Source organism: Gordionus sp. m RMFG-2023, chromosome 5 (assembly GCF_954871325.1).
Source record: "Gordionus sp. m RMFG-2023 chromosome 5, tfGorSpeb1-WG-v2, whole genome shotgun sequence".
Classification (NCBI taxonomy): Eukaryota; Metazoa; Nematomorpha; class Gordioida; order Chordodea; family Parachordodidae; genus Gordionus; species Gordionus sp. m RMFG-2023.
The window spans coordinates 3139918-3256354 of NC_088779.1; the positions used below are offsets into that span (position 1 = coordinate 3139918).

The following is a 116437-nucleotide window of genomic DNA, read 5'->3' on the forward strand; positions in this document are numbered from 1 at the left end:
ATGAAATTTACAAATTTTTATTAATGTTAAAAAAAAATCAATAAAAAAAATGTCATTAAATAAGATATTTTTTATTTTATCACAAAATCGAAAAATTTAAAAAATCATCAAATAATTGACGTTTTAATAATAAAAATACTATAAACAATAAATATTACAAACTAGGACAATACATAATTAATTTTTTACATTCATTTTATATGATAGTTTAAGATCGCCTGCCTGATATGGTAATCGTATTAATGTGCAATTTTTTTTTAATTAAAATTTTCTTCCTTTAAAGCAATCATAACATTTTATAAAAATTGATTGACATTATATATATACATATAATTATTTATACAAAAATGAGACCCGCGATGGCATGGCACACCTTTATAGGCCAGCGGCATGATCAATCCTCAAATTAACCCGAGGACAAGGACATTGTTCATTCAATTTTTCATTCATTAAAAAATTTATATGTTTTGCTGATTAGTATTTATTCTATTCTGAAATATTAAATTTCATTGGAATCTAAATTCATGCATAAATTTCAAATGATTTTTTAACAATACTCATAGGATATTTTTCCCTATTTAAATTATTATAACCCCCTTTTTATTTGGATTACAATGATATTTAAACATTTTTCAATTTATCACCCTGATAAATAAAAAATTTCTATCATAATCACTCCCTTTAGGCTAGTTACATTCCAATTTATCATGAACTTACTCTCTGCAATAATTATTTTCATTTATCAAATTCCCAGGATTTTTTTTAACACATTATATTTATTACGACCTTTATATGATTACACCAGCAATCATATATTCAGTTTATATTATTTGACAATTCGGTAGTATTGTTAAATTGTCTAACTTTGACCCTCTCAATGGAAAATTTTTGGTTTAAAAATATGGCTAAGCTGTTTTATAGTTGACTAAAGCTAGGTAGTTTAATAACGCTACATTTCTGGCACATTACATGGCCACATGTCCAGATTTTTTCATAATTAAAACACAATGAATCATCATTACCTGAATTCTAACATTTCCAATTTGTTTTTGTTAATACCGGAAGTTTTTCTTACATTAGTATTTCCCAATACTAATTTTCTTACAGGAAAACTGGAAGAAAAAATTAGTTCTTTTACCATACAGTTTTCAGCTTTAGGCCCCCAACAACCACACCGGCTTACATATAATATTATTTAAAATATTCCTCTACATCAAAATTTTCACAAAATTTTCTATCCCAAAAACCATTTTTTTTCATTAAGCCCAATTTTTGACATATATTTGGCATTTACCTAAATTGTAGTTCGCATTCATCAATTTACAAACATTCTAGTATATAGCCTTGATTACATCTTTCAGTACCTTTAATTGGTAAAGGATAACTACCAATCTCTCTAACCATTCCGGATGATCACCAAGATTATCCCTTATTTTTTTTAGCCACCTTTGGTTCATAATTTTTGATTTCATTTAAAACTATGTTTAAAATATTTTCCTTTTATTTAAATAATTATCCGATGCCATAGGCATTCTTCTTTAGTTTATTTGATGCCTTTGTCAATACATTGGTATTACCATTTTTCATCTTATCCCTCAATTTATTGAGCACCATATCTAACTCACAGTTAATGATTCCCATTTTACTAAGAGGAACAGTTTTTTTTTCACCAAATTTTTACCAATTATGAATAATATATAATATATTATTATAAATAACAACACTGTAAATAAATGACCAATCAAATTCATTTAAACCACTTATTTAGAGCTTTATAATATAAATCTTTATGGAAGAAAATCTTGTTAAGCATATTAGGCCTATTATCATAACTAAAATTAAAAACCATCTCATGGTTATTTTTTTAAAAAAAATAACTTTTACTTGACACTGCGTTGTATAAGAAAAATTTTCTTTTACCTTTGAAACCACCAGAAATCAGTATCCTGGATTCACGTGAACCAATTTCTTAATCTTCCAAAAATCTATTAATTTCTTACTAACTTCTTACTTAATTCTAGATACAATAAAATATTTCAGATTTCTTTTTATTTCAAATTACTAATAAAAACAATAAATTTTTTTTACAATTCCGCATAAATTTCAAACACCGAAAAATTATCGAATCTTATTTTATTTCCGACCAATCAACAATACGCAATATTGTATGATTGACGGTTTCTCTATAATATATTAAAAAAATATCGTGAAAATTACGTATTATACTGCCAAGTATGGGACCAAAATATCAAATATTATTTTTACCCTTGGGGGTGATAACCCCTTTGTCCCCATCATAGCTACATCCCCTCCGCTCATTTGTGGCCGCTTCTGAATCTTTTCACAACTGCTTCCATATACATAAGTAGAAAAGCACATATCTCTCTCCCTTTTTATAAACCCAAACAAAACATTGGCCATTTAATTATTCAATTTTTAAAAATTATTGGCCCGAATTATTCACGTAGCATTCTTCTCTTCAATTTTATATATTTGTTCTTTTTAAAAAATGCATGCCGTCATGTTTGGAATACCTACACCCTCTGAATTTCAGAACAATTTTCCCATTAACTTTTTAAACTCATCTATAATTTATATTAAATTTTCCATATATTTTTTTATATAAATTATAGATGACTTCAAAGGTTTACAGCAAAATTGTTTACAATTCATAGGATAGGATAAAAAAAACAGATTAAACGCGCAGATCTAACTGCATTACCATCCACGGCTCTCTTTCTTCAACCTCCTCCCACCCAACATACAATTTACTATATTAAATTTTTTTTTTATTATTATTATACAATTTTTTATATATTAATTTACAAATAGTTTACATGATATTTTTATTATATATTTTTAAATTACGTACGGTTTTACTTTTAACGTTCAATGTATTATTTTAAAATTGTGATATAGTTTTATATAAATCTATGATATTCCTAATATAATAAAATGAATTAATTTCTTTAAAAAAAAAAAATTTGTTTTTAAAAAAAATTAAAATTTCTATGTTTTCGGCATTTATAAATTTTTATATTAGTTTAACTTATTATTTAGCTTCAAAGTCATTACCTATACCTAAAAAGTGTTGTACTTTGTATTTTTATTATATATATATATAATGATATATATGAAATTTCAATCAAAAGTGAGTTTTTTTTTTGTTAGTGGATTAAAATATAAAAGAATGAACATGTGTTGCTTTGTCTATGTATTTGTGTTTTTGATGAAAAATAAAAAGAAAATTTTTGGTCATATTTTTACTTCTTTATACTTATATATTACTTCTATAACTTCTACGATGATCAATACCCAATGTATTTTATTAGGCCTATTACGGCCAATTTCTAGCAGCAAAAAAAAAAATGCAGAAATAATGTAATATAAATTAAATACAAGAAATTAGGTGGGCAGAGGGGAAAAGATAAAATGTATCATTTATTTTAAAAGGCATTAGGAGCCTTGATTTATTCTATATTAAATGAGGAGGATTAGAAAATAATATATAAAAAAATATTACACACCATCATAAACATGGAGCCTTGAGGAATTATTGGATTGATACCGGGAACGTTTTTAAGGGTGTTTGTTATTGTTTGAGCATTTTCCTAATATAATTTATGTATAATATTTTAAAAAAATAATAGAATAACTAATTAAAATAAGGAGAAGATATGCTATATTTTATTGCATATGCTATATTTTATTGCAGGGCACTACTATCAGGTGGTTGGGGGGGGGGGGGGGTGTATAACGCAGGATGATCAGAAAGAGGGTGGTAAGAATTAGGTAAGGGGTAATTAACTTATTTAATAATTGATACCAATCAGGGAATAAACGCCGGAAGAATGAATCAATCGCACAAGTAATTCTAAGATATTATTAAAGAAAGAGTGAAAGAAAGAAAGAAAGAAAGAAAGAAAGAAAGAAAGAAAGAAAGAAAGAAAGAAAGAAAGAAAGAAAGAAAGAAAGAAAGAAAGAAAGAAAGAAAGAAAGAAAGAAAGAAAGAAAGAAAGAAAGAAAGAAAGAAAGAAAGAAAGAAAGAAAGAAAGAAAGAAAGAAAGAAAGAAAGAAAGAAAGAAAGAAAGAAAGAAAGAAAGAAAGAAAGAAAGAAAGAAAGAAAGAAAGAAAGAAAGAAAGAAAGAAAGAAAGAAAGTAAGTAAGTAAGAAATCTTTCTTTAATACCTATTCAATTTTTTCCTTCTTCTCCATTATATTTTTGAAAGAGCTATCCATAAATCTTTAAAGTAACAAACCCTCGAAATATTGCACAGATTAAAATTTTTATATATAGATATGTGGTAAAATAGACAAAAGGAGAAATTTAAAAAAATAAAAGGTGCAAAATTATTTTAATAGGGTATTTTACGTAGGCTAATTGAACAGCGTTTAGAAAGTACGAATCGGGAGTTTTGGTTAATATTAAAGGTAGAGCGGCTTGTATCATGGAGTTAACGCCAAAACTGGCCTGGCAAAATCGGTTTATACCATTTTGGATCTGTATCAAGTAAAATAGAATACCCTCTTTAAACATAACGAGGCTGAAATTTTATCGGCAAAGACTAGTGTTGTTAAAAGGCTCGATTTGAGCCGATTTCTAAAAATGGGCCAACTCATTATTGCGGTCGGAACTAAGCCTCGAGATTTCGCTAACAGATGTTCCAAACAGCTGTGGCATCTATGAACAAAATCTTCAGCCTTGCTTAATAATATTCTGGATAAAATATTGAGTTAGTTGGTTTATCACTAATAAGGACACAGAGACTAATAATATTGCATTTATATTGGTATAATGGTAGTTTTTTCAAAAATATATGAAGAAAAAAATTACTTGATCCATGGAATGCACAGGGTCATAAATGGCCACCCATCCCATTCTCCAACCCGGTACTATGTATCTGGTTAATAATAAATATATATATATAGGTTAATAGAAATGAATCAGAAGCAAACTTTAAGAGGTTCATCTTCTATGGTGTTGGGTTAGAAATCTCAAAAGAATTACAATATTAAGACATTACCAATTTTTTATAATCATGAAAACTTCGTGGGAGAGACCGGGGATAGTGTTATCCCGAGAGGTATTTTTTTAAAAAAAATAATTTTAAAACCACCTGAATGCAGGGCACGAAAATATTAAAGAAACAAATAGTTAGGTTTATAGACTAATTAATAGTTTCTTAGTTTTGACGAAAATTTCCATTTTCGCCGATTCAAAAAAAATGAGCCTAAATCATGATTTTATCCAAAAAAAAATAATTTCCCAAGCCTCGAGATTCGATGAAATCCCTTGATCAAAGCCGTTATTTTGTAAATAATACTCATATATATATGTATACCATAAACTATATATATATATAACGTATTATATATATATTTATTATAAAAGGGCTGATATAGGAGAATAAAAACCCGAAAGATATGATTAATAAAAATTAAACCTTTTGCTTAATGAATTGCATATTAAAATTGGCACGGTGGAAGATAGATCGGCAATGGAACAGTAGATTTGACCAGGAAAAACCTTAAATTATATAATATGTTTAATAGATAGATTTATATTTGTTAAATCAAGCCTAGCGAATTCAAAACAAGGCATAATAATTCCCTACCCCCCCCCCTTCCACTACTTTTCCTTCCCTCCATTCCCATCTATTTCCTTCAAAATACATGGCTATTTCTTAATGACATGATTCTTTACGACTCCTTTGGGTTTTTACTAAATTTGATTATTACGGCAAAGTGAGGTTTAGCACTATACTTGATTGAGCCTAATTCTGGCCGATAAAATTTAATATCTTGGGGATATCGGGGAGGAGGGTGGGGTGTAAAAGCACTAAGATTTTTGAAAAAGCGTCTGTTCACTCTTGAATTAATCGTTGATTTTAGGACTGAGACATTGTAAATTAATCTAGTATTAAAATATCACTCGAGTCTAGAACAGGAATCAAAACATGGTAGGAACGGCAAACTTAACCTGAAATAGCAATCGGAACCGATTTTAAAGATCCAAGGAAGCGGTTCTTCAACCAATAGCCCAAGGTTGAGGAGCCTGGATCAACGTCTGGGGTGAGCGGTAGAAAACTGAGGAATTAATGAGAGGAAAGACAGGGATGAGCGGATGCATATTCTGCCGGGTTTACATGGCAAAGGTGTCTTTTAGCCAGGAGGAAGCCGAGAAGAAATAAAAGGACCATTTATTAGATGAAAAAATAAATTAAACTAAAATCTTAAGTAGAAAATTTTGGGGGTCTAGAAAGAAAACATGAAATTGTTACCATATCGGATAACTGGGATAAAGAAAAATTGTATACAAAAGGCATAGTGTAAATAAATCGAAAATGATGGGGGGGGGGGGGTACTACGAGCATAATCAATAAAACTCCACTAGTAATTTTCATAATGAACCTCTACTTTGAATAGTAGAATTCGAGATGATTGACTTAGTATTAATTAAATGATGACGGGCGTTCGTAAAAAAATGACATTTTTATCTTTTCACCCCCAAGATAAATTACTCATAAAAATATATGAACTAGGGACACTATGAACATTTATTTTGGATCGAATCAAAATGGAATTATATAAATATATAAAATATTCTTACAAAATGAGCGTAGACCTCGTCAGATATCACGGGTATATCATATTTCGATACTATTTTGAGGAAACTAAGAATGTGACTCTTGGAATATACGGACCCACATGGATTCGATGGATTATTAATTATTATGGCTTTCGTTTTAGGGTTTATCAAGGATTCTAAATGTTCTAAATTGATTTCCCATCGATTTTGAGGCTATAAATGAATGAAAATATCGGTAAATAACTTATCAAAATAATGTAGTTTCCTAACTTAGAGAAAGGGTATATAAAATAGTTATTTTAAAATACGCATATTATAAAGTGTATATTAAAAAGGTTTTATGATAAATAATTAAAATTCCTTAATACTGGTTGTTTGGGTAATGCGCAAAAATGGGAAATCGATTAAATGCGTTGAAATTGGAGTTAATTAATTTATTTCTGCTCTTTAAATTTCGGTTCCTAAGGCTATGATAATAATTTACGGCTAAAAACTATGAAACCATGTTATATCAGCATAAAATAGATGAATTATCCAACTATATTCCTAATCGATTAATTAACCATTTTCAAAAAATCAAAAGGGTTTCTATACGTTTGCTGTAAAAAAAATATATATCCTTTAAAATTAAATTACTAGATACATAGGGTTTGATCTTAAAAAGGTCACATTTTAAAATTTTTATAACTATGATACCAATCACTTGCTTTTGCTTGAAATAAAATTTCATGTTTTCCATTCAAGGAGTTGGGTATTCAGTTTTTACCACAATTTAGGTCATCTTTTATATGGTAAAAAAAAATTAGTTATACTATAGGCCTAAGACGTTTATACGCAATATTGTGATAATGCACTTATAATTCGGACACACACACTGACCGACAGACATAGTCTCAGTTGTCAATTCAGTTAAAGCCGTTTCCCTCGGCATACTCAGTGCAGGGAAATCATCAAATGGGTTTTAACCTCTTGTGGTATTTTTTCGAAACTGGAGCCTAGTTGACTCTTAAAGATAGAATAAATACTCGTCGACAGTATAATTTTAATACCTTATAGGGAGGGGGGGTCAATTTAATTAGTTTATTAACTTTGTGAACAGGCCCCATTTCTCTATCTAACATAAATAACTCACTGAGATTAATATCCCAAAGACCAATAAATAGTCCCTTTCAACGCGTTTACTCTTACAACACGTATGGTACGAAAGTTCCTTAAAGAGCAATTGGTTATCGCATCACCTATAAAGAAGATGAGTAGCAACGCTCCCTACCTGCGAGAAAGGCTTGCCATAAGTATATCAAATTATTTTAAATTTCATCTCTGCGCTGGACAATTGATGAAAATTCAAAAAGTTATGCCTTTCTATGCGCATTTGCCCTATATAGTATATATATTGTTATTTTTCATTGTAATCATGTGTATACGATTAATATTTTTTTAATTTAAATTTTTTAATTTTTATAAAATCGACTATATTTAATTCTTAAAAAAAAAATTTGAGGATATTAAGTTCTACACACCTTTTAAAATAAAATATAATATTTGGGAGTTTAGAGTTATCTCTCATTCACAATTAGTACGAATTCGAGGAGAAGTTAAGTGCTAAAATGTGAATTACTGGACAACCCCTCATTTACGGTATTTTTGTACTTTCCGCCAAAAATTCGCGTTAACTATGAATGAGGTATTGAGATTTTAGAGAAGGCGACGTTTAGCGTGACCCGCTATGTAAAACTAACCAGAGTCTAGCTTCGAGCCAAATTACTGGACTCTAGGACCGAGTGTCATTATCCTGGTAATTGAGGTTACAAGATTAAATCCCCATTTAACTGTCCCCTTCTTGGATTGGATAACGCCCCATTCTATGTCATATGTTGGGCATTAAGTCAACCCTTCCGAAATATATTTTTCTATTTCTATCAAGCCGACTAAATTTATACTTAAAATTGATTTATCTCAATCGATCTTATTATGTTATAATAATTATACCAATAGATCGTAGCTCGAGAATTCTATTCCATTCATTTTTGAGAATGTCTTGTATATGGGAAAACAAGGTTTTGGAATAAGTATATTGTCACCCTCATCGGCTAGGCATTCGATTGACCATAAAAGGGCTTGAGTGCAACCGGTTGTCAAAAATACATTCTTTGTAATATATTCAAAAAAAAAATAGAAAGAAAGAAAGAAAGAAAGAAAGAAAGAAAGAAAGAAAGAAAGAAAGAAAGAAAGAAAGAAAGAAAGAAAGAAAGAAAGAAAAAAAGAAAGAAAGAAAGAAAGAAAGAAAGAAAGAAAGAAAGAAAGAAAGAAAGAAAGAAAGAAAGAAAATCAAAAACATGGTTTTAATTGACAATTACAAGTATGAGGTGTTTTGCTTTTTTTAATTTGAAAGATAAATTATTAGGTATATGAGTCCGTGTAATTAATGCGAGAAAGAAAAACGAGGTTTAATAGAATACTTTATCTAGAGGTTATAAAATAAATAATATGGCTTAACAGAGGATACCTAGAATTTTTATCTTATTTCGGGGCTTAATTGACTCCCAAATATCTAATAATGATATTTAATAGGGAGCATTCAATAGCCTTTCCCATGTGACTATCGATAATAAATGATCTAACGCTAGCTGACTCCAAAATGCTTAGCTAAGTTTCAAGTCAATTTTTTTGAGGGGCTTAACTTCGATTAGCAGACCTTTTTTTCTTCGATCAACAAATTTTTATTATAACTTAACCTGATATTTAAACGTATTCTTATGGCTTAATCTGGAGGGGTCGTATAAAAACCTTTTGTCCCGACCCTGATTTTATGTCTCCTTTATAAGGTTTATCCTGGTAAAAGCGCTTTTTTTAACATAAGCTTTGAGGTATTAAGTGTTTTGACTTTAGGTTTAATTTATTCTTCTGGTCTAATTTCGAGTTCGTAACCAAATTTTTTTTGGTCTATTTCATATGTATTTTACTTTTTTTTTTAGCGTAACCTTGAGTTTTAATTGATTGAATCTTCTGGCATAAACCTGTAGGACGAAGCAAATTACTTTTGTTTAATATTGATTTATAACCTATTTTTAAACCTTAACCTGATAAAAGTCACTTTTTGGTATAACCTTTAAGGTTTGAACTCATTTATTTTTGTTTTAACCTCTAACCCGTCTCTTCTGGCTTATTCTCTAAGTCGAAGCCATTTTATTTTTGACCTAACCTTGATGTTTAAGCTTATTTCGCTTAACTTCGAGGTTTAAGCTGATTCAAATGGCTTAATATTGAGGTTCTAAGATATTTTTTTCAGCCATATTTATGATTTAAAACCTTCTTTTTTTGTCTTAATCTTAAAAGTTTACATTAATTGAAGTCCCCACTTTTAGGGCCTTAACCCGGTAAAAGCCGTTTATTTTTCTTATATAAATTAAAATATTGGAGAGAAAAGGGGAAGAATATCGATTAGCCATATTGTATACCATATCACGTGGTATGTGGATGTGACATTCCGCCAAATAAATATTGTAAGTATTATCTCTTAATTCAAAATGTGTTTTTTAATAATTATGAAAAAATATAAACAAGACATTATCTATTTTATTGATTTCAAAATTATCGAAAATAATTATAGTAATAATTTTAAAAATATAACAATTATGGTTCAAAAGGTAACTAAGGGATGAGCAAAAAATGCAAATTAAAAACAATATAATTTTTTAAAAAATGCTTTTATTTTAATGAAATTTTTAAACACTCAAAAATAAAATTTGCAAAATTAATTTTAATATAAGGCTGTGCCTAAACCAATTATTATGGTCTTTAGCGGGCTTGAGAAAATTTTCCCAACAATATGGTTTTCAGAGATTTACCTATCTCCAGGCTTGGGAAAAAATTACAAAATTATTATGGGTTGGCCAGGTTTGAGAAAATTCAGGCCAATGTCTGGTCCATATATAAAATTAAAAAATTTTCAAGCATATTTTAAAATTTACCCAACATGATTTATATCACAAATTTAAATTTTATTCTAAATATAAAATTTAATTTTTAAGATACATTAAATTACGATCTCAAAATTTTTATCCTGATTTTTATGATAATTTTTTTAAAGTGGGAAAAGCCACCAACCTTAATCCACCTACCCCTTAAATCAAGGTCTTAAATTTCTAATTTTTTAACAACACTTATTATGGAAGTTAATTCAAATTTAAATTCCCTTAAAGCTTGGGAGAATCTTTTAACCTTTCCTTTTAAAGTTTTAATTTAAACCTACAGATAAAAATAAAAAAACTATTTTGCATGAATGTATAAAATATAAAATAGTTTTATGAGAAATGGAAAATTACGTTCCTGTTGTAAGAGCTACATTTGATTTTGCCCATAAATGCAAAATTATATCAAAAAAAAATAGACCAAGGGGACGTATGTGGAGCTCTTAAATTAGCTTCATCTAATGATAAATTGGGTCCATTTGATGAACATACTTTTACTTTATTAAAAGAATTGCACCCTCAGGCTTTTCCTGAAGATCTTCCCATCCCTATAAAATCTAATTTAATCGAAATAGGTAAGGAAGAACTAATTAAAACAGTTTTATCTTTTAATAAAAACTCTGCAGGGAGAATTGAGGGTTTTCGCCCCTCTTATTTCCAATTTTTAATTAACCCTAAAAATCCATATCAAGTTTTTAAATTCATTGGTAATACTTAGTGAAAATATATTGAATTCCCAGTTTATGCAAGATTTATTGAACAGTCTTATGGCTGTAGAATTCCTCTCAAATTCGGTGAATATACAATTCAATCTGACGAAGTTATTCAACAAGGAGACCCTTTGGGCCCTCTGATCTTTAGTTTAGGTATACATAACCTAGTTCATTGTTCAAAATTCTTTTTTAATTTAGATTTTAACATATGGTATCTAGATGATGGTACCATTTGCGGACCTTCTAAAAATATTCTTGCAGCGTTATAATATATAGAGAAGAATTCTCTAAACATAGGCCTTAATCTAAATAAAGCTAAATCTTAAATATACTTTTCTCGAAGTCCAAGGGTTTAAAATCATTAAAAAAAAGTGAAATTAATCTTCTAGGTTCACCTTTAAGCAGTTTTTCCAACTGTGAGGTGTTCGTGGAAAAAATTTTCGAAGGCTTATTAGGACTTGAAACTATTTTAAACGAAATTCCTTCACACCAGAGCTTTTTTCTTTTAAAAAAATATTTATTTTTACCAAAGATTTTACATATTTTTAGATCTTCTTCCTTTTTTTTTAAATAATGAAATTATCAATCGTGTTCATGAATATTTTAGAAGTTTATTAGAAGTTTATTAGAAGATATTTTAAATGTTAAATTGGAAGATTTTAATTGGGGTTTCTCATAATTACCCTCGAATATGGGTGGTCTAGATTTATATCCTTTAAATCTTATATCTCTTTCCTCATTTTTGGCATCGCGTTTGATGAATAACGCCATGATATCTTCTTTTATCTCTCCTAAAGATAATCTTTTAAACTCAGCCTTGGCAGCCTGGGTATCTTTAGCTCCACCTGAAGCTGTCTTACCCACAATCTTAACACACCAATCTATTTTCGAACCTTTAATTAAAAAAAAATTTTAAATGATCTCATCAAACCCCCCCTTTGGAGTATATTCAACTATTACAGAATGCTGACGTACTAGTGGTTATGAATGGTTGGAAGCATTACCAAGTCGTAACCTAGGTAACCTCTTATCAGGTGAACAATTAAGAGTTGCCATAGGCTATCGACTTGGATGTAACATTGTTCAACCACATACATGCATCAAATGTAAAATATTAGTTGACTCCAAAGGGAGACATGGTCTAAATTGTATATAGTCAAGGCAGGGCAAGGCATGCAGCAATTAATTTAGCTATTAGCCGTTCTCTTACCAGGGCCCGAATACCAAGCATCCTGGAGACTACAAATTTATCATTAGATGATGGCTTAAGACCAGATGGCTTAAATTCCGTGCCTTGGTCTTTAAGGAAATCCTTAATTTGCGACTTCACATGCGTATCTTCTTTCCAAAAAAAATTTAAATTATAACCCGGTTGATATAGCCGAGAGAGAAAAAACAATGAAATATTCCAAATTCACAAATTATATTTTTACACCGATCGTTATCTCTTTCCTTGGACATATGCCAAGCGGAACTTTAAAGTTCTTAAAAAATATAGGCCATAAGACAAGAGCCCTTACATCAGAACTAAAAGAATTCTATTTTTTAAAACAAAACCTGCAAATCACTATTTTAAAATATAATTACTCATGTTTTTTGGGAACTTGTAGTCCCACACCTCCGTTTTTATATAATATTGTTTGATTTTATTTTATATTTGATATGTTAATTTTAATATTAATTTTATTTCTATATATATTTTTAATTTTATTAATGGGTTTTAGTTATGATCTAATTATAAATACGTATTTTAGGAACCTTTTAATTACAATAGAAATAAATGGCAAAATTTTATGAAAGTTGCATGGAATTTGGTTTTTTGATCAGGACTGGCTATGTCTGCAAAAAAAAATTTTAGGCCAATGTCTACCCCATATTTAAAATTAAAAAATTTCCAAGCATCTCTATTTTAAATTTTATTCAATATGATTTCTATCACAAATCCAAATTTTACTCTAAATATAAAATTAAATTTAAGACATTATCATTAAATTACAATAGAAATAAATGGCAAAATTTTGGGAAGCATGGGACGTGATTTTTTGATCAGGCCTAGCTGTGTCTGCAAAACAAAATTTTGAGGCCAATGTCTATAGCCCATATTTAAAATTCAAAAATTTAGAAGAATCTCTATTTTTAATTTTACCCAATATGATTCCTATCACAAATTTAAATTATGATATTTCTAATACCCTTAAGGCTCACGGGGTTACATTGCAACAATTTTACCTCTTTTTCTCTTAAATTTTAATATAAAGCATATTTAGTACCATATACACAAACTAATTAATTACCCCTCAACCCCGTCATTCTTGACGGCTTATTAACTAGTAATAATAATAATATAATTATAGAAAATACAAAAAATTTAAAATACGATTTCATTAAAATTTGAAAAAGTTTTGAAACTTTCCGAATTTTTTTTAATAAGATAATTATAATGATTGTTTGGGACAATGCAAGCTAAATAAAAATAAATTGTATTTGTAACAATAAAAATAAAAATTTTGGTCATTCGTACCAACATCCATCCAGGTAAGATAAAAAATGATAACATATTATAGTATACTTTCCAATCGATTTTGATTCCCTGCTCAATATATTGATTAGCTATAGCTTGTCTAGCCGATTCGAGTCCTTTGATTTAAAAAATAAATTGAAAAAAGGAGGAAGGAAGGAAGGAAGGAAGGAAGGAAGGAAGGAAGGAAGGAAGGAAGGAAGGAAGGAAGGAAGGAAGGAAAGAGATAGAAATAAAATTAAGGGCATATAAATAATAAATATTTAACCAGGTGAAGGAACGTAGGAGTTGAATTGTCCACTTTTGACAGAGTTTATGACGGCTTCCTTCATCTCTTCGTGGATCGGAAATAGATCGTAAAGAGAAGGATCACCTTTTAAAACGTTAAAATTGGTTACATTGTTTCTAATCAAAATTATTTTGAAAATTCGCCAGATAAGAATTGGAAAAAAAATTATAATAATAATAATAATAAGAATCTTTTTCTTTCAATAGTATACATGGTATACTAATATTAATGCAATCGTTTTTTTTAAAAGATAGATAAATAAAGCCTAATCGATCAATTTATCTTCAAAGATGTAAAAATAAATAATGGACGACACGAAAATGAGTAAATATAAAAATCTAACTAATTTTTATTTTATCCCGACAACTGCTACAACCAACCAACATTTCGCTAATAATGTTCAAATTTTTTAAAACTAATATTGAAACAGAATCAGCCTCTTCACCAATGGGTCCAAGAAATATATATATATTTGTTAGAAAAAGAAAAAATAGTTAACGTTTCCCGTGGGCACAATTGTTAAATTTGCAATGTTATAATTTTATTTTTAGCAATTTTATGTCTTTATAAATTTTGTTATCTTATAAATGCTTTGAATTGAAGATAGAATGGAATAATAAATTGGAAGAGCTATAATTTATGATAATTTTTTTTAAAAAAAATCATATTTTCGAGAAATTGGTCAAGAAAAGAAAGAAAGAAAGAAAGAAAGAAAGAAAGAAAGAAAGAAAGAAAGAAAGAAAGAAAGAAAGAAAGAAAGAAAGAAAGAAAGAAAGAAAGAAAGAAAGAAAGAAAGAAAGAAAGAAAGAAAGAAAGAAAGAAAGAAAGAAAGAAAGAAAGAAAGAAAGAAAGAAAGAAAGAAAGAAAGAAAGAAAGAAAGAAAGAAAGAAAGAAAGAAAGAATGATAAGATAAGATAAATCATCTAAGAAAGTTTTAAAAAAACTAATTTTCAAGCCTAAGCCAGACCAAACAGAAGTGCAAATTTTTCGCTTATAATTATTAATCGATAAGATTATCTTAATATTTCATTTATTCATTTATCTTTTCGAATATTATTTTCTATATTTTCTTTCCAAATTTATTAATAACAAATTTAAAATTAAAATAAATATAATAATATTTTAAAAGAAATGATGATCTGAAAACCTTGCGACAAAGATATGAGAGATTTGTCAGGATTGGGCTGAGTGGACAAATTTTCCAGGAGAATACGTATAGGATTAGTGCAGTTACCAGCTCGCTTGGACATCGTAATCTACTTGATATAACATTTATAATAATGTGTTCTCGGATACTATTTTATTATTTTTATGAGATTATTCCTAAATTCTCTGTTAAAAAATATATATATTATATACTATTCTTAAGCGGTTTTTCATTATTCTCATTTGTTGGGGGTCACTTCTTTTTTTTTTATATATGTTAGCGTCAACGTGTTTTTTCCGGTAATGGGTTATTTTTTTACAAACTTAAAATCCCTTTTTGAGGCGTGTTTTTTTTAAATTTAAAAATCTGATTTTGCCGGAAATGTATTGCGGCATGTTTAGAATACCTATCTTATGAATTATAGATAATTTATCCGTAAACATTTTAATCATTTATAATTTATATGAAAAATCAATGGTAAAACTAGTTCAAAAAGTTCACTACAAAATTATCTGAAATTCATAGGGCAGGTATTCCGAACATGATGGAATACATTTCTTGTAAAATAAAAAAATTTTTAAATTTAAAAAAAAGCCCTCAAAAAATGATTTAAAATTTTAAAAAAAATAACACATTGCCGGATAAAATACATCGATGCTAACATATACATTAGTCGTTTGAGAAAATGTGATGGTAGCCCTAATAAATTCTCTCTTAACTAATTTAATATCGCAATTATAAAATGAATTTTTTAAAAAATGAGAAAAGTGTAACCCACGAGACCCCCAAGTGGGGTTTATGAACACCCCCCCCTGATTAATATGATGAAAATGTGATTACTTCAAATTCTTTAGTTTGATTGTCAATTTTTATAATTAGTTTAACTATTTATTTTTTTTAATATATATAAAATATATGTGTTTCGAAATTAACTTTGGTTTCTTAAGGGATTTTACTTTGGGTTCGATTCAGCTAATTATAAAGGTTTATAATGGTTCAAATAAAATGTGGGATAATTGCATCTCCCCCCCCCCCCTTAAGAATGATCAATTTCTAAACATCTGCCTTATGTTTTACATAATTTATAAATTTCACAATTCATGAATATTTGGTTTATTCAATTTGTTTTATACGCATGTTATCAATCCGCTAATTATATCATTAAATTTGTTATAAATTGCTTTCTTTAGGTTTTAGTAATGTATAAATATCAGAGTTGTTAAAGGATCTAGATACTTAAAAATGTGGTATCTGTATCTAGATAGATTTTTTATTAAAATATCTGTATCTAGATATTATTTTAGACGATGTATCTGTATCTAGATCCATTTAAAAAGTATCTTTTAACAACTCTGATAAATATATATGACTAAGCAAAAAAGAGATAATAATAATAGGTGATTGATCTAATGTTGTTAAACGGGTCGATATGAGAGGATTTTTTAAAAGCTGCTAACTCAGTAATTTATCCAGAGAAATATTATGCAAGATTGAAGATTTTGATCATAGATGGCACAAAGGTTTGGATTCGTGAAATCTCAACTCAAGACTTAGGCAAAATTTTTCCGACTAAAATATTGAGCAAGCCATTTTTAAAAATGGGCTAAAATTGATAGATTTAAGAACCACTAATTGATATCTTTAAACGATATTTTTTTACATGAACATATGTACGTGAAAAAATTTGGCGCGAATATTAAATAAATATGTAATACCACAAGGAAAGGAAAAAATATTTTTTTTATTTCAAGAATAAACTGGTTTAACCTCATTTATAAAGGTTCTTTTTTACTCCTTCAAGAAATATTTATATCGGTTCATTTTAGCAGATAATCTATAAAGGGTCTCATAACGGTTTAGTGGTTCGCGCCGGGTCCCTGGTTTTAATCCAACCCTTTGAATATTCTCAGATATAGTCCATTTAATTTGGGGTCCCATCTTGCCTTTCGCTATATTATCTTCCACCTGGTTCTGGAGGATTAAAAAAAAATTAGGAGGAATGGATGTATATTTTTTTTTATCAAGGCTTTTTTCAATCCTAATTAGGGTTCGGAAATTTAAAACTGAGATCACAGACGAAACAGTGACTAATTTAAGGCCGGCCCATCGAATACGGGGTAATATGGACTAGTACCGATACGAAAATTTCGGCTAAACAAGTATAAAATTCGTCAACTCTTATTTTTAATCATTTTTACGTTATATAAATAAAATATATAATTAAATTAAATATATCAAAAATCAACAACATCCGATTCAAACTAGGGAGGAGGAATTTAAAAGCATTGTTTCGAATAGCATTTTTTTTTATGAAAAAAAGGGGTCTAGGCCCATTTTTAAAGGATAAAACAATTTCCTTATTAAATTCATGAATCAGATAGGAATATTATAACAATAGTTCTAATTTTTTTTTTGCCATAACATATGGTGTTGGTTGAAACATCTGATATTTAATATATAAAAAAAAATCATCCAGTTTAAATTCATAAATATTTTTACATGGATTATGTTGAGATATAGAAGAAAGATTATCTTATGTTCATTATTAGAGGAATACATTTATTTTATTTTACCAAATTTTTTTTATATATTAAAATGATGTATTTATAATCATATAAAATCTTGTATTTTAACATTAACACTATCTACAAAAAAAAAGGAGGAGATCTACTCGCCCGATCGGGAATTTGGTCTTTATATCCGGTATCCGGATCAATCAGCTGATTTACTTTCTATTTTAAAAAAAAAAATAGTTTTTTAAATTTAAAAAGTTGCAAATTGTTAAAATATTCGTATATCATATTTTTCAATTTCCGATCGAGGCAACATACAGCCAAATTATTTTAAAATAAAATAAAAATTTTTTTAACAATTTTGGCTATCAAAATATTTAAAATTTTAAAATGATTAGATTGAAGCTGGGCTTTAAAATTGGACCTATAAAAAAATCGATATATAATAAATTTTTTGACCAGATAAGACTAGTGACGATAGGGGTTAACTGGCCACCTCTCGTCCTCCCAACTTCTAGTCAATTGGATTATTTTAATTTTATCTTCAAAATTTTTCCAAATCGAATGCTTATCATTTAAAAAATATGTTTTTTTTTAAAAAAAAACGATTTTACTATCTTGTTGATCAAAAATATTTTTCTATTAACCATTCAAATTTACAATATTTAATATAGATAGAATCCTTAAAGTTTATTTTATAATATAAAAAATATCAGAACATATCCAGAAAGATAATTTTTAATAACTGGCCAGGAGTTAAGTGGCCCTAATAATCCATGATGCACTTATTTTAAGAATATAAAGAACTTATTATTTTTGTATGAAGTATTTCTAAGTTTAGAAAATGTAAAATGTGGCCACGTCACTAAATGAAATATCCATATAAAGCGTTTAAACCGCAAGTATCGAACCAATATAAAAAGCTAATAAACTTCCATAGAATAGATCTCTAATTACTTTTTAAAATTATAAAATTACCATTTTAGGGATTCCTCTCTGACTAACATCTTCACGGATAACTTCCGGTTTATCTTGAGCATTTTTGTTAACCGAACCCTCTTCGGAAAGCATTTAGATATATTTCACCTTTAATTCTCCTCTTCTTTCTTTTTTAAAGATAAATATTTTTTAAAATGTATTTATGGGCCAAGAAAATTTATAGCTCAATATGATGGGCAGGGTGAAAGACATTTAGCTCATCCTAAATTGAACTTAATTCCAGTTCGTGCTATAAAACGTTTGTCATACTAAGTAACGATATGGTTGTAGCATTTATATAATTATATAATAGAGAAGATAAGAAAGAAAGAAAAAAAGAAAGAAAAAAAAGAAAGAAAGAAAGAAAGAAAGAAAGAAAGAAAGAAAGAAAGAAAGAAAGAAAGAAAGAAAGAAAGAAAGAAAGAAAGAAAGAAAGAAAGAAAGAAAGAAAGAAAGAAAGAAAGAAAGAAAGAAAGAAAGAAAGAAAGAAAGAAAGAAAGAAAGAAAGAAAGAAAGAAAGAAAGAAAGAAAGAAAGAAAGAAAGAAAGAAAGGATAAAGTTATACGTAATAACAGAGGTGGTCCCTATATAACCGGGAACAAATTAGAAGCGAAATAGTTACTTTAGATTCCGTATAATGTTTCAATTTAGAAGTTCTTAACCTAGGTCGGGCAAAAACAACTTTCGGGTAGAGTCGGATAACTTCTGCCAAAACATATTTATGGGCCCGGGTGGGAAGAATATTGTTGTTTATCAAATTTTTAAAATATAATTTCCGATTTGGAAGATAAAAAAAAAATAACTCTAGTGATCTACATCATTCTCCACGAGAAAATATGGTCGTAAATATAATTCCTACTAATACACAAATTTTAGGTGTTATTTATTTAAGCTGCATTTATGTCAAGCGCGATCTTTCTAAAGCGATGCGATTCGCTACGTGGTGAATATAATCTAAGCCAATAATAAATATAATTTATAAATGCCGATCATGATGAAATCGCGACAGCTGTTTACTCATGTGATAAATCAGCTGAGATTTTATTAGCGATTACCTTTGTCGGTTGAGCGAATCGCGTTTACTATAAATGATAAATGCCAATAATGATGAAATCGCGACAGCTGTTTACTCATGTGATAAATCAGCTGTGATTTGGTTGGGCGATTACCTTCGCATCGGTTGAGCGAATCTCGTTTACTATAAATGCAGCTTAAAGCCATGAAAAAAAATAATTATCATTTTTAAAAAAAGTTAGTAAAATTACCATCTCATATATTTTTCACCGAATTTTTAACCGTAAAAAATAGAATTGAATATCCCATTTGATCGGGAATAATCTTGGGAAAATATATAATATTTCAAATGATAAAAAAAATAAATAACGATAATTTATAGAATGATCTTCGAAAATATATTGTATTACAAATTGATAGAAAATAAATAACGACAATTGTTTAACCTTCAATAATAATCTCAATAATCTTAAATTTTTTTTAAATCCTTAGAACTGTATAATAACTGTGGTAGAGAAATACCACAAAGATTTTTAAATTATTACCTGTATAAATATAACCTGTTTTTTTTTATTGAAGCATAGTTTCTATTTTATGCTTAAACTATGTTTTTTTTGCGAAAATTTTCTTATAAATTAATTTAAAAAAATATTTTTAAAGGATATAAAACATTTATTTTTAAAAGGCAGAAAGCAGAAACGATAATATTTAATTCTTGAAAATTATTTTTTAAAAAATATGTTTTTATTTTTGAAATCAAAAGTTTATTATACTTATTTTAAATTATCAATTTCTTAATTATTTGAATTAATTAGATTTTGTATATTAAAAAAATATGAATTATATTATTTAAAAGGAGATCTGTAGGCCCAGCCCTAAGCCAGGCCTGGGTACTTGCGACGGGCCGAATATTTGAAAACCAAATATTTTAAATAGTCATTATTATAACTACAAAAATTAAAAATAAATATAACATATTTTTAAAAAATGGCTTGAAAAATATAATACCCGGACCGGGCGAAATTTTTTTTTAAAAATTCGAATTGCAAATGGTACCACTGTAGGTCTCTAAGTATCGGAAATATAAAAGCTTAATATAGAAATTGAATGAGATATACCTAAACATTGGGCCTTATTTTCCTACAACTTATCAGATGATTATTCATATATTCAGAATTCTTAAACAAAATAGTTAAGCTATTTAAAAACCTTGTTGCATTTTTTTAAAACTTTTAAAAAGACCCTTTTAAAGGTCAAATAAGCATTGACAGAGCTATCTAAGTCAATTACCCGAATTTTTCATCTTTCCTTGATATTTGATGTATTGTATAAATGAGTTTCTTAGGATTTAAAGATTTGTTTTTTTTTAAAAAAAATGATCTCTTTGTGATATTACGATTTTGTAGTGATGTTAAATTACATAACTTTGACCAAAATCCAATATGGCATGGTCAAGACTATCCCCTAAAAAATTGACTTAAACATCTAAGTTTAACCGCAACTTAATGAATGAGACTATTTTTTTTAGACTTAAAACTTGGCTAAGATCTTTTTAGAGCTGGCCATAGTTAGATGGTTTAACAACACTACTATGGATAGTTTAAACTCGTAACGAACGCTAATCTTTTCAAATGATTACTTAGGGTGGATCAAAGTGGGGGAGAGGGACAGAATAATCATCCACATTTTTACCAACCCCCCCCATCCGACCCTATTTCCTCTCAAGACTCTCTCCAAAAAAATGAATAAATTAATTATAACATATTAGATAAATTTACTCTCAAAAATTAATGAAATAATTTTTCAAAATTTATTTTTTTTATTATCATTATTTATTTTTGTTAAAAAATGACTTAATTAAAATTGAAATTTTTAGAAAGAAAAAAAAATTTTTAAAAAGGAAATTTCTTTTTATTCCAAGAAATAAAAATGTAACCCAGTCAAAGCAACGACATCAATGTTAACCTAAACTGACAGGTACGTCATTGAAATTCAACCACTGAAAGGCATTTTGACGTTATATGAATGGCATTCATTGGCATCTACCAAGAGTCGAAGAAATTGATAACAGCTGAATTCAATGCATGTACACTCTTAATATATGAATCGTAGTCCTAGTTTGTAATTAATGTCATTGGGTCGCAGATGCCTACAAAAGAGTAGACCTAAAACCCTACAATGAGATTTGTTGGGTTGAGGGGAAAGGTCCTATAAAAATATTAGCGATAATAATCAAATATTTATACATAACTTTTTTTTTATTCGCACATATTTTTCCTCTTGTCAAACAAAGAGTTATTTCAAAATACAAAGTTACCCCCTCTTAAACAGGGCTAATTTAGATTGAAACAAAAAAATATATCTGAAAAATGGACAATGTGAAAATCGGCTATTTGTTTGTGATTATGGCATGGAATTCAAATTATTGTGATCAATTATTTTTAACATTAATTGTTTGAAAATTGTATATCAAGTTGATGATGATATAAACTTTTCAAATATTACGATTTTAAAAAAAACTTAAAATTATTTTTTTAAAAAAATTTGTAAGATAGTTAAAATATTTTGCATTTAAACATATCATCATAGTCATTTATCGACCTAACCCTTTTATATCTTCACTCCGAATCAGTAAGTTCATTTAAATGATTCTATGATCCCTCATAGTTGGACGATTAAATTTTAGATTCTTTTAATATAACTTAGACATTTCATGGTGTTATTTTTCCAAAATTGATTGTCAAATTTTTTTTGTTTTTGTAAAATATATCAAATCAGCAGGTAGAGGAGACTGGGGCTAGTTAAACCGATTTTTGCAAGAGCGGCTAAAACTCCTGTGTTTTATTTTAGATATTATAAAGATCAATATATAAATAGATATTCTATAACTATATTCTATAAAGGTGCCTTATAAATATTTTTAAGAATTTAATCATATTTTTTTAAATTATTTTTTTGTAAAAATTGAAATTTTATTCAACACGCCCCAATAACGGGGTTAGGTTAACCACTGTTAGGGATTTCCTAGATCATTTGTTTTTTTAGACTATAATGAATGGAAATGCATTTTTATTTATTAATAATGATACGCTATGAATAAATTAATTATTACTTTTTAAATTGAAGCTAATTATATATAAAAATGTAACTTAATTTTGGTTAATTTAATAAACATTTTTGATATATAAAAATTAGGATCTTAAGGAGAGAATATGATTTCTTAGAATTAATACTAAATACCAATCATACACAACCATGAAAATTTTCTTTTCAAAATTTTGAAATATTTTTCCAGATTAACTGCTATAATTAACATGTATGGTTTAGCAAGCCCTATGCTAGTTCCAAATTGACTAATCATGATGGAAATTATATCTCGACAAAATAAATACTCATAAAACTTTCTCAAAATATAAATTAAAACTTTGCTATAAAATGGAATTTATATATATATGATTAAATAACTTACTAAAAAATTAAAATTCTGTCATGTAAAAATCAATTTTTCGAATTTTACATCAAAATTTTAATTCTTAAATAAAATTTTTAATAATTAATTATTTCAAAAGATTTTTTGTCAATAGATGCATACTGATAAAAGCTATATTAGGATTAAATTTAAATTTCCGGGGTTTACCTAGCCCCAGTCTCCACTACACTTTCAAAAAATGAACCGAGAAAATAACCTAAACCCAATACGAAATTTGACAATTATTACGTGAAAATACTAGGTATACATATGTCGTAATTGGAATCCGTGGGGATTCGGAATCTCTTGATTTTAAATCCTCTACCGAGAGCGATTTAAAAAAATTTAAAGTTCGATTTAACCGGAAATGTATTCTAGCATGGTTAGAGTACCCAAACTGTAAATTTCAAACAATTTTGCCACGAACTTTAGAACCAACTACTTCTAATTTTTATTAATTTTTATATGGATTTTTTATATAAATTAAAAATTACTTAAATTTCTATCGCTGAAATTGGCTGAAATTTATAAGATAAATACCTTACACATGCTGGAATACAATTCATCAGATTTTCAAAATCCAAAAATCGCCCTTAGTAAATGATTTAAAATTGAGAGATTCCGAATCCCAACGAATTCCGAAACCCCATACGACATATATATGAGTATTTAAAAAAATATATAATTTTTTGAAACTTGGTCTGTAAGTGTTTTAGGGAAAAACAGTTAATAATCTAGAGTTTTGCTTTATTTGGAAACTTCTTGAGATGAAAAAATGATAGGGCTAAAAAATTTATTCAAAATAACCAAAAATTTATATTTTTCATATTTAAATAAATATTAAAGTGGAAATAAATTATGTAATTTATCACTTTATATTTCGGTTAAGAATAAAAAAAATATTGAATTTAGGAATTCGCGGAAAAATTTTATAAGGGCAGAATGATGATTATTTTAAACATGTGTTGGATTCATTTTAAAAAAAAACATACAATGTGAAATTTATAGAAATTATTATGGTGTTTTTTATTTCTCTGGTGTATCAAGCAAGTGTTGTTAAAAGGCTCGATTTAAACCGACTTTTAAAAACGGCTAACCCAATATTATATCCAGAAAAAGATTACGCAAGCCTGAAGATTTTGTTCTTAGAAGAAAGAAAGGTCTAGAGACATATATTATCGAAATCTCGAGGCTTAGAACCATATTTTTCTGACTAAATTATTGAGTTAGCCATTTTTGAAAAAATCGGCTCAAAACGAGCCGCTTAGCAACATTAGATGTATCCAAAATTTTATTATGGGAGATGGGGGAGGGGGTTGCTTTAAAATAGATTTTTCCGCAAAAATTATAGAGTTTCATCTTTGAAAGTTAGACCGGATTACAATTTTTTTTAAAGCTAGTTTTCTTAAATATTCCTTATATAGGGTTTTAGAGTTCCATCTAGATTAGTTATTTTTCACGCATAAAAAATAAAAAAAAATTTTCCCCCTACATTTAAGTTTGTATGATTTGCGATAAGCATTTTTTTATCTTGTAAATTTTCTAATTTGTCTATATTTAAATATGATGATTATTTAAATATAAAGCCCAAAAAAATTACTGATTTTTATGCTTGCACATTTTAAATGAATTTATAGAAAAAAGCTATAAGGTAAAATCTGCAGCATAGAAATATTGTGATATCATATCGCTATTTTGAAAATACACGATAACGAAACCTCAAAATATAATCCATATAGCAGTGAGAAAGTTTTTTAATTTGAAAAATAATTAATTCCCTTTTTTCAAAAAAAAAGATATTATATGGTTGAATTATTTTTGGGGAGAAAGGTAGTGACGGGAGGGAGTGTTGGGGGAATTATTAGCCTAAAATTATATTTTAAGAAAACTAATGTATTTATTTAATGATAACTTAATTTCCCTCTTCCCCCATCCATTTTGTTGATACCAATGGTTTTAGATATATATAGTTCTCCGAATGATAAATTCGAAAAAGCCATATTAAATGTGCAATATCGGGAAATTTAATACATAAAAATAATCCTTTCTTGTTCAACTTTGGTAAATAGTGTTTTAAACGCTTCGAATTAAACTACTCTTAACTAGCGGCTGAATCATGATTTTAGCAAAAATAATATTATCTAAGCCTCGAGATTTCGCTGATAGATATGCAAACTTTTCTGCCAATTACGATAAAAATATTCAAGTTTGCGTATTTTTTTGGATAAACATCTCGAGCTAATATGTTTTTAAAAATCGGTTAGATAGAGTAGTTTAACTAATACTACACATGGGTGTGAAATGGATGGTGTTGACATTTTTAGAAATATATTTTTTTCTTCTTTGTGTTTTTTTTTTAAATGCGATATCATCCCTTTGAGTTACACTAGCCTAGGGGACCCTTATAGAAAGGTGAGGGGATGACATTTTTAAAAGTATTCCTAAATGCTATCTATGTTTTACCTATACCTGGTCTCCTTCTCCTTCTAGCTTATAATTTTTTTTTGCCTACCAATTTATTTTCTTTAAAATTACAAGTTAGTATTATATAATGATGCTTAATTTTAATTGATATTTTAACTCAAGTATCCTATTATTGTTTTTAATAAATTAAATTGATAATGATAACTATAAAACGATTTATTTTGTATTTAATTTTAATATGCAACAAAAAACAAGGTATTTAAGATGGTTACAAAATATTTTAAGAATATAAAATATAAAGTGATTTTAAAAAATGCTTTCATCAAAATAAGGGGTGATAAAAAAAAATGAAAAATTTCGTTTTTTAAAGAGAAAAATAAATCAGTTATTAAAACAATATTTTAACCAAATTTTTAAGGCTATCGAAAAATTTATTTTGTTTTGAAAATATAAGATTAATGAAGGGATTTATAAAAATAATTGTGATAAATGAACAATTGAAACACATTATTGGTAGATTATTTTGATTTGCATGTAATCATCGTTGAAGAAAATTTCTAAGGGTTTGTAGCCTTCTTGAGTTTCAGCATATACAATGGGTTTTTGATTTGCGTATCATCATCGATAAAATAAAATTTCTAGAGGTAGTTGTAGCCTTCTTGAATGGTCGTATACATCACTCTGGAAGATTCATATACTTATATTAAATAAATTATTGAAATATTACGATAAAGAATAACAAATAATCAATTAGATTTTTAGATATGTATGGAAAATTGATCTGAATCCGTTGATTCAATTCATAACAGAAAAACTAAACCTTAGATATAAACTTTATTATTTAAAAAAAATTATCTATCTATACTTCTAAAGGCCATTTTTATTCGTAGTTTTTTTATAAGGAGGTATCTTGGTATTCCACATGATTAATTACTAACTTACGTTTTTCAATGTGATTTATAAACACACTTTCTATCATTGACAGTGGATTGATATAATAACGTAGAAGGCCCTTTCATTTACAGCTAATAGTTCCATCTAAGGCTTGTTCATCGTTTTAGATATATGTTTCAAATATTGTTATTCCCTTTATAATAATTGATCCCGATATTCAAAATGCTGAAATTATAAATAAAATTTACTAGAAAGTTTTCGTTTTAAAAAATCACATTGGAAATCGCAATTTAGGAACTTAAAAACTAGAAATCCAGGATATTTCCTAATGTAAAAAAAAAACTAGGAATGAAACTGGCATTTAGAAATATGTATAAATAATTTTTTTTATAGCATTTTTTTCTCTAAAATTTTTATAATGTATATTACCTGTTATTATAGCATTTTACATAACCTGTTTACTATTCCTTCGAATGGATGATAGCAATCATGTAAAAGAAGGATCCCATAATCACACTGCTGGGCGCTGCTGCATCGGGATCCTGAGTAAATCAACTTTAATTACAAATATGAATTTTTCCCAAGTTCGTATAATACCGTATTGGAGAAATATCGGGGTAGATTGTGTCTCCAATCCTAAAAATATTGATATACATAACTATTAGAATAGATAATCTATATAATGTAACTTCTCCTGCTTTCCTCATTAAGAAAATTTTTACAAAATCCAATATCTAAGCAAGTTTTGAATATGTAATTTTTAAATTATAAATATATTTTTAAAGTTAAATATTAAATTATTATATATCTAAATTTAAATATTTGTTTTTTTTAAAAAATTAAAAAAAATTTTGTAATTTGTTAAGCAATTGCGCTGCATTTATATATAGATTTATAAAAAATTTTTTAGTCTACTTAGAATTGTGAAAAAAAATAAAGGATTCTAATAAAATAATAATATTGTTTATTTAAATAAATTATGCTTTTCTTAAAATAAGTAATTTGCGAGTTTTCAACCTTCTCTTTCAAAAAAAAAGAAATTCTATTAAATAACACACTTGAATAAAATAAAAAAATACACTTTTATTGTTTTTTTTTTATAATAATCTAAACTTCCTCTTGTTTTGTTTATGAATTAACGATTTCTCCATTTTCAATATTAAATTAATTATAAAGAATGAGAATTTCAAAATAGGATTAAAATCTCCTTGTTATAATATCAATTTATTAAAATGGATGTTTTTGGTTTTACCACTCATAAACAATTTTTTCTTTAAACGTTTAATTGCAAATAAAACGACGTGACAATGATATACTCAATAGCTTTGAATGGTTTTACTTAATAAATATAACGCCATCCTATTATAAATTATTTATAATATATTACCGGGAAAAATACGGATATTTTTTAAGGATACAACTTCAGTTTTTAATTTTTGAGCATATAAAATCCCTAAATTTGAAACTTTTAACGCGAAAAATTTTATCGTGAAAAGTTTTTATAGCGAATGGATTTTATAGCCAATACGTTGATTTTATAGCCAATACGTTACAACGAAACTTTTATCGCGAATGCAATATAGCGTAAACTATTTCGCGATAACTTTTATTTTAAAGCATTCTTTGCCCAGAATATTTTATCGAGCAATAAATATCAAACATAACGTAAGAATTCAATCTTAGCCCATCGGGCTTAGGCTGGGTATTTCCTAAGAAATAGTTTTGGTTCGGGCTAGATAGGGCTTAAAATATTTAATATTTTTATAATTGTAAAATAAATTCGTGCTGGGCGAAAAATGCATCCAAAATTGAGCGTTTCAAACGCTTGCAAGAAAAATAATGTATATTTTAAATGGGCTTGTGGCAAATTGGTAAAATTACAGTTTGAACGTTAGCAAAACCATTTTTTTTTAAAAAAAACTCTTTTTCAATACTTTTGTTTATTCTTAGTTTTGTAATAATTATATAAAAATTGTAATATAAATAACTTACTTATATCCTAAAAAAAGGGGGAATATTTAGAAATTAACAGAAATAAGTAGGCAGACGAAAAGTAATATTTAGAAATTAAAAGAAATAAGAAAGCAGACGAAAAGGAATATTTAGAAAGTAAAAGAAATAAGAAGACAGATGATAATATGATTTTCAAATACGACTTCTTTTTTTTTTAAGAAACTTATTCAAAATTTTTAATCAGTCGGATCTATATAAAAAAGATAACCCCAATTTAAACAACGGACACATTACGTTTTTCGAACGCTCAATTTGGGCGCCGAAAACAAATATTTCGTTTGGAATTGGAGCGGGTAAGAATAATTTTTATATAATATATTTGGAGGGGGGGGGGGGGGGGGTGTGAAAAATTAATCCCGGTGAAGATCGCTAATGTGCACTACATATTTATTTTATTATTTAATATTACGAAAATTAGGGATCAGACAGAATTTATAACCGATTCAAATAAGATTTTTTTTTTCCCAAAGTGGCAGGGGTCTATTTTTTTTTTAATATATAATTTTTTTCAAAGTTTTTTGGGGTTTTATTGCATATATTTTGGATATTGATTTTTTAAAAAAAAATATACAAGTTTTTCAGATAAATTCTCGATATCTAAGTAAACGGCTCACTTGGGCATTAACATGTGATATGGTTAGCAAAAAATAATTAAGTGGTTTAAATTCCTATTTCGTTATTTCGATTTAAAAAATTTGGGATGAAAATGCAGAGCATAATTTTCGGTATATTAAAATAAGTGTTGTTTAAAAGGATCGATTTGAGCCGTTTTTTTTGAAAACGGCGAACTCGATATTATGGCCAGAAAAATATTGCCTAAGCCTAGAGATTTCGCTAGATGTCTAATCCAAAACCTTTGCGTCATCTATGAGCAAAATCTTTAGGGCTTGGAGTAAAATTTTTTCTGGATAAAACATTGGGTTAGCCGCTTTTAAAAATCGGCTAGTATAATAATATCATGAATGGGATCTGTTGATTTATCTATTGATCAAAAATTATAAACTTTTGTGCTGGACAATGCTCATATGGCATTATACGATCCATTTTAAAAGTTAAATCAGTAATTGGGAAATTATTTAAAAAAGTGTGTAATTTCTAGAAAGGCAGATTCATATTTAAGCTATAAACTTATCACAAATAACTTTCCTTTTAGCTAAGACAGGAACACGGTAAATTTTAAATAATTTGGTGAAAGCAAAAAAAAATACTAGAAGAAACATGATATAAAATGTATATAAAAAAAATGAATATATATATTAAATATAAAAATATACAACCACGGCACCAAATTTAAAATATCTATTCGAGTCAAATAATTATTCGCATCAACATTATTACCATGTTAACCGATTTACTTAGGTCTACCCCCAAACTATCGATGAAGGTAAAAAGTTTCTAATCTTCACTTAAACCCGCAACTACATGTTCTTTAGAAGATGCCAAGTAATATATCGATTATCTAGGATAAAAATTTTAAAAAAGCAAAATGGACACAGTAATTGCAAGTTTAGTTTTTTTTAAGATTAGAAAGTAAAGGCGGTTCCCTATAATTCTTCATAAAAAACAAGTCACTTTTAACCTTTTCTCTCCCCCTCTTTGCATTTATCTATTATAGATATTTTATTTTAACTTCTCTAGGCCTATTATACCTCCTCAGTTTTCTTTAATCTAAAAGCCTTCTTCCCAAATCATTTTTCTTTTCTTTTTTTGCAGTAAAGGTTATAGATTTGCATTGAATGCAATCAATCGGCAGACGCGTATGGGAGACATGCTCTCCGCTGTAAATTTATATCAAAAATCAGCCGACATGATAAAATAAATGCAATAATAGCATCTTTTTTAAATAAAGCCAATTTTCCCTGTATTTTGGAACCTACATCCTTTTTAGATAAAAAAACGCCCTGACGGCAAAACCGTCGTACCTTTTTCCATGGGAAAGCCTTTAATGTGGGATTTTACCTGCATTGATCCCATGGCTCCATCCAATAATTCCCATGATCCCCTTAACAGAGCCGAATCTCTAAAAAATATAAAATACTCACACCTTATGTGTGATAACCACTTTGTTCCTATAGCAGCTACATCAACCTACTCCTTTGGACAAACGGATTTAGATCTATTCAAAAATATCCAAATCAATAAAAAAAATCATACCTTTCTCCATTTTACAAACTCAAGCAGAAAATCGACGTATCTATAATTAGATCTAATTATCAAATATTTAAAACATCATGGCCCGACCTCGCCATTTGTATCAATCTTCTTTTTTTTTAACTTAAACTGTTATATGACATATTTTATTATATTCTCTATATTTTTTATATAATAATATTTTATCATATTTGTATATGAATTTTAATAAAAAATTGAATTTTTATAATAATAATAATTAAAGAAAAATGGATTTGTCATTAGTTTTTTAAATAAATCTAAAAATTAAACAATTTTGTTGTCCAAATATAATGCCAGTTATCGCCAGTTGGGCATGATGTTTTAATTATAATTCATCTCATGTAAAATTTAATCGAGGGGAAGATAGAGTCGAAACTTATAATGTTCAAGCAGCGATCTATATTTCACCAATCGATTTGCTAAAAATATATACTAATTTTTTTTAATAAATTGGTCTCATAGAACTTTGATAATTAACAAGTCATTTAATATTATAAAAAGTTTAAGCAGTGATGTAAAACTATGAGGACTTGATTTCGGGCCAAAATGTTTGCCACCATTATATTTGCATTTTGTAATGATATATATATTTTTTCAATATCATTTTTATTTTATTTAAACCTTTCGTTATAACATGTCGTTCTAGTAAAAGGCCGAATTTTTAGACCTAATTTATGTGTTTCGATCATAGCAAGAGCTTTGAGATCAGCTAAAATTCTATCTCAAATCTCTACTATGTCTTTTTAAATCTGATGGAAAACATCTAGGTGGGATATCTCAAATTCCTTAGAAAGAATTGTCTGAAATCACTCGTGCATTCATCTATTGGCTCTCTATGATTAAACTCCTATCCTTGAAGAAAAGGGGTATTTAAAAATAGCAAAATGAGCAGAGTTTGGCAATGACACATATTCATTCCTATAATTTCCTGGAAATAGTTCTTTAAACTTTTTTAATAAGCTTGGCTTTCACATTCGTAAACTTAAGGGTGAGTGAAGGCTTCTTCTTGGAGAAAAAGTAGCCATTGCCATTCACAAGGCTAATTACATTAACTTTGGTAGCGCATCATCATACAAGGATGATTATTTTTAATAATAATATATCAAATTTAATACTTTTCATGAATTATAACTTATTATAAGCAATTTTAAATATTTTTCAATTTATATTCTATTTTTTCAATTTATTTGATGAATATGGTTTTAAAATTTGACCAATAAAGCTGAAAAACAATAATTGATATTAATTAAAAATTTAAAATAGAAGAAGAAGAAGAAAAAAACTTAAATGGAAGTATTTTTCCAATCGTTTTCCAAGAAAAAAAGATGTTCCCATTATTTTGCTTCTAATCATTCTTAAAATCTAAAACTAAAGATAAGATGTTATTCGCATCGTTCACCATATGTTTAGTGCGTGACGCGCATAGAAAAAGGAGTCAGGCATAGAAGCCATATTGCGATCTATACGTTGCTAAATGATATTGTACTCCTTCATTTTATTCAATTTTTTTATAGTAATAATTTAATTATAAAAAATTATAGTATTTAACGATTAATATCATAATACGGACCATAAAATGGCATCTACATCTGGTTACTTATTTTTAATAAATGTTTTGTAAATTTTTAGGACATAGCTTTTCCAAAAAAAATATTATTTCCATTTTTAATGACAGACTTTCAGCAAAATAAATGATTGAAAAATGACAAATAAAACCATATGATGAACACTCCCCATAGCTCTTAGAACTGATGCTGTTGAACCGCTAGATTTGAGCCATGCAGAAAAAAAAAATTTACGCAAAATGGAGTCGTTTAACAACGCTACTTAAAACAAGAACCTGAAACGGAATATGGGTAAACGCGTAGAAATAAAACTGCACCTAGTGTAATGTTATAAGTAGAATGCGCTTTTCGTTTATTCAAAGATAGTGTCCATGATAGTTTCGTTCATCAAGATGGGATTAGATTCCCTCGATGATTTTCTACGTATATTTTTTTTTCTTCTGGGAGCCTATAGATTAATAATTTCCCTGCCCAAAATTCATACTAAATATTATTAAATTTTTTTCAAGGAACACTGTTTTTCTTGATGATGATATAATTATTCAAATATTTATTTTTAAGTAAATATTAATAAAATTATTAGCTGTTTATAATAATGCTTACTATAATATTTGTAAATCTATAATAATAATATTAATTTGGATTTTTTTTAAACATTGCAAACTGTACCATCATTTTTTATTTCATTCTGGCATCGATTAATACATTCCTCTTTACTCCAAAAATTGTTGGCATTTCCACCACATCCACCATAGATAAATTCTTTGCAACTTTTACTATCTGAGTCGTAATAGTAGTTTAAAAAATAAGCTCTGCAATTTCCAGTCTCTGCTGCCAAATAACAATAACCTTTTCGGAACATGAATAAATTATTATTTCAATATAATATCTTTAAAGTGTCTCTTTTTCCTTTTTTTTCTTTAATAGTATATACTTAAACTTATTAATTTGATATTTCCTCAATTCTAAAATTATCTTAATGTTTTTAAAGTAAAGTCTATTATAAAAACGAATTATGAAACAAGTCTATTCTGCATCATATTACGTATTATATTTTACCTTTTATCTGATGCTGTATATATTGAAATATAATTTTAAAATGATATAACATTTAAGGTTTAATTTTTATCTTGATATTTTAAAATTTTAAAAGCGATACCTTATAAAAATTAAAATATTTATACTAGGTCTATGCATGGGTTGGGTTGCGGTAGATCTTGCTAAGATAATAAAACAAATAAAAATACAAATAATTATAAAATGATAATTTCTAGTTTTTTTGATTGTTTTTTATTTTCCTCTCTCATTTGATCTATTATCTAACAATTATTTTGTCTTGTCTCTATTCACATATTATATTTCACCTTTTATTTGATATACTGTATGTGTATATATTGAAATATAATTTTAAAATGATATAGCATATAAGGTTTAATTTTCATCTTGATATTTTAAAACCTATAACTTTATAAAATCAAAATATTTATACTAGGTCTATGCTTGGGTTGGGTTACGGTAGATCTTGCTAAGAAAATAAAACAATAATTAAACAAATTATAAAATGATCATTTCTAGTTTTTTTTTAATTGTTTTTTATTTTTCAAAATACGAAAGGAGTATTCAACTCTTAAAAATATACTAATAAATCTAATAGGTTTATATAACTATGACAATCATTATGTCTTTGTTTCGGTAAACAAATTTTTTGTTTAAATAACTCAATTTAGTGTTTCCCCTATATATATGGATTTTTTTAAAAAACAGATCCCAATTAAGATTCTAGCCAAAATAATATTACAGTGAGAACAAATTGAGCGTTTCAAATGCTGCATTGCAAGTGTCAATAATGCCTTTCAAAGCCTCGTGCGAAATGGTAAAAATACCGTATAGCGTTAGCAACCATTTTTTAAAAAAAAAACGCATTACAGGTTTGCTTTTACATTCTTCGCTTTGATATTATATAAAATGTAATATAAATAACTTTACTTATATATCCTAAAAAGGGAATAATATTTAAGAAATTAAAGAAATAAGAACGCAGACGATAATATAATTTTAAAAGACAAATCCTTTTTTTTTGTTAGAACTTATCTAAAATTTTGAATCGACGAAAATTAATAAAAAAAAAGACAACCTCAACAAGGGACGCGTTACGTTTTTTTTTAATTTAAAAATTACGGCAAAATGTAAACGCTCAATTTGTGCGCACTTTTATGTAATCCTGGAGATTTTACTCATAAGTGGCTAAAAAGGTCTGGACCGCCATTCGCCAAATTTCGAGGCTTATATAATATTATTTTGGGCTAAAATCTTAATCGGGCAGTTTTTTAAAAATCTGGCGGTTCGTAATACCAACTCTATTTTAAAAAATATATATATTATAAGAAAGGTATTTTATTTTTTTCACTCACCATCGAACCTGCTTTGAGTCAGAGCCACACCCAACAAACAGAAGATTAGGAAAATTATATTCATTTTAAAATAAACTTCAAGGCTCAAATTATATTTGGATTAAATTAAGAATTAGATTTTGTGCAAATAAAAATTAAATTTTTAATTAACTTATCCTGGTTATTTTATATATATATATAAAAATTATTTTATTACCTCCTCCGACTTTTTTTAAATCTATATCTTTTTCCTGTTTAAAATTTTCAAGCAAATTTTATTTATAATAGACGTAATAAATTTTCGAAAAATTAAAATTTAATTCCACTTTTTTATTAAAAGAGAAATGATAAGAATTTTTGTTAAAAATTACCTATTAAGCTATATCCATTTTACAACACACAATTTTTTTAAAAGGCCAATAAAAAAAGGGATATTAAAATGAAGTCTTTTTATGATAGTTCCAGAGATTATAAGAGAATATAATATTTTTTAAAAAATTTATAATAATCTAAAATACAATTTCGCGTTATATTATGAGTAAGTGTCGTGAATGGCGGAACTGCTTTTATTTTTATAGCTTTAGCAAGTGCTAGCTAATTTTATTTTAATAGCTTTAGCGGTCGCGTTATCTTATTTTTTTGAAAATTTAAATATATGAAATTATTTCATAAATTTATCATAAATTTTGAAATGACAAATAATACCGAAATTTCATTATACGCTTATTTTAAACTGTCGTTTTTTTTGTATTATAAATCAAAATCGACAATATAATCGAAAATTATTTACCTCTATAATTCCCCTAGGGAAATTACTGTAATGCAATAGATTATTTAATAAAATTTTATTCGATTCGTAGATAGAACAATATAAAATTTTAATATGGTGATAGTTTGATGGGTGTTGTTTAATTTTCTCGTTAATTTTTAGTCTTCGAGGTTGAGTATTGTAATAGTATGGAGCGAATACCACCGGTTATCGTGGTATAGTGGTTTAGTATGCCTAGTACTTCCAGTGTGATGTTCTTCTCAACGCCCATTGTTTGCAATGAATGCTTGTAAAGAATCTGCTGACAAAAACGGAACCGACTTGTTTTCTCCTAAATATGTGATCTTTTCTACAGGAATTATCACCGATTTGGTGTCATTCACTACCAATTCTCATGCTCAGCCTTGTCCAGAAAGGCTATGGTATCTCTGAATACTAAGCTATATGCCCGTATTTAGTCTGGGTTACGGTGAAAGATCATTTACATCAGCACGGGCAATGGACCTACAACGAACTTGTAGATTAAGGATTTAGGCTCCCATTTTGCTTGTTCCCAACCCCATGCTACAGATTTCGCGTAGATCTGTTTTTCGATGCGATATCTCTCACGAATTTGTATGATAAGTCGTTCTTAAGCTCTTCCACTGCAATCTTCGAGGGAAACTCATACACTTCTTCCTTTTAATTGATATCCAGGCGATCTTTCCGCTAGGCATATAGCCTTCATAAAGTGCTTAGCAATTTTAAAAAACATTGACTTGTTTGTTTCCGTCGTGACATTAAGAGTTTTCAGCTCTTTATCGGCCAAAAAAAATTCTCTGGAATCCGAAGTCTGATTGATAGTATGTGGAAGGGTTTTTCTATTGTCCTTTTGGCTATGACCACTAAAATTGCGGGGCTGGCTCGTGTTGGATGATAGCTTCAGTGTCTTTATCCGTAGCTAGCTTCTCCATTATTTGTTGCGTCTAGACAATGTAGTTTCCATTTTAGAGTTAAGATTTGTGACTCATCGTTGGTTTCTGTTTCTCTATTTTGTTTGCTTTGATAGCTTCCATGTCAACTTTCATAGCTTTGGCCGTAGCTTCCCGCATGGACCTAGTTTAGATAGTGGAGTCTAACGAATTTAAGATCTTTTAACAATTATTTTGCGTCGAATTATGGTTTAATATTTTTAAGCTTCTTTTATGGCCGGGGTGGCCTGGTGGGTTTATGTTGTATGCTTGGAAACAGAAGGTCCCAGATTCAATTTTGGTAAGAAAGGTAAATCAGTTTTTTTTTCGATGACTGATTTGTAAAGACATTAGATAGGATGAGTTTCTGAGCTGATAAATGCCATCCCGGTCACTGATAAGCTTGGACAGCCAGGTGCTAGGATACTTGTCCAATAAACCAATAATGAAAGATGGCCAGCTGACCTCGTGGACCCTTCAAAGATGATAGGGAACTCAATGGAAGCGATGAGAATACTCTGGTGGGATATCTGCCGATATTGTTACTTTGGTGTGAGGCTCCGATGGGATATCTCTCAATTTTGATACTTAGATGAAGATCCAAATGGAATCGATAAGAAACTCCGGTGGGGGATATCAGAATTAGATAAAAAGAGATAGAATTAGTATTAAAGTGGAGAAAGATATTGAAGGAGCTTACCACCAGAAAAAGGTGAAAGCTAAAAAGAAGAAAAAATATATTTAAGCTTCTTTTATTAAATTTCAGGAGGTAAGAAAGGCAAATAATTTTTATATCTGCCTTTATATAGACACGAGTTGATTGAAAATAATTAGAAATATAATTTTCGCTTTTTCAAAATAACGTTTATATAAAGATATTGTATTTCATTTTTCACGATGATGAAGCGTTAGCAAATAGTCCACTATGTTATTTGTGAGAACTATTGAACTTAAAACAAGAATTAAGAATTTGGCAATAAATAAACTAGAAATGTATGCATTAAATTTGTCACAAAAGCTAGATCTTCATAGCAGCTTTAAAAACATTATACATGAACTAAGTATGATATTAGTAAATCATTTATAGGTAAAAAGGAATTCCAACGTAAATGGGGAAAAGAATTTATGAGATTTGGAATTTGATTGAGGAAGTTTTTATAATAAAATATAGTAATAATTTTTTTTTTACGAGAGTGTTTTTTTTCCTATAAATGAAAACAGATTTTTTTAATCTTATTTAAAGCGCTACTAGAGTGATTATTATAATAAGTTAATTTTTTTTTAGACAAATGTCCAGTTATAAAAAATAGCAATTCTTTTGCTAAAAAGTTCTGTTTTGGTTTTTATAGGAATATCGGTAGTATGAATTGTTTCCATACTAGTATTATACGATCACAAATTTTCCAAAATGCTCTTCAATTATGGGTATGATTAATGAACAGAGTTGTTAAAGGATCTAGATACATATTAAAATGTGGTATCTGTATCTAGATAGATTTTTGATTAAAATATCTGTATCTAGATATTATTTTAGACGATGTATCTGTATCTAGATCCATTTAAAAAGTATCTTTTAACAACTCTGTTAATGAAACTGTTAAAAAAAATATTGATAAACTACTAGACTACCCTTTGGTGTTAAACTGTGCCGATTTTTTAAAAACTAGCTTAATATTTAAGTCAAGAAAAATATTGCCTATAAGCCTCGATATTTTGTTTAATAAGTATTCAAACCTTTGTGCTATCTAAAAGCAAAATCTTGAGCGTTTAGAAAAATCAGCTCAAAACGAGGCATTGACAACACTAACCCCCTCTTCCAAAGTAGCTTCCGGTCTCAATTCTAATAAATTATCCTTAAAAATTTACAAAGTCTTTTAATGTATAAAAAAAATTTAAAAAAAATTTAAATATTTTAAAAGTTTAGAAGATCAAGATGACTAATAATATAAAATTTGATATGTAGCATATATTATGATTGAGGTAAAAATATATTAGCAAATTAGTTCATGTTAACAAATTACTCGAGCAGTTTTTATTTAACTGATTTGTACATATATATTTTAAATATTATTTGCGCAGTTATCAATCAAAATGCAGTCTAAAATTGTTTGTACTTTAAATTTTATAGTGAATATTTTTGAATACTTGGGCAATTTTATCATTTAATTTAAAAAAAAATATATAATTTAAAAAAAAAAATTAATTTGCGCAATTTTACGATATTTTTTATTTAAAATAACATCTTTTTTCTTATCAAAATTACTATACATTTTTAAATCTTGCATGCCGCGATCATCTAATACGTTAAATTTTGTTCTTTATCATAGATGGCCAGTATCTCTTCATTTCAGCAGGCGGCAACAACATTCAATCACCTATTTCCCTGTAACTGGCACTTTTATATCCTCACGGTTCTCATTAAAAGAATTAATAAATCGAATAATTACTTTAAATTATCTGAATCTCCATAAACCTTGACAAGCGATTATCTTAACACTTTCCCAGACACTCCGCCAGATAACAACGAATCAAAAAGACTGTGACACTACTGCGCATGTATTATTTTTATCAAACCTACAATCCAAGGAATTATTATTTTAACTATTCCATAATCATAATGTTTATGAAGGGCCAGACGTTATTTCTTATCAGAATCTGGGCACATATCTATCCCAGAAGAATCTCGAATCTCAGGTGGTCTCAGTCAATACTAGTATAGCTTCCCCACACATTTACAGTCTATGTAACATTCAGGTCAATTGTAAAGGACTCGATCTATTGCATTGTAGATACTTGAAAGGCAGATATTCGTGCAATCGTATAATAAATATCTACATCATAAGGCCCTTTTCCATCCATGAAACTGTTAGGATTCAATATCGTAGATAGCAAATGCTAAGAAAGAAAAACACTCATCAGAGAACAATCACTAGTTCGAGACTATACTTGTATAGATTTGCTAGTAAATCCAATTAATACATCTCTTCAATCATGGCCGTCGAAACTTCGAAAGGTCTTAATGTTATTTCCTAGAAAATGTCATAATACTACATTTTGTCACCTCTAAACTAAGTAATTTTGGGAAAGATGCATCCCCTTTCCTAAAAGAATCTCTGGGGTAAACTCCTCTTCTATCTCCGGTAATCTCAAGTAAAACTTTTATTTCAGGCAGGCAATATCTCAGATCATGCAGATCCAACTGCGCACAACCCACATATGTATGCACTTATTCTAATAATTTTATTTTTATTTTTTAATTGTAAAATTTATGGATATTTATATTTACTTTATAATTTTAATGTATTATATAAAATATATTAAAAGAATATTTATAATAAATAATAATCTCTTAGGTCATATTAGGATTTGCGCATCGCTTATATAGTTGTTTGCTTAAGATTAGAAGCATTAGTTTAAAAATTTTTTTACCATGTTTTAATTTGTCCAATTGAATAACTTTTTCTTTAAATATGAATCTATACATTTGTTTAAAAAGTTGTTTTATTTATCTCAAAGCTAAAATTATATTTTTATTGACTATATTATTTCAAATCGTTTTTTTTTCCAAATCAAATTGTGTAAAAATAACCCCAAAAAGTTACAAAATAGAAGGAATAAAAATAAGGATTTTAATGTTTAAAATTGGCAAGAAGATTAATATAACCCAAAAATCCCAATATTTTATTTATTTAAAGAGCTATTTCGTTGTTCCTTGTTGTTTCCTCTTTTTCTAATATATTTATGGGTGTAAATCTTGTTCCATCTCTAATTAAATTTATTAATAAAATTTTATAATAATATAAGCGTTTATAATATTTGATTTATTTATTTAAATCTATACATTCTGAATATAATATTGGGGATTGATCTATCCCTAATTCCGCAATCATGAAATCCATCCATATTAAATTATTATGTTTAAATTTGAGACAGATGAAAAATGGGTTCATAAATGAGCCAACTTACAGAAGAACCTCGAGAAGGATTTTTCCTCCTACAAGGGGGTGCCATATAGCAATCCTTAGAAGCTAACTACATTAGCTTTAAATTTCAAAGAGCTAACCTAGACATCTTATACTTCTTTCTCCTTCTCATTTTATAGCACTTCCTATCTTTATATAGTTTTCTAGATATTTGTTTTGTTTTAAAAAAAAATTTTATATATATTTTGTTAATTCCATTTTATCATCATTTGTTTTTTTTTAATTTTATTTTTGTTTTTTTAATTTTGAAAAGGAAAAAAATAGATAATTTAATCATTTTAAAAAAAAATACATATAATTATTTAATAAATACTATAAAATAATATTAAACATAAATTATGCCTCAAGATAAGATTCGTATTTTTCTTTTACGTTGCCTTAGCCTTAATTAGTTAATTAATTGGTAATTTTTTAGGGTAGTACCCAGTCCGAAACCCTAGAACCCATCATGTGTCGGGTTAAAAGGACTAGAAAATACGCGAATAGTTGGCCAAATAATGTTTTTAGTAGAGGGTCTCCCCGCTAGAAAAAATTAATGAGCGACATATGTCCGGTTTTAAAAGGACTGAAAAATTTGTGAATATTAAGTCTTGCTCAGAAAGTTTTTCTGCCCGAACCTCGAACTTTTTAAAAAAAATATTTATTTCTGGCATGACTGATCTACGATGTTTAATTCATCAAAAATAATTATGGACCAGGACTAGTTACCAGAATTTTGGGCTAGTAAGATACTAAGTGCAAAATGTTCCTAGGGTCAGAATAAAAAAATATGGCTGACCATTCCGGGCTAATTTATAGTTAAAATATGTGACTTTTCAATATTCAAAAAAAAAAACGGAAAAATTCCTATTCAACTAATTTATTACTTGGATAATATGTGCAGTTTGTTATTTATGCATATGGTATTATTGGTCAACTGAGTACCATTTACCACGAATTTGTTCTCCATGTATTCATCATATTTATGTTCGATCGTTCTGTTTTTGCACTCCCAAAATTGATTTAATCCATAAAATATACATCTTATTCTGCATTGAAGTTTGCAGGAATCTGCATCTATACAAAAAAAAAAAAAATAATAATTTAAAAGTATATATATATATATATTTTTTTTAAACTTAAAATGTATCTGTAAGTCCTTTTCCGTTGTTCAATTTTCCCTAGAATGGCAGTGCATTCTCTATCATTAGCTTCTTTTGATGTTACCTTTGATTTTTTTTTCTAAATATTTTATAAAAACCATTATTGGTATAAAGAACAGGGTTATTCAAAAAAAAAAAGCAAAGAAAGAAAAAAATAAAATATAGTATCGTAAATATTTGCTTGTTAAGCGGTTCCATTCTTAAAAATGGCTAAACACAATATTTTAGCCAAGAAAATACTATTACAAGCCTGTAGATTTTTACTCACAGATGGCAGAGAGGTTTGGACATCTATTGCTGAAATCTTAAGCTTGCGTAATATTTCTTGGCTAAAATATTGAGTTATCTTAACAACATTCGTAAAACTTTTTCGCGATTATTTCGTATTTTATGATTTATTGCAAGCGGTCCCGGCCCTAAGCCTAGTCCGGGTATGACCCACGGGCCAGACCTAAATTTTATTTTTATCGATATAACTGATCTTATTTTTCCTATCAACTTTCCTATCATCTTAACGTGAAATAAATCGAGGGAGACTATATAACCTATATCATGTTAAATTTTAAGAAAATATTTTTTTTATACAGGAGATTCGATTCCCAGACTTAACGTTCCATAGGTAAATGTTCTTTCCTACTCAGCCCTAGTGTTGTTAAAAGGCTCGTTTTGAGCCGATTTTTCGAAACGGCTAACTCAATATTTTAGCCAGAAAAATTATACTTAGGGCTCGAGAATTTGATAATATTTGTCTGAACCTTTGTTCCTTCTATGAGCAAATCCTTCAGACTTGCGTAATATTTTTCTGGATGGAAATATTGAGTTAGCCTTTTTTAAAAATCGCCTCAAAACTAGCCATCTAACAACGCTAACTCGCCCCCCCCCTCTCCTTGTATGTTAAATTTTGTAATACAATTCTTTCTATAAAGAAACTATATTTTGATAAAGTAATTAACTCTTATAACTGTTTTTTTTTAAATAAATTCTTAAATTAACCTTCGTATTAAAATTTCGTATCGAAAAAGATTAACAAAATATAGCCAATAAATACCGATATTCATATTTATTTGCGTATTTGGTGAGAATACTATGTGGTAACCCTGTCAAGAATAATTTTCTACTTTATTCGATGATGGATGGAATGACTGACTAATAACTTTCACTTCTAAAAAAAAAAATTGGAAAATTATAGAATGACTCATCATTTAAATTAATATAAATACCTAATCATACCTCATTAAATATATTTATAAAAAAAGTATTATTCTCATCATTCTTGACGGGCTAATCATTCTTGACGGGCTATCAACTAGTAATTAGCAGAGTTGTTAAAGGATCTAGATACTTGTATCTAGATATAAAAATGTGGTATCTGTATCTAGATAGATTTTTTATTAAAATATCTGTATCTAGATAATATTTTAGACGATGTATTTGTATCTATATCTATTTAAAAAGTATCTTTTAACAACTATGGTAATTATTGTTGTTAAACGGCTCGTTTTGAGCCGATTTTTAAAAACGGCTAACTCAATATTTCATCTAGAATAATAATTACGCAAGCCTGAAGATTTTGTTTGTAGAAGGAACAAAGGTTTGGACATCCATAAGCGAAATCTTAGGCAATATTTTGCTGGCTAAAATATCTAGTTAGCTGTTTTAAAAATCGGCTCAAAACGAGCCTTTTAACAATACTACTAGTAATATTATATTCTCGAAATATTATTTATATCTGTTAGCTTCGATGTGTTTTGCAATTTGTTATTTTTCCAAGTTTAACGTTTTTATTCCAGCGTGAGTTTAGAATACCTATCCTATGAATTGTAGACAATTTTGTCATTAACCTTTGAGTCATTTATCATTTGTACAAAAAAAATATATATGGAAAAACTATTGCTTGTTTCTTGATAAAAATTAACTTTTTTTAAAAAAAATTAATAATTAATCCTTTTTTTTATTTGAAACCTCTCATATTGAGCATCTTTCTCGCTCGTTGCTCGATTTTTCTGACATACATATTCATCATTCCTTCGCTATTTTTGCTCATCAATCAACTGACCTCTCACAGGCGCTTTTGCTTTATTATTGGCTGCATTTTTTTTATACCTATGGTCATCCCCCATGAAGGCAAAATCTGCCCATCCTGCCTGAAACCAATACATTTAACAAATGATGGAGAATATTTTGTTCATGGACCAATCTCTAACAGGTGTCCGCATTCAAAACACACGCCTCTTTCTCAGATCACTTACTCGCTTCCCCTCCCTCTCATAGATCCCCCCCCCTAAACCAAGAAATTGGTGCCTCATTCTCAGATATTTTTCTTAACTCCACAAAACCAAGTATCATAACGAGAATACAAGTAGCTAAATCTCTCAGCAACTGCATATCTTCTCTTTTGCAAAATTTCAACAAAGAAGAAGAATGGTTAAAATTTCTAAACTTCGGGTACAATACTTTTAAAATACCTGACATATCACTCCAAAAATCCTTAACTCAACAAATAAAAGATACCTGTTTAAACATCAACACTCATCTTCATGAGTCCCGTATCTCCAGACATCCCAAAAACAAAAACAAAAATAACCCCACTTCAACAAAAAGCCTCATTGATTTCGAAGAAAATTGACAGTCTTAATATCAAAGGGGCCCTCAAACTCATTTCAACCAATGACACTCTGGCGGAATCCAATTTAGATACCTTAATTAAGCTTCGATCAAAGCATCCCACAACAACATTTATGCCAATATTGCCCCAACCCTACTCCCATTGTGCAGCAGACTTCACACAGGAAGAAGTAAGGAAAGCAATCCTATCTTTTCATCGGGATTCGGCTCATGGTCTAGATGGGATTAGACCAATTTTTTTACAGGACATTACCTCTCCTGTGATCTGTACACAGGTTTCAATTCTCACTAAAATCACAAACTTAGTCAACAAAATCCTAAATGGAGACGTACCCAGCTTTATTACCCCCTTACTCTTCGGTGCCAGACTCATCGCACTCCAAAAACCAAACAAGGACATTCGGCCCATCGCCATTGGTTCAACATACCGTAGATTGGTCGCTAAATTAATCGCTTCTATGATCAAACACGATGCCGCACACATTCTAAGCCCCTACCAACTTGGTGTAGGGATACCTGGTGGGTGTGAAGCTGCTGTGCACTTAACAAGAATTCATCTTGAAAATAACCCAAAAAACGAATCCCTAGTAAAAATTGACTTCTCTAACGCCTACAACACTCTTTCGCGCAACACGTTCCTACATTCAACTTGCTTCCATTTCCCCGCTTACACCAAATTTCTTTTCTCTTGCTATCAATCACCAACAATCTTACAATTCAACAAAGAAAAGATACTTTCTGTCGAGGGTATCCAACAGGGTGACCCTCTCGGATCCCTTCTCTTTAGTCTTGGAATCAATGACATGATAAAATCAATAAACTCTTCATGTACTCTATCGCTCCACGCTTGGTATATTGATGATGGAATCTTGAGTGGTCCCTGTAGTGAAATTACCAAAGCAGTCAACATAATTAAAGAAATTGGCACAGCCATTGGACTTTAGCTTAACCAGAGCAAATCTGAATTCTCACATTTAAATTCTAATGCTCCCAACACTCACGATTTCAAATTCACATCAAGCGTTGAATTAACACATCTAGGATCGCCTGTAGGAAGACACGAGGCAATAAGCACCTTTCTTCATTCCACACTTGACATACTCCTTAAACTGGAGGACATCTTTACACTTCTTCCATCACACAAGTCCTTTTTTTTGCTAAAAAATTTCTTTTTTATACCAAGGATTCTTTACGCACTTCGGTCAACACCAATTTTTAAATATCCTATTCCTCTCCAAACTTACGAAAAAGGAATAAAGGACTTAACCGAAAAAATAGTAAATATCAGATTCAACGAAACCGCTTGGGCCCAAGCAACTCTTCCAACCAAATTTGGTGGTCTCGGCATCAGATCTCCACATGACTTAGCAATAACTACTTTCATATCGAGTAGTCTCTTGACAAAGCCAATAACCACCGCCCATAATTCTAAAGAAGACCTTTCCTTAATCGTGGCTATGGATATTTGGAAAACAAGGATCAATGCTGATTCTCATCCCCCCACAACCCATAGACAGAAAGACTGGGATGCACCTGTGGTTGCTCGCTGCGTTGAAACTCTCTTATCTAGCATGCAATCTACTGACCGCACCCTATTCTCTTCCCTGCTCAATGGTACGGGACATGAGTTTCTTGAGGCCATCCCATCTACCAATCTTCAGCTTCAACTATCCAACAATGAATTTACCCACGCCATCGGCATTCGTCTAAATTGTTCAATCACTCACCCTCACATCTGCTCAGGATGCAACTCGCCAGTTGACTCGAAGGGTAGACATAGTTTACATTGTCGCTCCTGTAATGGACGATTCATCAGACACAAGCAATGTAATACAATCATCCAACATGCTCTGAAATCCGCCCAAATTCCTTCCACTTTAGAACCACAGGGTCTTTTTAGATCTGACGGTAAACGTCCTGACGGGATCTCTCAAATCCCATGGAGGAGAGGCCAACTTTTGGTATGGGACTATTCCTGTATTGACCCCAGTTTTTAGTTGTTCCTTCTGGTCAAGGATGTTGATGGCGTGGTTGGAAGCAAACTCTCAGAAGAACCTCGAGAGGGTTTTTTTCTTCGTCAACGACTATCCATAGCGATCCTCAAAGCTAATTATATCAGTTTCAATGGTAGTCTTCTAGCCAAAGAGCTATCCTAAACAACACTCACGTCCCTTTTTCATTTTTGTTTCCCAGCGCCACTCCATCTCCGTTCTTTTTTTTTATAGTATTATTATATATTATAATAATATATTTTTTTTTATAAAAAATTGATTTCTTTGTTTGTTTTGGATGATGAAAAATAAAGGTATTATTATTATAAAATTGTAATTAAATTCAAAGGTTCGTTGGCAAAATTGTAAGAAATTCATAGAATAGGTATTCGAAACATTTTGGGATACATTTATGGTAAAATCAAATTCTTAGTTTAAAAAAAATAACACGTTGTTGAAAAAAAAACACATTCCCTTCCCGCTAACATATGCACTATTTTTTAATTATCAATTTATCATTTTATTTATTTATAATGTTTGAAACTTTATATTAATTTTATAATATTTGTTTTACATAAATGGTAATATATTTGTTTTATTAAAAAAAATAATTGAAAACCAATAAAAGATGAATTTATTTATATATTAAAATTAGAATGAAAATGAAAATAAAATAAAATAATTTTTTATTCTTTTATCTCTGATTTCTTAAGGTATTATTAATATGAAAAATAAATCTATCATTTTTAGAATAAAGAAAAGGATTTGAAAAGAAAGTGAATTTTCATAAAAATTTTATCAAAATAAATCCGATCCGGGTCTGAAAATATTGAAACCGGGTTGAAATTTTTTTATAATAAACCGGGCCTAGAGTGCTGCGGATTTCGGATTTTACACATTTTCGATTACATTTTTAAAAAAAAAATCAAACAAAACATAATTTATTTCACTTACTTTACATGGGACAAATATATCACTCTCACCGCTACAAACCCCCGAGTTGGGACTAAAATATTAATTTTTGTGTTTTATTGTTAAATTGTATAATGTTATTATTAAGTAAAAATTATTCTAGTGTTATGCTAAAAAAAATTTCAAAAGGATCCATTTGACAACAACTTGCGTGTCAGGGTTAGAGTCCCAAAAATTGATCCAGACCCAAGCGCTAGTCGAAAAAATTAACCAACACCTATGCGTGGAGTCGAAAAAATCGTGTCTACTTGTGATGAGCAAATTCACTTATCAAACCCAGAATTTCTAGCTGGATTAGGAAGGAGTGTGGCTATTATTGATCTCAAATTTATTTATTTCTTATTCTTCATTTATGAGAATGCCATTCTTGTGTTTATTTTTTGTTTTAATTAGTATTGTTAAAATAGCTAGATTTGGGTCGGTTAAAACGGACCTATTAAGATTTTAGCTGAGATTTTTTATATAACCCCTGGAGATCTTGCTCATAGGTGTCAGAAAGGGTTGTATCCCTCTACATGTCAAATCTACGAGACTAACTTAATATTATTTTGACTTAAATCTTAAATCATCGGGTCATTTTCAAAAATAGACCTAATCGGGACGTTTAACAACACTTATTTAACTGTCCCTTGTTATATTATTTATTTATTTTGCTCTTAAAAACCAACAATTGAGAACTTCGAGTAATTTCGCTATTTTTTTGTTGAAGGAGTTTTTCTTTTTGTAAATGGAAATTTGTCGGCTTCCTTGCTAAAAAGTCTGGGATTATGCAAGGAGTCATAGCATATCATGTAGTTCTTAAAGAACGGCAAATGAATGAATATTTGGAATTATGGGGTTTATGAAATTATCATATATGTTGGATAAAGATTTATAACAACTAATTCAAGTTTATATATATTTTGGAAGTATTGATTTCGAGGTTGTCAGTATAATATAAGTTAGAAGCTTTAGGGAAGGTTGAAACGGGAATCAAATGATAATCAACTTCTACACATTCAAGAACACAAATGTACAATAGTCTCTTAGTTAAGTTTGATTCTAACTTTGATAATTTTTTATACTCGTTAGTTTTTTTATTATTAATTCTAAATATTCATGCTAAGTTTCACGATAACTACTTATTTCTAAAAAAAAATCGATTCTGTGAATACTTATATAATCTGATATGCTTGAATGATTCTAACAGCCGATCTTCGGGAAATTTCAATGAACGGATTTGAAAAATAATTATTTAAACGTTAGAGTTGTATAAGGGTTTTACGATGATTTAGCCAAATTATATAACTAGAATACTCTTTTATGGCCCACTATATTAATTTTTAAAAAAATAGGGAAAAATAGTAGTCGGTCAAAGGAATGTGAACCAGAACCCGGGTTCAAAAATTTTAAATTCCATTTAGTGGAAATTTTTTTTATAAAAGGAACTTAATCGAAACCGAATTCCTAAGAGGGGTCCAAACCTGCCCCAGGTCCATACTACCCCGAGTTTAATGAGTTGTCCTTATATCGGTTTCTGATTGGTATGTGGTTTCAAAATGCCCAACCAAACAAATATTCCTCAACCCGGGTTCAAGTTCACTCCTGCTTGGTCAAATGCCATAATATAATATAATACTTTTAATAAATAGACTGATAAATGCTTTAGCTTCTCCATACAAATATTCCAAATGATCCTATTTTGGTGAATAAATACTTTTCTCTTAAATGCTACGTGGAAAACAGTGTTCATTATAAATATAAGATATATAATTGCAATTATTTTTTAATCTTGAATTTAAAACAAGGATCATAAATATACCTGATTTCTGTACATTTCTTCGCTTGGAAAGGAATTTCAAATCCCATGCAATTTCCATGGAATCGCCATCCAATTCCCATATGTTTTGCACCAACTTCTGGGAAAAAAAATATTTCAATGTCATTTAAAAAGTTATTAAAATAATTTTATATAATGAGTAATGAGAAGAAGGGAAAAAAAGACAAAAAAAAAATCATTATATTACTGAATTTTTGCCTAATAATCTTTGTTGACAATAAATAATGCATAATTTCAACAACAAAAAAACATTCGAAAATTATATTAAAAGTTTTATTCAGTTAAACTAAGATATAATGAACCTTCAATCAAGTTACTTACCAATCACAGACAGGTGTCAGAAATGTGTCAATAATAAGAGAATCGTTCGGTATTGATATCATTAAATACTTCTTTTTTTTTATTTTTTGCCAAGTTATTAAACTCTCGAAAAGCTAGTAGAATACATTTTTTTTGATCACCGGAAAAAAAAATATGTTTTTATAATTTATCATAATTTTTGTTAATTTTTTTTTAAAATTTATACTACTTAACCCCCCCCCCCCCCCATTAATCTAAGCATTTTAATCGTAGCAATGGCCTTCCGTGAGCGTTTAAAATAGGCGCAGGCCTCTCGCGTGCACAGAAATAACTTGCATCCGATTTAAATATTTTGGATGGTTCTCTTCTCAGTGAGCGGTTCCCTCTCACTTAATCCGAGAGCAAATTACAAGATTTATCTCCGACCAATGATATTCGACAACTTTTTTTTCCAAAGATTCTAATTCGATCCGAAATTTTTATTTATTAGTTTTGATTGGATTCAACATAAATAAAGATTTTTTTTATTGGATATAAAAATAAAGATTTTTTATCGGCTCAAAAAAATATTCACGTTACACGTGTTAAATTTAACTTAACCTTTTTTTTTTAAATATAGGCCACAACATTTTATATAATATAAATTAATTTAAAATTATTCTTTTTAGAACCTGATTTTTTAGTGGGAATTTTTGAATCCTCATTTTCTATAACAACACCTTTATCTTTGGCGAGAATTAGCACGTTGTTTGGGTTCTGTGGTTTACTGAAGGTTACAATATCTGTTTTTGCTTGCACTTATTTTTAAAAAATATAAATAATTATTTATTTTCAATATTAAAGTTTAGAAATTAATTAACCCATCAAAGAAAGAATTAATTAACATTTTCAAAGATAATCATGTTCTTTAGTAAAAAAAAAAAATAATGTTTCACATTATATTTTCTAATTAATTGTTGCTAGCAATCTTATTAAGGTAAACTTTATTACTAATTACATGAAATCCGAAGCCAATTGGTGCTATGAACAGAAATGATAATAATATGAGAGAAGAGAACCAAAATGTATATAAACAACTCATCTTCATTTAAATGATGGTCATAATAATTAGCCAAATTGGATATACCAGATTTTAAGAGAAAAGGGTCAAGATAAGGGCTAGAATCAATAAATTTTTAATATAATTGAGACTTTGAGACGAGAGTCCAGATGTCTTTGATTAGATAGAAAAGTTTGGTAAAGAATCAGAAAACTAAAATTGTTTCCTACAAAAGTTTTCGATGGAAACCCGGATCTGATCACTAATTTAATGGTTTTTAAGCAATTGAGTCGAGCAAATAGCAAGGAACCTCCAGGCAATAATAGTATCTTTGCGATTAAGGAAAACATATTGAGGTTGGGAGTAGTTGGATATATTGAATGTGGGGACATTGGGCAATGTAGGGCCAATTTTATTTTCTAATCATTTTTTTTATAGTAGGTCCAATTATATTTTATTTTTAAAAAAAAACTCATTCAATTGAACATTCCGTAAGATGAGCTATTTATCAAATTGCGAGGATGACAATTTTATAACGCTTAAAATTTGGTTAAAGGTGGTTTTCCTTCGAAAGTTGAAGTTATATATTTTGATAAAAATATTAATTGAATAAATTAACCCTCAAAAAGTTGTAAAATGGAAGGAAAAGTGAATTTACCGTGCATTTGTACATATATATACACCATTGTAGTATTGTCAAACGGCTCGTTTTGAGCCGATTTTTTAAAAAGGGCTAACTCAATATTTCACCCAGAAGACTTTTACACAAGCCTGAAGATTTTTGATTGTAGAAGGAACAAAGGATCTGTTCGGCTAACTCAATATCATCCAGAAGACTATTACACAAGCCTGAAGATTTTTGATTGTAGAAGGAACAAAGGATCTGTTCGGCTAACTCAATATTTCATCCAGAAGACTATTACACAAGCCTGAAGATTTTTGCTTGTAGAAGGAACAAAGGATCTGTTCGGTTAACTCAATATTTTATCCAGAAGACTATTACACAAGCCTGAAGATTTTTGATTGTAAAAGGAACAAAGGATCTGTTCGGCTAACTCAATATTTCATCCAGAATACTATTACACAAGCCTGAAGATTTTTGCTAGTAGAAGGAACAAAGGATCTGTTCGGCTAACTCAATATTTCATCCAGAAGACTATTACACAAGCCTAAAGATTTTTGATTGTAGAAGGAACAAAGGATCTATTCGCCAAATCTCGAGACTTAGGGGAATATTTTTCTGGTTAAAATATTGAGTTAACCATTTTTTTTTAAAAATTGAAATTAAAAAAGTATATTTTAAAAAAATAATACAAATAAGGATGTATTAAAAAAAAATTAAATATAAAAACCTCTCCATAATTCTGCCATCGAAAAGGCAGAAATCATCCTTAAAAAAAAATACAAATACGCTGGCCTCACCAACACTGCGTTCATACCAAACCAATATCCTAGGCATTTTCTGCAGTGAATTTATCATTAAAATCATAGGGATAAAAGAATGAGAAAAATCTCGGCGGACCCCAATGAATGATTTTCCCTTGAGAAGCCTCTTCAATTTTTCTAAGCATTCACTTCTTCTCTAGGGATGATTTTTACCCTTTTTTTTAAATATTTTTTTTTTCCTTATCAGCAGATTATAATACATAATTTTTAATATATTCATATTTGTTTTTTTTAAAATAAATTTTAAAAAACAGAGAAAATAATATATAGTAAAAAAGGTTGTGTTTCATTATTTTTGTTACGTTCTTTATCTTCGACTAATTCTTGTTGTATCGGCGTAAATTTTGTTCCATCCCTAATAAATTAGTATTTTAATTTTTTTTTTTTAAAGTTTTTTTTTAAGGCTCTCTCTAAAATATCAACAACAAAAAAATAAAATAAATTAGCAAACTTTTCGAAATTTTAAAATTAAAATATTAAATAAGCTATTTAAGATGTAAAAAAATAAAAACATGTCCTAAATATAATTCCATTTCCTAAATTTTACATGACATTTGGGGAGAGTTTTTGAAACTTTTTAGGAATTATATTTAAAAAGATTTTTGGACATAGCTTAAAAGTATAAATATCTCCGAAAAATAAAAATGGTAACGCCATATTTTTGGAATGAATATAAAATCAAACCAGACTCAAATTAAAATTAAGGCCCGTGGATGTTTTTAAGTAGAGATATTTATGACTCGAAGGCCAAACACATATCACACATATCGGGTTAATAAAAAGGTTGGGAAATTTGAAGAAAAAAAAATTATAACTGTCTGGATTAAATTATGGGCTAGACCGCCATGAGAAAACGGCGGGGGGGGAGGGAAAATACATGTTGGACCATGCCCGACCTAGTCTGATAAATAATCGCTAGTGACAAATTATCTAACTTGGATAATCTGTGCGGTTCGTTATTTAAGCATATAGTGTTATTGGACAACCGGGTACCAAATACCACAAATTCGTTCTCCAAGTATTCATCGAAGTCAGGATCAGTCGTTAGGTTTTTACATGCCGAAATTTGGTTGTCATTAACATAATATTTACATCTAATTTTACATTGGAGTTTGCAAGAGTCTTTACCTATAAAACAAAAAATGATAAAATTAAAGATAAAGTGGTGTGGTGGGAGTTCAGATTTAAATGTATATATTATTTTTTTATACTTAGAATAGATACGTAGATTCTTTGCTCATATTCTTTCTCCTCAAGGATATCATTGCACTTTCTAGTGTTAGCTGCTTTCGACGTTACCGCTGACAAATTTTTCTAAAGTTAATATTTTATATAAAATTAGGTAAAACAGATTTCCCTTGCTTTATAATTTATGGTATCTTATAATTTAGACCTACAAACATTTTTTTTTCATCTTCTCATTTTATCATTCATTTTTAGTAGAGTAGATCCCAAGAGTCTTCACTACAGCGATCTGGAGTTTGAGCCAAGGGTATAAGGTTAAAAGATAGCAAAGCCAAAAATTATGAGGGGTGCAAATTATCATTATTTAAGCGTTTTCTTAGTATAGTTGAAAGAGAATTTCCCTATCTTAAGGCTATGTCCTAAATATCAATACTGAGTGGCACAATTTGCGAGTTAAAAATTTTACGATTCCTAATAAAACTTTAATCTTTCTATCATTTAAAGTTTTGTTAATTTGCGTAATTATTGCAACAACAATGACGAGCGTATATCAACTGATGGAAAATATAAGAGCACATAGAGATATCTATGGTGCAATATCGGCTTAAAATATTAGGATGAGACATATAATTAGTAAATTCACATCAAACATTTTCAAATGATTCGGGACATGTTACGAATATCTCAAAACTCACGAAGGTTGGGCATTTAGTCTAACTTTTGAGTAATTTTTTATTTTAGTTTAGGTCATATGGTAATAAGTGGAAATTTTAACATATTTTAAAACTACTTCTTATACAATAATATATAACTCTATATTGTTTTGGTTTTATTTTTATCATAATGGTTGTTACAAAAAACTTAATATTTTTTTTAGAAACGCTAAATTACTAAGTAAGAATTCTCAACCACGAAAATGCTTTGGTATGGGCTTTATCCCTAGTTATTCAAGCTCCATAACAAACGCAAATTATAAATTAAGAATTTTAATATTTTGGTGTATACACAAAACAAATTTTTTATTTGATATTTTTTAAAAAAACATAAAAAACAAAAATTAATACTTCTAATTTGGATTAAAATAAACGTTCAATATTTCACTTACGTTACACGGGACGAATACAACCATCTTACCATTGCAAACACCGGAATTGTTACTAAAATATTAATTTTTGTTAAATGTATAATTTATTAATATATATATTATCTAGTATTGCTATTATTTAAAAGGGTTCGTTTTATTGATAACCCTGGGTATTTTGGTTTAAAGTCGCAAACCCTTACTTGGAGAGCAGATAAAGATAAATATCAATCAGACTTTAGCGCATGTTGAAAAAAAACTGATAAAATCCTGAATTATAAAGATTATTCTATCTCCCTATTTCTTGTTATCGTTAAAATTATATTTAAAAAAAAATAATCAGATAATAAACATACACAACATGAATATCATATTTTTAAATATTCAAAAAATTGATAAAAATAATAATTTTTTTTCCAAAAAACATTATAAATGCAAAATCGTTTTTAAAGATGGTTAACAGCATTTTATCTAGAAAAATTACGCAGCCTGATGATTTTGCTAATAGGCGACACAAATGCTTGGGACATCTATAAATAAAATCTTGAATCTCAAATTTTTCTGGCTAAAACATTGATTCAGCCGTTTTGTAAAATACGGTCCAAATGGGAACGATTTTGCAGCGATACATTTACTTAATTATATTATTTAATTAATACGGTCTTAAAAATACACGGGGTTTCGATGTATGAGTTTCTCTATAAATAACTTGTTAAATTAGTTTTGGCAGAAAGTATTCGATACAAAAGCCATTCGCTATAATAAACATTCGCGATAAAAGTTTCGCGAAAAAAGGTATTTACGCGATATTCGCCTAAAGTGACATGGGACTCTAATGTTCCTAGCCATAAAATGGTCATAGTCTGTAAGAATTTCAATCGACGATTTAAGTTATTTAAATGATAAAGTTAACGTTCACATTTGTCGCGATCATTAAGATATCGAAAATTAGGTTTTTCAGCCTGTTGCATTAAGATAGAAAGGAATGTATTTTTTATATGATTAATTGACAGTGACAAGTATAAATTATAAGATATAACTCACGATATATTTTTATAAAATCCTAAATATAAAACAAGGATCATAATTATTACCGGATTTCTATGCATTTCATCATTTGAAAAGGAATCTCAAATCCCATGCAATCGCCATAGGATTGCCAGCTAATCCCGGTATCAACTTTTATAAAAAAAGAAAAAGAAGATATTACAATTCATGAAAACAATTAAACAATATAATAGGAAAAATTTATTTTATATATATATATATATATATATAATTTTAAATATTTCTTATCATTGCCATTAATTTATGAAATACTGTATTTTAAGTATCCCCTTTAATTATGCAATTATTTATCAGGAGAGGAGAGGAGAGGAGAGGAGAGGAGAGGAGAGGAGAGGAGAGGAGAGGAGAGGAGAGGAGAGGAGAGGAGAGGAGAGGAGAGGAGAGGAGAGGAGAGGAGAGGAGAGGAGAGGAGAGGAGAGGAGAGGAGAGGAGAGGAGAGGAGAGGAGAGGAGAGGAGAGGAGAGGAGAGGAGAGGAGAGGAGAGGAGAGGAGAGGAGAGGAGAGGAGAGGAGAGGAGAGGAGAGGAGAGGAGAGGAGAGGAGAGGAGAGGAGAGGAGAGGAGAGGAGAGGAGAGGAGAGGAGAGGAGAGGAGAGGAGAGGAGAGGAGAGGAGAGGAGAGGAGAGGAGAGGAGAGGAGAGGAGAGGAGAGGAGAGGAGAGGAGAGGAGAGGAGGAGAGAGAGGAGAGGAGAGGAGAGGAGGAGGAGAGGAGAGGAGAGGAGAGGAGAGGAGAGAAGAGAAGAGAAGAGAAGAGAAGAGAAGAGAAGAGAAGAGAAGAGAAGAGAAGAGAAGAGAAGAGAAGAGAAGAGAAGAGAAGAGAAGAGAAGAGAAGAGAAGAGAAGAGAAGAGAAGAGAAGAGAAGAGAAGAGAAGAGAAGAGAACACTTAGCATATTATAATAATATTCATTATCATTATTATGGAACAAGTTGTAAATATATCATGTGAAGTTAATTTTAAAGATGTCTTACAAAACAGGAAATTTAATTCTGGTTTCTATTTTGTTGCCTTTTGTCGATTAAATCAATAAATAAAGGAGATAATAACAATTATATTATAATAATTTTAGTCATTATATTAATAGTTTATTGTTACATTAGTTTTAAAGTTATATGTCAATTTTTAGCATATCGAATTTACATCTCTTTTAGATTCACATAGGAGATTTGTATATCATATGAATTAAAATAAATAGCCTGTCGTGGTATAAGAACCTGTCCTTAAAAGTGGAGGATTCGATGGTTTTTGTCAAAAAAATATATTAAAACTTTTAAAAGATATATCTTCCTTTATATCCATATAAAAATAAATTAAATTATTTATTTTTGTATAATAATTTATTTTTTCCTATCTTTGCATTTTTTTTTTAAAAATTAACGTTGGGTATTTAGAGTTAGACAACTTATAAAGACTAAATAAAACATTTAAAATATAAATTATAAAATTTTTTTATAATTTTTTTTTACTTGTAGATTATGTATTATGTGTATACGTATTTATACAGAGAATTATAAAAAAAATTAATAAATATTTAAACAAAGTGTTAATTTTGAGTTCAATAAATCTTTATATTCCCCCAAACCAGGACTCAGAACCTGAAACTGAACACAAATTTTGAATGATAAAGATACGTAGGTTTTTATGACGAAGCTCTTCACACAAGATTGGGGACTTCCTCTACGATTAAAATGTATATTTGATATGTAATCAGGAATTTTATTTTGGTTCTTACCATCCTGCCGAATTTTCCTCTGGTTGCACTTTTCACAGCTACATTTACTTTATTTCATTTGTCGGAAGTGTCACTCTCCTTATAATATCAGATACAAGTAGGCTTGTGTGAAGAGATTACCGTTTTAACTAAGAAAATCCCATTGTTGTACTAAGCCTCTACATTACAAGATATTCATTGGAAGCAAAATCCCCCCTCAAACACCTACCTACCCCTTTTAAGATAATGATAATTTCCTTCATACATTTTAAAATGGAATAGCTTAGCGAATGTATATTTGCAATTACTGAGCACCGTGGGGATCATATTTTAAATTATTTTCCACATTTTTTTTAAATTCTTTTTTTGAGGGAAAATTTTAAAAATATAATGTATTTGAAAACATAATAAATTTAAATCCATTAATTTCCGATTATTTTTATCCTTTTCAAATTTAAATTAAAGGGGAAAAATTAACATTTTAAAAATTATTTTTAGAAATTGATTAAATCTTAAAGGCGGTGCCCTTGTTTTCATCTTATTCCTAAACAGTCGTCTCTTTAGCCGGTTATATATCTTTCTCTAAAGAGTCAAAGAGACTATTTAGATTTATGTAACGGCTTACAAGTCTTTGTTTTATATGTATGCCAATAATATAACAAATAGTTTAATGTACAAACTTAAAACAACATCAAATTAAGGTATCCTAGGCTAAACAGAAAAAAGCTTCAAAATAAGATGGGACCAAGGTCTATTAATTTTTTATTTTTTAAATGTATATTAAAACTTGTTTGAGTAAGTCATGTTATATCTAATGTATTTATATTATATTATAATTAAATGGGCATAATATATCTCCAAGAAAGTTTTTATTTCATTTTAAAAATTTTCATAAAAATCAAACAAAAATATTCTGAGATCATTGCAAGTAAATTCTATAAATTTAGTTAAGATATTCCGAGGTAAATTGAAATTTAACGTATTATATTATATATAATCGTCAAATTATTATGCTCAAATAACATAAGTTTTTCCCAAAGAATAAATTTCAAAAAATAAATGCTAAAAAAGTGAGTATTTTTTTTAGCAAAGAAATACAAAATAAATTATTATTATAAGATTCTATGTTAGACTTATAGCGTAAAATGGAATTCCAATGCTAATTTAATCCGGGATATATTATATATTGATTAATATGTAACTTTCAAAGTAAAATGTAATAAAATTTATAAAAAAATTTTTTTAGAACCTGATTTTATAGCTGAAATATCTGAATTCGCATTTTCTAAAATACCTTGATGTTTGTCAATATGTCCGTTATTTATATTCTGAGCTTTATTAGGGAAGAGAATCGCAGTTTTTACTTGAGCTATTTTTAAAAAATTTAATTTTATTAAAATAAAAAATTATTTTTTTTATTAAAGGATTAATTACCCAACGAGAAAGAAAAAATAAGGAATATTTCGAAGATGATCATGTTCATGTTCATTGGCAAAACAAAATATATTTTATTTGAAAAAAAAACAAGTTTAAAAAGAAAATTAATATTATTAAACAAGAAATTTATTTTTTGAGAAATTAACGCATATACACTACACTTACATTTCACAAGCTAAATATCTTTAAATTTAAGTACATTAGGTCATACCCAAATTGAATAACAAACAAAATATAAAAAATTAATCTAAAAAAATTATTATTATTTCTTAAATATTATAGCTTAGTAAAACAAAAAAAAATATCCAATTATCTTCTGTACTTAAAACGAAATGTTAAGTAAAATATTAGTATTATTATATTATAGGTAATTCTAATTTTGGTTCGGCAATTTCAAAGCAAATAAAAATCATAATCTCTTAAGAGATTGCAAAGTTGATTTAGGTTATATTTATATTTTTGTAGTTTAAAAAAAACAGAATCCATTTCGTATTCTGTTATGAGAATGAACTAGAATTTATTTAGCATCTGCTTACTAATTTGATCAATATAATATGCTTAAAACTTTAAATTTATAACTTTTTTAAAGCTATTAAAACGTTTCCGCTAGAATGTTTTATTAATGCATAAGTCTTAAGAGGTTTGAGGGCATAATGTTGAAGGATAGAAAAATCTAAAATAGAATGATGCAAAAATAGTGAATGTCGAGCCTTTGATGTTTAATTTTTTTTATCTTATACTTATTAATTGTATTAATGACCAATAATTGTCAAATAACAGGAGATATTATATAATATATTTAAAAACATACTATTTAATAAAAAAAATTTAGCTAATGAAGGAATAATATTTTTATAAATCTGTTATTTCAAAATCAAAATTTTAGGATTGTAAAACATTCAAATTTAGAAGCCAATGAGTTTCTAGCTATACTCATCCGGTATCAAATGTGGATTGATTAGAAGTTGAATGAATTCAGATAAAGGAGGAGCAGGGCTTGGCAGTAAGCGAAAAAATATGAGCATGGGAGGGGGGGGGGTGGATAGGGTGGAAGATGATAAGATGATGATCATAAAATGGGAAAGGGGGTTTAAAGTGGGTGATTATGAGGGCACATGAGAGGGGAGGCATACAGGATAAAATGTCTATAGAATTCTCAAGATAATATAAAGGAGAAAATAGTAAATAAATGCGTCAGAAACCTGTCATAATCAACCAGCGAAGTAAAGTTTAGAAATTTATATATATTATATGTCGCCTCTAACATTCAGATACAACTGGGAGGGCCACGATTTTGAATGATCTTAGATTTTTTAAAAGAAACCATTTTTTTTTTTTTAAAAATGAATAATTAAAATATTTGAAGGTAATATTATATTTAATAATAAAATATATCCCACTTCAATTCATATATGATTATTCTTTATTTCATTTAAAATTTTAAATCTAATTATGAAAGACTTAATCCAGGATTTTGCTAAGAAGAGGGGGAGAAAGCACTATTAGATGAATTCTTCCCCCATAATTTTATTGGATATGTTTAGGTCCACTTTTGACCTTTTTGCCTATATTAGATTTTTATAAAAATAATTTTGGATTATAGTTGTTATCTTAAAAAAGTTATTAACTTTTTCTAATTTTTATTTCAAAATTCTTCATTATAATGATATATTTACATTTTTGGGGGAGAGGGGGTTTGAGGGGGTTGTAGGAAATTTTTATTAGATTAAAATGATATATACATAAGAATAGACAAATTTGCGATGGTTGGGGGGGGGGGTATCTTCTTTATCACGCATTGGTTCCGCGCCTGTTAAAAAGTAACAATAAATAAATATATATTTTAAATTATTCAATTATTATAATAAATATATATATATTACTTAAAATGTGCCAAGACTTTTTTCGAAAATATTTAATCTACTTTGCCTAAAATATCATTATTATCGGCTGTTAAATTAAAAATGGAGGGCTCTATTTTGCGGGATTAAGTTAATAAAATTCTAAAATGAATTGAACATTGGTATCGAACGAATGTTATGATCATTGCAAGATAATTTGTCGATTTAACGTATGGTAAAGAGTTCCATGGAAGATGTAATTTGCCTGTGTTAATTATACTGAATTGATTAGATCAGCAAGAAAGAAAGAAAGAAAGAAAGAAAGAAAGATGATGTTGTTGTTAAAGAAAGAAAGAAAGAAAGAAAGAAAGAAAGAAAGAAAGAAAGAAAGAAAGAAAGAAAGAAAGAAAGAAAGAAAGAAAGATGACAGAAAGAAAGAAAGAAAGAAAGAAAGAAAGAAAGAAAGAAAGAAAGAAAGAAAGAAAGAAAGAAAGAAAGAAAGAAAGAAAGAAAGAAAGAAAGAAAGAAAGAAAGAAAGAAAGAAAGAAAGAAAGAAAGAAAGAAAGAAAGAAAGAAAGAAAGAAAGAAAGAAAGAAAGAAAGAAAGAAAGACATAAACGTCTCTCTCAATTTATAAATTCTCAACTATCTCCTCCTTTCTAGAAGTTCCCTAATTTTCATTAGGCTCAAAAACTCCTGGATTTTTAAATTTTAATATTGGTTTGCTATAGACATGCCATTATTTCCTTTTTTTTCTTAAGAAATGTTAATTATTTAACGAATTTTTATATATGAGGTCTTACAAACCATTTGAATATTAAATAAGCTATAAAAAAAAATTGATTAAATAACTTGATACGTGATTTCAGCGCTTAAGTCTTCTAGTGCTGAAAGCAACAGACATCAAAGTGGATATTTAATATAGGGGGAAAAATAAGGAGTCCTTCATACGTTCGTAAGCCCCACTTACTTGTACAGGTAATAGTCCTAATGCTATTACTTAAACGTCTGTTCGATGATTAAAAAGTTAAGCAGAGAAACATAACTAAAAAATTTAAACAGACGATAATTAATTTTTTTTTTTAAGGATAGATAAATTAAAATGGGGCAAACATTTTTGTAATATTAGTCTAGTGGATGGATATCTATGTATATAAACATTTTTTTGTGATGGGGGGGGGGGGGCATTAATAATTTTTTTAAATATAAATAGTACCTTAAAAATTAAGTTTGATCGAATACCAATGGTTATCGTTGTTAAATAGTATGATTTAAACTAAAAATGAAAAGATTTTAATCAATAACACAGCAATATGTGCCTTACAAGTTTTCTATTATTTTTCGATTCTAAACCTTGTCTTAAATTAAAAGTCAAAGAAACCTATCATTTTTTTTAGGTATTCCATATGTATTTACACCCAAATATAAAAAAAAACGCTAATCAATAATCATTGGAATTTCCTAAGATAATATTTTCATATTTATGCATTTAATGCCCTCTTGTGGATATATATTTGTTAATTATAAAATTGAAAAATAAAATTTGATTTGTAATAAACTATTTGTAGAACACATGATTATAAAATAAAAATAAAAAGTTCACTTTATTTATATTTCACATGGTTTATATATCTTTTTTATATCAAAAAATTAGAATATAAAATCAAAAGGTTAAGTTATAAAATGAAAAGTACGTAAAAATAAAAGTATAATTGTATATAATTGCGATAGGTCAAAACACAGGGTCTTAATATCTTTTTTATCATAACTATTGATATGATTTTCAATTTTTGAATATTGATTAACATGTAATCTATAAATATAAATTTATAAATTAAATCAAAATATATTTTATAAAAATCAACTTTATTTTTAACTGCTAATCTAAAACATCAAATTATTAAGGTAGATTTTTTAAATAAGAAATTGACAAATATTTAATGAGCAGTATAAATATCTTTTTAGGTACTTTATTTTTTTTTATTTTTGTAAATTTTTTTATTATTTTGTTTTACTTATTTTATTAATATAAAATAAATAATTATTTTCCAAGTTTATTGTTCAAAATAAAATAAGAAAAAATCAAATTAAGATTAAATAAAATATAAATTTTACCATAACAAAATGTATATTTTTAATTTGGATGTTACAATTCAATTTAAAAAAATACTTTAAATTTAGAAAAAAAATGTATAAAAAGGAGGTTGAACAAGTAATGAGAAAATTAAAATAAATATTAAAATATAAAAAAGCATCATATCTGACAACCCAAGCTCAACTAATATAATGAATTGCCCAAAAATAATTAAAACTATTTTAAAAAAATTATTACAAAATAAACAAATATTGATTTTACTTTTAAATGTTTTTTTAAATTAAAGCTTGAGATTTTAGAGAAAGATATCCTATTGTTGTTAATACATAATAGGCATTTCGCCTTTAAGTTGACTTTATCATCTGTATCATCTATAAGCTTGAAATATTTTTTATATGGTGGAAATAGAAATTCGGTTTCTTCTTCTAAGATCTCTAAATCCATAATATCTAAAACTATTTTTTATTATATATCTATAAAATGAATATTAATATGACTTACAAGATTTTTCAAAAAATTTTCAAAAAAGGAAAAACTGATGTGTAATGTTTAAAATGATTAGATGAAAAATCAATATAAAACTCGGCTCAACATTTAATAATGAATAAATTTAAATAATATAATTTATATATTTAAAGGAGCGGTGGAGCGGCGCTCTTCCACTCCAACCTTGATTATGAGGGCACATGAGAGGGGAGGCATACAGGATAAAATGTCTATAGAATTCTCAAGATAATATAAAGGAGAAAATAGTAAATAAATGCGTCAGAAACCTGTCATAATCAACCAGCGAAGTAAAGTTTAGAAATTTATATATATTATATGTCGCCTCTAACATTCAGATACAACTGGGAGGGCCACGATTTTGAATGATCTTAGATTTTTTAAAAGAAACCATTTTTTTTTTTTTAAAAATGAATAATTAAAATATTTGAAGGTAATATTATATTTAATAATAAAATATATCCCACTTCAATTCATATATGATTATTCTTTATTTCATTTAAAATTTTAAATCTAATTATGAAAGACTTAATCCAGGATTTTGCTAAGAAGAGGGGGAGAAAGCACTATTAGATGACATCTTCCCCCATAATTTTATTGGAGATGTTTAGGTCCACTTTTGACCTTTTTGGCTAAATTAGATTTTTATAAAAATAATTTTGGATTATAGTATTTCAAAATTCTTCATTATAATGATATATTTACATTTTTGGGGGAGAGGGGGTTTGAGGGGGTTGTAGGAAATTTTTATTAGATTAAAATGATATATACATAAGAATAGACAAATTTGCGATAGTGGGGGGGGGGGGGGATATGTTCTTTATCACGCATTGGTTCCGCGCCTGTTAAAAAGTAACAATAAATAAATATATATTTTAAATTATTCAAAATATATATATTACTTAAAATGTGCCAAGACTTTTTTCGAAAATATTTAATCTACTTTGCCTAAAACATTATTATCGGCTAAGTTAAATTAAAATTGGATTACTCTATTTTGCGGGATTAAGTTAATAAAACTCTAAAATGATTTTTTTTTTGGTATATCGATTTCCATATAAAAATTTATTTTTTAAATAATCCTTTTGATCCATCATTGTTTTTTTAAGTTCTTTTAAGTGAAAACCTCATATTTCTTCAATATGATTTAAATTTGCACATTGGAATCGAACGAATGTTATGATCATTGTAAGATAATTTGTCGATTTAACGTATGGTAAAGAGTTCCGTGTTCCTGGAAGATGTAATTTGCCTGTGTTAATTATACTGAATTGATTAGATCAGCAAGAAAGAAAGAAAGATAGAAAGAAAGAAAGATAAGAAAGAAATGAAAGAAAGAAAGAAAGAAAGAAAGAAAGAAAGAAAGAAAGAAAGAAAGAAAGAAAGAAAGAAAGAAAGAAAGAAAGAAAGAAAGAAAGAAAGAAAGAAAGAAAGAAAGAAAGAAAGAAAGAAAGAAAGAAAGAAAGAAAGAAAGAAAGAAAGAAAGAAAGAAAGAAAGAAAGAAAGAAAGAAAGAAAGAAAGAAAGAAAGAAAGAAAGAAAGAAAGAAAGAAAGAAAGCAAGAAAGAAAGAAAGAAAGAAAGAAAGAAAGCAAGAAAGAAACGTCTCACTCAATTTATAAATTTTCAATTATATCCTCCTTTCTAGAAGTTCTCTAATTTTCATTAGGCTCAAAAACTCCTGGATTTTTAAATTTTAATATTGGTTTGCTATAGACATGCCATTATTTCCTTTTTTTTTCTTAAGAAATGTTAATTATTTAACGAATTTTTATATATAAGGTCTTACAAACCATTTGAATATTAAATAAGCTATAAAAAACAAATTGATTAAATAACTTGATACGTGATTTCAGCGCTTAAGTCTTCTAGTGCTGAAAGCAACAGACATCAAAGTGGATATTTAATATAGGGGGAAAAATGAGGAGTCCTTCATACGTTCGTAAGCCCCACTTACTTATACACGTAATAGTCCTAATGCTATTACTTAAACGTCTGTTCGATGATTAAAAAGTTGGGCAGAGAAACATAACTAAAAAATTTAAACAGACGATAATTAATTATTTTTTTTAAGGATAGATAAATTAAAATGGGGCAAACATTTTTGTAAATAAAGAGACTTTTTTTGTAAGGGGGGGGGGCATTAATAAGTATTTTTAAATTTAAATAGTACCTTAAAAATTAAGTTTGATCGAATACCAATGATTAGCGTTGTTAAATAGTACGATTTAAACTAAAAATGAAGAGATTTTATTCAATAACACAGCAATATGTGCCTTACAAGTTTTCTATTATTTTTCGATTCTAAACCTTGTCTTAAATTAAAAGTCAAAGAAACCTATCTTTTTTTTAAATTTTTAGGTATTACATATGTATTTACACCTAAATATATAAAAAAAATTCTAAACAATATCATTAGGGTTTCCTAAGATAATATTTTCATATTTATGCATTTAACGCCCTCTCGTGGATATATATTTGTTAAATTATAAAATTGAAAAATAAAATTTGAGTTGTAATAAACTATTTGTAGAAGACATGATTATAAAATAAATAAAAAATGTTCACTTTATTTATATTTCATATGGTTTATATATCTTTTTTATATCAAAAAATTAGAATATAAAATCAAAAGGTTAAGTTATAAAATGAAAAGTAAGCGTAAAAATAAAAGTATAATTGTACATAATTGCGATGGGGCAAAACCCAGGGTCTTAACTTATGAATGCGTGTTATATAAAATTTAACTATATAACACTTTTAATTATATTATTTTACCCATTAATTTTATGTAAAAATAAAAATTATAAATAATTTGATAGTAAAAAAATTGATTTATGAACAATTTTTTAATAATAAAAGTTTTTAAATTTTAATGAAGACGAACGTCAAAGTTATGAATCGGATATAATTTTTGTTATGTTAAGGACACTAACTTATGTGGGAAAATGAGAATTTTTTAAAAAAGAATTTCTAAAATAAAATTTTCTATGATTTTTATGATAACTTTTATAAATTATATTAAATTTTAAAATATTATTCCAATAATCTTTTAGCTATTGGAAATCAAGAATAAATTATTAATATAAAAATGAATGAAAGTTCAAAATTTAGAGTTTTCATAACATTCTTATTTATTCAAATCTCTTTATGATCAATTTCGAGACTAGTGTTGTTAAACGGCTCATCAAACATTCTTTTCCAGAAAAGGCCATATTTTTATTTTTGACACTTACAATTTAGGTGACTTTGACATTGAAGCATCACTTTTCCTAAAAACCTTAGGGTAAACAACTCTCTTATATCTTCGGCCACCCATAAGGAAAATCTAGGCAGATAATATCTCTTGAAGCATGTAGATCCAATTGCTTATCTATTCATTAATTTTTTATATTTATATTTACATCTTATAGGTTTTTATTTTTTTGATATTTTAATTTTTGCCATATAGTTTTTTATATATTGCTAAATTTATAAGCATATTTTTAAAATGTCTTGACTTTTCAACAGAATGAAAATAAATAAATTTTAAAAAAAATTTAGAAAAATTTAATAAAGAAAATTTTAAATATCGGAATGGAAAAGAATATCAAAAAATCAGATATTAACAAAAGTTAACCAAATAAATAAAATTCGGTGATCAAATAAATCTTAATAAGGTGTCACTTGATTAAGTGTCGAGTTATAAAGTGTCACGTGATACAGTGTCACATGATAAAGTGCCACCAAATACTTTATGAATAGAAATGATAATAATATGAGAGGAGGTAAACAACCTGGATACAACAACTCGTCGTCATTTTAATAACGATGACAATAATTTTCCACCGTATACAGACTAGAGTATAATGTGAATAGGGCGAAGATAAGAGTGAGAGGGCTTAATTGGGACTTAGAAACGAGAGATAAAATATCTCTGATTTGCGAGAAAAGCTATCGAAAGAATCTAAAAACTTAAATGGTCTACTATGTCATCTCTGAGAAAACATGAAAATTTGTAGCTGGTATATAAAGGCTAAACACAATAGTTAAGATTTAGGCGAAGGGTGGAGTGACAAATAAATCATAATATTTATTTATTAAATATAATAAAGTTTTTGATGGAAAATCGAGTCTGATCACAAATTTTACGGTTATTATAAATTTATTTGAGCGATTATCAAGGAGCTCCCTAGGCAAAGTGAGGATGGATTTTTGACACTACGGAAACCTTATTTAGAGAGAGATGAAGAGATTGGTACATTTTGGCGGATTGGTCAAAGTAGATCGAATAAAGAATTGTTGTAATTGAATAAACCCTACTCTTAATATAAGGACTGTTGGCACCATTAATTCTCAGATTTTTAAATAACTATTAATACAGCACTATGGAATAAGTAACATCAATTTAATGTCAAGACATCATCCCCATTGTCTTTTTAGTAGATATAAATATACCTAATTCACCAAATAATAAAGAGAGGTAGATGCACTATATGACCCTTTTTATAATAATTTAATTAGCATTTATAAACTAAACTAAAAAAAATAAACAATAATAATGTAAGAAATAATATATTTATATATATATTTGAATCTATGATTTTTTAAAAAAATTATTATTATGAACTATAAAATAACTTTTCCACGCTTTCGTAAAGTTAGTTATATAATTTTTATGGACTATATTCTCATAAAAAATTAATTAAGCAAATAATCTCAAAAAAAAATTTTTTTTAATAAAATGTAGATAAAAACGATAAAATAGATGTAATGTATTCTAAAATTCCTTCAAATATATTGTTCCTATGTCCTTCTTCTTTTACCAATTCCTGTTGTAACGGCGTAAATTGTTTTCCATCCCTAGTAAAAAAAATATGTATAATATAATTCTCCTGTTTTATGTATATAAATATTTATGGAAAATATAATTGTAACTGTGAACAGATATTGTATCGCGTTAAGAAAATAACTTTTATAATTATATATTATATATTTGAGGAACGTATAATATGTCTCGAAATTTTAAGGACTCAAGTTTTGCGTGTTTAGGTATGATTATTTTTAACTAGATCTGTTATTGGCCCGGGGTCTAAAGGCCCAACTTGTGTTGATTAAAAGGGGCTAAAAAATTATTTTATTTTAATATTGCAAATTAAAGATTTTTTTCTTTCGTCACAAATAATTACTGTCCAGGCATGACTTAAAATTTTGAGCGGGTTGGGAAATCAGTCTTAAAAATTTTCCTCGGGATGGGGGGGGGGGGCTATAAAGTATATGACGGGTAAAAATAGTTGGGCTTATCTAATCGAAATAAATCCCTTTAAAAGAATTACATGTACTTGGATAATATGTGTATTTCATTATTAATGCATAGGGTATCATTGGACAACTGGGTACCATTTACCACGAATTCGTTCTTTAAGTATTCAGCATATTCAGGTTCTGTCGTTTTATTTTTGCATTCCCAATATTCGGGCTTTAGGAAATATCTGCATGTTATTTTACAATGGAGTTTGCAAGAGTTTTTATCTATAAAAACAAAACAAAAAATGAAGTAAAAATTTGAGAAGTTCCAAATTTTGAAGGTTAATTTATTTTTTTTTACTTAAAATGTATCTGTATATCCTTTGCCAAATTTCAACTTTCATAAGAATATCATTGCACTTATTATTGTTAGCTTCTTTTGAAGTTATCGGTGACTTTTCTTTCTATAGATATACAATATTTTTGTGAAATTATAATCAATTATATAAAGAAATGAAAAGAAAAGAAAAGAAAAGAAAAGAAAAGAAAAGAAAAGAAAAGAAAAGAAAAGAAAAGAAAAGAAAAGAAAAGAAAAGAAAAGAAAAGAAAAGAAAAGAAAAGAAAAGAAAAGAAAAGAAAAGAAAAGAAAAGAAAAGAAAAGAAAAGAAAAGAAAAGAAAAGAAAAGAAAAGAAAAGAAAAGAAAAGAAAAGAAAAGAAAAGAAAAGAAAAGAAAAGAAAAGAAAAGAAAAGAAAAGAAAAGAAAAGAAAAGAAAAGAAAAGAAAAGAAAAGAAAAGAAAAGAAAAGAAAAGAAAAGAAAAGAAAAGAAAAGAAAAGAAAAGAAAAGAAAAGAAAAGAAAAGAAAAGAAAAGAAAAGAAAAGAAAAGAAAAGAAAAGAAAAGAAAAGAAAAGAAAAGAAAAGAAAAGAAAAGAAAAGAAAAGAAAAGAAAAGAAAAGAAAAGAAAAGAAAAGAAAAGAAAAGAAAAGAGTGATACTTTTTCTTTAACTATTTTATACTTTATAATTTATACATGTTGAAATATAAACCCAATAAACTTCTTTTTTTTATTTTTTCTCATATTGTAATTCACTAATAGACCTAGGCTAAAATAGAGCTTTCTGGCGTTAGAACCAAGCGTGTAATATTGAAAAATGGTCAACCACAAATCGAGCGTTTTTAAAATATCATAAACAAACATTTTAGATATTTTAAGACGTTTGCTAAAATTAAAAATTTTGGTCTGCTTCAGTAGTTTTGTACTAATTTGGAAAAAAATCCCCCTATTTTAAAGTAATAGGTGTATGAATATTTATATATATATTATTTTTTAAATAATTTATAACTATATATTATAGTTTTAATTTTTAGTTTTTCGTAATGACCGGCAAACGCGCAATTTATAGAAAGGCGAGAGATAGCTTTGGTAGGACCTTAAGAACCAATTATCAAGTTATAATAAACGCAGATTGTTAATTTAAATATTTTAATTATTTTTCCTAAGAAAAACCGAAAATTAAGCTCTCATTTTGGAATAAAACATAATAATTTTTCTATTATAATTAATTTTACTTACATTACACGGGACAAATATATCGCTCTTATCATTGCAATCTCCGGAATTGTTACTAAAATATTAATTTTTTAAAAAAATTATATTGTATAATTATTAATATATTATTCTAGTATATTGCTATGTTTAAAAAAAAAAATTCTATTTAATATAACAAAAATAGAGTTTTGGTGATTTAAACGTTCCCTTATTTTTACATACTATTTTTTTTCATTTATACAAGCAGATTATAATCTAAATTATTTTGTATCTTAAAATTATAAACAGGTGTTATAAATATACCGAATTTCTGAACATTTCTTCATTTGAAAAGGAATTTCAAATCCAGCGCAATTTCCCTGGGATTGCCATCTAATTCCGGTAGGTTCTTCCCCAAATTTTTACAATAAAAAAAAATATTATAATTCGTGAAAATTATTAAACTATATTTTTTTTATATATAATGGGAAGGTAAAAATTAATATATATATATATATATATATTTAAATTATAAACATTTTTTAATTCATTGGCCATTGATTATTTAAATAAGTTAATAATCTTATCTAATTTTTTTGGAATCTAATAACAGTGGGAATTTTAGAACTTACTTCCTTTTGCTCTTCATTAAATTATCTGAGATATAGTATGTAAATCGAAATATTAATACTTCGATCTGTAATTTAATTTAAAAAAGATATTCATATCTTGTGTTGACGATGCATTCATTAAAAGTGTGCGTCGAATGAAAAACAGCTGGGGACGCCATTTTGGTTGCCCATATCATTATTGAAAATTTTAAACGAGTGGTCAATTTATTCCTATGTCCTGTCGTAAATTTTATTAAAGAATTATTGCCTGAACATCGAGATAATAAGGAGAAGCAAGTTATCAATTTAATAGTCGATGGGTTACCAAAAATGGCGAGTCCAGCTGATTTGCATTCAACGACGTTTTCAAGTGCATTATTATGAATGCATCGTCATTCTAGGTATTATTGTTATAGCTTGTGTTATACGCAGGCGCGCAGGAATTCGCTATGGGTGGGAGGAGAGGGGGTGGGATGATTTTAAAAATTTAGAATTATTTCAGGAGTTATTTAAGGATATGTTATGTTTCAGTAATTGATTAGGACAAGTGACTCCAAAATATAGACAATTTCTAAAACACAAATTCAAATATATGATAAAATATTAAATTGTAAAAAAAAATCGACGTAAAAAGTAAATGTCTCGAAAAAGAACTTTGTAAAAAAAAAATATATAAATTTTTTAAGCATTAGAAATTTGATATATAAATTTAAATTAATAAAAATGTTGGAAATATAAATTAACGCGCAAAAATATTCTCAAGAATTATTTCATATATGTATATATATATATTTATAAATTTACAAAGTAGGGGAAGAAATATAATTAAGAAGCATATTATAAATACGTAATATAAAATTGATTCTTCTTTGAGATTGAGCTAATTTTTAAATGATTTCATCAGTGTTAGTGTCACCTCCTTGTGTATTAAGAAGGGCTAATACCAATTCAATCTAATTTTTAGAGGTAGCGCTTCTCCAATAATGTTATCAAAGGGCTCGATTTAAACCGATTTTGAAAAACGGCTATTCAATATTTTATTTAGAAAAAAAATTCGAATATTTCTCATAGATGTCACAAAAGTTTGGAAATCTATTAGGGAAATCGAGAATTAAGCAATATTCTTCCGGCTAAAATTTTAAGTTGATTTAATGTGAAAACTTAAAAAAAACCAACCAAAGTAGGATGTTCTAAGTTAAAAACTTAGCCTAAACTAAACAGGTTTCAAAACTAAAACGAAGCAAGACACAGGCCATAAGAATTTTTTTTTAAATACATTGTGTGTATATGAAACATTTTAGTTAAACCTATGTTATATTCGAGTATTATATACATGGGCATAATATATCTCAGTGCAGAGGTATCATTTCTAAGCCCCGGCCAGAGTTTTCCCAGTGGATCAACCAGGGTTTTATATTTTCAAGGCCCAGCCCGGAGTTTTTTAATTAATATATTCTATTTATTTTTAAGTTTTATAGCTAATAATGGCGATTTAGAATATTTTGATTTTTAATATTTATATTAATAAGGCTATAGAAATATATTTGTTTAATTAACATAAGTTTTTATTAAATCATATAAATTAAAATATTCTCGAGAACATTTGTAAAATAAATTCTATAATAAATTAAAGTTTATATTGTGCCCGGTCCATTCAAATTTAATGAATAATAATAATTTATTTATAAGATTTCCAAGTTACATTAGTATAAAATGGAATTCCATTATTTACTATTTTAATCCAAGATTACATTAATTCTTCTAGTATATAAGGTTAGTATATTTATATTATATATGAAATAATTCATATATGGCTTTTATTTAAAAAAAATTATAATATCCTTGATAATATAACGTAACAAATTTAATTTTTTTTCTTAAAAAAAACCTAATTTTGCAGCTGGAATTTTTGAATGCGAAATTTCTGAAACAAATAGATATTTGTCATTATTCAGGTTATTGTTTGCGTTCTGATGTTTTTTTTGGATCACAATCGCAGTTTTTACTTGAGCTTATTTTATTTTATTTTTAAAAAAAATTATATCAATTTTTAAGTCAAAATTCGGTTTTTAAAAAAATAAATTACATATTAGGAAAGAAAGAATTGTTAATATTTCTAAGATTATCATGTTTATGGGTGAAGAAATAATAAATTTAATTTTGAAAAAAAGTTTAAAGAAAATTAAATTATAATAATTTTATCTTAAAAAAAATTGACAAAATCTAAAATATCTATATTATAATAAGTTCAATTAGGGTACATTAGGGCAAGGTTCATACCCAATTTGAAAACAAACAAAATATAAAATTTTTAAAAAATTATTAGTTGTAAATTGTAACTCGTTATTATTTTTTTGAGAAATATAATTTCTCAGTATTATAACCTCACCTCGCAAACAAACAAAAAAAATTTAAAACGAGAATGTCAAAATAACCATTACTATTATAGGTATATTCTGATTTCGGTTCCAATTTCAAACGAATAAAAATCATAATCTCTTAAGTTTACTTCGTTATATTTCATAGTTTGAAACTCGAATCTTTACCTAAGTTCTAAGGAGAACTAACATAATTTTTCTTTCAAATGCGAAACCTAAACTTTAACCTTTATTCAATTTTTTTAAGGGATATTTTGAAATATAATAACACGTCGATAAATATTTTCGTGTGTTAAAAAAAAAAACAACCTTGAACCCGAACTACAAAAGCAAATAAATTTTTTCTTTCTTTCTTTCTTTCTTTCTTTCTTTCTTTCTTTCTTTCTTTCTTTCTTTCTTTCTTTCTTTCTTTCTTTCTTTCTTTCTTTCTTTCTTTTCTTTCTTTTTAATACTAAAATTTAAACCTGATTTTAATACAATATAAAAAAAATAATTTTTAATTTTTAAATATTCAAATAGCGTTTATAATATAGTTATTAATTTGTTTTTAGAATGATTTGATAAGTTTGTCTACAACTAAGCCAGTTTTGATTAAGAGATACAATACAATACAATGTAAATTTTAAATACTCAATGGCATTCTCTAAACCTAAAATATATAAATAAGTAGAAGAAAAAAAATATAAAATTTTATCTTGAAACTACAAAATAGTTATCATAATTAAATTTTAATGGGGAAGATTTATTGATGGAAAAAAAAATGGAATTCCTAATGATAAAATTTTAATACCTTTTTGATACGAGAATAGAGAAATTTTGTTATATTATTTGCATCTTTACAACACTTAAATAAAGTCTTAAATCATTCTTGTCAATAATTATAACAAAATTTGATATAGAAAGCTAAGAAAACTTAAAAGTTGTAACAAGAAATATAATATTTAAACTTTGCTCTAAAAAGGCTAAATAAGATGATCCTTTAATTTATGTAAGTATACCTTACTAAATAAACTAAAAATCAAACAATGATTAATAAATCTAATGAGTGAATAGCAGATAATCTAATTTTACTCATTTTATAAATGCTATCTAATTTTTGAATTGCAAAATTAAAATCACATGATATTTTATTTCTTTTATTATATTGAATACTAGACATATATCTTATTATTCATAAGGCCAAAAAAACAACATTGAAAATTAAAAAAAGCAACGAAACTCGTGGAAAACGCATTTAAAATAAGATTCCTATTTATCACGATTAAAACGTGATAATACCGTGTAGTTCTTTATCCTTTAAAAAATTGAAATTTTAAAGGGATCCCTCTAAATCCGGTGAAGATCCCGGATAGTCTAAAAATTACGACATACATATAATTAATATTTTAAAATTTATATTCAAGTTGGTGCATGCGGTAAAGCACATGCCTTTGAAACGGGAGGCTCGATTTCGACTCTCGTAAAGAGCAAAAAATTAACATTACACTGGATAGTATCCTTAAATTTAAAATACATTAGGGAGATACGAAAACGATCGTGTTATGATTATGGAGAATATATATTAGATATAATAAACGGATGAATAATATTTATAAAATTGTGATGAATGTTTAAGGTCTTCGCAATGGCTTCTAGCCTTCTTAACGACTCTTCTTCAAATTAGCATATGCATACTAGATAAAGATGTCATATTCATTCATAACTTTTCTTTTGTTAGGCAAATAAACAGGCTTGTGTATCCTCTTTTATAACATCATAATCGCTTTCTGCACTATCATGCCATTCTAGAAATACAATAAATATTATCATTTATAAAAAAATGAACTTTCCAATATCGGTGCTTCCTCCTACATTGCAGATTGTATTAAATTAATATTTTGTCTTTTCCTAAATCTCTGCAACCACCTAGAATTATAAAAATTACAAACAATATTTAGAACTACTTCATTAAATATTTTACTGTAAATTCTACCTTTTTCTAGCATGAAAAGGCCATTCAGGCTGCAATTTTGGCTCCGTATCTGTGCAAGCCAAATCAATAATGCTGACTCTAGTTGCTGGTGGTTTATTTGTAAGGCATTATGATAATTGTGATTCTATTCTATAAATTAAATATTTTAATAACAATTTTAAACATAAAATAATAATTATTGGATACGTGATAATTAAGCTCTTAGCCTCAAATAAAAACTCATCAGATTGGGTATCAAGAATTAAAGGGATTGATTTAAATTCAAAAATCATTTTTTTTTAAATATTTAATTATCTTCAATTTAAAAATCATTGCTTAGCCATTATCCGATCCTCGACAAATATTGCAGATAGAAATCCTGAAATCCCTATTTCCCAACCTCATGATTTTCCATCCTATGTTTATCATTCTTTTCAATACTATATTTTACATTTTACAATAAAAAATCTATTCAAGACCATGCAATAATAAATAAATATTATTTTATTACAGTCAAAACCGCTTAATCGCATATTGCCTACGTTAGAGAACTGCACGGGCTGTCCGTAGCCCGACCCGACCCGACCCGACCCGACCCGAAAATATATATAATAATATTAATATCTTAAATAGTTAGTATAATTTATAATATTAATTATAAAATCATATTATTTAATATTTATCACATTTTAGGATTAAAATGTCAATCATATTAACATGTCATGTCATTATTAATTATTATTTTATAAACCTAACAACCGTATACCAAACTATTTTATTACTAAATTGTGTTTCTCGTAAATTACAAGATAAGACATATTTTATGTAAGTTTTATTTATTATTTAACAAGCCTATACATTGTCTTTTTTAACATTTGTTTTAACCCTTCACTACAAAGGTAGAAAAAACTCCCTTAACTACAAAGGTGGGGTCTATTTTACCCCAAATTTTGATTAGATATATCTCAAAACATATTAAAAATTGAGATCTAAAATTTTGAGTATATATTTAAAAAATATTGGAGATAATAAATACAAAATCTTAGATTAATATTTACTTCCAAAAAAAAGTTAGACAAATTTTCCTAAAATTACTGAAATAAAATTTTCTTTTTCAGTACTTCCTTTAATTATTTTATTATCACTAAATAAAATTCAAATTTTATTAAATCAATGTTGAATAATGATAATTACATAAATTTTATAAAAAAATATCATATATCAAAAAAAATATTAATCATCAAATATGTAAAATTATTAAAAAATAATAATGTAAATATATATCTTAATATTATTATTGAATATTTTTTTCTTAAGAAACTACAGAGGTGGTAAATACCTTTTTGGACTTCTCTCTATGGGAGGCTGACAATGCGTATTCTGATGCTAGCGCCGAAGTTGACGAGCTAAAAAAATATCTAGATCCGAAATTATGTGTTGATGACGATAATATTTTAAAATGGTGGAAAACAAACCATTATGAGTTTCCAAATTTAAGTATTTTAGCTCTTAAATTCCTGGCTATCCCTGCTTCGTCGGCTAGCAGTGAAAGGGCGTTTTCAGCTGCTGGTAGGGCCTTTGAGGAGAGAAGGACTCGTTTAAAGCCAGATAAACTGGACGCCTCTTTATTTATATATCATAATTATTCACTTTGTGATAATTTTGATAATGATATTGATGAGGTCAATATATAATATAATATGTTCATTATATTTTTTATATATTTATTAACTTTTACATCATATCTATATTCGCATAAATGATGCTTATTATATAATCGTTATAATTTTTAAATTCGCTTGTATATTAATCGTTTTATAATATTTTTTACAAATTTTAAAAATGCAACTTAATATATATCTTGAATAGATTATGGCCGTCAAATAAACTTTTATTTAAGGTGGCTGAACTGAATAAATACACATAAATTTTTTTTTGGTTATTATAATATTAAAACTTAAATTGCAAAATTTTATTCGGGTCGGGCTCGGGTCGGGTCGGGTTGGATTAAAAAATGTGTGCTCGGGCTCGGGTCGGGCTCGGACAAAAAAAAATTTTAAATTCGGGCTCGGGTCGGGCTCGGGTTGCGAAAAAATTACTTTGCAGTTCTCTAGCCTACGTACAAATATTTTTAAAAGCAAAAAATAAGCACAATTTTATTAAAATCTACAATGGCATAATGATATAATTTATCATTTAAATGCAAACCGGTGGTTAATTTTGAAAATGGGAAAAATTTTAGGCTACATTTATATTTTAACAACGTTATTAACATTTTAATATAAAACGCCATCTATCGGTTTTAAATATATATTACATACTTAATAACTAATCAATTGATATATATTAGTGAAGAGTATATATTTTTAAATTTCAAGAAATCTGATTATATTACCAAAAATTATTTTTAGAAAGATAATTCAGAAATAAATTTTTTAAATAAAAATAAATATAAAATTTTAACCACTATATCTTGTAAAGAATTTTAAAAATATATATTTATGGCTTGTTTGCTGTTTAAACGTACATTTGCTTAATTGAAAATAAAGATCTGTGTAATTTTTTTCATCACAAAATATAAATTTAATGTAATACTAAATGTTTTATTACGATTTTGTAGCAAAGTTCAACCTCTCATTTTCTGCTTATGAAAAGGCCTAAATCCTAAAAACAAAACAAATATGCTGCCCTCACCAACACCGTATTCATACCAATCGCTACCAAATAGATATAAATTTTTATTTTATAGAATAATAGCAATCAAAGTATAATAAATCTTTGATTACAATTCAGGATGATATTTTTTTTATAGTAAAGATAATTAATTACATACACTTGAGCCCTTATTTCTTCCTAAAATAATCTCCGGATAAAAGTGATGATGGTTTTATAGTAATAATTGAAGGTTGAAATCACCAAAATTTATACATTATCATTAATATTAATTGCATAATTCACAAAACTTGCAATAAATATTTATTTATTTGATAATTTTTTATTAGACCTAACATACTTCTGAGTTATGAATGGTTTAAACTTGATAAAAAATATGATATGGAAAATTCTCTTATAATTATATAATAAAAATATGGTTCTATAAAATTTTAGACATGATGAAATAATTAACAATTATAGCAAAAAAAATATTGCTCTTTTAAAATTATTCAATTTTTATAAAAATATTTGTAAGATATGGATTTTTATTATATTCTAAATTAGATTTTTATTTCTTTTATCTCTTATATATTTTTTGCAATAATCATACACGCATGCTGCTTGAAATTGTAATAAATCAAGCAACAATCACTATCCACTATCTCATTATGTATTACATATTGTTAAATTTATTTGAATTTGCATTATCATTTATCAGCCATTACCTATATCTAAAATATTGTTTTTATATTTTTGCTTAGTTATTTTATGTAATATATACTGATGATATAATTAATAATTTGATATTTCAAATTATATATTCACTATAAGCCTATGTAGTATTGTAAATGTAAAGTAATGGCGTTGAAAATGTTGCCTTTACTAAAGGAGTAACTTTGTGAGGAACATTATTCGACTCTTTTAGAGGGGTAAGGGGGGAAGGGGGAGTGGTACAAAGTAATGCATAACTATCTTCGTTTTACTCACTAGTTTTTAAAATAAAGAAGAAGAAATAATTATATTTTTTATGATATAATTTTATTTTCTAATCATACATTTAATAGAAAAATTAATAACTATGTAATTAATTCTGTTGAGTTACTTCATTATTCAGAATACACTTTACCTTACAATTTATATTTTTAGATACGTTTTATATACTTATTTATTTGTTATAATTTTCATAAGTTTTCGTATTTTTAATATTTAAATTACATTATAAATAATAAATATCATAAATAATAAATAATTTTTTTGTTAAATTATTATTATTTGTATAAGACATTACATTGTCAAAACTACGCCCCTTTATAAATAGCCAACCTCCTTTCCCCCGGATTAAGACCCCCTCCCTTAACCGATACGAGTGTTAACGTTTACTTTCTACCTCCATCTAAAAAATATTATCCCCTGGGAGCCTATTCAACACTTTCCTCAAATATATATGAAAGCAACCCCTTCCACTCGTTCATGTAAACACTGCCTGGTGTCTACACGATAGAAGGAGTATGACCTGTATGACTATTTACCCCCTCCAATCCCCATATCTTTATGGTTAATGATCCATACTACCAAGTATGTATGGAAATATTCTAAATACCAACCTAATTTGCTAAATACCGACCAAAATTTATTAAAATGTAATAAGACCCTTATTATTTAATATATTGTAACGGAATCACGTGGACGAGTCCGGCCTCTTATATATCATCCCCCTAAGGATGGAACCACCAAGTTCGATTAAGAAAAAAAACATAACCATTCCCGGGATTCGAACCAGAGACCATGGGATCAGTGAGCGAAGCTCTTGCCTACTAGACATAGAGGATTTCCAAAAATCACGATTTTTCAAATATATATTATAAATATATTTGGTAGTGCCTATCCAAATGAAAAGTAAACAAAATTCAAATTTGATAAGTAGTACCTTATGGTAGTACCTTATGGTAGTAAGCATCATTAACCTATCTTTATAAAGGTTTAAAAAAAAATAGGATATATGAAGTAAAATAAATAAATTTGGCGATACATCTATTTATTTCTCCTCTATTTTTTCTCCCATAAAGACTATTATTTTCCTTCCTCTATTTTAGATGCCAGCTAGCGTTTTAAAGTAATTTTGTAGATAAATAGCTGTAACTAGCTGTAATTTTTGGAATATAATTGCTAAAAGTAACTAGTTACTTTTTAATATTCATATATATATTATTATAAGTCTTTTAATATGTAATATTAATAAATTTTAAACAAGACTGACTTATCAATTTTTATCTTATCCATTTTTTTGAAGTTTGTTCAGGTTTTCCGGTATTATGGAGGATTATCTTCATAGTTTTATATAAAGCTCTAATATTATTTATAAGTAATTGTATTTGTAATGGTATTTTATTTTATTTAATCATATGTTTATTTCTAGGCTCTCACAATGAAATTAAAAGTAAAATTAAAATAGTCAATAAATATAACCCTTCCATAATCAAAATTTTATTTATTCGGGCATGGGCTTTTATCCTCCCCTCTTATTTCCCATGGGAGTTTAAGCAATTGGTTTTGCATATTGCGCGCGCAAGTAACTGCGGCCTGTCGATGGTCCTCTTAATTATTTTCCATCTTTTCTCCAAGTTTGATGGGTTTTTTATGAGAGAACCAATCGTTGCTCTGTTGTATATATAACTCTGTTTAGGGCTAGTGCGCTTAATATCACGTAAATTTTTAAATATCTGATTCTGTATGTGGGCCATTTTTATATAGTTAATATTTATAAAATAATCCGATTGATACACAAATACAGCCATAGCTTGGGGAGCACTATTATGTGTGTTTTTGCTTTTATCGGTAGGTCCACCTATTGTTAGCCTTTGGCTAGCATGTAAATTTCGGTTTTCACTTTTTTTTAACATTTTGAATTATAGTCTTTATTTAAAAAAGTTATCACTCTTTACTTATTTTCCTTTTAAGGGGGTAGTGGTATGTAGGAGAAACATTTTTATTAGCTAAAATGATATTTACAAAAACAGTCATTTAACCCCCCCCCCTCCCCACCATGGTTACATAAATAGAATTATTTAATATGAATTCTGATTCTGACTCATTTAATGCAGATGAAATTAAATGAATTTAAATGATGAAATATAAATTGTATTATACCTTTCTGCAAGCATTACCAAATTAGCAGACTTAAATTTTATTAAAAATTGGACAAACTTTAAAAAGTATTTTGGATTTCGCAAAAAGAAGGGTAGTAAGGCAATATTTGTGTTATTATCTCCAATCTAGTCATGTTAAACTGCCACTTGGGTCATTTTAGAATAATCAGTGATATATATATGTAAGTAAATTTTTATGTTATATAAAAAAATGATTCGATATATAAATGATTTATATAATATTTTATAATGAAGCTAATTACTTTTAAAATATAACTATAACTAGTTACATCTAAATAATGTGACTAGTAACTTTAACTAGTTACCATTTATAAATCTAACTAATTAAGTTTAAAAAGTAACATTTAAAATTTAGATGTCACAGTGTATCTTAATTTTAGATAAGCTTAGACGGCTAAATATAAATTCATATTTTAAAATTATATTATAAAATTATATTTTAAAATCATATAATATTATGTTTATACATTCTATTATATCTATCTAAAAGGAACAATCTTTTTTTAATTTATGGATTTATAAAACGACGAAAACTTTTTTTATTTATGAACATCTGAGTGATACATTGTTAAAAGTATCATTCTTATTTTAAAATTATGCAATCCTTTTTAATTATTTTATTTTATTATATTATTTATTGTAATTTAAATTTATATTAAATAATATTTTAAACATTTTATTTCCACGTTTTTAAAAAACAATTAAATTAAATCCCATATGTAAATAAAGCGCTTTAAACCAATCGTATTTTACCACAATCCCGCCAAAGCTTTTAAGAAGCTCGATAAAAAAAAATGCATAGTTTTCCGAAGTATAGCTTCATTATTTTATTTTTTAATTAAGATCGTAAATTGTGAATATTTAATTTATTTTATTTTAAAACAAAAAATAACTAGAAACGCGACATCACAATCAATAAATTATCTCAAGCGTTATTTCTCGTAAGCCTCATATTTTTTTATTTAGAAATTTTGCTTTTTTAAAACCACTATAAAATTTTTAAATATGGATGATTCTGGTGATTCAATATTGTCATTTCATATCGAAAGCTTAAATTATAGTTTTTCACCCGCTACTCCGTCGTTTAAATTAAATGCCGCGCGATCTCTTTTTGGCGAGGAAGAAGTGAACGATCACGAATCTTCCTTGCATTCTTTAAATCAGATTATTTCAAAGTTTCCCGTTATATTTTCCTCCCCCACCTTGTTTCCAATTAATAATAAACCAATTAAATCGCCCCATTTGCAACCTTTACACTCCTCACCCATCATTAACAATGCAATATCTATAAACAAATCATCTCATACTGCGTCTAAGAGTTTTTCTGACACCTGGATGGACAGTCCATTAAAGCAAGCTTTAAATCAAGCCTATGAAAGTCCCGATTTAATCGCCGATTTTTCTAAAAACTATGCCCTGCCCACTTTATTGGGCAATAAAAATCCTGAATTAAAAGCAGTAAAATGTGAAACAGTCAAACATTTATTAGAAAATAAATATTCATCTACAGTGAAAAATTTTTCCATAATTGATTGTCGTTTTCCTTATGAATATGAAGGTGGTCACATAAAAAACGCAATAAATATATACACCCGAGAAGGTATAATAGAATATTTTTTTAAAAACCCTATCTTTCAAAGTTCTTGCGACAAACCAAGTAATCCTAAAAATTTTAAATTTAACAATCTGAATGATAACAAGGGTTATATTAAAACTGCAAATCTAGAACTCAATCACAATATCATCATATTTCATTGCGAATTTTCTCAGGAAAGAGGTCCAAAATTGTACCAATTTATGCGCAATTATGATAGGCAAATTAACAAAGAACAATACCCAAAATTATATTATCCAGAAGTCTACATTCTAGAAGGGGGTTATAAACTGTTCTACGAAAATTTTTTACACCTATGCATACCTCAAAATTACAAACCGATGCTTCACAATGACCACAAAAATGATCTAAAACATTTCAAGGCAAAATCAAAATCATGGGGCGGTGAAAAAAACAATCCTATAGCCAGACCTTGTATCAAAAAGAGAAATTTATTTAGATGATTACACATATTTTTTTAACAATAACCATAAAGAAAATCAAAATATATATTTTTTTAACCCATTTTTTTTATTATTATCATAACACTCATTTTTATAACATTTTTTTTTTAAATCTATTTCCCCCCCCCCCTTTAAATTTTTTTTTTAAAAAATATTATAGCAATTTATAATAAAAAGAATATTTATTAAAATGATCTGAAAAGCAAAAATAGAAACATAGTACAATGATTATTTTTAATAAATATATGTATATATATGTTAATTATATATTCAAATGATTTTTTTTCCTTGATGCTTAAAATGTTTTTTTTTTAAATAAAATTGTTACTTGTGTGTTGTATTCTATATCTTCAAATGTAAAATTTTGGATAAATCTTCCTACACATACATAAAAAACAACAACTTTATAGTATGTTTATAGTATAACAAAATAACACTTTACATGTTTTATTATAATTGTTATAATGAAACAAAGTGGAATAAATATATAGAAAAACTCATGCTTGTCAAAAAAATATTTTTCTTGAATTAATATTTAATGGGGTAACTCTTAGATAGCTAATTATTATAATGTGCATGCCCAATTTTTATGGCATAAAATATTTTATAATAGTTCATCTTGAACCTCATATTAATAGAATAAGTGAAACTTTTTCAAAAAAAGATGAAGAGTTTTGCATTTGTTGTAATTTTATATAAACAACAATTAAGAAGGCACAAGAATAGAAAGAAGGTAATATCAAATCACATAAACAAACTTATTAATAAATGGACATTGCTTAATGAAACAATCAGCCCTAAAATTGGTAAATCATTAAATCGATGCCTAACATGGATGATTTAGAATGAAATCATAAAACTTGAAAAAATCAATCGATTTCTTGCCAAAATAAACCTTGTTTCTTTTTAAATGTTTTTGACACAAACTTTTAATTTTAGGCATAAACCAACAAAATTTTATATAATTTATTTATAAAAAAAAATTTCTGCAAGATTACAGATTAAAAATATTGTACTATGGTTGTTAATAATAATTATCAGGTCTACAAATTTTTTAGCCAAATAACCTCAGCAATAGGGGTTTTCCTTCTTCGTGATATATTAATCTCAGAAAATAGAAATAAATAGCTTGCACCTGATGCTTACTTAGCATGAGCCAAATTCTTTACTCATTATAATTTACTCACAAATTTTTTTTATATTCAGATCATAATTGACAATAAGAATTATATAAATAGTACCTGTAATTTAAATTATTTCAGTCCACATTCAAGAATTTTCAGTGGAGACAACAGTTTACTTTGGATAGCCAAATTTTTCTTAGGAATATTTTTATTGAAAATTTGTAAATTCCAACAATTATGAGAATAAATTTTAATAGAATTCAAGCTAGGTAAAAAAATTTTCCATAAGCCATTAGCACAAATTTTAGTTTTTATTACCCTCTAATGAGGCCTTGAAACATACTCTTGATGCCTCAATGATAACTGCTACTGAATAATATTTATATAGTTTCTTAAAAAGCAATATAGTATTTTTTTTTAACATTCCATTTTTATAATCTTTAAGCACTTTAGCCACTCACCAATAATCCCTGTGTTCATTTTGTTCTTAGGGGCCAAAAATTTTATTTTTGTTCCCCCTCTGTGTATGAGACGTATTTTAATTAAATATTAGTAGAAAATTACTAATCATTTATTATTTCTATTTATATCATATACAAAAGCAATAGCTCTCCACATTTACATGTGCAGTTTATGACCCGTTGTAACGTTGTGGACAATAGCGAATTGGCGAAAGAGGCCAAGTTGGCTGGAAAAATGGCGAAATGCATTCACGTTTACAATCATAAAACTGGTCTAGCCTCTCCCGGTGATAGAATTTTGGTAGCTTTGATGGGACAAAAAAGGTTAAAAAATAAATATTTTTGAAATTTGGATTGAGTGTCTTAGATGTTAGAATTAGAAAGTTAGCTCGAGATTATGCTTAGAAAGATTAGTTTAAAAATGGAGGATTTTTTTTTCTAACATTTATGATTAATTTATTATATTTTTATTTCAGGAAAGCGATAGTAGTTGGAACCAAAGTAAAACAAAGGCCTATGCACCCACGTTTCGACGCTATTAATATAGTGCTAGTCGATGATAAAGACGTCCCCCTAGGGAATAAAGTGACGGGCCCTATACCGGGTTACACACTGAGAAGAAACACGGCTAAAAGAGGGGACATAAGGGGAAGGGCCGATTGCACCAAATTGCTCAGCATAGCCCAAACCATCATTTAAAAAAAAATGAATAAAATAATAATAAATTGTATTTTTTTTTAAAAATTTTATTAAAGATTTTATAATGTCCATTTGATACATAAATTCTTTATTGATTATTTCAATATATTATTATATTATATAATAAAATAAAATATATGTAATGTAATGTAAAATAGAAAAAAAGGTGTTTGTGTCATATTAATTTATAATTTAAATATTATTTTAAAAAAAGAAAATTAATTGACCCTTTAATGAGCATCAAAAAAAAAATTAAATTTATGAATATAAAGCTATTTAGTTTCCTCCACTCGACTGCAACCATTTTTTTTTTAAAATTATTAATAAGAATTTATAAAATCGATATGTGAAAGAGTTATTTTTTAAAGAAGATTGTAAATATATAAAAAAAATATATATTCCCGTAATGGATTTCTCATATCTTTGCCCACCTTTCCCCTATTTTTTATGAATATTCAAAATAACAATCGAAAATGGCGTATATTCGTTTATGTATAATAAATAGTTTTAAAGTGCGAAGAAATATAAACGATAGCTTTTAAAATCAATATATTTACAAGGTATAATAATTTTAAAAAAAAAAGATGTCGCAATAGCCATTAAAATGTAAATTTAATCATTCCTCGTGAGTGCCTGGCGGAACCAATTTGTTGAAAAGCGTTTCCAAGAAAGCGACATTTTGCGTCAAATTGTCTTCCAGATTATGTTCAAGCCAGTTTTTCTTAAAAAGTCCAATAATGTCCAATAACCTATATATATATACATAATTTTCTTAAGATTTAGAGAAATAGATAATAATATTAACGTGGTTCATTTCCATGTATCTAATTTAATTATTTTTTCCTGTATCCTTTGGTTTTGACATTTGGCGATAATCAATTTGGCATTTTGAAATATGAGTTCGAAATTGATTGGCGTCACAAAATAAAATTTAAAAACAAGTTTTACTTATAAAAAATTTTTTCAACAAAAATCGCTCAGCTGTCAATATCGAATATACGCTTCATTTAAGGCGACTAAAAAAATGCGTTAACCGAAAACTATCAGTCCACCGATTTTCGCAATCGACTAGTTGCAATATTCGTATTAAATTCCCATTATCGAATCGAATAACGGTATTCGTTCGAGTGTCAAAAATCAAGACCATTTATTTAATAGTTTTTTTTAAAAATAAATCGAAAATTTTAAAATAACAGAAATAATTTCAAAAAATAATACGAAAGATGAAAGATGGCAAATATATAATTATATTATTCGTAAAATACGTGAATCGAATAGTTTGCTTTATCCAATCACTAAAAAAATTAACTAACCAATCCAATCATTAAATTATCTGGCCAATCCAATTACTAATTTTAAGAATGCGTCAATTTTTTTTTTTAAATTATATATATAATTTCAAAATCTTCCCAGACCAAAGCCTATCTAATCAATTTTTTTTTAATTTCTATTTTCACAGTTGTTTAACAAATAAAAAATAAATATATAATTTTCTGTCTGTCAAATTATTGTATGGACAATATTGGAAAAAAAATATATTTGAAGGACCTTTTATACTACAATAAATATGTATGTCATATTTATTAATATCTTGATTTCCTTTTTTAACCAGGTTTAAAATACATATTATAATAAAGTTCATCTAAGATTATCTCATATAAAAAATAATATTTTTTATTGTATTGTCACGAAAACAATAAGGGACTTACATATAAAAAAAATTTAAATATTTTGTTTATTTATTTAAATTATTTTTAAAAGGATTTTTTTGAAGTTGACAATTAATTTTTTTTTTTTTGTAAAAAAGATAAAAAAAAAATTTTAAAAAAGGATTTTTAATAATTAAAAAAAATATATGCTTTGCGAGGGTGGTATGGTAATAATTAATACTTATAAAAGCTGGGTCAGGCTAGGGATAACGATTATCGTTTTATTTAAGGCTTTTATATATTTCATAATAAACAAATTAATTTTTCAAATAAAAGTTTTAAAAAATTTAAGTCAAAAGAAAATGACGGGAATGAATTTTATAACGGTGATTTTTGTTTTAAAAATGAATAAATTATACATCGAAAAATTTTTTTCACACGAATACGTGAAAAAACTTATCTCAGAGTCGGTAAAACTATGTACCATACTAAACACTCTTCATGATCATGACAAACTAGCACTACTACGTATAAAAATTGGTTTGTTAAAGTCCGTATAAATTATTGTGGATTGATCTTAATGAGAGATTCGTATTTGGCGAGAAGGAGGGTTAAATTCGAGATTTTTAGGGCTAAAAAAATTCAATAATTACAACCAAAAATGAGAATATTGTGTGGCTTCGCTAAAAATTATGTCGAAACAAAATATTCAAATTTTAAAAGTATTAGATTTGATACTATCTGACAATTTAAAAATACCCTGTTTTTTTTTCTAAGTACTTTTTTTTCTTCTTTAAACCAGGCATTTAAGTCCGATTTCTTTTTTTGCCAGAACATCTTCTTTTTTTTTAAATATCGGATTACCGAGATCTAATAATGCAACATTCAATCGTAATTATTTTAGAAAGAAAATTGACCTGAATCAAACCGTACACGTATTCATACAAAGAAGACTTAATTTAAATGGAGTCGGTTACTAGTGGAGATCTGCAAGGTCCGGCCAGACCGAAGGCCCGGCCCAAAAATCTGGACTCGGTCGGTCTTCTCGGATTTCTAATTCCTGAAGATTTTAACATTTTTAAGCGGGCTGTAGACTAAATATTTGAGAAATATGTACTTGTTTGCCAAATCGGTTTTATGGATCGAGTTAATGTTGGCCAATCCCGGGTTTATGAAATGGGTGGTGGTATTGCTACCATTAGCCGAATTATTCTGATTAGGATCGGGGTTGGCTCCGGCTATCATAAGGCATTTGGCCAAGCGGCAAGCCAGGGTCATGACTTCTAGGTCGCAAATGTAATTGCTTATGAGGTTGTCCACTTTATGAGACGAAGAGGATCTATCGGGGTGGCCGTCGAGCCCGGCGTTAGGTTTCGGGGACGGAGGAGCTCCTTCTATCTTGTTCCGCCACGAGATGAGGTTGCTGAATATTTTGCGCAGTATTTTGACGATTTTCTTCAAAGAGATAAATTTTTTCAATTTCGCTCAAACATAAATATATTATAAGAGGATAAATTTTCATTTACTGGCCTGGCGCCGAAATATTTAGCGCGAGTTGTTCGGCAAGTAAAAAAAAATTTATGGTAAATAAACATCAATAGTTAAGGTCGGTGTTGTTAAACGGTTCGATTTAACCCATATTTTTAAATATTATGGCTAACTCAAGATTTTAGCCAAATTACTAATTACTTAAAAGTCGTGTTGTTTAGCGGCTCGTTTTGAGCCGGTTCTTTTAAAACGGCCAACTCAATATTTTTAGGCAGAAAAAAATATCGCCTAAGCTTCGGATTTCGCTAATAGATGTCTAGACCTCTGTACCATCTATAAGCAAAATCTTCAGGTTTCCGTCATATTTTTTCCGAATAAAATATTGAGTTAGGCCATTAATCTACAAGTTTGTGGTAATTACTTTTGGCTATACAGTTGTTGACCCAGATTGGATGATAAAAACGTTTTCATTTTTTTATAATTTTATTTGAAAATAAAATTATTTTGACTTGCAAGAAAAATTGTAAAAAAAATAAATAACATATTTATAGTATATTCTTATCAATTTTTTTAACAAAGTTAAATAATAATTTAAAGAAATTAAAAATTATGATGGGTTTCCATTAAAATCTGCACAACACTGTAGTAATCTTGAGTTAGCCGTTTAACAACGCTATTTGAGGTTTATCGAAAATACGAAATCCTACGATTCACGATATAATTGTATATTCAAAATTGAAAAGCGTTTGTTTCGCGTTTTTCTTACAACTAATGTATTTTAAACGCTTTTTGTTTCCCGTTTTTTTTTAAAAAATATATTTTTTCAAAAAAAACACGCAAAATGGTTTAAATAAAAATTAACATTTATAGATGATATATAGGTTTATTTCTCAGCATATTCTGAAAGTAAAAATTATAATTTTTTTATTTTAGCGCCGAAATTTAAAATAAATATTTTACGGTTACGTTTGGGTGCACCACAATATTATGGCCACATTCATAGTGGAAATCCGATCCTATTTCAGCCGTGCGATTTTAAAAATCTTTTTAATGAGATCAACTTAGAATTTGTTCATAAACAGATTTTAAAAATCGATCAGCTGTTAAATCTGGTCGGAATGGATCCAACTACACTGCCGAGAGCGACTTATTAAAATTTTTACCTAGACACCAAACAAAACGTCGGCCATTTTTTCTTTCTCCCTTTAAATATCACAAATTATGGTTGTTAATACTCAAATGATAGAAACCGAATATTTTAAAATCCCGGAAGTTCATTTAAATAAAACGTATTTTTAAAAATTTTTTAAACCTCTTATTCGTTTTTAAAAAAAAAATCCTTAAAAAGAAATGTCTATGCATAACTAGAATCCCTTCTATGTTGACCACTCAAAGAATCAAAAGACTAGTGATCACCTCATGAAGGTTTCGCGGTCTTAAATTACACGCGTGTTAAATGGCTGAAAGAGAATATAAAGTGGATTACTTGTTATAGATTAATAATATGGTGGAAGCGTCAATATCGATCAAATGTTTATATAAAATAAAATATATAAAATTAATACACAATTTTCATTTGACCATATGCCTCCTCTATAAATGTATAAAAATTAAAATTTCAAACAAATTTTGAAAAAATATATATTTATTTATAGTATTTAAATTTTTTTTTTTAAAAAAAAAAAAATAAAAAACGCCATGGAAGCAAGCGTGCTTTTGATATCGATCGAAAAAAATGTTTTAAATGGGTAATATGATACTTCATCAGCCAAAGTCGTAAAAAAACATATAAATTTAAATCGTAATCAGTGCAAACTGGTTTACCAACTTCTTTAGAAGTTCGAGTTCGGTAAGAATAGCGGTATTACCGGATTATAGACGATTCAGGTTCGAATCTCCGGTATAAATTTACATTAATTTAAGTAAATATCCTTAGATATGGATAAAAATAAAATAAAGATTAAAGTTAGATATTTAATCTGAATTTTTTTTTAAAGTGTGCACTTGACGTTCCTTTTTTCTCCCCAAAATGTAACGCCGTTACTAATTTCGTTATTTTATTGGCAATAAACGGGTTTGAGAACTGAAACTTTCTGAACCAGAGCCAGAATAACTTCTTAATTTGTCCGAGTCCTATATTGGGTTGGGATCACGACAGAGACATTCTCTCAGAATTCGTCGGGCCGGATTGCAAATTAAAAATAATATTCGGGTTGAGTTAAATTCGGACAAATTTTTATTAAACTCGGTTAGTACTCGAACCTTGGAAGAAAAAAAATTAAAACTATTCTGATTTCCTAACACTTTTCAAATAGAAACGCACGTTACTTTTTTCCTTCAATCTAATATATAAAAATTTTAGATAGGATGTATTTTAAAAAAAAATAGGAGTTAGAGTTCAGATCGGATTCTTTAATCGGATTAGGTCTAACTTGATAAATCGATTCGATATATAGGCCCTACTCGAAACAATATATCACGTGATAATATAACTAAATTTTAATAAATGAAAATGGTAAAAAATTACCCCAAAATATTCTACGGTGAAATTCTGCAAATCAATATCGTCGGGCGCCGTCAATATCCGGTAAAAGAACGAATCGCTCTTCTTAATCATGTTTTTATTACTATCATTACCAACACCCCCGTGATTGGAATGACAATTTCTGGCGTTGGGGTCGTAATTAAGCAAGAGGGACTTTTGGTTCATGTCGTTCTCTATGGCCAGGAGTTCCAATAAAGTGTTACTCAGGACGCATTCGACATCCTCGGGGAAAACGTGCCAGCTCAGGATGTAAGGAAGGGTCTTGGAGTAATATTCGTGCTTAACAGATTATACACGAAAATTAATGATATAGATAAATTGCAAGTATCATATATCCCCATTTTATTTTAACGATTAGTTATTATGCATATATCAGCAGAAACCTACAAGAGGTTTCATTTGTACGGCCCGGCCCGGGTAAAAAAATTTTTAGGCCCGGCCCGGGTATATTTAAAAAAATCTAAAATAGGCCTGACTCGTGTACCCGGGTCGGGCCTGCAAGTCTTTACTTCAAAGCGATCTCGAGTGGATAAAAAATTGGAAAGCGTTATTCGCTAATAGAGTCCCGCGGACACAAATTCGTTACGGCACGGCCGAGCCAAATCATATTCGGCCCTAAAGATTATTAACAATTCGTGGAATATTTTGGGCATAATATTTTTACCGGGCCGAGTCAGATCTTTAAAAATGTATGTCCGAGATGCAGGGTTCGTGAAATTATTACTCACCAAATAGTAATTATCAAAAAACGCCTCATAAAAGAACCCTCGATTCCCGTTAGTAAAACTTCTTTTACGATAAGCGAATTACAATTTTGGATCGCGAAAATGACACTATATATTATATATTTAAAACAAAATATCCTATTTTTTTTTAAGTTTTAGTTAATGTGCCATCTACATTAATAAAATAATATTCAAAATTTTTATTTACAATTCGAATTCATTTTCGTATTTTTTGGATATCAATAAAAATAAGGCGTGAAAACGAAATTCAATGACCTGGTATAGGTAGGCAATATATATAATTTTTTTTAGTTTTAGATTTTAATGATTATCATAGGTTTTCAGAATCTCCCCCGAATAATAAAAATTTAATCATTTTCATTTCATTTTTAAAAATAACGACAAACAAACACTTTTACTGTAATAATTAATAAGTTATAAAGATAAAGTAATATTATCGTTTAAAAATTTGGTAAAAGCAAAATTTATTATTACAAAAATAGTAAAAAAAAAATGATTGTATAATTATAATTATCAAATTTTTTTAAAAGTCATAAAAAAATGATAAAATTTCCTTTTTTTATCGGTATTTTGATCCCTGTACTATCTCAATATTTCGTTAACATTTGCAGCAAATATAGGCGCGATTTCTACCTGTTGGAATCCGACTCAGGCCGCATTCATAGTGGATCCGATCTTACGATTTAACAGCTGATCGATTTTTAAAATATGTTTGTGAGATCAATTTTTTCTCAAATAACATTAATTTTATCTTCAATTCTATACATGATAATAACCTAAGAAATATTGGTTTTAATAAAAGAAAAATTTATTCTCATAAACCGATTTTAAAAATCGACCAGCTGTTAAATCGTGTGGCGTTTAAGATTTTAGCCCAAAAATTTAAGCCTCGAGATTTGGTGAACGAATATTTCGGCTAAAATTTTTATCGGGCCATCGGATTGTTTAACGCTAACCGGGTTTAAAATTTTCGCGAACATAGGGAGGGTAGGAACTTCGGGGAGATTATTTTTGCCTTTCCAAATGTTTTGAGAAAATATTCTCATCTACAAAAAAAAAACACCCCCAAAATTTTTTCCCCCTTTTACTAAGGCGATTAAAAAATCGTAATACTTTTTCCTCGATCCAATATTTTTTTTTTGATTAGCCGGGGTCTAAAAAGTTCAATTGGACCTATTCTCCCAAAACAAGAGTACGATCTATGGAAAAAAAATCAACTCGGTTGTACAGTTTTTTTTCTTCGTTTGACCGGGTATGATCAAGAGATTAGATTCCAGCGCCAAAATTTCTGACCCGCTTATAACAGCTGATCGATAATTTATAAAATCTTTTTAATTTCGGAATGAATAATCCAATCTTCATTTCTAATCTAAGGGAATCATCAATATATTTAATCGGAAAAATTGATCATATTTTAAAAAAAAAAAACAATTCCTATATAGCAGTTTTTATACAGTGAATGCGTTGCGGTCATATAAATTTTTTTTCCGGGCTGTATTTTTAAAAATATTATCGAACGGATGAATATTTTAGAATCCGGAACCGGGCCTGATATTTTAACTCGCCATTTATTATCTATTAAAATCAAAAATAAAATAAAATGTATTCAAAAATTGAGTATCAAAGAGGCAACGTATCAATTCATTCCATTTTTATAGAATATGGCGATATATTCAAATCAAATTAAAATATTCATAAAATATAAGGGGAAAAAGTTATTATGGATAAGTTTATCATTTTATCTCTCCCAAATTCGGCCAATTATGTACCTTGCCAGGGATAGAGCGCAAAATGACCGATATTTATATCTGACACTCGGGCCGTTTAATTTTTTTTTAAAACCAGGACCGGGCCTAAAAATGTTATTTTAAAAATATCCGGGCCGGGCCGGATATTTTAAAACCGAATATTTGGAATCGCCATTATTAGCTCTACAACAAAAATAATAAATCCGGGCCGGGCTTGAAAATATAATACCCGGGTCGGGCCGCGCAAATGGTACCTCCGCGGGCCTCCGATACTTTTTTTTTAATTGACGTATTTATTTTAGGGGTGCGTTCAAAATATTGAAAAAAAAAACCAATCTAACTATCAAAACTTTAAATCCAAAAAAATTATTTCTAGAAAATTCTAAAAAAAAAAATAAACATATAATAAATATTTAAAACTTTCTCAATTTTTTTTTAAAAAAAAAAAGGATTTAGGACGTACCCATTATAAAGTAAAGGTCGTTAACCTTATTATAATCGAATTCTAGAATTTTTAAAATTTTTTTTTAACAAAATTCAATTTGGCCACATTAATGTTCGTGTTTTAAAATTATTTTTGACTTTCGGATTAAGGCGCGAATGGAAAATTATTCGATATTCGATTCGAAATGAATGAATAGGCGAATAATGAATTATTCGATTAGAAGAATTCGAATCAAATACGAATAAGAAGGGCTCGTTCGATGCTGCGGGCTTCACGAGAATCGTTTTTATATATGGCCGTTAAGGACTTACGGTCAGCTGTTGCCCGGACCGTCGACCGAGCCCCTTTTGAGAGTGTTATTTTTCGTTAATTTATTGAATGTCAAAAATGTTAATACAAAGAAAATTATATTTTTAAATATGTAAAAAAAACGAAAAATTTTTATTTTAGTTCCCACATCCACGCAAACAGAACAGATGGTCATTTACCCCCACTGCTCTCTTAAATCACAAAAAAATAATGGGGAATAATTCACCCTGGAGGGAGACATTTTCATTTACAATCCCCGGAAGAGTTAATTTTTTTTTATTATTATTTTGATAAAATATTTCTGGTATTTATATGACTTTTTTGTTTCGTTTGGGAGGATGATAAAAGAAAGTACAATTTTGTTTTCTGTTATATATTATTTGTCGACTTCGGTTACTGTCAACTTAAGATGTGTTTGAATGGCATAGGTATATAATATACGAATTGAATAATTCCTTATGTAGTAAGAATAATAAAAACATTATTCGATTCGAATAAATTGTCTTTAAAAACACTTTCGCGAAATGAAAAAAAAAATGGACTATTATAAAATTTAAAAAAGTAATTTTAAATAGATGAGGAAAAAAAGAAGGTTTAAAAAATAAAATAAAATTTTCTAAATATGTTAAATCCAGGGATTTGAACCGAACCTGAACTCGGAGGAGTAAACCCTGGTTTTTGATAAAAAAATCTGAACCCGAACCGAACCTGAACCTTATTTATAAAATTTTTACAACCCCGAACCAAAACCAAGGAATTTTTATGAACCCGGGTTCAAGCGGGTTCAGTGTATTGTTTAAAATCATATATTAAGATATTTGTATAATTGTAAATACAAATATTAATAATTTAATTGAGATTTTAAAAAAATTATCATAATACCTTTTAAGTGAAGTGATAATAAATTTTAAACAACTTAATTCATTTATGCCATTTTTTAATTTTTTTTTAAAATTTATTTTCAAAGATTCCTATTGGAGTGTTAAATAAATTTAAAGCAATTAAATACATTCAGGCCATTTATTTTTAATTTTTAACTTAGTCTCAAACATTACTAATTAAAGGAATGAACAAGTCAAAGTTAAAAATTATTATATTGATTTATTTTTTGTTCAGATTAATTTTAATATATATTAATGAAGTGTATATTATAATGTAAATTAAATTTATATATCTGTTTTTTAATTCTATGAAATCATTGCTATTTAAAATTTATCCTCTTTAACTCTTTTATTTCAAGGTTTATGACTGTTTTGTATTTTTAAATGTATTTTATTTGCCTATAAATAAAATAAAAAATTTATTTTTATACCAAATTTATGTCTAGTTTTTTAATATCAATTCGAAAATTCTTAAACCCGAGCTAAACCCGGAACCAAACCCGGGTTCAAAAATATTTCCATAAACCGAACCCGAAACCGAACCCACCTTTTATTTTTTACTTAAACCGAACCCGAACCCGAACCGAACCCGGGGCTAAAATTTTGCCGGGTTCGCATCCCTGGTTAAATCCCTTAAAAATCATTTCAAATTATAGTCATTATCTAGGAATAATTTCTAATATTTAAGAAGAGTAACACGAATAATTTGTTTTTGAGTAGATTTTCAAAAACGGATAACTCAGTATCTCATCCTTAAAAATTATTCGCAAGCCCGAAGGTTTTGTTCATAGAAGGAACAAAGGTCTTATCGAAACCGTTTTTCGAAACCGGCTCAAAACGAGCCGAGCCGTTTAACAACACTAGTTCGAATGATAGGTAAAATATTATTCGACAAAATAATATATTATTTCTTTGTCGTAAAATATTGCTTTGAAATCAAATCGAATAATTCATTAAGTATTAAATGTAAAAAAAAATAAATATATATTTCTTATTTAATTTTCGTTTAACTTTCCTTTAAAATCTTTCATTTATTTAGTTTTGCTTTCCTTAATCGAGATAACTAACAATAGCTAAAAAAAAAATTAGCTTCTTTATAGCCCATTAAAATGAAACTGTTATTGTTAAGTTTTTACAATACACAATCTCGGATTCCTAACAAACCACCACTGTATTAGAACGACGTTAAACTTAGCAACGCCATGAACCCGAACAGTTCGCGAGTAAGAAGCGGTCTCACAGCTGTTAAAGATCTCGACCCGCTTTCATTCCCCAAATCTTATCATTTTTTTTTCCATTCCAAAAATGAGTCCAAGTTCGATGAACAACGACAAAAAAAAATATACCCCTTCCTTCACATATAAAAATTTTTACAATTTTTTAACCAAGCTCGTTATTTAAAAATATTATTTTTTTTTTTGAAAAAAGGGCAAATGAACAAATAAATTTTTTCCCGATTTTACAGGTGGAAGTTTATATATATTAAAAAATAAAAATAATACAAAAAAAAAATTAACTATGCCAAGCTATTATGCTCTAATGATAATATAAAATTATTTCTTTTATTATTTATAATAATATCGTATTTTTTATATAAATTAAATGAAACGAAATTAAAATCAAAAATAAAGCTATAAAGGATAAGAAGAGAAGAGAAGATATCCTATTTATTAACGTTTATTTACCAACGACCGAACCATAAAAAAGGGAATAATTAATCAACTGCCACTAAATGTTAGATCCGAATCTCAATTAACGGCCCATATTTTTTGTATTACAATTACACTAACACACGCCAGGCGTCAAATATTTACTTAAAAGATGTTTTAAATTATGATAACGAAAATTGGAGAAATAATCATTAAAATTTTATATAATTTTTATATACATAATAAAAAAGATTTGAATTTCTTAAATATATTTTAATTTATTTTATTAAACCGTTTTAAAAAAAATGAATTTCGAGTTATTAACTTTATACCACACAACAGCCCTGTGCGTATATAAACAAAAAATGGATTAAATGTTTTTTTTAAGGATATTAAATAAAATATTGATTATATAAATTTTATATGATGATAGCTATGCTATGGCCGTTTGAAATTAAATTGAAAAATTATGTTATAAATAATTTTTATGAATTATAATATATGATAAATATCTTAATAAGGAAAAGAGTGACTCTCTTAATGGACGCGTTTGGCAAATGAGAAATATTAACTCATTTTCGAATTAGCTTAAAACTTCAAACGATTATATTATATTATATTACATTATATATGATGCGCATGCGCGTTATTACGGATTAGAAATAGTTGTCGTACGGTTTAGATGATATACCTTTAATTTAATATGTACCAAAATTTATTGGGCTAAAAACCGATTAGGACTTGTGAAACGATATTATATATCTATACTATAAGATACGATATTATTCAATATTATTCGTTTAATTATGGGAATCGATATTTATGTTTTATATAAACGACCAAACATGTTTTCTAAACTCAGCATAAATTCACTTACATTTATATGTATTAGTTATTAAAAACTATATATAAATGAAAGTAAATTACTTACAAAACAGTGAGCATTTGATCTTTTAATATTTAAGTTGTTATAGGATAGGTATTATTTATATGTTGGCCAGATGTAAAATTTAAAAAAGAAAAAAAAATCAACTTTTGATACTTAAACACTCACTCCCCCCCCCCCTCCAACTTTCAAAATTAAAATTATATATGTATACGTTTTATGGTGTATTGTATGTCTATTTTGCATATTATAATTAAGATGTTATACTTACAGACCAACCGATGTTTATAGTAATACATTTATATAATAGCAAAAACTAATTTAAACGTAAAATAATGATCTATAACAAAGGGATGACCTTTGCATAATAATAACTTAAATTAATATGTAAAGTAAAAAAGTTAGTACAAGTTAAAATCAATTTTTTTTAAAATTAAAAAGTAAAGTTTGTGAGTTGTATTACGTACGTGATATTAACAGCTTTTAAATGTGACGAATTTTTTTAAAAATTTAAAAGGAAACGGAAATGTCGTCTGTTTCAGATCGGATGATGTTTATAAAGATAAAGTTATGTAAATTTTAGCGAAAATGTTATTCGAAGAGAAGATAAGAGAAAGGTGTATAAGCTGAAATATGAAAGGAGTTAATTTTCCCACGTATTCAAATATGTAAATAAGAAAACTCTTTCATCTCTCCCCCCCCCCTAAAGTTGAGTTTGACCCACTTTAGTATAATTTTATCGGAAAACGAGTAGGGAGGGGTAAGTTCATTCAAAATTGATTCTAACAAAGAATTCTCATAAATTTATAACACTATTTTTAATCTTCTTAAAACAAAGGAATCAGGAATGAATTAAAGTGTTGATCAGATCTGATGGAAAACATTTTCGCATTTCTTAATTTTATAGAAAATAAAATTGTCAAAAGAAAAATATGGAAATGTTTTAATTTAAACATGCACAACCAACACTGGTTATAGTGGAATGAGGCCTTTCTTAAAACTGTAACCGAACTTTTATACCAAATGGTTAAGGAGGCGAATCGAACCCGTATAATTATTTTAAAAACCAGTGTAGACATTTTTTTTAAATAACTGTCATATCAAAAAAAAAATTTTAAGAAATATGATAAAAGAATTTGAAATACACAAATTATATACAAAACCTGGCTTTAGGTCCCGCCTTTTCTCAGCTTTCGGGCCTCTTAGCCCATGTTGTAATCATGATTGTATGAGAGAGGGATATAGTGATTTATGTTATTCAATATTTTATCCAGAAAAATATCACGCCAGCCTGAAGATTTTGCTCATAGAAGTGAACAAAGGTCTCTAGACATATCGAAATCTCGAGGCTTAGGCAACATTTTTCTGGCTAAAACATTGAGTTAGTGGTTTTAAAAAAAATCGGCTCAAAACGAGCCTTTTAACAACACTATTAGAGAGTGTTATGTATTTGATAAATAAATAACATTTTGTTTATTATTGCTTTACAAGAGAATGTGTATATAAAGAAGAAGAAAAAAAGGTGACAAATGTTTTATTATTATTTTTATACGAAAGATTTTGATATAATTTTAAATTAAATTATATTAATTCCTTAGATTACAATATATAAGAGCTACTAGTTCAATTTATAAAACGTGGAATATATGGTTCTACTGGCAAGAATTCAAATATCGAATACTTTAAAAAAACAAACGTATAAAAATAATGATGATAATACTATCGCCTTTTTTTTTCTTACATTTTTTTTTACATAATTTATTCTTTTAAAACAATAATAAAGAAAAACGTTATTAATTTATCAAAATACCTAACACTCTTTAACATAAATCACTATATCCCTCTCTCATATAATCATGATTACAACATCCTCAATTGACTTGACCACAATACACTATTCCGTTTTCCACTTTAGCCTTGTATTTCCTACTGCCAATTATTTCTTACACCTTTCCAATCGTTCATCTGAATTTTCCTTTGAACATCAAAACATACATTTCTTGTACCAGGCATAATTGACTTCGCTACGTATCCGGCCTTTTCATTTCCCCCTTCCTTACGAATCACGTCTTTCCTCGCAAAAAATCTTTCCGCCGGAGACTCATCTTCATTCCTGCTATTATTGTAGAACAATTTTGAGATAACCATCTTTCACTGTAATCACACTTTTCCTTTTCCAACTACGATTTCACCACTGCAACTCTCGGCCTTCCTTATCGAACTGGGATGATGAGCCGTGATAACATGCTTGATACAGTACATCTCACAAAACGCCTTAAACGCTACACTTGTAAACGCCATTCCCCCATCAATTACTATCATCTTTACCATTCCATACTTCCCAAAAAATTCTTTCAATCTTCGTATAACTATAACTAACGTTAATCCCGACACCTTTGGGCAATCAATCCATTTGGAAAAAAGGATCCACTATAAGAGAATAATACTTCTTCTCCCATTCAAAAAAAGTCCAAATGTATCCGTTTACATGCCTGTCTAGTTTCCTTCCAGCTATTACCCTTCCTCCCACTTGTTAGATTTGACATACCTTTCGAATATCCTTCTGCATTGATGGCCAGCAAGCATATTCTCTACTCCATTGTTCCATTCTACTTACCCCTTGATGTCCCGCATGAAGAATTTTGACTATTTTATCCCTCAATCTTCGCGGTACTATAGTTCTATTACCCCGCACCAAACAGCCGTCTGTAATTTTTATTTCCTGTTCCACCAATCTGTATGGATTATCTTTCCTTTCCCAATTTTTTTCTCCTATTAAACATTGCTTAATTTTTTTTCAACTCCTCATAATTTAGCGTGCTTTGTTTTATTTCTTGTCAAGTCACTGAACCATTCCTGAAGGGTAATTTCCTAATCATTCCATTGTAATAATTATCCTCATCCTTGTTTCACTACTTCATCCTCGATATATAATCGGGATAACACATCTGGCAAATGATTAATCTTTCCCAGTCTATAAAGTACCTCTACAGTCTAGGAGACAGCAAAATGGTTTGTGGTCAGTATATATAATGAATCTACGCCCTATCAGATACTATCGGCATTTCACGAGTGCAAATATAACCGACAACTACTCCTTTTCGATAACAGAATAGTGCACCTCCGCCGATCTGAATCTTCGCGAAAAAAATATAACGGGCCTTTCCTCCTTGTCCAAAATTTGTAATAGAGCTTCTCCACCCCCCCCCCTTTGCAGAAGTATCAGCTGATAAAATCATCTCCAAATTACTACCAAAACAAAATAAATTAACTTTCAACTCGTTAAAACACCTTTCCTGAATCTCCAACCACCTGAAGGCTGTATTATCTATCAACAAATCATATTATGGAGTGGCTATCTCTGCAAAAACTTCAATAAATCGATGATAAAATTTAATCATTCCCATAAATGATTGCAACTCCTTCTTGTCCTTTGGCGGCGGCATATTTTTTTATACTCTCAATATTTTTGCTTAATGGAATGACTCCTCTGTCTTCTATTATATGTCCTTAAATATATTACCCGGATAACTCCGAGCATATTCTTTTCCCTATTTTCACGCGTTTCTCTCATTTTTATAAGTTGTAATACCTCATCTAATTATGTTCCTCCATTGACCTCCCACTAATCAACAGATCACCTATATAATAAAAAACTCCTACCATTCCTTGGAAAATTGAATTCATCGTTATTTGGAAAACTGGCGCAGACACACTCAACCCGAATGGTAATCGTTTAAAGTTGAACAAATCCCTTCTGCGTCGTTTATAGTCAACAGTTTACTGGTATCTTCGCTAACCTTTAACTGTAAGTAGGCATTAGCAGAGTCGAATTTTGAAAAATACCTGGCACCTTTAAAACTAGCTGGCTAAGGAAAATTAGGATATTCTGATATGGAAAATATTTCGCAAATGTATTTTAAGTTTTTTTTTTATTAATAATGATACCTTAAAATGAGAATTTAAGGGAATAATTCCCCACGCCCCTACCCAGGGATTCTTGTAAGAAATAGTTTTGTTTTAGGGAACATTTAATGGCAATATTTACTAAATTGCCGGGAATGTTCCCTTCCATTATTGCGTTAGTAATTTCTCCATCTCTTCGTTTTGTATAAATTACAAAATTTCGTTTTATATCGGTTAAGAGCTTTAAGGGCTTAAGGTGGGGAGGGGAGGAGGGGGGTCATAATCTTTACAATTTTTATTATTGTCGTTTCACTCTAAAAAAAAATTATTTTCCGAAATTCTCCGTATATCAGACCCGTAGTCCTGGCCCGAGATAGGTAGTAAAATAGTTTGCTTTCAATAATTAGGGCGTACAAACCTGGGACCAATGACAGATAATAATACCTAGACTGACGATGCATTCTTAATAACGCATTTGAAAGCGTCAACGCAAATCAGCTGGACCCGTCATTTTGAGGAACTCGAATAATAATTATTCTCATGTTAAAAACTATCGTTAAATTGAAAACTTGCTGCTTTCGATGATTAAGCGATTCTTTATTAAAGTTTGCGTCAGACATAGGAATAAATTGGCCTCTCGTTTAATATTTTTTTAAGAATGATATGAATTAATCAAAATGGCGTCCACAGCTGTTTTTCATTGATGTACACTTTTAATGAGTGCATCGTCAGTCTAGGTATTATTATATGTCATTGCCTGGGACGCACCAGCCACTATTAAAATAGATTCACTTTAAAATGGGTTCACTGGTGTGGGGAATAAATCGCGTTCATTTTTGAAGCGGTAAATTTAAAAAATTTTTTTTTACATGGGTGCCATTTTCTCAAAACATTTTTAAACCTGTGTTTAAAGGAATCGACAAAATCTGTAAAAAATTGTATAGTCGGCCATTTTTTTTATGAAATAGTATTATTACTTTAAAATGGTTAAAATTTACCAATATATATACGAATATTATAAAATAATTTTAGATTAAATGATAGATTTAAATTATTTCAACGAATAAAAAGTATCCGAAAAATAATTTTGTTATTTCGTAAATTAGGAATTTAAAAATATCGAATCGAATTATTCGTTTAACCCCGAATTCATATCCCGGATATATCTTATTATCAAACTAAATCAAATTAACGGTATATATTACCGTGAATAAGTAATAATTTTTAATAAATAAAAAAGAGAAAGAAATGTATTTATATTTGAACCAGTGATAATTTCACTCAATAGTGCTAGATAAACCCGCTGAGATATTTCCAAGAGTTCTAAGTAGAATATAAAATAAAAACTAACTTGGACAATGGTTCCGTTCCAAAGATAAGTGGAAAGTGCTAGAATAGTTGGCCAACTGAATAAATGATCCACAAAATTGGGCATGTTTGTCCACAAGCAATGTATGGCTCCTAAAATTTCGCCGTTCTCGTTGATCGAACATGAATCAGGTATGATGTGAGTAATATTCTGCGGCGAATCTTCGTTAGTGTTAGCGGACCCATTTTCGTGATAATTCGTGTCATTACTATGCGGATTTTCGGTTAAAGATGATTTCTTACGTTGTTCGTTATAATGGGATTTTAGGATTTGGACAGGAAAATCCGATTTACAGTTGCCCGCCAGGGAACGACCCCAAACGCTATCTATGCAAAGTGTGTGAGTCACGCTACAAATAAAGACATAGTTACGAGATATATATATTTAGGTGTATATTACAGGTTGGCGGTAGTGTCACTAGGGTGGTAAGTGGGGCTCAAACTCCCTGAAAGATGTGAAGAGCCCCCTGATTTTTTAAAAGAGAATTTTTGAGCCCCTATCCTTTTGATAGTAAAAAATAATGACGCCCAGGTTGGTATTAAGCTAAATATTTGAATTTCTAGCTTGAATGCTAACATCTGTGTGGATTATAATAAGAAAATACAAATTTATCGGATGTAAAATACCGTACCCATTTTGTTTCAAGAATTCAGACAGGGCTTCGACTCTCTTGCTCGAATGATCCTGTTTAATGATAAATGTATTTTTTATGTATCGATTTTGATGTGTTGGGGATAAAAATAATAAAATAGCCCTTAAACAAAAATTGTGCACTTAATAACTGAGACTTTTTTTTGAAGATTGTATTAAAGTAACGTGCAAATAAGCAGCCTGTAAAATTTTAAGTTAAATAATCATAACCTAATCGAAGTAATTTAAATATATAAAAAAAAAAACTCACGTATCCGCATCGGACTCCTACGGCAATGTCGGGTCCCAAACTATCCAGCGTTTTTTCAGCTAATGCTACGTCGAAGAATTTACTCTCCCCCCGCTTAGCGGAATCGATATTTTCTGAATCGATAATTATCGATTGGTTATTATTGATCCCGAGCAAAGTGGCTAGGAGGGAAGCGAGGGGAGTGCTCCCATTGGTGGCGGAAGAATCTTGATCTAAAAGTGCCTTGGCAAAGTTTTGGCCCACGTATATTTCTCTATAAATAACCAAAAATAAAGAGAAGTGCGTGCAAGCATTTACAAGGGAAAAGGGATAGAATCTTACCTTCTACCCGAGCTAGGGAGAGGGAGGGTGGGGGGTTAAAAAGCATCTGGCAAATGTTGGTGTTAGGAAAGACATCGGGCGGTTAAACTTTGTTTCGCAAATTTCCATCATAATTTTTACCGAACTGAAAGAAATGCCATATAATAATATCTAGACTGACGCTGCATTCATAATAATGCGCCCGTATAATAATTATTCTCATAGTTAAAAACTAATATTAAATTGATAACTTGCATCCTTATTATCTTGATGATCAGGCAATTCTTTAATAAAATGTTGGAAATAATATTGGCCTCTCGTTTAAAATTTTTAATGATATGGGTAACCAAAATGGCGTCCCCAGCTGTTTTTCATCGATGTACACTTTTAAGGAATGCATCGTCAGTCTAGGTATTATTATATGTCATTGACTGGAAGACGCTTTAAGACTAAGCGAGAGAAGGAAATAAATCGAGAGGGGAATGATGACAATAGGTCAACAAAAATGGATAAATTCAAAATTCCATAATTATTTTAATTTTCTCCCCTGTTCAGTTTATTCGTACAAATACGCTCCTTTTTTTTAGAAGCTTACTAATTTGTTTATATACCACGCAAAACGCTAACAATTACTTGCAATTGGTAAAGCTATCCAAAAACTGCCTGACCGGCTCCAGTCGAAAATTCCCGCATTTATAATTAGACTCGTTCGTCTCCGCATCTTTATCGGGGGTCATAGCGGTAATATCTATGGCCGGAACTAATTGAATGCAACATTCCTGACAATACCTTTCGAGGAATAGGATATCCATGGCAGAATAAGGCACCTGCCATTGAGACAACGCATTGTCACAGGAAGACGAACTTACGTCGAATCGGTGATTGAGGTAAATCTTAGAAAAATTCGAAGAAAATATTTTTCCTTATATGAGAAGATTAGGAATTTAAACGTGTTTTAAATTCATTACATTTTAAATATAAACATATTGTAATTCGAAATTTTTAAATTAGAGAGAAATTCATCTCCACTTCAAATTTAATTAATAATTAAGATCGAGATTTGAGGATAACAAATAAAATTATTAAATATATATAGTTACTCGATAATCATTTAGTGTTGTTAAAGGGCTCGATATGAGCCTTAAAAACGGCTAACAATATTGCCTAAGAGTCGAGATTACGCCAATAGATGTTAAATCCTCTGTGGCATCTATGCGCAAAATTTTTAGGCTTGTATAATAATTTTTTAGATTTAATATTGATTAGAAATCGGCTCAAATTGGGCCGTTTAACAACACTAAAAATCATTAAAATATAAAAATAAAATAAAACTATAAAGTAAAAAAAAAATAACTAAAAATATAAAGTAAAAATTATAAAACTGTTTTCGATTTCACTATTTATACTACTTTTAAATGCTAAAATTTACGTATCAACCTAAACACTTTATCTTTTTTACATTTCAATTTTCGTTAACTCTTAAATAATTAAAATTTGCATATTATAAAAAATTCTTCAATATATAAATATAATAAAATTAAAATCTTTATCAAACAATAACGACAAAAAAACAAATATTACTCTTTAACGTATTATTCACATTTAAATAATGGAATATTTTATAAGGGCTTTTCTACAAAATTCATTTTAAAATGGCCGCAATGGAAAAATTTATAAAAACGTAAGATGTAAATAAGGTTCCTTTTCAGCGAAAATGATTACTATATAACAGCTGATAAATATCTATAAAAGATCGATCAAAAAAGAGAAGTATATTTTAAAATAGAATATTAAACGTAAAATTTGCCAGGTCAAAAAAAAAATGGTAACCATTCCACTAACATAACAGAGAGCAAAAGAAATCGGAAACAAACAATAACGCGCCAAAATGTTTAAGGATTTAAAGCAGTGACCTGCAGAGGTACCATTTGAACGGTCCGGCCCGGATTTTATATTTTCAGGCCCGGACCGCAGGTCTCTGATTTAATGCTTTCAAAGCCGTTCAAAGAAAATTACTAAATCATATTCAATATATTTTTAAAAAAAACGATTTAAAAAAGAAACTTTATTCATCTTGAGTCCCGCTAAGAAGTCAATCATTCGCGTCAAATAACCGATTTTCGGAATTCTCCCGGTCGATATATCTAGCAAAATCCCTCTGTTAAGATAGACAGGCCAATCTATTATCTATTCAAACAAAGCAAAAAAAAATACGTATAAATATCAGGGTTGTCAAAAGATACACTTCAATGTATCCTTTATAATAATACTTTTTTACATCTAAATACTATAATAACTGATAAATTTTATAAAGTATCCGATATCAAATTTATTAGAACGGCAGTTTAGAACCTAAAATTAATAAGGGTTATGGGTCCGGTTCTCAATTATTTTTTCAAATTTCGCTCACGGTTTCTAAGATTTTTTTAAAAAACATCTGGTTTGCACTTCCTGGATTTTTGGCCAATTTCGATGATTCCGCATTCTGGCCGCCAAATTTAAACTTTATTTTCTTTTATGATAATAAATGTTTTCTCATATTATTCTTTTTTTTGAAACTTAGGTCAGAGTATACGAACTCAAAAATTAATCAAATAAAATCAGCTCTAGATAAACGCGATCGTCATCTCGTGAGATGTTTTACTTTAACGGATGCCAGCTGTAGCGTTGTTAAAAAGTCCGATTCTTCAAAAGGGCAGATTAAAATTTTAGCTAAAAAATAATATTACGTAAGCACCGAGATTTGGCAAGTAGATGTCCAAGCATTTCTGCCAGCTGTGTGCAAAATCTTTAGTCCTATATAATGTCATTTTTAACCCGAATCGGGTTTTTTCAACAACACTAGTCAACAGTCCTGTCGGTTAGATCTGGACAGATTGACGGACCAATATTTTAATTATTTTTTTGTCTTTTATTATTATTTAAGTTTGCCCAACTTATTCAACGTATATTTTATTTTATAATACTTTCCTAGGAGGAGTTACTTTAGTTTTTGTTATTTCCTTTTTCCTTTTGCAATATTACTAATATGAAAACCAAAAGTTTGCCAAAAAAAAGCATTATTCGTGATATTTATCATTTTATACATATATTCGATTTGATATTATTGGTAACATTAAATAAAGTATTATATTTAAAAAAAATGACGAAAACAAGAATTATATTAGGTGTAAAAACGATAATATATATCCAAAATAACCAAAAATTAACCGGTCCTGTACCGGTCTTTTTTATTTAGGACCTTTATTTAATTCGAGGACCGTGGCAACCGTTATCTTCACTATTCTACTTTAGAAAAAAAACGGACAAGTCGGCATGCACCAGAATCATAATTGATAGAATGAGGAGTGAAGCGCCTAAGCGGTAGAATCCAAAAATGATATTTATGAAACTATCTTAAAAAAAAATGGCGTGGTTATTCTTACAGAAAACTTGGGTAGAATGAAATCGGGCGAGGCTCTTAAAATTTCCCTGAGTGACGAAATACCGTAATACATTCCCGGGACATCTTTCGCTATCAATTTTATCTAAATTAAAATTGAAAAATATAAATAGTTGTTGATAAAAATAAATCGTAACTCTCCAGCTCCCCCCCCTCCCCTCCCTCAATCAAAAAAGATTCGCGTAAAAAGCGCGTTTAGGCTCTGATACCGACGAATTTTCCTAACCGAGCCGAGTTTCATAAAACCGGTGCCCCAAACCGAGCCGAATTATGAGTAACGGATGGGTTCCATCAATCGCCTTAAAATGGTATCAGGTTTTTACGAGTCGTCCGACCCGGCCTTTATGAAGGAAAAAGGCTAATTCTAAGCTCCAGCTCGGTCCGCGTGCTTTTAGGTTGCGCCAATCTCTAACCGCTAGCACCTTAAAAACGTATTCTAAAAAAACCCCTAGCAATAACTGGAAAATTGATTTTAATCAATAAACAATCCATTTCTAGTTGTCATAAAAAAGATTATAAATATTTTCTTTTTGAGGGCTATCCACAAGATAATTAATGTAGGGTAAACACCGGTCTCCTCTTTTAATCTTTTAGGGGACGGGACGCGTCACGCCTTTTATTTTCTAGAACGAGACGCGTCCAACGCTGAACGGACATTTGATCTTCTCTTATGGTAGTATTGTTTAAAATGCCCGATTAGGATCGATTTATAAAAAAAACGGCCCGATTAAGATTATAACCAAAATAGCATTATGGAAGCCTAAAGATTTTGCGCATGCGCATAGCTGGCAGAGATGCTTGGACATCTATTTTGCCAAATCTCGAAGCTTACATAATATCAATTTAGCTAAAATCTTAATCGGGCGGGCTTTTTAACAACACTATCTAACGGGGCCTAAAATAATAACTTGAAGAAGAAAGAAAGAAAGAAAGAAAGAAAGAAAGAAAGAAAGAAAGAAAGAAAGAAAGAAAGAAAGAAAGAAAGAAAGAAAGAAAGAAAGAAAGAAAGAAAGAAAGAAAGAAAGAAAGAAAGAAAGAAAGAAAGAAAGAAAGAAAGAAAGAAAGAAAGAAAGAAAGAAAGAAAGAAAGAAAGAAAGAAAGAAAGAAAGAAAGAAAGAAAGAAAGAAAGAAAGAAAGAAAGAAAGAAAGAAAGAAAGAAAGAAAGAAAGAAAGAAAGAAAGAAAGAAAGAAAGAAAGAAAGAAAGAAAGAAAGAAAGAAAGAAAGAAAGAAAGAAAGAAAGAAAGAAAGAAAGAAAGAAAGAAAGAAAGAAAGAAAGAAAGAAAGAAAGAAAGAAGATTTTATGTTAATAAAAAATATATTTAAAAATCGAGCAGCTTAAATTATAGTAAAACTTTTATCGAGTAAATTAATTAAGCTATTTCGGGTACACAAAAATGTAACCCATCATTAGTTTTAATGCAAATAAGGAAATAATTTAAATAAATTAATTAGAGTATTCTTATATAATTTGGTAAATAAACTGTAATAAACCATCTTCTTTCGTAAAAATTATTTGGTCTCTTATTTCGACGAATCCCCCTTATTGGTCTTAGGGATAATCATTTTTAAATTGTCAATCAGAAATACAAAAAATATCTAGCATATTTTGTATAATTAGCCGTCGTTAAACGAAGGGGTTATTATCTTTTAATTTTAATCATTGCAATAAACTTGTTTGTTGGCCACGACCAGCTTGTAGCCTTGATCCTTGGAGAACGTTTTGTCGTCTAAGAGGCAAACTATATTGCTTTCGCGTCTCACGGAAGGCGGTTGCATTATGAGGACCGAACCCAGTGATAGAAAACTTTCCCTAAAAATTTCCCAAACTTCCCAAAGCTTTATGGGAGTGACTGGAGATTCGTTCATTTTTTATTTTTATACAATATAATATATAAAAATGTATATGTTAAAGTGTAGGATTGTAAAGTGAAAATTTTACACGTAATCTTCATCTTACATTTTGCTAACGAATGTTTAAAATCAGTTCCAAAAAAAAAAAGATGAGGATCAAATCTTTTGAAAGATCACAAAATTATGAAAGAATCACAAAAGATTATGAGCGAGCATTCACAAAATAATCTTCAGAGATCAAAATATTTTTTATTTTGAATAGCATTTCAATCTCTGGTTTATAATTGAATGCTTTGATTATCTTTGTTTTAAAGATTAGAACCTAAAGAAAAAAAAAATTAATACGTTGTAACTAAATATTTAAAATTATTATAATCATTAAAATTCTGTGAAAACTTTGTTCGAGTTATGAATATACTTTGAAAAAAAAAATTTTTCTATCTTACATAATAATAATTTAGAAAACTTATAACGCGCAAATCAAGATTTTTTAAAACCAAAAAATTTTTTTATTACCCAAGTAACTCTAGATTTAGTCAAGAGGGCCCCAAACCTTTCTGCCATCTTATTTGGGATATCTCGAGGCTTAGGTGATAAATATTTATATTATATATTAATTTTGCACGAAATATGAAACCGGAAAAATTTAATTCGATAAACCAGGGCCAGGGCTGATATTCGAGGTGACTATACTACTACTATGTAATATACAAAATTATTCGTTTACCGTTAGGTATTTTGGATATCAAGCAAATATTGACGCTGGGAGGTAGAGAAAAAGCGTGCTCGGAAATGTCGCTCATGTAAACCTAGAGGAAGTTCAAAATAAAAATATATATATACAAAAAGGTTTTCAAATTATTATATCGTGGGTCTTAGAATTGGAAGTGCTCCGCTCGAAATTTTCAAAATTTTTGAGTTAGAAGTGGATGATAAACTTATTATTCCCAGTATATATCAATAAAACTATAATTTTTGCCAAAGTTATAGCTATGTCCAAAATTGATCAATAAGTTTTTCCTATATGTTTGATTAAAATTTTTGCCAAAGTTATAGCTATGTCCAAAATTGATCAATAAGTTTTTCCTATATGTTTGATTTTAAACTTCAAATGTTGATTTTCTCATTTTAAACATTAGCGCAAGTGGAGCGCTCCAAATCTAGGCCGACGATATGTCGCGCGTACGATCTCTCAAATAGTATAACAATTGTCAGGGCTTAAGAACCGGATAAATTACCTCAAAAGTATAATGTCAATAAAGAATAAAATTATTTGCAAAGAATAAATAAGAGACTATGTATAAAATAAAACATATAAAATTCAACGAGACGTGTGAAAAAAATTGTGACGAGGAAATTATTTATTTTTTTTTAATATTTTTTATTTCTTTCTTTCTTTCTTTCTTTCTTTCTTTCTATTCAAAGTAAAAAAGCTTGATAAAATAAAGGAACAAAATTTTAATTTTCTAAAAGAGAGAGATGGATGTACAAATGTACATACCATCATCGTTTATAATAAAATAAAAATGTAAAAAAAAACGCGTCCGATATAAAACAAATATAAAACGCAAATTTTATTCGTCGTATTTTCTATAATATCCATTCCGATACAATTTAAATTATTCCGATCCATTTATTTATTTCCTAATATTCGATTATTTTATTCGCTATAAATTAAAAAACAATAATGGTAACTATTACTACCATAATATGCAACGAGAACGAGGACAAAAAGGATACGTTCAAATGGTATGATGACATCACTAGCAAGGGTAAAAATTTAGCAAACCACCCACTAAAAAGATGTTTACTTATAACAACAAATTGTGGTCCTCAGAGTAGGCTAACCCATTAGCACTACCTAATAGGGGATATTCTTATCTCGTCCGTATTCAATAAACGAAAATAATACGATGGAAGATAAAGGTAAAATATTTGTAAAATGGAAGACGTTATTTTTTGCTTGATTCGATAATTTCGGGACATTCAAAAAACTACATACAGATCTAGTAAGAAAAAAGTGATTCTAATCACATTACCAGCTTAATGACGTAATAGACAACCTTCTGCTAAATTTATGAAATGAAAAGTAGGACACATATATAATTACATATTTAAAACTTGTATTATTATACTGAACCCTGAATATTAACATTTTTTCAGATTTATAAATCAGTTTGACATCAAATTATTTCTCCAGTTCCTGGTTGTTTTAAAATCAAAATTATTAATATATTTTTAAAAATAAAACCTTCCTAGGTTTTGGCCAAAGCACTTTCAGGAACGAATGCTCCTCCATTTGGGCGTGAGTCAAGCTTTGATCCGTCGCCTCGGAATGGCTAGATTGACCTTGCGGATAATTGATTACGTTGTTGGAACTCATATCTCCATCGTTTTTTGGCGCGGAATTATGGTCAGAATCAGAATGCTCCAAGGGGCAATGAGAAATCTTTAGATTTTAATAAATAATCATTTTTATGAGTTTGGTCATCAAAAAATCGAAAAGTTGTAATAAGTAGTGGGAAAAAAAACATTTCTTGTTTTTTATAAACAAACTATTTACCAAATAAATTAATGTAAATATAAATATATTTCATTTTTTGCAATCATCTTAATAAAACTTTGAAAAAACAAACAATATATTTAAGAATGCAATTAATAGCAAAAAAAAATCAAGTATTTTCATGAACATTCTTTCATTCAATTATGCGCAGACAATTTTTTTCTTCGCCTAAATCGCATGAGGCGATCGTACGAAAGATTAATGGTCTATAATTCCCATGACACACCACCAACTAACTGACAGTAATGTCAGAATACAGCAAAAAAAAATTCGTATTGTTTTTAATGGTTTATATTTAACTGTAATTTTTTTAAAAAAAAATTAAATTATATATATAAATCAGAAAGAAAAAAAATATTCTACAGGAAATTTAGCGTTTCAACGCAGCGTTTAAAACGCAAATAATATATCTTTAAATGCATTCGTTAAAATTGGACAGCATTTTTTATTATGTTTTAAAATTTTGATATTTCATATTAAAAATAACAATAAAAAATTAACGGTTCAATTTAAACATAGCTGCGTTTACGCTTGCGTTTTGAAACGCTGAGTTGAAAACGTTCAATTTGTGCGCATGCGCACTATAATGCGATAATTTGATAAAGAAGAAAAACTTACCTTCCTTCCATATATCATATTGAATACATTCATTTAAGGTCAGATTTGCAATTTCTAAAGTCTAAAAAACAAGGAAAAATTAAAATTTGATTTTCTTATTTAAAAAAAAAGGCCAAGTTATTATTATTTTTAACAAGTATATCACAAAATGTATTTTTTTTTATTACGATTTCATTTATTATTTATAAAAAACAGAGCGATAACTTATAATATTAAATTTTGAAAAGGCGGGAATTTACCACCATGAATTCGAGAAGATTGGCTCAAACCGTTTTTAAATTGCTAAATAAATTTCGACGCCCGAGAATTAGATTATTCTATCTTCACTTTTTGTAATTTTATAGGAGAGCATAATGACTATAATTTAACTTAATATTTTATATATATTTCGAATTTTTGAGCAAAGCGAATAGTATAATTATAAAAAAAAAATCATTTTTTTTTACAAAAAGCGCAGATAGAATAATATAATTTTCGGGCGACGATTTATAGAATAAATTTTGAGCTCGGATTTTTATTAAGAAAATTTATTCGTTATTTATAAATAATATTTTTTCCCTCTCTTTCTAAAGGAATACAGATGAGTTGTAAAAATACTAATTATTAAGTGTGGCCAATATATTGGGTCTACGATATATAACGTAGTTAATCTAATTTATAAAGCAGCGATAACGTCCATTTTAAATATAATACTACCAACTTGCATGAAAGGAATAATTTTCCCTAGCTGAAATCGAATAGGTGGTGCTGAATCTCAGTAATCTAACCCCTAGGCCACCCCTGCCACTCCAAAATCCTACATGTCAATCAAAAATATTTGCCTAATTAAGAATTAATCGAAAAATACTAAACTTATTTAAAAGAGTTTTAAAAACTTGGCGTCTCTTTTAATTATAGGTAAAGTTGGGTGTTAGCCGCCATTGGCCGACATTGTTATGCCCTCTAGAATGCGCCGTTAATTATTTAAATCATTCTGGCCACGCAAGAATTCTTTTTTTTTCTTGACATTTTATCAACCAATTATTAAAGTATTATGTTGTCATCATAATAATAATAAAATTTAAATATACATAATAAAAATATAATTAAATAGCTAAATTAAACATTGTAGTGTACAAAATGTATGACATAACAAAATTGTACATGGATTCAATCTATTATAAAAATATCATAAGCTTATTTGAGAACGAGGATATTAAGAGTGAAATTAGAGAATGTAAACCAAATGGATATATCAAATACAAGTTATCTAACAAAGTTAGCAAAGTAAAAATTGAATGAAAAACATGAATAATCTACTATAAATGATTTGGAACTAGAATGTTATGTTCTCATATAAAAATTTAATTCACAGGATATGGATGGTCTCTAAAACTGACCTCTTGGACGCAGTTAGGATTAAGGTAAAAATTTGCTAAACGTCAATCAAGTTTGGACAGTTGTATCTGCATCGATCCACGAATCCCATCCCCAATCAAACAATTAACTTATCGAGCAAAAAAAAGAATAGCACAAAATTGACAAATTATTCTGGTTAAAAAATTTAAGATCACGTTTTAGTAACAAATTATACACACTACCCAATGACATATAATAATACCTAAACTGACAATTCGTTCATTAAAAGTGTATATCAAGGAAAAACAGCTAGGGACGCCATTTTGGTTACTCTTAATTTTAAACGAGAGCCCAATTTATTCCTGTCTGATGCAAACTTTATTAAAGAATTACCTGATCATGGAGATAATAAGGAAGTAAGTTATCAATTTAATAGTTTTTAACATGAGAATAATTACAATACGGGTTATCAAAATGGTGGGTCCAGCTGATTTGCTTTCAACGACGCTTTCAAATGAATCATTATGAATGCATCGTCAGTCTAGGTATCATCTTATGTCATTGCCACTACCTTAGCATTTCGGTAAACTGATCCTTTTTTTTTAAATGATTTAGCATCTCACATCCTCATGTTCTCTGGCGAGCCTGGGAAGGCTTCTTTTCCTTTCCTAATTTTTTTTAACGATTCGTTAGCTCCAATATATATCTGACGGAACTTTGGAACAAACACCTTAGGTCACATACATTAAAAATAGATTGGAGAAAACGAAAAGTAAAAGTTAAAAAAGACACAGGGGTAAAATATAATAATGCTAAAAAAATATATTTATTACATCCAGAGTGGCTATATAATCCAAAAATAAGGCCCTCTTATCCTCATTTAAAGTTGACGCTATCTCGCGCAATGATTGGTTGGCGTATTTGCTTCTTTTTTTTAAAAAAAAATCAAAGTTTTTAATATATATATATAAGGAAAAATAAATTTATCAATTTAATTTCAAAGTGAAGAGACCGTACTAAAAAAAAGGGGGTTCTAGTTCCGTTTCCATAATATTTCTTGTTCAAACTATAGTTTTATTTCCGGTTTTTTAGAACTGACTCCACGGTTTTAGTGTTAGCTGATTCCCGGGTTGGTGCAAATATTTAAATTTGTTTTTGTTCCTGTAAGTTCTAAGAGCTTCTGGTTCATAGTTCTATAAAGTATTAGTTCCTATTGACTCTAAGAGCTTCTGGTTTCTTTTATTTTAATATCACCATTCCAGTTCCAAACTAGGATTTATGATTGACTTTTGGTGTATCAATTTTTTAAAATGTTTATAGTGTTGTTAAAAAACTTGAATTTTAAAATGGCTAATCAAATATTTTAGCTAAAAAATATATTAAGCAAGCCTGGGTATTTAGCTCATAGATGGCAGAAAAGTTTGGACATCTATCAGTGAAATCTAGAGGTCTCGTCATATTTTTCTGGCAAGGGAAGGGAGATCTGATATGCCTTTCTAGGATTATATTGCTGCTGATAATATAAATTTTCTTACATTCTTTTTATTTATTTTTCCCTTATAAGAAAATAAAAAGAAAAACTCACGAGCCATTTGGGCAAATGCTTGGATTGGCTCCTAATTTGATTAGCATCTTAAAATTTTCCAATTTTTCAGCTAATAAGGATTGGTGCAAGGGTGTAAGACCAGCTTTGTTTAATAAATTGATATTGGCACCTTTGTCTTGTTCATGGAAGAAAAATGTAATTGTTTAATATTGCCTTTCTAAAATGTTAAACACAATTTGATTTTACTTTATTTAATGGTTTATCTTAATCTTCAAAGAATTGAAATAAAAGCTTATTATAATATTTCTAATTTGTCAAAAGCAATTTGATGATAAATCAATAATGTATACCTTTTAAATAATTGATCACTTCAGGAGAACTAAAAATGGCAGCCCAGTGCATGCAATTACTATTGTCTAAAGATGGAATAGTTATATTAATGTCTATCCCTCCAAGAATTATATTTTTAACTCCATTGAGGCTTTATTTTTAAAAAAATAAATAAAACATTGATGAATATGTTTAGGTATTAAAATAAATTTTAAATATCACTTTTCATAGAATAAATTGATAATCAGTAATAATAATATATATTATATTGAAGCATATCATTTGAATTGCAATAATTCAAAAATAAATTAGAATAGGTAATTTAAATTGAATAAAAATAAATAAAATCATTTGTTAAAGAAATTAATTAAAAAGTAAAATATTACTCATTCTGGGATATCCTTCTAAAGAATTCTTCACTATAAATCTTCTTAATTTTAGAAGATGATATATTTATAGGCATTAGTCCTAATTCATTTTTAATAGTAACATCAGCACCTCTTAATAGAAGAGCTCTGGTTAAATCTTGATTTTCAAGCTGATATTTGATATATCTATGTAAATTTTATAAAAATGTCTACCTTTGAAGCAATATGAAGCATTGTACCATCATGATCAACTCGATTATCCATTAATTTTTTATCGGTATTATTGCCATTCTGAAATTCTAAAATATGATATTTGATTAAATATATATTGCATATGTATGCTTAATAAGGATAGGATTATATCTGTGCGGCCTTCATATAGGGCATTTTTAATATTTTCAGTGAGATTTGCCATGTGCTATTAAAACGTCACGAAAATCATATGCTAATTTTAAACACACTAGGTATAAATTTTTATAATAAAAAATAGGGCCTTTAAATTGACTTCTTCGTTGATTTAAGATACCTTCAGGAAATATCATACACAATTATTTTTTTGATAATTTGCTTTTGATTTTTTTAAATTTTAGAAAAAATCATCTTTTACTACCAATTTTGAAAAAAATTAGATTTTTTCCCCAGCCATAGGCTAGGTTATGATAATAATTTTAATAATAAATAATATTTTATAGCATTGGATTTCTTTTATTAATTAAATATTTTATATTTTTTATATTTAAAACTATATCTATTTGAGTGACGAGTCAATAAAAGGATGTAGCGTCAATGAAAGTAGGGGGAATATTTTATTTCTTGTAACTTTCTTTATTAATTTTTAGATAAATATATTATAAATTCTATACTATATATTGACAATTAATGTTATTTTTACTACGTTTAAAAAATAATATGATGTTAAAGAACTTCTGATATTTTTACGATAGCTTGAAATTGGCTACAAACAACTGGTAGCAAAAATCTGCCACCTAAAAATCACCTCTAGGGAAATTGAGCCTGTAGCATATTATTTAGGGAAATTGTGAAACAAAATATTTGTTCGCCCAGCCCCCAAAAAATAATTTTCTTCTT

The 116437-nt window shown here is 28.1% G+C and overlaps 7 protein-coding genes across 9 annotated transcripts in view; 2 read left to right on the forward strand and 5 right to left on the reverse strand.

Moving 5' to 3' along the window:
• The window catches only part of LOC135929640 (tyrosine aminotransferase-like), a 22186-nt gene extending 2080 nt beyond the window's left edge, over window positions 1-20106 (reverse strand). The window contains exons 1-11 of one of the 2 annotated variants that reach the window (XM_065466315.1): window positions 19984-20106; window positions 18719-18846; window positions 15228-15336; window positions 14060-14164; window positions 13843-13910; window positions 8579-8737; window positions 6611-6802; window positions 5445-5527; window positions 4835-4901; window positions 4373-4501; window positions 3528-3611 (exon numbers count right to left, since the gene is read on the reverse strand). In XM_065466315.1, the coding sequence (XP_065322387.1) occupies window positions 3528-3611; window positions 4373-4501; window positions 4835-4901; window positions 5445-5527; window positions 6611-6802; window positions 8579-8737; window positions 13843-13910; window positions 14060-14164; window positions 15228-15336; window positions 18719-18811 (1089 nt within the window). In that variant the 5' untranslated portion in view covers window positions 18812-18846; window positions 19984-20106. Of the gene's footprint in view, window positions 1-3527; window positions 3612-4372; window positions 4502-4834; window positions 4902-5444; window positions 5528-6610; window positions 6803-8578; window positions 8738-13842; window positions 13911-14059; window positions 14165-15227; window positions 15340-18718; window positions 18847-19983 lie in introns of those variants that run through there. The other variant, XM_065466316.1, reaches the window with a different exon arrangement.
• Window positions 20107-26887: 6781 nt separating this feature from the next.
• LOC135929654 (kunitz-type U19-barytoxin-Tl1a-like) lies at window positions 26888-34839 on the reverse strand. Its single transcript, XM_065466341.1, has 5 exons — window positions 34681-34839; window positions 33759-33794; window positions 33454-33489; window positions 32939-33118; window positions 26888-27155 (listed from the first exon to the last, which is right to left on the reverse strand). Exons 1-5 carry the CDS (start codon window positions 34742-34744, stop codon window positions 27031-27033), a joined length of 441 nt encoding a protein of 146 aa, XP_065322413.1. The 5' UTR covers window positions 34745-34839; the 3' UTR covers window positions 26888-27030.
• Window positions 34840-36420: 1581 nt separating this feature from the next.
• Window positions 36421-49913, reverse strand: LOC135929813 (uncharacterized). Its single transcript, XM_065466535.1, has 6 exons — window positions 49882-49913; window positions 48893-48986; window positions 47074-47125; window positions 41480-41582; window positions 41228-41417; window positions 36421-36523 (listed from the first exon to the last, which is right to left on the reverse strand). The coding sequence occupies exons 2-6, from the start codon at window positions 48970-48972 to the stop codon at window positions 36421-36423; spliced, it is 528 nt and encodes a 175-aa protein (XP_065322607.1). The 5' UTR covers window positions 48973-48986; window positions 49882-49913.
• A 17404-nt stretch (window positions 49914-67317) lies between these two features.
• LOC135930030 (uncharacterized) lies at window positions 67318-73270 on the reverse strand. Its single transcript, XM_065466799.1, has 7 exons — window positions 73145-73270; window positions 71865-71987; window positions 69690-69774; window positions 69411-69462; window positions 68199-68301; window positions 67933-68122; window positions 67318-67453 (listed from the first exon to the last, which is right to left on the reverse strand). The coding sequence occupies exons 3-7, from the start codon at window positions 69710-69712 to the stop codon at window positions 67327-67329; spliced, it is 495 nt and encodes a 164-aa protein (XP_065322871.1). The 5' UTR covers window positions 69713-69774; window positions 71865-71987; window positions 73145-73270; the 3' UTR covers window positions 67318-67326.
• Window positions 73271-80834: 7564 nt separating this feature from the next.
• LOC135930031 (large ribosomal subunit protein uL14m-like) lies at window positions 80835-84566 on the forward strand. The gene is made up of 4 exons (XM_065466800.1): window positions 80835-80938; window positions 81024-81068; window positions 83912-84094; window positions 84247-84566. The coding sequence occupies exons 1-4, from the start codon at window positions 80922-80924 to the stop codon at window positions 84467-84469; spliced, it is 468 nt and encodes a 155-aa protein (XP_065322872.1). The 5' UTR covers window positions 80835-80921; the 3' UTR covers window positions 84470-84566.
• LOC135930029 (M-phase inducer phosphatase-like) lies at window positions 81075-82375 on the forward strand. The gene has a single exon (XM_065466798.1). The coding sequence runs from the start codon at window positions 81133-81135 to the stop codon at window positions 82183-82185; it is 1053 nt and encodes a 350-aa protein (XP_065322870.1). The 5' UTR covers window positions 81075-81132; the 3' UTR covers window positions 82186-82375.
• Window positions 84567-84616: 50 nt separating the features above from the next.
• On the reverse strand, window positions 84617-115804 carry LOC135930028 (uncharacterized). Of its 2 annotated transcripts, none has more exons than XM_065466797.1 (18): window positions 115691-115804; window positions 115562-115647; window positions 115367-115518; window positions 115001-115131; window positions 114690-114825; window positions 113938-114028; window positions 110837-111034; window positions 109313-109394; window positions 108406-108584; window positions 106717-106818; window positions 105356-105478; window positions 103925-104184; window positions 102992-103244; window positions 102722-102774; window positions 102073-102439; window positions 90134-90430; window positions 87236-87573; window positions 84617-85218 (listed from the first exon to the last, which is right to left on the reverse strand). In XM_065466797.1, the coding sequence occupies exons 1-18, from the start codon at window positions 115761-115763 to the stop codon at window positions 85086-85088; spliced, it is 3054 nt and encodes a 1017-aa protein (XP_065322869.1). In that variant the 5' UTR covers window positions 115764-115804; the 3' UTR covers window positions 84617-85085. The 2 variants fall into 2 exon arrangements, with proteins under 2 accessions (XP_065322869.1, XP_065322868.1); XM_065466796.1 differs by having other exon boundaries at window positions 84618-85218; window positions 113938-114031.
• Between the last annotated feature and the right edge of the window lie 633 nt (window positions 115805-116437).

Bases quoted from the DNA above. Each gene is read 5' to 3' on its own strand.
- LOC135929654 (XM_065466341.1), bottom strand. From the start codon at position 34,744: ATGAATATAATTTTCCTAATCTTCTGTTTGTTGGGTGTGGCTCTGACT. The intron at 33,119-33,453 runs GTATAAATATTT...TGTTCCGAAAAG, and splicing joins CCAACCCATGCATAGACCTA to GTTATTGTTATTTGGCAGCA. The intron at 27,156-32,938 runs GTACAGTTTGCA...CAATATTTTTAG, and splicing joins GAATGAAATAAAAAATGATG to GATTGGAGACACAATCTACC.
- LOC135929813 (XM_065466535.1), bottom strand. From the start codon at position 48,972: ATGGGAATTGGATGGCGATTCCATGGAAATTGCATGGGATTTGAAATT. The intron at 47,126-48,892 runs GTATATTTATGA...TTAATATTTTAG, and splicing joins AAGAAATGTACAGAAATCAG to TCCCAACTCGGGGGTTTGTA. The intron at 41,583-47,073 runs GTAAGTGAAATA...TAAAATATTTAG, and splicing joins ATATATTTGTCCCATGTAAA to AAAAAAAAATCAAAGGTAAC.
- LOC135930030 (XM_065466799.1), bottom strand. From the start codon at position 69,712: ATGAAGAAATGTTCAGAAATTCG. The intron at 68,302-69,410 runs GTAAGTAAAATT...GTATATCTATAG, and splicing joins ATATATTTGTCCCGTGTAAT to AAAGAAAAGTCACCGATAAC. The intron at 68,123-68,198 runs GTAAAAAAAAAT...TTGTTTTTATAG, and splicing joins GATATACAGATACATTTTAA to ATAAAAACTCTTGCAAACTC.
- LOC135930028 (XM_065466796.1), bottom strand. From the start codon at position 115,763: ATGGCAAATCTCACTGAAAATATTAAAAATGCCCTATATGAAGGCCGC. The intron at 102,775-102,991 runs GTGAGTTTTTTT...ATCATTAAACAG, and splicing joins TAGGAGTCCGATGCGGATAC to GATCATTCGAGCAAGAGAGT. The intron at 90,431-102,072 runs GTTAGTTTTTAT...TAATCTGTTAAG, and splicing joins GGAACGGAACCATTGTCCAA to CACGAATATTACTCCAAGAC.
- LOC135930031 (XM_065466800.1), top strand. The intron at 81,069-83,911 runs GTAAGCCTCATA...CATATACAAAAG, and splicing joins TATCTCAAGCGTTATTTCTC to CAATAGCTCTCCACATTTAC. The intron at 84,095-84,246 runs GTTAAAAAATAA...TTTTTATTTCAG, and splicing joins GCTTTGATGGGACAAAAAAG to GAAAGCGATAGTAGTTGGAA.
- LOC135930029 (XM_065466798.1), top strand. From the start codon at position 81,133: ATGGATGATTCTGGTGATTCAATATTGTCATTTCATATCGAAAGCTTA.